General features: G+C 42.5%; 2 protein-coding genes across 2 annotated transcripts; both read right to left on the reverse strand.

Moving 5' to 3' along the window:
- Positions 1 to 12,175: 12,175 nt before the first annotated feature.
- CRKL (CRK like proto-oncogene, adaptor protein) lies at positions 12,176 to 31,333 on the reverse strand. The gene is made up of 3 exons (XM_063454502.1): positions 30,722 to 31,333; positions 28,276 to 28,741; positions 12,176 to 14,357 (listed from the first exon to the last, which is right to left on the reverse strand). Exons 1-3 carry the CDS (start codon positions 31,030 to 31,032, stop codon positions 14,223 to 14,225), a joined length of 912 nt encoding a protein of 303 aa, XP_063310572.1. The 5' UTR covers positions 31,033 to 31,333; the 3' UTR covers positions 12,176 to 14,222.
- A 21,143-nt stretch (positions 31,334 to 52,476) lies between these two features.
- KLHL22 (kelch like family member 22) lies at positions 52,477 to 106,219 on the reverse strand. Its single transcript, XM_063454506.1, has 8 exons — positions 106,157 to 106,219; positions 79,354 to 79,700; positions 78,549 to 78,714; positions 71,844 to 72,068; positions 66,011 to 66,504; positions 62,295 to 62,487; positions 59,556 to 59,789; positions 52,477 to 54,385 (listed from the first exon to the last, which is right to left on the reverse strand). Exons 2-8 carry the CDS (start codon positions 79,581 to 79,583, stop codon positions 54,002 to 54,004), a joined length of 1,926 nt encoding a protein of 641 aa, XP_063310576.1. The 5' UTR covers positions 79,584 to 79,700; positions 106,157 to 106,219; the 3' UTR covers positions 52,477 to 54,001.
- Positions 106,220 to 121,896: the final 15,677 nt, after the last annotated feature.

Raw genomic sequence — 121,896 nt, forward strand, 5'->3', positions numbered from 1 at the left:
TTTAAATTTCCTGTTCAGTTTTTTGGTTACGTTTACTGTTCCAGAGTTTGTTTGTTTGTTTTTCACTTTTACTGCGCCAGACTATTTTTATGATCAAGTTCAACCTATGCATGGGGGCATGAGTGTACTCAGGAAACCACGCAGAAAATAACCTTTCTCCAATTTTTTGGGCTAAAACGGTTGCATCAAAACTCCATATACAATACCTTGGGGTGTCTACGTTTCAAATATATACACTTTCATGGCAATAAATAAAACTAGGGTACGTGATAAGTACCAAACTAAAGATAGGCCTATCAGAAGAAATATTCACAATTTCCCCATACAATCATAGTCATACAATTGTAACTGAACCTTCCCATAATCCTGGCAAACCTATGCATGGTGGCATGGATGTACTCAGGAGGCCTTGTAGAAAACAACCTGGAGGGTTTTCTTGCAATAACCAACAACAGGCTCTCCTAAATCACATACAAATGTGGGTGTAAAAATTAAAGTTTAAAAATTACCACCACACATTTTCTTCATTTATTTTTGGCTAAACTGGTTGCATCAAAACACTCCGTATACAATACCTTGGGTGTCAACTTTTCAAATATATGCACATTCATGGCAAGAAAATAAATTGGGATATGTAAAAAGGTCCCCAAAAAGAAGATCGGCAAAGAAGATATTTCAAATTTGAAAAAAAACTTCAGAAGTTTGGCATTGCACCCCCAAACAACCCAACAAACCTATGCATATGTGGAATCACTGTACTCAGGAGTTGTTGCTGATCACATATTGGGGTATTCTTTGGCAGTAACACAACAGGAACTGAGAATCCATGCCTAAAGTACAATGCGAGAGAAAAATAAAACACATGACTAACCAAAAGTTTGACAAAGACTGGTAGTAGAATTAGTGCATGGAAAGTGTTAAAAAACCACCATTTGAAAATTACATTTGCTGGCTTTAAAAATGTCCCAAATAGGACATAGGTGCATGATGACCAGATGTGAAAATTCCAAGTTTGGAAACTGGAATGCGCAGCCTCCAAATAAGGTTTAGCCCCCAGAGAACCCGACACACCTATACATGGGTGGTATCACTATACTCAGATGTTGCTGAACGCATATTGCTCTTTGGCAGTAACCCTTAAAGTTCTCAGTACATGTATTCTTAAATTACTATGTGGGTCAAAAAAAAAAATTGGGTATTGGGTCTGGACAAGCGACCTATAGTGCAAGGAATACAAATCTGTATTCCGAGCCTATAGATTCCCTTTAAGGGCGAGTAGGCATCACTTCACCACTGCCTATAACACCTTACGCCCAAAAACAGAATCCTCAGAGGCCTCTATGCCTAACTGATAAGGTTTGGAAAAACGTATGAATGAAGACCAAGTAGCCATCATAAAAATCTGAGATGGAGTAGCTGCATCTCTAAAAGCAAATGACTATGCCACTGCTCTTGTAGAATGAGCTTCCAATTGTGGAGAATGAACATTGGAAGAATTGTAATACAGCAAACGTGATTCCTTAGTCCATCTTGCCAAGGATCCTTTGAATGCCATGATAACTCTTTATCCCATGAAAGAGGACAAAATATTTAATATTGTCGCAAATCTTTAGTTTTTTTCCCCTAGGTAACACTGTAAGCAGCTTCCATTGTCATCTTAGGATTTTGACAGAACATAGGGGAGGGCAAGTTCCGGATTCATATTTGCCATCGAGGCAACCTTGGCAAGAAAGGGAAGATGCAATTTCAGGACCTCTTTAACCAAATGGAACACCAGATAGGGAGGAGCTGACTACAGAACCTGAAATTCACCTAATTGTTTAGCAGATATGACAGCAACCAGCAATGTCTTTTAACTTCAGATTAAAGGAATCCAACAGTTTAAAAAGGATCATACTAAATGCAGCTAGAAGATTGAAATCACAAGGTGGAACTAGTTCCCTGATGGTAGGTAGGAGTCCAGAGAGTGCTCTGAAGAATCTTGTAACCAGGGTATCCGAGGTAAAGTCTCGAATTGTAAAAGAACTGATCGACAAGACCAGCACCTTTAGGGTAGCTGGACAAAGGCCTTTGTAGAACCCTAGTTGGAGGAAAATAAGAATCTGCGCAATAGTGGCTAACAGAGGGTAAATGCCCACACTGCTGCACAAGAAGCAGAACTTCATCCACATTGAGAAGATTACCGATGTAGAATTCTTCTTTGCTGCAACCAGATAATTAATAACTTTTGGACTAAGTCCCTTGGAGCTCAATAGAAGGCGTTCAATAGCAGGCGGCCCAGGTTATGTTCAAGGATATTCTTGGCCACTGGAATCTTCCAGAAAGTATTGTTGGAAAGGTTTAACATTAAAAACTCAACTCCTTCGAAAACGGAAGAATGGCAATAACTCTTGCCTTGTCCACCCTAATTATTTAGCAAAACCCGGGAATAGAGTGACTGGGAGAAAAAATGTTAGCCAGTCGAAAATTCCATTGAAATGAATACGAGGTAATCTGGAGTTTCAGTCGAATTGATTAAAGCAAATGTTAAAACCTTTCTGTTGTCTTGTCGCCCTCAAATCTATTAGTGGCATTTTGAAACATGAGTTACTTGCTGAAACATTTGAGGGGGTAGTGACCAGTCTCCCTATTAAGGGACCTCTGCTGAAATCGGCCGCAATTGAATTCCTTTCACCTTTGATGTGGACTGTAGAAATAGACAGAAGATGCAGTTTCCACCATATCATGATTGGACTGCATGATAACCTCATGTCTGTTTAGATAAGCAACAGAAGTAGAATCACCTGTTCTGATTTATATGTTTTGTCCTTGCACCCTATGTTTGAAGGAGAGAAGTGCTAGCCAAATTTCTTTCAGTTCCTTGAAGTTGGAGGAATTCTGAAGACTCCATTTTCCTTTAGCAACTTTTCCCATATGTGCACCCCAGCCTCGCCTGGACGTGCCTGTTGTCCCGATCAGAAAGCAACTTAACTGGAACAAGAGACCTTCCAACAGGAACTGTGTCCACCAGAGAAGACTCCGTAGCATGGAAGAATATAGGTCATCAGCCTGTCTAGTTTAGAAGTAGATCTGTCCTAAAAAGACAAGATGTTCTTCTGCAAGAGTCTCATTCTTGCCTTTGCCCAGTTTACTGCAGGAATGGATGCGGTGAAGAGACAAAAGTAGTATAATTACTCGCTACTTATAGAGCAGACTTTTTGTCTGTAAAGAATATGGCATCTCTGATTTTTATGCTTTTCTACTGGAAGAAAGTTTTATTTTCACAGATTTCAAGATCAAACCCAGAAATTTGATAGAACGAATGGGAGTCAGTTCTGACTTTTCTTTGTTGATAATCCAACCATGTTTGCATAGTGATACTGAAGCTGTTCTGATGTCCTAGTAGTTGGTCTTTTTATGACGCAAAGAGAAGCCAATTGTCTTCGTAAGGGAAATATAGCTTTTTTTTTTATTTATTTTTTTTTAAACTGCCGTGATGACGGGAATTTTTGTATAAACTGTTGGTGCAGAGGAAAGGCCAAAAGGTAAGAGCCCTGAACTGGTAAAGTAGAAGATCACCAGTATCTTTTACGGAGAATCTTAAAAGTCTAATGTAGTTTTCCACAATCAGAATATGCGATAAGCAGCTTTTAAGTCGAGGGAACTGAGACGGTTTTATACGGGTAGCCGAAATAATGGTTTCCATTCAAAACCGTTTCCAGAAAGATCTTCTGGAATTACATAGATTGTGGCCTTCTTTTCGAAACATTGAAGCTATTCTAGTCGAATGAACTGTGGCGCAGAAGATGTTTTTGAGGGACTTTAAAAAATAAAGAAATTATTTCAGCTGTTAACCCTTTTGAACTATAGAGAGAACCCAGCTTTCTGTGGTGGTCTTTTGCCATGTTGAAAATAATTCCAGGGAAAATTAGTTTCCCTTTGTCGTTCCAGTTAAACCTTCTTCCTTTGTATCTGCTTATAGAGTTCCTCTGAAAGGAATCACTAGAACATTCTCTGCTACTGTTAAAGGATTGTCTGTTCTCAGTATTTCTCTTCCATTCTTCTGGTAAGGCCTTCTTCCCTTACGCCATACACTCGAGGTCATCCAGTTGTGATCCAAATAATCTACCCTGTTCAAGAGGGAGATCACACAAATAATTTTTATATTTAGAATCAGCAGGCTACCTTCTCAGCCATATGCTCTTCTAGCTACATTCAGTGTTAATTTTGTCTAACAATTTTAGTCGACTAAAATCTACTTGTTATTTAGTCTAGTAAAAACAATTCAGATGACTAAAATGGCTTTTTATTAAAAAAGACTGACTAAAACGAAATTGAAACTAAACTGAATTGAAATTTGCTGCCAAAATCAACACTGCAAAGGGGTTGTGGAAGGGGCAAAAGGAGACAGAAGGTGTAACTAAACAAATTAGATTTTAATCAGGTCAACTAAAGTCTACTGGTGATTTAGTCGACTCAAACTAGACGAAAAACAAAAACAATTTGGATGACTAAAACCAAGTAGAAATTTGCAGACAAAATTATCACTAGCTACATTACCGAGAAGCATGACTTTAGCAGACCGTTTCAATGCTTCTAAAGAGGAATTAGCAAGGAAATCAGAGACCATTCTGATATTTCTTAGTTTAAGTGGATCTTCACTGGATTCACCCATATATACTTTTTCAAGGGGTGTCAAGTCATAACCCCCCCCAGGACAATACTACTCTTATCCATCGCGTCCAGGAGACCACTGGTATCACCAATAGGAAGCGTCTTCGTCCCTAGTTGTGCAATTGGGACAGTTTACCAGTTATTCAATCACACGTGTTCTTAAATGCCTTGATATATATGCCTTCTTGAAGGGTACTTCCATTCTCTTAGCATTAGTTGCTTTACTGTAGGATGTAAAGGAAACGCCTGAAGTCTTTTGCCATTTTTTTTCTCTGCAGTGGAGTCTCCCATATCCATAATGTTACGCACTTCTTTAATAAGTTTGTGTAGATTTTCTTACTGAAAATAATTTTCCTTGTGCAAGGCAACATAGGATGTTGAAATAGGAGGATGAAATGTCAACGAGGACTCCAAACTGCTTTCTGTAACCACTACTTGCTTAGGTTTCCATTTTAACGGTGGAGCAAATACATATTTGGATTGTGGTGTAGTCTCTCATTGCCTGGGATCTTGTCCAGCACATCGATGGCCTGTTCCTCAGAGGAGGTCGAAAGCGAGTCGCCATTTTCTTTTGACGTTGACGGTGGTTAAGACCCTGGTAGGCCAGAGCAGATCTCCAATATCCCGGGCACATGCCATTCTAACGGGTCCTTGACATCTGTACTTCTTCCCCATGAGGTGGGTGCCTACTTTGCCTCTAAATATGTCAAGGTAAAATGTATTAAGATGCTTTTTCAGGCTTTGCAGCGCGGAGCTCTCCTTTGGCACTTCCGCAGCATTTGGCTGTTGGCGCCACCCCCTCAAAAGTTACTGTTTTTCCTCACGTATAGTGGTAGTACTGGAACATGTGGGATATAGCAAGATCCCTTCCAAAAGCATAGGGTGGGAAATTAAGTAGTCCCTGCTTGAAGCACCTTCCGCCTAAAAGCAGTTTCAGAGGAAGAAAATATGTCCAGCCTGGAATGCATAATGAAAACATGGAATGATTACCAGATAGTCGCCTTACAGCTGTTCTCAGGAGAAGCCGCGGATCTTTCTGCCCATGAAGTAGCCATAGTCTTCATGGAAGTCTGAGAGGAACTTGATGGATGTCATAAGCTAGTTTAATAGCTTCTACTAGCCACCTGGCAATTGTAGGTCTGAAAGCTTCCCTACCTTTACAGGAACCTTGAAATGTGACAGGGGATCTGAGATTCTGAAATCTTAAAATATATCTGCAGATACATTTCCAAAGCTCTTTCCACATCTAGAAGATGCCATTTTCTCTCTGCATCAGATGATTATGCCTGGCAGAAAGAAGGCAAAACAATTGTCTGGCCCATAGTTTTTCCTGTAAATTACTTTAGGTAAAAAGGAAGGCCTGGGATGCAGTACCTGGTCTTGGTGGAAGATGGTAAATTTAGAAGCTGAAGAAAGCCTTCAGTTGCCCTATTCTCCTGGCTGAATCGAGATCAAGAATGTCATCAAGATAACCGTCTTGAGTGCAGGAATTTTTGATGAAACATCCTGTATTGGTTTAAATGGAGGTTCACATAAAGCTTGAAGGACTAACAACAAATCCCAGGTAGGTAAAGCTGAAAGTTTTGGTCGTCTCAGCAAAATCGACTTAAAATATCTGCGGATAAGGAGGTTTAATGCTAGATCACACACAAGGAAATTACTTAATGCAGAGATCTGGACTTTTAGTTTTGACACATCTTGACCAGCTATAAATTGAAGGATCATTTGGACGGCAACCTTTCTGAACACACCAGTGCAGGAATTTTATCCAAGTTCTAAGATAAATCTTAGTTGTGGATGAGCGCACAGATGCCAGAACCACTTCCCAAATTCTCTGAAAGCCCTTGCTCGGAGGATCATCCTTGCAGCAGCCATGTCATCAGTTTGAACAGCTCCAGGGTCTATCGGAAGATCCATGTTCTCTATGATGTCTGATATTGTAAGGACCCAGTTTGAAATTGCAATAAGCTTTATTTTGGAAAACCATCTCCTGTTTGGCCAGAAGGGAACAAAGGCTAGAACCCTTGCAGTGTTCCATCTGATTTTTTTAAATTATCCTTGGGATAAACGCTACTGGCAGGAATACATATCCAATGTTGTAGTTCCAGGTCAAGGACAAGCGTCTAGGAAGTCTGGAAAATCCTATGAGTGTTTTTCCTTGTGGCCATCAGATCTATGTCTGGTAGGCTGAATCGGAGCACTAACCGCGAGAACATGTGGGGATTCAGAGACCAACTTTTTGTCTCCCTCTGACATAAGTTGCTGAGAACGAGTTTACTTATGTCTGTGCCCAAAACATGATACGGTAGCACAATATCCTGAAGATATTTCACTATTGTGCCTCCTTGATGTTTCAAGTAAGCAACTGTGGTGGCATGGTCCGACTGACTCCTTACCGCTTGGTTGGCAATGACAGGTTTAAAATCAGAGCATTTATTTTTCTAAGGTTGGATGAGTCTGCGGTTTCTATAAGTCCATTTTGCCTGAATGAACTGTGAATCGAGATGGGTGCCCCCAAACCGTTTGAGAGGCATCTGTTGATGGTAATCCATGTTATTTGTTTGAATGAAAGGCCTCTGGAAAGGTTGTTTGAATCTTTCCATCACTTTAGTGGTTTCCTTACTGCTCTTGACAGCATATTACTGTATCCAAGTCATATTTTGTTTTTGACCATTAATAGTGGTATGATTTCTGCTTTTGCCCATCCTACTGCTGGGATAGCAGAGGTAAGAAGACCCAAGACACTCATGGCCTGTCTGATAGTGCAAACTTGTTTTTGTAAACCTGAAACTGCCTTAATAAATTATTTTCTGTTTTGGAACAGGGAGAAAAATAAAGGGATCTTAAATCCACCTGAAGTCCCAGGAATTGAATCCTTGAAGGAGTTTCCTGTGATTTTTGTAGGTTTACAAGCCAACCGTGATTTCTTAAAAACATTGTTGTGTCTGAGGTCTAACAGAAGACAAGGTTTTGATTCTTCCTTTAAGAACCAAATTGTCCAAATAAGGAATTATTGCCATACCGTTTAGCCTTAATTCAAGGCCCTGCTTTCTGGCCTATCCTTAAGAATGAATAACTTTTTTCCAGTTTTTATTTCAAGCCTTTTGAATTTGAGAAAATACACAGACATCTGAACATGAAGTTAAGGATCCTTCAGATCTTGCTTTGTCAAATTCTCCTTTCATACGGAATCTCTGGTAAGGGATGCATGCAGTTATACAATTGGGTTGAATGGAACGAACGGCCATCTTAATTAAAGATCAAGTGGAATGCATGGAAGTGCGCAATACCGGAAGTGGACTCCGGATTGAAAGTTTGACTGCGAAAAAAAGAGAATCATCGCATAGAAACAGCTGGGACAACGCTGTATTGTGATTGCCGAAGGATAGGAAACCCAATCAAAGAAGAATATAGAACAACACCCACCACACCACCAATGGACTCAGCTCTACCATATTTAAGGGAAGGAGGAAGTTAGCAGGCTCATTTGTACACTTCCCAGTTTGCTGGCAGTGTATTTGATTGTATCTTTTACCATTTTAAATTTTGGTCCCTGAAGAAGTTGGTGTCCACATAAACCTTTTGTTGGATTGAGAACCATTCTATCTGGAATCCTGTGGCAATGCCTTTTTGGTTTTAAACATTTGTTTTATTATTTCTTCCTGTGGAGTAAAGAATTTGTTCGTCTCGAAAGGAAGTTCACATAAAGCTAATTTTGAAGCTGAATCTCCAGTCCAGGTTCTGAGCCACAATGTTCTTCTGACCACAGGATAATCTCATTTACATGGATAATTTAAAGGATCACTATAGTGAAAACTCGCCATTTAGGTGACTTGCATTGGATTGGCAAAAATCGGCGAGGGCGGCCAAATGCCATTTTAGCCAATCAGCACCTCCTCATAGAGATGCATTGAATCAATGCATCCGAGTAAAAATCAGCGTCCCCATGCAGAGCGTGGGGACGCTGAATAACAGGGCTGCCTACTTTCCAGCCCTGAGCCAGAAAGCCCCTCCAGTGGCCAACTAAGGAGTGGCCACTTGGAGGTGTTCCTAGGGGCGCTGTCAACAATTAATTTTCTCTGAAAAGGCAGCGTTTGCATGAAAATGCCTGAAGGGAGCTATTATACTCACCAGAACAACTACATTAAGCTGTAGTTGTTCTGGTGACTATAGTATCCCTTTAAGTATTTCCTCAGACATCCGTTTGAAAGTTTCATAACTTATAACAGCTGAGCCGCTCCGATTTTCCCATAAGCAAGTCTCCTACTAGTAGCCACATGCCTTGCACTTTTTAGCACTTATGAACCAGAGATTTAAGCTTTGCACTGTTAAAGGAACACTGTAGTCACCTAAAATTACTTTAACTAAATAGAGCAGTTTTAGTGTATAGATCATTCCCCTGCAATTTCCTTGCTCAATTCACCGTCATTTAGGTGTTAAATCACTTTGTTTCTGTTTATGCAGCCCTAGCCACACCTCCCCTGGCTATGATTGACAGAGCCTGCACGAAAAAAACAAAAAACTGGTTTCACTTTCAAACAGATGTAATTTACATTAATAAATTGTATCTCAATCTCTAAATTGAACTTTAATCACATACAGGAGGCTCTTGCCGGGTCTAGCAAGCTATTAACATAGCAAGGGATAAGGAAATCTTAATTAAACAGAACTTGCACTAAAGAAAGCCTAAATAGGGCTCTCTTTACAGGAAGTGTTTATGGAAGGCTGTGCAAGTCACATGCAGGGAGGTGTGACTAGGGTTCATAAACAAAGGGATTTCACTCCTAAATGGCAGAGAATTGAGCAGTGAGGCTGCAGGGGCATGTTCTATACACCAAAACTGCTTCATTAAGCTAAAGTTGTTCAGGTGACTATACTGTCCCTTTAACCTGCTGCCTGAAAAAAATTCTTCTGCTCAATGTTTTAGCCTGCTTGTCTATGGTATCCTTTAAAACCAGAAACCTCACCAATTGGAATCGTGGGGTTATTAGAATATTGTACCACCTTTAGGAAGGTCTTCCTACTTCTCTTCTGTTTGTAGTTTGAAAAGCAGCTTAAAATATTTAGCAATGAAGGCATGTCTTTCTGGGTTTTTCTCACTCTCTGTAACAATTCCATATCCCTTGGGTGCATAAGAAACCTTTTAACCTTACCCCTGGAAGGATCATCTTCCTTGATAACATTTCTTTATTTCCGCACATTCTGAAAACAAGTTTTTTGCCTTGCATGTGGGTTTTTAGAAATATGGGCAGACAGCTTTTCATTTTCAACTTTAGCTGGCGAAACAGGACTGGACATATTCTGTAAGAGACAAAAATGAAAAGAACACACCTCTCAAATTAGATGGAGATCCCACCTAACCCACCATGTAGGAAGGCTGACTACTACAGTACCTGTTCTGGCCAAGCACCGCTGAGGTCACACAGGTCCTGCACTGCTTTTATACCACAATTATTTGAAATTTACACCAACATTTCGACGTTCCGATCTGTACATGCACAGTAGCGAGATAGGAACTTCAGGGGAATGCATTCCCCTATGCAGGACGGATGCATGCGCAGAGCAGTGGGAGGTCCTCCTGGGACCTCCCCTAACATGCCCACATAAGCCATCTTCCAGTTGCGTTACGTAACATTACAAAACAGAAGCCCTCACACCACTTCGCTTGCACCAGCTTTTGGCTACCAACCTCAGTCAGCAACCTGTGCTGACCGCACGGTGTAAAAAGTCCTGGATCCAGGGACAACTAGCTTTTCCTGGGACAAAAATAACTAACCATGCAGGTATTATATTATTTATATAGCGTCAGCAAAATTCTGTAGTGCTGTACAATGGATACAGGGGATTATAAAGGTGCAGTAGGCAGGAAAGGTTAAGTTAAATATTTAAATTTTGGGGGAGGGGGTTTGCCTTCAGGAGAAGGGACAACCCACCTGTTCTAGTACTGCCCCTATTCAGGAGAAAAAAAAAAAAACAGTCTTGCTGTGTATTACTTTATAATACATGCAGTTTCACTATTTATGCATATCCAGACTTACTCTTGCTCCATGCGATAGGCCATCCTTAACATGTAAGCAAGCATCCATATAGAATTTTTGCAAAACCCACAACGTAGGCAGTATTCAAGATCACAGCAGCCATTTCACTCTTTTTGTCAGATGAGCTGTACATCTGATCAAAGAGGACTTGTTAAAATATCCATGGCGTGCAGAGACTAATTTCACAGCGTTCGGTTTCATAACTTGGCCCCTTGGACTTTTTGACCCCCACCACGTAAAACAAGAAGTGCTCCCGAGTGGCCTAAACTCCAGAGAATGCCTAGAGCTCACCCACTGAACAGTGCGAGCTAAACTGCTTGAAGATATTTGGTCAATGAACTTCTGCAGCCTGCTGGAAGAGAAAATCCCACAATGAAAAAAAAAAAAGAAAAAAAAAATTTAAAAAGTTGTTAACACTTTTGCTGCCACTTGGTTGACGAGAAGCTGGGCAGTATCTAATCAGTCTTTCTACAAAGCGCTCAATCAGCACTGTCCTCAACTATCAATATTTAATCCCCAAGCAAAATTTGTGACACCAATTTCCTCCCCCATGTCAATTTAGTAGTAGATTGTGTAGGTGCCATACCATGCATAGCTCTCGATCTGCCCTTCCTGGCCCACATGCACCTTCATCCCCCATGTTAAACTTAGAGTCCCTCAGTACCCTTTGCCAGTGTGCCAAAGCTTTGCATCAAGAGTACGGTGAAGCTGTGCAAGTTCGATTAGGCAAAACTCATGCTCGTTCTGGTTTTAAGTCGCATACTTGCCTTATCGTACAGTGAAGGAGATGGGTACATCAAGAAGACACTCTACAATTATCTTTAAGTGTGGCAGAGAATCATAGCAAATTATCTGTGCACGAGAGGAAAAACAGGCTCTATAAAGTCTCAACATGCTATGATACCAGGGTTATGAAGCTGGAAAAGGGGACTGGGTGCCCTAACTGTGCAATAATCCCACAGAGGCCAAGTGCATGGAGCAGTGACAATACTCAAACTCTAAACCCCCAATTCAACAAGTCAAAATTGCTTAATGTTATGTTGAGATCTATGGACTATGTACGTACCGGGTAGTTAAAATAAAGAATGGTTTAGGGGGCACTGGTAAGCCAATTTGAAGTTATATACCATGTGACATGATTCCAGTCTCCTTGTTTTCAACTGGATATTAAGACATACATACAATCAACATCCATAGGTGGGTCGTAGCATACAAATAATGCTTAGTACCATGGGGCACAAAGTATAAAAATAATCCTATACTTCTTAGCAAAAGCACAGTTGTTCAAAGTAAGCAGGAAGGAGTAAGTATCCACAAGATTTGTAATCTATTTTATCATTTCTATTCGCATATTGCAGCAAATGTCCATTCACAAAACAACACTTTACTAAACCTTAAATTAATCCAGCGTTGGTGATTATATGCACACACAATTTAACAGTGGGATAAACAAAGCCAAAAACAAACAAAACCACAGCATAGTCTAAGAATATAAGTCATTTAATACTGTTAATTTTACAGAACAAAATTAAATTCAAAACCTATTTCTTCCCTTAAAAAAAAAAAAAAGAATTTTTAAAAGCTTTCACCTAAAACCGTTGTGTATTCCATTTAACCACCTACTGAAACAAGATCCCTTATGTAGGGCACACTATGTGGGATGCCACTCTGAAAGTTACCAAAAACAAATACAACAGGTGTGACAAATTGTGGCCCGTGGACTTCGCATCAATGATCTGGAAATGTATAGTTAAACTGCAAAATGCACCAATGGTGCTTAGGAGAGGAATTAAAGGTGGGGGAGGGAACACACTGTCCCCAGAAAAGGTAAATACAATATAAAATTACAATTTACAAGCAAACAAAATGGCACAAATGCATTTTTACTCCCTTTACAAAAATAAAATGAGACATTTCACACCTTTGTGAGGCGTCCCAATGACAGATTCCCTTTCAACATCTGCCTGATTCGTAAACAACTGAAATGTATAATTATATTCAGACAGGGTATAGCCAAAACAGTTTTCTCTGATCTGGATAGTAAATCTAGACGTGGGAAGAAGCAGCAAGAATTTGGGCAATTCTGTAATGTAACTACATTGAGGCAACAGAATCAATTCAGAAAATTTTATGGCCCCATTTAACATTCAAGGTAACAGGCGAAAGCAACACAAAAACTTAGTTTTGCAATGTGACAGACAGGCTAACCAACCTGCATTTAAACTTTGTGCTGATTGCAATGGGTATGAACAAGACAATTAAAAACGTTATGAGAAATGAGCAAACTGTAATAAGGAGAATCAGCACTATTAGACTTGCTCCTTCCTTTGTGCTCTTTTTAACACAAAACACAAAGGGTTTTATGATGGGGGACCCCAAATACTGTATTGACCTGAAACATACTATGAAATTGAAATAGCCAAGTTAGAAAATTCTCCAGCTCTGTTATAATCACAGCGTGGTTATTTTTAGGATAAACTTTGTTTACAATAAAGTATTTAGCAAATAAATGCAAACATAAAAAGATTTTTGTTGTTCCCAATGATTACCATATTCATAAATGGAATGTTTGCATTAGTAGTGGGACAATTAGAAAACAGCTGGCCTTGAAGTCAATGAATGAATTTAGTACATAAGCCAATTATAAATTATCCCAGATTGATAAAACTAATCTCAATATTCTCCGGTGAGGCAGGAGTAGAGTGAGAGTTGGGAGGTGAGGGGGTGGAAGGTGTTAATAGATCTACAGAGGCTGGTTAAAAAGTCACATTCACTAAAGTTCAAAAGTGGTCTACCTGCTAATTTATTTTTATTAATGGCACAGAGGGTGAATCACAATGTTGCATGATACAAAGGTAATAAAATAGGTTTGGAAAGGGAGAATGGTAAAGTTCTCAGCTACAGTCACAGTACTCCGTGCATTTGAAAGTTAATAGGCATCTTCTGAATGTCTAGCAGAACAAATGGTTTAAAGGCCTCAGTTTTAAATTGTTCGATGTACTGGAGGTCTCAAAAGGGGATGTTTTTCACAGTTCAGTGACACCCCAAGCTTGCGCAATAGAAAATATCCTCAATTTGGTACAGAGGATTCTCCCACGACAGCAGTTTAGATTTGTTCACTTAATCCGGTGTGAGAGCGTGCCATCCTCAGACATGATTATTTCCATGGGAAGGATTAGACTGTTCAAGAAAGATCAGAAATCAGAACGCAAATGCCCATTGTTCTCAAAAATTAACAGAGGAGCAGAATTAACAGCTAAGCAACTCATCCATGTTGGCAGTGTGTCCAGACTTCATAAGCTTGTTCAGGGCATTGAGCACATGGTAAAAAGCAGCTCTGCATTATGAACAAACACAGCTATGTTACATGCGTCAGTAGGTGAACTTTGCAGCGTGTTATTTTCAGAAGTGTCAAATAACAAGACGTCTGAAAGATTCAGTTGTGGGTTATGCCAAGAAATTTTTCGAGAGTCTGGAAGAAGGCTGAGGGAAAGAAAGAAGCAGCAGGATTCTGAGGGGAGAAGAATCAGGTCACTCGCTTTCGTCTGGATTCTGAGGGTCAATAATTTTGACGTGAGTGAATGGGAAAAGCCCTTTGCGACCATTCACCTCTCCTTCCCACTGGCCATTGATATTCATCCGTGTTACTTTCACCAGGTCACCTACCTAAAAGTGAGAAGAAGAAAAAAAAGCAAATTAACGCGTGAAAGCCAAGAACGTAAGTGTGCTGTGGTGCAATGCTGCCGTGACCAACATAGCATGATTTTCATTCCCAAGGTGGGATACAGTTTTGAGGTCAGACAAAGCTTTTCCACATAAAGAGCACAATAACATTTGGCATATTTAAATCTGTCTCGCAGCCAAGTTAAATTAGTGCCCCTGTCCGATAAAATATTACGCACCATTTCTCCAGCACAGAAGGCACAATAACTTCAATAAAATGCTGTTATAATACCTAATCCTAATCTTGCATCCATGTACTGAGAAAAAAGTCTTTCATACACCTATTCTTGTTTGCTGCTCATTTGTCATCTTAAAGGGACACCAAAACATTTTTAGCTTAAGTCATTTTAATGTATAGGTCATGACTAGTTTCATTGCTCACTTCTCTGCCATTTAGGAGCTAAATCACTTGTTTCTGTCCATGCAGCCCTAATCACACTTACCCTGCCTGTAACAGCCAACGTAACAAAGAGGGTTTTATTTTCAATAACATAGGATAGCGCTCTTGCTCTGTTAATAGAACTTTATCACACAGGCGACTCCTGCAAGCTGCCAACGGCAGAAGATGACAAATTCTAAAGACAGACTGCACAATGATAGAAATTGAAACAGATCTCTTTACAGGAAATGTGTAAGGAGACTGTAGGTTACATGCAGGGAAGGTGTAGCTAGGACTTCATAAACAAAGTAATGATGGAGCAGTGAGACTACAGGGGCATGATCTTTGCAACAAAACCATTCCATTAAGCCAGTCTTAACCCCGCAATGAAACTGCAATTATTTACATTGCATGTTTAAAGGGACAGGGTCATAATAGTGTGCTTTTAGTTCTAAAAGTAACAGTTTTTCCACTTTGAAATTGGAAACTGCTCACCCATAAACCACTTCAAGCTGATATTGGATGATCCTTTAATCTAACACTGGAGGCTACTGCAAGCACTACCAAGCAATTAAACAAATCAGGGGATAAAGTCTAACTGTGCAATAATAGAAATTTAAAAAATAAATATAAGCTGTACACAATTTAGGAAGTGTGCAAGGATGTGTGTGTGTGATTTTAAAAGCCACTACAAAAAATAAATAAAAGACATTGGGTAAAAATATACCCCTAGTGAGGACCTGTATTTTATTCATTTGGGGTAGATCTAGAACAGCTTGCAAAAGCTGCAGATCTCAGTGTTTTCAAGAATTCCTCAGCCCGGACTTTCTTTGGCTGTCCAATAAACTTCCCACTGCTGCAAGGTGTGCAATGCAATTTTTTTTTATATAGCGCCATCAGATTCCGTAGCACTGTACAGTGGGTGGACTGACATGTAGATGTAACCATACAACTGGATGTACAGGAACAGTGGTGGAGGGCCCTGCTCAATGAGCTTACATTCTAGAGGGAGTGGGGTATAGTGACACAAAGGGTAGAAGTAGTATTCACTGAGGGCTTAGTAGGTAATTTTGACTGCCAACAGTTGAATTGGTATGCCTTCTTGAAGAAGTGAGTTTTCAATGATTTTTTTGAATGACTGGAGACTGAACCTCGCTGCCGCATTCATTATAGATTGCAGCGGTGCAATCTAGGAACACTCAAGACAACTGAGAAGGGGATTGCAGCCGCATCTGGAGTTAAATCGCCTGTCTCTTGATATTAGCTCCCACTGAGCTGAACAACCAAGGAGTAATAGGATGGATTGTTGTGACAGCTAGGTGGTTGTAACAAGTTTCATTTATTAAAGCGACAATTTCTATTGAAATTAGAAGAAAAAAAGTGCTTTAAAGGACCACTATAGTGCCAGGACATTTTCCTGGCACTATAGGGTCTCTATGTCCCTCCCACCCTTAGGGTCCCCCTCTCGCCAGGCTCTAGGGTGAGGAAGGGGTTAAACCCATACTTTTTCTCCAGCGCCGGGCTCCCTCGACGGTGGGGTCTCTCCGCCTCCTTTCCCAGTCATTGGCTGAATGCACATGCTTGGCAAGAGCCGCGCGCAGCCAGCCCATAGGAAAGCATTATCAATGCTTTCCTATGGACGCTAGCATCTTCTCACTGTGAAAAATCAGTGAGAAGCGCCTCTAGAGGCTGGATTAACTCTAAAGTAAACATAGCAATTTCTCTGAAACGGCTAGGTTTACAGCAGAAAGGGTTAATCCTAGATGGACCTGGCACCCAGACCACTTCATTAAGCTGAAGTGGTCTGGGTGCCTATAGTGGTCCTTTTAAGTGTGTGGAGTACTCTTTTAAGATCTAAATAGCAAAGAATTGACCAAAGACTGTTCAATGACCAAACAAATTATTGCACAAATAAACTGGAGATGGCCCCATAGCCTTCACTAAATTTCCAACGCAATGCATTTATGAATATATAAGAAAAATGTTGCAATGCCACTGCATAGTAAAAAACAAAAAATCTAAAGTGCTTCAAACTGGTGTTTTTAACTTCTTTTGGCTCAACAGCAAAACAGATGTGAGAAAGGTAGATGACACATTTGTCTCTTTTCAGCCTATGTAAATATTCATATAGTCACATCTTTGAATGCTCACTGATGCAGAAGACGGAAGTATAGGGAAGATCCTGTATTAACCCCATACATTATCTTGCACACTAGCAATGAGATTAAATAGGTATTTGAAAAATGTGCAGGATAATGGTTTCTATTAAAGGGTACCCGTCATGGCATTTTGTACTTTACATAATTTAATGCCTATTTGATCTATTGTGCTACAGAAATTGCTAGCCATGGTATAGTTTTATGCGAAACGGATATGAAAACTGAATTGTGATGGTAGGTGGCAAAGACTCCATGCTGATGTACAACAAGAGAACAGCCTCTGGGTGTGTGCTCTTGCAGATGAACATCAATGCATGTCAGCCTACTGCTGATGTCATGTTACTAACTTATGGAGTGGTCAGTCAAAATTCCACAAAGAAATGGGCACCTTCTCAAAAGGTGTGGCAACCGTGGGAGGAATATCTAGAAAGAATGGCGCGCACACCATGAGACACAAGAGCCAACCTAGGAGGCACCGCCATACACAGGTGCAACGGGCGCGCCCGGCAAGTCCCCCACCCCTTGGGCCCGCTACCTACCCGCCCCTCCCTGATACCTACAACTAAACTTTCCCTCCTCTCTCTTTGTCTTTTCCTCACAGAAGAGGGCAACTATACACAAAAAAGGGGGGGGGGGATAGAGGGGGGGGGAGGGGGACAAAAGTTACACAGTAGGGAGCGTAAAACACACAAGCCCAAAGCCATACAACAATCTAGGACCAGGAGGGCTAACCAAGAGCAATATACTAGGTCTCTCACGCTCTTCATAAGGTGGACTCACAGCCATGATACTGGGTAGATGTATTGTAGGAAGGCGGCACAGAAGAGGGCACAAGGGCCCAACATTGGACAGGGCAAAGTATAAACGATCAGACATCACACAGCTCACGCAAAAAACGTAATGCTCCACTAAGGCGCTCAGAATCGGGGGGGGGGGGGGGAGAGAATAATAACTACAAGACAAATAGAACAGGTTATGATGCAAAGTTTTAGATTTTCGTGTTATCTTAAGGAAACCAATTATGGTGTTTCCAGGTTTTGAAGTTTATTGTGTTTATAAAAAGGGAAAAACACTGATGGACTGCGGCTTCAAAAGACGCAGAAAGTAAAGGCGGGGCTCCCGAACAACGAATGTATGCCTAACAAAACTATTATCTTTTTTCTGTATCACTGAAAAACCAGTGTATCTCTTGAAGCTAGGCTTTTGCACAAGCCCCAATAATGTTTACAAGCTGTAATGTCTGTCACTGCAAAAATATTTTTTGAGACCGCCTAAAAAAAAAAAACTAAAAAAAAACTAAACAAAAAAACACATTGCAGTGGAATTTCTTTTGTAAAGATTCAATGTTTATGAGAAATACTCAGAAGTGGCATTTGTGCCTTAACAGCACCAGGGACAGGTGACTCATTTCCTTCTGGTACTCACAGCTTTGTAATATTAAAGAAATACTATAGGGTGAAGAACAAAAACCATCTTCCTGATACTATAGTGTTAAAAACACTATCTAATGGGGTGAGGCCTGACCGCAGAGCTGGGTGGACTCCTGTTGACAGCTCCTGCTTTTACCGGCAAATACAGCGAAAAAACAAACTATAGCATGTGCAAGACACATAAGGACTACCAAGCTACTGGTGACACTCAGGTGCTTTAACAGTAAACCAAACATGACACATTTGAAGTGAGAATCACCCAAGCACCGTATGCGGGCTATAAGCACGGCCGGTGCAGAGGAAATGGACGCTCCAACGCCCGGTGCAGAGGAAATGGACAGCTGGACCCTCGATTTTGGGGCACCACAAGCTTGTATGTCTATCACTATGTACAATAAAAATAAAAAAAAAAACACCGTCCTGCTCCCCCCAGGTCTTCCTCAGTATAGTAAAATCTTACTTTTATACCAGTCTGCTGCAGAGTCTGGCCCTGATCTGCCTGCTTGGCAGAAATCAGAATTGGTGATTTCAGCCAATCACAAAGCTTTTCCATACAAAAGCATTTGATTGGCTGATACTGTAAATGAGGCAGATCTGGGGCAGATCCAGCACAAGCCAAACACAGCCATGGCCAATCTGTATGGCCTCAGAAGTTAATTGAATCAATGCATCTCTATAAAAGGAAAGTTCAGTGTCTCCATGCAGTGGGTGGAGACACTGAAGGTTAGTGCTTTAGAGTGCAGCGCTGCCCTAAGAAGCGCCTCTAGCAGCCATCTAAGAAGTGGCCAGTGGAGTTATTACTAGGCTGATAGAAAAACCTGGTTTACGGATTATAGTCACCAGAACAACTACAGTTTGTTCTGGTGAGTATAGTCCCTTTAAATTACCATTTCTATCCTCCAGGTCATTAATCATTTTCAATCTTGCACACAATTTCCTTCTGATTTAGGCTCAGACATAAATTGTGCAAGTAAATTTAGTATTATAGGCCATTCTGCATCCTAAGAAAACTGAAAAACCACAAAACAGATTACCTACTATTAAAATATATATATATAAAAAAAAAATTTACAAAACATCTGCAGAAACCATATATCTGGCTATTGCAGTCAGAGTTTACAGCTCTAGCTGCTGAAAACCACTCACTGGCTATCATGGCAAATAATGCCATTAAAGGACCACTATAGTGCCAGGAAAACACTTGTTTTCCTGGCACTATAGTGCCCTGAGGGTGCCCCCACCCGCCCAGCTCTGGAAAGGGGAAAAGGGGTAAAACTTACCTTTTTCCAGCACTGGGCGGGGAGCTCTCTGCCTCCGATCCTCCTCCGTTCCGCCCGTCGGCTGAATGCGCACGCGCGGCAAGAGCTGCGCGCATTCAGCCGGTTGCATAGGAAAGCATTTACAATGCTTTCCTATGGACGCTTGCGTGCTCTCACTTATTTTCACAGTGAGAATCACGCAAGCGCCTCTAGCGGCTGTCAATGAGACAGCCACTAGAGGATTTGGGGGAAGGCTTAACCCATTTATAAAACAGCAGTTTCTCCCTAGCTGGACCTGGCACCCAGACCACTTCATTAAGCTGAAGTGGTCTGGGTGCCTAGAGTGGTCCTTTAATTTGTAGTAGCAGAGAGATGGCAGGGCATGAGCGGTGACCCTCAACATATTGATAACCTCAGATTAATCAGAGTTTGCCGAAATCTGTAGGGTACCAAATATACCAAACTACTGAATATATATTATAATGTATCAAAATATTTAACCAGGAAATGTACACCTAGCGGGTCTTTGTAAGCAGAGTTTACTTAGCTTGAAAATACCCAAAGATCATTTTATTTTTTAGTATGTCAAAAGAAGCAAAAAACTGAAGAATGTTGCTATATGAATACCCCTGGGGATTTTTCTATATAGGCAGGTTTAAGCAGGCTTGCCTGTGAAAATAGCTATTAAATGTCTGCTTGTTGTAATTTACATGTCAAGAGTCCAACCCATTTTAAAATGCATAGATAACAGACAGCCATTTGTTACGCAATAATCGGATGGAATCTGTGGCCCTGGGGAGGGAAATCTGACTCAAACGCCACACCCTCTTCAGTTCACCTGAACACTCACTGTTTCTCTGACTCAAATTGATATGTGTGCCATGTGTCATTTCCTCATCTAAGAATGTTTGGATAACTACTGGTGCACTGTGAAGCTGACTCATTTCCATTCAGGCATTCTGGCTGATAAAGCTGCCCGTTCTTCTAGAATACATTAAAAGTTTGTTAACCTTAAATAGGTCTTTTGCAGAGACCAGTGCAATAAATATATATAAAATTACGACATACAGAATTTAGTCTCCATTGCAGGGCCTTTTAAAATGAGGCCTACAATACAGCCACATAGCATCAAATATACTCAAACCTGGGGGGCGGAGCCTAGCATCCAACCTGAACGGTCGCATCTCCTCTGAGCTCCGGCAAACTCTGCCTGAAATAAGCACTAAACTCTGCAAAATCTAACAAATCCACGGGACTCACACAAAACCAAGAAGCAAAAGGCGGAAAAACCTAACATGAGCATGAACATTGGAGACTTATGGCGGCAGGCACATGGAACCTCACAATCCAAGATGGCGTCTTACCCCGACGACAACTCCGACTTCTCGGATGATCACACCCTGGAGTCCGGTGACCATCTACTACCGGACCCTCCACGACCAAAGGTGACCCCAGCGCCACCCCCGATTAAAAATGGCTCATCGCCAGTAACCAAAGCCGACACCCAAGAGCTGCTGGCGGGCCTTCGGCGAGACATACAAGCGGACGTTGCAGGACTCCGCGCCGACCTTCAAGGCCTGACAGGCCGCATGGGAGCTCTGGAAACAGACTCCCACAATGCCAAACAGACAACTCGCCTGGAATCAGAGCTGCAGTCCCTGAGGGCACACCACACCGCCCTGGAGAGAAAAGTCACGTCCATGGAGGATGCAAGGCGATCCACGAACCTCAAGATCAGAGGGGTAGTGGAGATGGTGCCGTACACAGAATTACCGCACTTCGTGAGACGCCTCCTGTGCTCAATACTATCCCCGAAACAGGCAAAACTGATAACTCTTGAGAGCCTATTCAGAATACCCAAACCACAGAGAGCTCCTAACGAAGCTCCCAGGGATCTAATAGTCTGCTTCCAGTCCAAACAGGAAAAAGCAGCAGTCATGACTGCCCTACGTGGACACTCACCTTATACTTTTGAAACCTCTTCCCTCACCTTTTATGCGGACTTATCCGGGGAAACGCTAAAGTGGCGGAGATCTCTGCAGCCTCTCACAACGCTGCTTCGCTCACACACCATCACCTACCGGTGGCGGGCAGCCCAAACCCTGATCACCCACGAGGGGAACTCTTACCCAGTTCATAAGCTAGAGGACGCAGCGGCAATCCTAGGGAATCTGGGCCTCCCGCCCGACTCACTCCTCAAAGCAGTGCACCAACCGACGAACACTCAGCACAACTGGGACCCGGCGAATACCAGTCTTCGTACCCGGAGAACACAGGAGACCGCCTCTCACACGGTCCCGATATGAATACACAACGAGACGGAGAGACGACAGCCTACAGGTACAGGACCGTTACTGCCAAAACTGACAACTAATGACTGAACTAAGCCTACCAGATAATGCTCTCAAAGTGGCGGCGATATGCCTAAACATCACCGCTCTTACTGCCAATTGCCACGGACACTACATACCCTGAGCTATGGTTCTATTATGTTTTTATTCACTATACTCGTTTATTGTTGGGATATAATGTGTGAAATGTAGACCCTCTTAACAAGCATTCTGATGCTGGACCAGCAGTCCATACCTCCTCCGTCCCGAAACTACCTTGCCGGACACCAAGGCGCAAAGTTATCTATGTCCCTCTAGTGGTTTCAGTGCCTTTTGGGGTCAATTTTGTTTTGTTTATGTTCTTTTTATTATTTCATTTTCTTTTTTCATAACTTATATGACCCTCGACTGTATACATACATTGGGCCTTGTGAGCCCCTTCCGATTGCTCGTACAGGAGCTCACAGTCCCTATATAGCTTCACTCGAGATCAAACGACCTCTAGCTCAACATACCCATGTATAACTTAGATCAAACCCATGTATGCTGCCTTGGTTCTGCAACACACGCAGAGTTCATACCTTAACCTCTATAGACAGGCAGCCTACAAAACTTACTAGGCATGTTAAATTTTTTGTTCCCTGTACATTTTTATCTTACACAAATCGCTAAACGCATACCCATTGCTTGTAATCTACCACATTGCAATAGACTGTTTTTGAAGCCGAGCAAGCTATCACTAATTCTTATGTGTTCTCACCCTATGACATGCCTGTTCTTAAACCTGTATTATACTTAAAAATTGTGCACAACAATCTTTATGCCATGTTATTACTCGCTGTTGAATGGTCTCTTGCAGCTATTGTGGCGTAACAGACCAAATGTTCTTTTATCGTGTACACACACACACACACACTTAAACCTGCCAACACTCACTACCTTAACCCCTTAAGAACACATGACATGTGTGACATATTATGATTCCCTTTTATTCCAGAAGTTTGGTCCTTAAGGGGTTAAAGGACTACTAAAGGCACAAACCGAATGCATCTCAATGAAGTGGTCTGAGTGAATTAGTCCTTACATTTTAACACTGCAATGGAGATCAGTCAAGGTTTTTTACCTCTAGTGACTATTTGGACTAGATGCGTCACTGCACTGACCATGAAAAACGTGCCAACATAAGGAGGAAGTTCATAGAAAAGCACTAGATTCAATATATGAAGAACCTAGTTAAATGCAAGGCGCTTGCTGTACATTAGTTTTCAACACTCCTCTACAAGGAGTGCTGGATCCATCAGCTTAAGAGCCAGATGAAGTTGTGGGAGACAAACCTAAAACAAAACCTGCAAATAGGGCACAATAACTAAGGAATAATTGTTTTTGTTAAGGAATATAGGTTTGTATTCTCAACACAATATAGTGTTCCTTTTGAAACTAGGCAGTACTTTCCCACTGGAGTTTCCCAGTTCTTAGGCTGCTCATTGTTGGCCTTATGCATAGCACTGATGTGGGGTCCACTCCTGTTGCTTATGACAATAAATCACAGTGTTTAAAACCTCCACATAATATTGCATGTTTGACCCTTGGACATTACCAAAATCACGTGATCAGAGGGTGGCAGGTAGACACAACAGGAAGATCACTGCTCCCGCGCACACTGCCCGAACCTGCCGCCTCCAAGAAACCAGGGCGGCTGCCACTATGCTCTCCTGGGTGGACGGCTATAAAGTTTTTAAAGTCGTCCGTCCTGGGCTACATGGAGGCGGTCAGCTTAGGAAACTACAATGCTCCCTGAGCCGGCCACCCCATGCTCCCGCAGGCAGGCAGCGGGTCAGCTTCATTGTTTGCCCAGCCGGCCACTTTAGGTAAAAGACAAATCAAAGACGCCAGGGCATAATTTGTAGTCGCCAGGGTGCCCTAAGATTTGTCGAGCCCCGCTTGTATATAAATATGTTCATCTACATACCACTATATAAACATTAACAAGCCACTAAAACAATACACTTGCGCACAAATATTCATTTCCTTAATGTGTATTTGAGTAGTGGTATTTTTTGTATGAAAGGTGCTAAGAATTTAAGCCCACATTAAGGGGGGGGGAGGGGGGGGGGGGGGGGGAGTTATTGGCTCCTTACTATTTTTAACTTCTCAGTTCTATGGAATGTTCTCTATACTTTAAACAATACACCATTAGTGTCACATTAAATAGTCTTACAGGAACAAAAAAGTTGAACCCAAGAAATTATGTTGCATGTGTGCACACAGCATAGTTGCTGCAAGTGAAAGACTGCCTTTAAGTACACAGTGGGGAAGCTAGCCTTAAGAAAGAGAATGTGACAGCAGATAAGAAAAGTTTGGCCCATCTAGTCTGCCCTGTTTCCTAAATACTTTCATTAGTCCCTGGCCTAAACTTAAGAATAGGATAGCCTTATGCACGCTCGCCTTCAAACAGTCCATAGGAAAGTACTTCTCAATGCTTTCCTATGGACGGCCAGCGTCTTCTCACTGATTTTCACAGTGAGAAGCGCCTCTAGCGGCTGTCAGTGAGACAGCCCCTAGAGGCTGGATTAGCCCTATTGTAAACATAGCAGTTTCTCTAAAACTGCTATGCTTACAGCTGCAGGGTTAACACTAGATGGACCTAGCACCCAGACCACTTAATTGAGCTGAAGTGGTCTGGGCGCCTATAGTGGTCCGTTAATAGAAAGTAACATTAGTAAAGTAACAGTTTAGTGATGGCAGAAGCACAGGTTCAGTTCAAAACGCACATAAACTAGCATTTTTGCAAACAAAATGTTACAAAGTCATTGACAATAAGCATAGTGATTCTCTGAACTGATTAAAAGGAAATTACCTAGCAAGAATTTTCAAAAAACCTGATACATTTTAGTAATATTTGTATTTGTGAAAAAGAACAGACTGCAGTGAGGCAGATGAAGTTATGGTCCGAGGAAGTTTGGAGTGCCAATAGGAAGGCGCCACTGATTGGTTGAGCGCAGTCAGCTGAAACGCTCAACCAGTGACCCCCCCATTCACAAGGCTGGCAATTCTTGGTAATGAAGTTATGGTGCCCCAAGGGGACTAAAGTGCAATGAGTGCAGAGCTACTGCAAGATTTGCCAGGTGTGAATTGAGGAGGGGAGAAAACAAAATAAAAAAATTTAAACACCTATAGTGCCAAATCACTATGGACTGAAAAAAGGTTAACAGCACTCAGCCAAATCTTCAATAACTGCATGGCATCCAAATACATACACAAATAATGAGGTAAGGAAATTCCTGGTTATATCTGAGGCAAGAGACATGGCTCTGGGTCCTATAGAATCGACTGGCTTTTGACAACTTGACTAAACACTTTCACAGTTTGGAGTAATGGTGTTTGTTTCTTTACCTTAACACAACCTGAACTACCTGTAACTGGCAATTCTTGGCTGGATGCATGCCTATAGAGCAAACAAATCTTTTCAGTTTACTATACTGTATACATAGTCTGTATGCCACAACTTTTGCAACTGAAGTTATAAAAGCAGTCATGACACCGAAGCTAAACGGCTTACTAAGGTTTAGACATTGGAACGTAATCCATTTTAAGTAGTTGTGTCAGACTGGAATAGGACTTCCATAAATAGGGTCACCACGCTTCAATTTAAGATACCTCAAACAATGCCACGAAACAGTTACTACAATGTATTCCTGGGACTGCCAGTTTTGAGCTACATCCGTTCTGGGATTTCATGATCTTGTTCAGAACAAAACGACCTACTTATGCATTTTAACTTTGTAAATTGGTTCATTCTGCCAAGAACAAATCTAATTAGAATTTTAAACACAAGAGACATTAGTGATTTGGTTTTACTAATTGCTATACTTTCTAAACTAAGCAATATAGAGCAACATCAACCCCCCAATTACATAAAGCAGAGATAAGCAAATGGAAACATATATAAAGAGGAAGAGAAGAGGGGGAAAAAAAAAAAATCTTGTACCAGGTTAGAAAATAATATTTTCAATAGAGAGACTAACCTCCTGTTAAAAGAAAAATCTCAATATTTTATACTATCTTGCTAGCATGACAATCAAAATGGTGCCATTTTGAGTTTCAGAAAGTAAAAACGCATTCACTTTAAAGGACCACTCTAGTGCCAGGAAAACACTTTTATTCCTGGCACTATAGTGTGCCCTGAGGGTGCCCCCACCCTCAGGGTCCCGTTCCCGCCCGGCTCTGGAAAGGGGAAAAGGGGTAAAACTTACCTTTTTCCAGCGCTGGGCAGGGAGCTCTCCTCCTCTCCGCCCCGTCGGCAATTTACAATGCTTTCCTATGGACGCTTGCGTGCTCTCACTGATTTTCACAGTGAGAATCACGCAAGCGCCTCTAGCGGCTGTCAATAAGACAGCCACTAGAGGATTAGGGGGAAGGCTTAACCCATTAATAAACATAGCAGTTTCTCTGAAACTGCTATGTTTATAAAAAAAAATGGGTTAACCCTAGCTGGACCTGGCACCCAGACCACTTCATTAAGCTGAAGTGGTCTGAGTGCCTAGAGTGGTCCTTTAAATCCGTGAAGTACAACAGGATTCTGCAGATGGGGAAAAAAAGGGAAGCAATTTTTTGGGGGATAACATGCAGCATGTTGCATTTATCAGTGATTGAATTTGCACCTTATGGGAAACCATACAACACCATGTGGTTAGATTTAGTTTTAAAATTATCTACTGGGTACTGAACACAATGGAGGTGCTATAGCCAGAGTATGCAATAGGAGATTCATGCAAATTGAATGTCATGATTGCCATTTGTCAAATATTTATAAAATTATATCGGCTGGGCTCAGTAAGGATATTGTATCGTGTGTTAAAAACATTTTAATTCATAAACCATTAAAGAGACCCTTTTATGGCGGTTCACCTCAGCATTTAAACTGCTCCAAACCTAGTGAACATATAAAATTAAAGTTAATCTAAACGCCTTTAAATGACCACTATATAGTGCCAGGAAAACAAACGTTTTCCTGGCACTATATGGTCATTAGGTCCTCCCCCCCCCCCCCCCTCAGGGCTGAAGGGATTAAAACCCCTTCAGCCACTTACCTTTTTCCAGCACTGGGCTCCCTCTGCTGGTGAATGCTCCACCCCCTGGCAACGTCAGATCCGAATGCGTGGCAAGAGCGCGCATTCAAACCGCCCATAGGAAAGCACTACTCAATTCTTTCCTATGCACGTCCAGCGTCTTCTCACTGATTTTCGTGGAAGCGCCTCTAGTGGCTGGATTAACCCTCAGTGAAACATAGCAGTTTCTCTGAAACCGCTATGTTTTCAGCTGCAGGGTTAATACTAGAGGGACCTGGCACCCAGACCACTCCATTGAGCTGAAGTGGTCTGGGTGCCTATAGTGGTCCTTTAAGAGACATTAAAAAGGTTACACCAATTTTTTATTATATTTTTTTCTTTAAGTGTCTATTTTAAAGATTACTGCCCTAGTTGGCATTATACTTTAGGTCACACACACACACACACACACACACACACACACACAATGTCAAGGCAGCCGTGCAAGGTTCAATCACAGGCATCTCATATAGAAGCCCATTATAGGAGCATGTTGCCATCTCAGGACACGTGCACTCTCTGAGCAGGCAAGGAGGATTTGACAAAATGCAAAGAAAAACAAAAGAAAACACATCTGTGTCAGCGATGGCGGGTGGGAACAAGAGGAGAAATCTTTCCTTACAGACGCACTGCATGCAAAGGACATTTGTCACCAAAAGTGCGCACTGAAAACATAAAATATGCAGATTTTACATAACAGAGATCCAGGCTGTCAAAGTCACAAGTGCTGTGGGTGCAACTAGACCCTGGCACAAAAGTACAGGCGACTCAGCATGTGCATACTCTTACAACCATGACCAAGTCAACTCACTCTAGTGGCGATAGGAGTAACCCTTTAAGGTCATTCTGCACCTAATATCCTGTGATTAGAGGTTCATGGGATTCACACTATTTTAACACCACCCTGTCGAAGATTCCATCATACCACCTTTGATAATACCAGTTATACAGCTTGGAAATGCCAACGCTGACATGCTGACTTCATTGCCAGAACATCAGTCTCAAAACAGTAATGTTGTGTGTCATACTGTTCATACTCCTCTAGCAACATATTGAGACATGTTTGATAAATGAGCACTTACAGAACAAGTACTGCAGTTTGTGTGTATGCAATGTTGTGTATTAAAGACAACTGACTAAAAAGATCTATTTTGCCTGAAACGTATAGAGTACCATCACTAATGCAAGCAACTTACCTCTAATGCTAAAGCAGTCTTGTCATAAGCACATGGAACTCTTTTCTGAATTGCTTTCGCATAGACAGGTCCATTCTGCGTTGAAGGTAAAGGGGTGATGACTGCACCAGGTGGTGTATTGGATGCTGGCAGAGGGCTAGGGGTCTGAGGTTGAGCATAGGCATGTGCTGGCTCTGGGATACCATAGCTATTGGAATTCCTATTTCCCAATTTCCCATGGATAGAAAGACGAGAAAGCTTTTCAACATAAGGTACAGGGATCATTCCAACACGACCGTCTTTATTGCGGGCACTCCACCATTGTTCCTCTGGCTTTTCTACAATGATTAGAATTTCACCTTTCTTAAAGGGTAGATCCTCTGCATCATTTCCAGGAAAGTCATAAAGAGTCCGCACATATTCTAAGTTTTCCTCAGATGAAGGTAGAGTAGGGGCTGGACCTGTGCCTACAGGTGGGCTTGGAAACCTAGATGGGTAGACATGAGATCAGTACAAATATAAATTAATGTGTACTACAGGTGTCACTGCACTTTTGGTGAATGGTGTTAAAATAAGGCATGCTTTGCACAAGTTATGTTTGATACAATGAAAACAATATTTATACACATTTGTTTTATCATAAAAGCCTACTACTACAGAAGACAATGTGAATCTGTATCTGATACTAGCCACATAGCTCATGGAAGAATAATCTCTTTAGCCAAATACTCCGTAATCTCATTTAATGAATTTAAGATAATGACTATAGCATATATGAAGCCAATTAGATTATCCTCTTGATCTGCTAAAGTCCCAGTTTTCCAACTGTTCTGCGTTGCAAAGCAAAAAATAAAGCAATCCTTGTATGTATACATGCATATATTATACTTGAAACATTTAGTACAAAAGATGTGCAATAACAACAATGCACAGCATATACTGTACAATGGCAGGTATATATGTAAGGTTAAAAATAAACATAACGAAAATGCTGAACTCTAACAAACTTTACCCTCATTTTCCAGAGACATTGTCCTACTTTTTGATTGATTCTAGACTACATTGATTTGTGTCAACTGATGCATGTGCAACTAACAAACAGTAATGGGCAATCAGCATTATTTGCACAGTTGAGTGTCAGTAACAGTGATTCTGAAACAAACATCTTTCACATCAGCAACTTGTTTTGTTAACCCAGAGTTGAGTTCTATTTGATGCTGACTATAGCATGAAAGTAACAAAAACACAAAGTCCAAAAGTCTAAGGACTTTTCTCTGCAGTTTCTCACTGACTATGCCAGAAGACTCAGACCTCCAAGGGTCTGGCGACACCACTAAATTGTGTTGGTTTTTTTTTTACTGAAAATGACCTACTTTAGGGAAAAATCTTGCAAAACAAGTCAGAAGATTCCAAACTCATGTTTGATAGACTGCTTAATGGAACAAATAGGAACCTAATTCTATTTAAATATTTATTTGGACTGCAGGTATTTCGTTCACAATACGTTCAAGTAATGTTTTCAATAATCTATAAAAGCTGTCCACAAAACTTTAAAACCAATAACATGTACCCTAAACAGTTAAGGCATGGCACACGCTAACACCACATCAACTGCATTACAGTTAAAGTGCAGTTGAACAATGGAATGTAGAATAATCTATTTCAAACTTTAGATCATTTAATGCACAGCAGCTTATTTCAATTATATATTGCCTATTTGTATAACTGATCTTAGACATGAAAACCAACGGAAGCAGAGTGCTGCATATAAAACTTGTGAATGAAAAGCATGACTCACATCCCACGTTATGCAGGGAATGTCCCAATGAATTACAAGATCCAGTGAGCCACTTATATAAAAAGCTGTCACTATAAACCAATCAGGTTTGCACCTCATCGCTGAAATAATTTTTGTTCCCCCCCCCCCCCCAAGAGTAGAAAGAATACAGCCCAATGTTCATGATTGGAGGGAAAAGGGAAAAACAGAAATTTACCAGTAACATTATATATATATATATATATATATACATATACACACACTTTTTTTAAATTCCACCAACTCAGGTCACTGACTAATGTCTATTAGACATACGGTCATTGTACCAAATCTCAGTTACCATATCTGAAATACAGAATGCACCTGTAATTATGGTTGGTTATATTTCTTACCAGTTCTGTGTTACATGCATACAATTTTAACAATGCAATATTTGTGGGCCTAGGACATACTTGACAAAGAGAGAGAGAGAGCTCAATGTATTTTTCCTGGTAAAACACTTTATAAATAAATCTCAACTCTTTGGTGAAACAAACACTTGGCCATTAGGCTTAGGAGATGGACGTTAAGTGGTATAGACTGTAAAGCCTGTATCGGGTGTTCCTCGCACGGGGAGTGTAATACAGTGACAGCACTCCATCCATGGCTGACACACGGCCCTGGGGCTGCCGGTATTGAGGAGACTCTCACCTGGGTGCCGGCTCGATCAGGGTGGTGGTGTCCAGGTAGTGGATTTTGTAGAAGTCCAGCAGGGCCGGCAGGTTGTCGAACTCCTGGTCCCCGATCTTGAAGCGGCGGCCGGGCAGCGAGTTGATGATGTAGTGAGAGACCCGCGAGTTCTCGGACACGGACAGCACGTGATCCCCGGGGCAGGTGGACGAGTCTCGCACCAGGAACACGCCGTGCCGCTGGCCCTGCAACCGCGACTGGGCCTCGTGCCGCGACACCGGCCCGAAGTACCAGCTCGAGCGGTCCGAGGAATCGAAGCGGGCGGACGACATCTTGGAGGAAGCGATCGCTCGGGGAGGGGGCGGAGGTTAATAAATACGGCGGTTGGAGGGAGGGTGCGCGAGGTACCGCTCAAAAGCACACGGGCTCCTCGGCGGCCCCGAGACTCATGTTCACGCCGGAAGCTGCAGGTCCTGTCAGGCCCGCGCGAACAATACGTGTATTCCGCACCGAATCTCCTTCCTGCTTCCCTCTGCGAGACTTGGGAGACAATAAAAATGGCGTCCGGACAGCGGGCTTTCACATACAGCCAAGCGGAAGTACGTCAGTCAGAACGCGCGGCCAATGAGCAGCAGGCGCGTGACCCTCTATTGTACCCGCCCCATCTGCCAGGCTTTTTTTTTTTTTTTTCAAGTAAAATAGGTGCCTGTCTTGGCATTGTCCAATCACAGCCAGGCCCGCTGCATCCTTACACCGTGATTGGTCGGGCGAGTAGTTATTTCATACTGAAGCGAAGCTCACAAGCCCGTCAATGTATCTGTACAACGGGATGCCGGAAGGGTCATAATACATCATAGATAAGCACAGCCTACGGTCTCACCGTCCTGCTCCGTGTCTCCTCTATTCATTGGTTCTCCTGCCCACACCCCACCTCATGGACGCGTGACGACATCGCTTCACATTCACAATGACACCTCCCTTACAGAGCTAATTTTGGCAAATTACATTCTACAACGCCACCCAGAATACCACATTACTCACTTGTTAGACAAAAAAAGTGTAGCAGTGCCAAAATTGGTGTTAAGGTCTCTTGGGGCATATGTTAAAAGAAAAAGGATAGTGGTTCCTAATGACATTAAAATCTCAAATATTAACGGTTTTTTAAAAATACCTGTATAAAACCATATAAAGTCTACACACTGAACATGCATAAATATATTTTAATATTATTTATAAAGCGCCAACAAATTCAGTAGCACTGTACAATAGGGGACTAGCAGATATGTATTTGCCCCAAGACGAGCTGGACGCACAGGAACAGAGGGTGTTAAAAGCCCTGCTCAATGACCTTACATTCCACTTAATTAACCCCTTAAGGACCAAACTTCTGGAATAAAAGGGAATCATGATATGTCACACATGTCATGTGTCCATACGGGGTTAAACCTTACTGCAAAATGGAGAGCCTGGGCAATATGTTGTTTGCCCCTTTTGCAGGTAGTGAACATAAAGGGTTATGGGATTTAAAAAACTGTTCCCATATAATGATATCGGAACACCAGGATTATATATATATATATATATATATATATATATATATATATATATATATATATATATATATATATATATTAGCAACATTTAAAAAAATATATTTTTTTGATAGTAAGAGCATACTGCAAAAGTCGCAACTGACATGACTTAAAAAGTCATCTTTGGGAGTCGCCTATAATCTAACCCTGCTTTTCACAATAGGTGTTCCGCGGAACCATAGAGAACAAAATTGGGATTCCGCAGCATTTTGCCACATCAAACATAGCAGCCACTACCTGCTGTTCCCGGAAGGTCGGAAACAGCAGAAATCACGCAACCGCGATCTCATAAGAGCGCGATCGTAAGCCCGCCCTCCCATCAGCCCGACTTGCCGTCAGCACGCCCTGCTGTCAGAGCCCACCCTGCCTCCCGCCTTGCCATCACCCAGCCACTTAGACTTAGGTTGTCTGTGAGAGAGCCCGGCCGTCAGCCAGCCCGCCCATCAGTCAGCCAGCCCTGCAGTCAGCCATTTTCTATCACTCATGGTAGAGGAGTGATAGAGAGTGGAGCTCATAGTTAAAGCTCTGTTATTGTCATAGAAAGCGCTGTTAGGTAGGGACATAGAAATCTCTGTTAGGAAGGGACATAGAAAGCTCTGTTAGGTAGGGATACAGAAAGCTCTGTTAGGTAGGGACATTGAAAGGCTCTGTCAGGGGCATTGAAATACTCGTTGAGGGGCATTGAAAGACTGTTTGAGGGGCATTGAAAGATTGTCAGTGGCATTTAAATTCTCTGTCAGGGGCATTGAAATACTCTTTGAGGGGCATTGACAGACTCTGTCAGGGGTATTGAAAGACTGTTTGAGGGGCATTGAAATTCTCTGCTAAGGGCATTGACATTTTCTGTTAGGGACATTAAAATACTCTGTGAGGGGCAAAAAACTGTTAACTGTATTTGTCAAAGTGTTCAAATCTTTTTTCTCCAAGTCTAACTCAAAATCCTGCTTTAGTTCAGTTCTTTCTAAGAGCGTTATCAAAATCAGCATCCCTTTCAGTCAGGTTGTGAGATGTGTATTTTTTCAAAGTTTTCAAATCTTTTTTCTCCAAGTTTAACTCAAAAATCTTGCTTAAGTTCAGTTCTTTCTAAGAGTGTTATCAAAATCAGCATCCTTTTCAGTCAGGTTGTGAGATGTGTATTTTTTAAAGTGTTTTGTTTTGTATTTACCAATAAACAACCATGAATTTGGAAAGTTGGTTAAAGCAGGGAGCTCTTCAGAGAAAAATTATTACGACTTCTACTTGTTCGGCACTTATAGAAACTGAGAAAGAAGATACAACTAAAAATCCAGAAAACATGCCCGAAATAGTTGTATCTACTGTTCCTCAATTAGCAGAGACAAGTGACAAGTCAAAGAAAAAAAAAGCACACAAAGCTGGCCAATCTTCTTCTCAAACAAAGAAAAGAAAATATGCTGATAGCTACTTGTCATTTGGATTCACAAGTGCCAGAAATGAAGATTGTCCTGAAGCACAATGCATACGTTGCAATAAAATATTGCCAAACAGTTCTTTAGCACCTGCTAAATTACGTTGTCATTTAGAGCAAAACCACGCAGAGTACAAAGATAAAGATATTGACTTTTTTAAGCCAAAGCTAAAGGAGTATCAGAAGAGTAAACAATTTATGAGCGAAAATTTTTAAAATGCTAATGAAAAAGCCACAGAGTCTTCTTACAGAGTGAGTTACCGCATAGCGCTTGCAGGAGAAGCACACACAATTGGGGAATAGTGTCATGTATTTTAAGTGAAAAGTTGTGTAAAAAAATTGAAGCTGTGCCACTTTCCAACAACACAGTTTTGCGCCGTATTCATGATCTTGCTGATGACATCCATACTGATTTAATTTCTCGACTGCATCAATGTGATGGGTACTCACTGCAATTAGACAAGTCCACAGATGTTGTTGGTTTTTGTTAGATATAATTTTGACAAACAGATTGAAGAACACTTGCTTCTGTGTGAAACTTTGAAAACTCATACCACTGGTGAGAACATCTTTAACTGTATCCAGAAGTTCATGAACACACACAGTATAAATTGGGACAAATGTGTAGATGTGTGCAGTGATGGTGCCAAAGCAATGGTTGGGAAAGTGGCAAGCGCTGTGACACAAATAAGAAATGTAGCAAAAAACAGCACCAGTTCTCACTGTGGTCTTCACAGACATGCACTGGTAGCTCAAAATATTTCAATCTCACTTAAAACTGTGCTAGACGAATCGGTCCAGATTATTAATTTTATAAAAAGTCGACCATTACAGTCACGACTATTTAAAATAATATGTGAAGATATGGGTAGTCACCACTCTGCTCTGCTTTTGCATTCAGAAGTCCGTTGGCTATCACGAGGTAAAGTCCTTGTTAGAATGTTTGAATTGTGTCAAGAGTTGTTTGCATATTTACAAGACCATAAATTTGGATTTTATAACAAGACAGGAGGCTCGTATTATGCATTAACTTTCTTTACTTAACCTCCCTGGCGGTATTCCCGAGCGTGACTCGGGGTTAATTTTCGCTGCCAGAAGCGGTAACCCCGAGTCACGCTCGGGGTAGATAAGATGTACTTACCTCCGCCGCGATCCGCTTCGGGAGGACTGCCTCACAGCCCAGGCAGCCCTCCCACGGCAAATCAGGCCCCCGGGGGCCATGTGATCGCTCTCAAAGAGCGATCACATGGCCCTCTATAGCTGGCTGTGGATCTGCCAGCAGGGGGACTGTTTGAAATATCAGACAGTCCCCCTGCTGGTGGGAAGTATAAAAAAATAAATAAAAGACAAGTGTAAAAATAAATTAAATATATTTTTATATATATATATAATATGTATATATATATATTATATAATAATATATATACATATTATATATATGTAACGTCATACAAAGTGTATTTTAATATTAATATAAGTATATATATTAATATTAAAATACACTTAGAATGACGTTACATATATATAATATATATTATATATATAATAGATGTACATATATATATTATATATAAATACGTATAATTAAAATAATAAATAAATAAAATAATAAAATAAATAAATAAAATATTGAAACAAAATTTAATATAAATTATATATGCATATGTAATTTCATTCTAACTGTATTTTGTTATTAATATATATATCGGTAACAAAATACACTTAGAATGACATTCTATATATATCTATATATATATAAAATACAAATAACCGCAAATATATATATATAGATAAATACATATAATTACATAAAAGATTACATTAGTATACACGTAGAATTTAAATACCTATAAATGCATATATATTAAAATTCTACATGTATATTTAAATAATCTTTTAACGTAATTATGTGATTTGATTAATTAAAATTTGATTGACATGCCTGACATGGGGGCGGAACTGGGCGGGTAATTCAAATGCAAAAAAATGGTACCGCTTTTGGTACAAAATTCCTGACATAATCAGCAGCAAAGACATTTTTTCAATAAAGTTTAGTGAATAAAAAGGTAAAACAACAGAGTAATTGAAATGGAACGTTGGTAGCCAATCAGCATCCAGCATAGTCCATATAGTGAATGATCCCCAATATTCTCCCTCTTTCTTTGCTGCTCCAGTAGAGATAAGTATCATATATATTCACTTATGCTACTGTTTTCTAAACATACCTTCTAATTTGATTATATGTTTGACATATGTATGTATTCATTGGAGTATATGTTTTTCTGAAGTAATTCTATGTTTCTTATAGTTTTTTAAAACATATATTTTTATATTTGGTACACTGTCTTTCATGAATTCTGTCTGGTAATAAATCGCGTTCGGTAGTTTTTGTCTTTAAACTGTTAGGTCACTATTTTCTATGAATCGTGTTCGTTAGTTTTCACACGAATTACACACATTTACTTTCGTATGTACTTTATTCTCGCGTTCGCGGGTTTTTTATATATGAACGGTCAATTCACTGTTCGGTCATTTCGGCAGTTTTTTACACGAACCGCTGCACGCGCGTTTTCTGTCAGTTAGTCCCTTATACATTGATGATGTTTTATGGGCGGGAATACCAGTTAGTTGGTCCTCAGCTAACTTTCCCGCCCACTTTACCTCAGGACAGCGTTTTCCTCACAACTTGTTACTCTATAATGGTAATTATTATTATAATTTGAACTATTTGAATTCCTGTCAGTATTTCCCCTCATTATTGGCAACATTTATTTATTATTTAACTATTCTACGAATAGTAGATACAATTACTATTTGTTGCAATTTAGAAATTATGAACTCTAAGGAGATCAGACAAATTGAATCACCAAAACCTGGTGTTTCTCATGACTGTGAAATCCTCACTGAGGATTCTTTACATAATATGGTGGATTTATCCGTTCAAAAGTCAGTTTCCTCTGCTATTTATACTGCAATGTCCCAGTGAGAAGACTCATTTAATTAATACTCCTTCAGACCAATTCTGGTCATCTGTGCAGTCTGAACGAAACCTAGCTCAAGGTTTTAGGAGGTCTGGGAAGGCCACCCAGAAACGCAAACATTGCTTTGACGGTCCTGCAGAATCCCCTAATGGCTCCAAGCAAATTAAGAGAGGGAAGGACCAAGACAAGAATACAATGCGTACTTCACGCAAAACTGAAGAGTGTAATCAATCACTCAAAAAACCCTCTGCTCGTGAGGAAGTTAAACGGGCTCGGAAGGCCATTCACAGGAACAAACCTGATTCCTATAAAATCTCCTCAGATAGTGAATCATCTTCAATCTCAGAGGATGAAAAATCTGACTCTGATTCTGCTTCAATTTATTCATATATCTCAGAGAAACCTGAGCTTATTTCTAAATCTGACGATGAAAACATTATTTTTGATTTTAATGGTAAACCATTATTTGACCCAGACCATATTAAACACCCAAGGTCAGCCGAATGGGTCCCTATGGCTCATGTAGCCAAATATCTTGAACACTGGTTAAGGAAACCCCTTGACCAAGCGACTAGAAATAAACTAAGGGCTGAATGCCCTAGACCGACCTTATCAAAGAAAGTCGCACAGACACCTGATCTAGATCCTACTATTGTACAATTTTTATCAAAATCAGGGAAGAACCCAAATAAAGGCCTTGACAGATCACTGAAATCTTGTCAAGATAAATTAATGGACATTTCTGGTCCTGTGACTAAAATGTTTGAAACTTTGGAATATGCGGCAGCTTCTGGGAATCGTCCCAGCATTGATACTTTGAGAGGCTGGACCCAACGTATTAAATGTCTTTTAGGGAATGCTAATGCAGCGCTGACCAGCGAACGCCGCAGATCTATTTTAATGAAAATTGACCCTCAACTGTCAAATCTAGCTACTTCCGAACCTGGTCTAGCTGCCGAAGGTCTCCTATTCGGAGAATCCTTTATTAAAGACATTAATAAATATGTCAATCTATTTAGTTCCCTTGATAAGGCTCAGTCATCCCTAAAGAAAGCTTTAAACCAGGGGTCAAGTCCTGGGGAAAAAAGTGTGGGAACTCACCCAAGATTCCTGGACTGCACTATATGCATAGAAGTGTCATTTTTTTTTTTTTAAGGGGGGGTAAATTAAATTACACTCCTATGCATATAGTGCAGTGCAGGGTGTGTATAATGAATGTAGTGTGTTTGTAGTGAATGCAGAGTATGGATAATGAATGTAGTGTGTTTGTAGTAAGTGCAGTGTGTATAATGAATGTATTGAGTGCAGTGTGTATAATAAATTTAGTGTGTTTGTAGTGAGTGCAGAGTGTGTATAATGAATGTAGTGTGTGTAGTGAGTGCAGTGCGTATAATGAATGTAGTGTGTAGTGAGTGCAAAGTGTGTATAGTGAATGTAGTGTGTTTGTAGTGAGTGCAGAGTGTGTATAATGAATGTAGTGTGTTTGTTGTGAGTGCAGTGTGTTTGGTGTGAGTGCAGTGTGTGTATAATGAATGTAGTGTGTTTGTTGTGAGTGCAGTGTGTGTATAATGAATGCAGTGTGTTTGTAGTGAGTGCAGATTGTGATAGTAAATGTAGTGTGTTTGTGGTGAGAGCAGAGTGTGTAAAATGACGTGTTTGTAGTGAGTGCAGTGTGTATAATAAATGTAGTGTGTAGTGAGTGCAGAATGTGTATAATGAATGTAGTGTGTGTAGTGAGTGCAGTGTGTATAATGAATGTAGTGTGTAGTGAGTGCAAAGTGTGTATAGTGAATGTAGTGTGTTTGTAGTGAGTGCAGAGTGTGTATAATGAATGTAGTGTGTTTGTAGTGAGTGCAGAGTGTGTATAATGAATGTAGTATGTTTGTAGTGAGTGCAGTGTGTGTATAATGAATGTAGTGTGTTTTTTGTGAGTGCAGTGTGTGTATAATGAATGTAGTGTGTTTGTTGTGAGTGCAGTGTGTGTATAATGAATGCAGTGTGTTTGTAGTGAGTGCAGATTGTGTATAGTAAAAAAATGTAGTGTGTTTGTGGTGAGAGCAGAGTGTGTATAATGACGTGTTTGTAGTGAGTGCAGTGTGTATAATAAATGTAGTGTGTTTGTAGTGAGTGCAGAATGTGTATAATGAATGTAGTGTGTGTAGTGAGTGCAGTGTGTATAATGAATGTAGTGTGTATAATGAATGTAGTGTGTATAGTGAATGTAGTGTGTTTGTTGTGAGTGCAGTGTGTGTATAATGAATGTAGTGTGTTTGTTGTGAGTGCAGTGTGTGTATAATGAATGTAGTGTGTTTGTTGTGAGTGCAGTGTGTGTATAATGAATGCAGTGTGTTTGTTGTGAGTGCAGTGTGTGTATAATGAATGTAGTGTGTTTGTTGTGAGTGCAGTGTGTGTATAATGAATGCAGTGTGTTTGTAGTGAGTGCAGATTGTGTATAGTAAATGTAGTGTGTTTGTGGTGAGAGCAGAGTGTGTATAATGAAGTGTTTGTAGTGAGTGCAGTGTGTATAATAAATGTAGTGTGTTTGTAGTGAGTGCAGTATGTGTATAATGAATGCAGTGTGTGTAGTGAGTGCAGTGTGTATAATGAATGTAGTGTGTAGTGAGTGCAAAGTGTGTATAGTGAATGTAGTGTGTTTGTAGTGAGTGCAGAGTGTGTAAAATGAATATAGTGGGTTTGTAGTGAGTGCAGAGTGTGTATAATGAATGTAGTGTGTGTGTGTGCTGGATGAAGTGTGTGTGCGCTGGATGATGTGTGTCTGTGTGCGCTGGATGATGTGTGTCTGTGTGCGCTGGATGATGTGTGTCTGTGTGCGCTGGATGATGTGTGTGTGTGTGTGTGCTGGATGATGTGTGTGTGTGTGTGTGTGCTGGATGATGTGTGTGTGTGTGTGCTGGATGATGTGTGTGTGTGTGTGCTGGATGATGTGTGTGTGCTGGATGATGTGTGTGTGCTGGATGATGTGTGTGTGTGCTGGATGATATGTGTGTGTGTGTGTTTGCTGGATGATGTGTGTGTGTGTGTGTGCTGTATGATGTGTGTGTGCTGGATGATGTGTGTGTGTGTGTGCTGGATGATGTGTGTGTGTGTGTGCTGGATGATATGTGTGTGTGCTGGATGATGTGTGTGTGTGTGCTGGATGATGTGTGTGTGTGTGTGTGCTGGATGATGTGTGTGTGTGTGCTGGATGATGTGTGTGTGTGTGCTGGATGATGTGTGTGTGTGTGTGCTGGATGGTGTGTGTGTGTGTGTGTGTGTGCTGGATGATGTGTGCGTGTGTGTGTGTGTGTGTGTGTGTGCGTGCTGGATGATGTGTGTGTGTGATGGATGATGTGTGTGTGTGTGCTGGATGATGTGTGTGTGTGTGCTGGATGATGTGTGTGTGTGTGCTGGATGATGTGTGTGTGTGTGCTGGATGATGTGTGCGTGTGTGTGTGTGTGTGTGTGTGTGTGTGCTGGATGATGTGTGTGTGTGTGTGCTGGATGATGTGTGTGTGCTGGATGATGTGTGTGTGTGTGTGTGTGTGCTGGATGATGTGTGTGTGCTGGATGATGGGGGGAAGCATTTGTTTTTTAAACTGTGTATGTGTTTATGTATTTTTTACTTTATTCCCCCCTCCCTGCTTCTTACCTTGTCAGGGTGGAGGGAAGCAGACGCTGCACACAGGGACCCATCACACGCTGTGTTCGTCTCCAGCACTAACTCTCGCGAGACTTGCCTGTGCGGAGCGTTGCCATAATAACCCGTGGCAACGCTCTTACAGCCGCGGGTCTCGCGAGAGTTAGTGCTGGAGAGGAACACAGCGTGTGAAGGGTCCCTGTGTGCAGGTAGCAGGGCAGGTCCTGCAGGACTGGTAACGGGAACGGCGTTCCTGCTTTGGAAAAAGTGCAGGAACGCCGTTCCCGTGCGTTCCTGCAGGACTCGAGCCCTGCTTTAAACCCTAAGGTTTTCGGAAGGGCTGGAAGAGGAAGGAACCGTTCTTCCAGCCGTTCCTTTCAGCATAGACAGGTTCCAAGGAACACTTTTCAACCCACCAGATCCTCATATGACACCCAACAATCAACTCCTTTCTTTCCACTACGTGGCAGACCTGGAGATCAAGAGGCCATCGAGGAATGTCTCGCTTCAGATCTTCATCCGGTGAGTATGACAACTCCCCGTTCTTTCCCAGTAAGGTTAGGGGGCAGACTCACTCGTTTTTTCCATGTCTGGAGTCAGGTTACAAACGACTCTTGGATACTAGACACGGTTCTAGGTTACAAAATAGATTTTATATCATTCCCCATCCAAAGAAACATACCTTTCCCGATAAAATTTTCGACCCAAGACCAGGCCCTGGTGCATCAAGAAATATTACATTTATATTCAAAAAATGTCATCATACAGGTGCCCATGAACAGCCCAGGCTTCATAAGCAATTTATTCTTGGTGAAAAAGAAAGATTCTGGTCACAGACCAGTCATAAACTTGAAATATTTGAACAATTTTGTCAGATACCACCATTTCAAAATGGAGGGAATTTATTACCTCAAAGACCTGTTGATGTTCAACAACTGGTTGATCAAAATAGATTTGAAGGATGCATACCTTACGGTACCTATCCACCATTCATGTCAGAAATATTTACAGTTCCTATGGCAAGGGAAGAAATGGCAATTCAAATCATTGCCATTTGGTTTATCCTCGGCACCTTGGTGTTTCACCAAATTACTGAAACCAGTAATATCCCTACTTCGAAGCAGGGGAATAAGAATGATAATATAATGATAATATATCTAGACGACATACTGATTATGTCACAGAGTGTGCAAACTCTTCAACTACATTCTCAATGGACATTGAATCTGTTAACAAGCCTTGGCTTTGTAATAAATTACGAAAAATCGATTTTAACTCCCTCTCAGGAGATAGAATTTTTAGGATTTCTAGTAAATTCCAATTTAGCCACTCTCAGCCTTCCATCACGGAAGTTGAAAACTATTTGAAAAGAGATCAGGTCAGTTCTAAAGAAGGAATTAATTTCCATCAGGTCGTTAGCAAGGATTGTAGGACTTTTATCAGCCTCGATCCAGGCTATCTTTCCAGCCCCCCTTCACTATCGGGCTCTTCAAAGATTGAAAAGAGAACATCTAAACAATGGTCTCCTTTATTCAGACGAGATTTCTCTAACTTCAGAGACAAGAATAGAACTTTCCTGGTGGTTAGATCACGCTCAAATTTGGAAGCCATTTTCACGTCATTCCCAGACCTAACTATAGAATCCGACGCAAGTCGTTTAGGCTGGGGAGCTCATTGTGGAGGCAATTCCACAGGAGGCAAATGGTCTAGAAGAGACGAATATGCATATAAACTGCCTGGAACTCATGGCAGGGTTTTTCGCTTTACGCAGTTTTGCGAAACACAAATCCCATTGTTGTATCCTTCTCAAGATGGACAACATATCAGCAGTCAAATATATAAATCGCTTAGGAGGTACAAAATCCAAGCAACTGGCCGACATTGCCAAAGAATTATGGTATTTTTGCCTCGATCGAAACATAACGTTACGAGCAGAATACCTTCCCGGCGTTTCCAATACAGTAGCAGATTGGAATTCCCGCTTTCTAGTGGATTACAGCGACTGGATGTTGGATCCCAACATCTTCCAACGAATACTTGCTCTGTGGGGTCCATTTCAATACGACCTCTTTGCATCACGGCTCAATCGCCAATTGGAAACATTTTTCAGTTGGCGGCCAGATCCAGAAGCAGTAGATCAAGATGCTTTCCTCCAATGTTGGAAGGAAGGGGTCAATTATGCTTTCCCCCCCGTTTACAATGATATCCCGGGTACTTCTGAAAGCATGATCCCAGAATTCGACCTTAGTGATTATAACCCCTCTCTGGTCATCACAACCATGGTTCCCTCAGCTTCTCAGCATGCTGATAGACTACCCTCGACTCATACAGATGCGTCGGGATTCTCTTCGCGACCCAGAGGGAAATTGTCATCCTCTAGTACTGTCGGTCCAACTACCCCTGATTGCATCCCTTATTTCGGGTCACTCGAATCTCATAGTGAATTTTCAAACACTACTAAAAACATTCTCTCAGAAGCATGGGCACCCGTGCAAATTACAGATCAGCCTGGAAAATTTGGCTTAATTGGTGCATGGAACGGGCAGTGGATCCCATACATTCATATTTAGCAAACATTCTAAATTTTTTGTAAGCCTCTTTTGACTCAGGGAAAGCTTATCGCACCATTAATGTCTATAGATCCGCTATCTCAGCGAATCACGACCCTATTGAATTTTTCCCTGTGGGTAAACATCCTCTAGTCTGCAGACTTATGAAAGGTATCAGATTTAAACGTCCTCCATGCCCTAAATATAATTCCACCTGGGATGTTACCCTGGTACTCCAGTTGATAGAATCATGGGGGGCCAATGATTCATTATCCTTAAAATTGCTTTCGTTTAAGCTTACCACTTTACTATGTCTCATCTCTTTCAAAAGAGTTTCTGACGTTAAGGCTTTAGACTTAAATAATAGACAATATACTCCTGATGGTGTTAAATTTTCTATTGTTAGATGTACCAAAACTAATCTCCGTTCTGTATTCTATTCATTTTCTGACCATCCTCTTCTATGTTTTGTCAGTTGTCTTCAAACATATGAGTTTAAAACCTCTTTGATTTGAAATTCTAATTTCTCACAATTACTAATCTTCTTTCGTAAACCTTTTCTACCTCTACATCTTTAGCTAGATGGGTACGACAAACCATGTCTATAGCAGGTATTAATATTTCAATGTTTGGAGCTCACTCATCAAGAGGAGCTATGACTACTAAAGTGTTTCAAGCAGGAGGCTCTTTATCAGATCTATTAAAAACGGCAGATTGGTCTTCAGAATCTACATTTAAACAGTTTTATTTTAGACCTAGCCAGCATGTTTCAAAAATAATATTGTAATAACTTCTGATGTATGTTATATTATGACTACATAGCTTTGAAAATGCATAATATGAGCCTCCTGTCTTTTTATAAAATTCAAGATTTTCCTAGTCTTGACGTCAGAAAATATAGATTTTATTAAAGACAGGAGGCGAGTATTATCCCTCCCATTAACCCACCCTGTTATTTATATTTCAGCTTAATCCTGTTTGGAGTTTCATCATTCTATCCTTGGAGTTACTCTACTAGACACTTCTTCTACATTCGCAGCTCGAAAGAGGGAGAATATTGGGGATCATTCACTATATGGACTATGCTGGATGCTGATTGGCTACCAACGTTCCATTTCAGTTACTCTGTTGTTTTACCTTTTTATTCACTAAACTTTATTGAAAAAATGTATTTGCTGCTGGAGTTAAGTAAAGAAAGTTAATGCATAATACTCGCCTCCTGTCTTTAATAAAATCTATATTTTCTGACGTCAAGACTAGGAAAATCTTGAATTATCTGATCGATTAACAAACACTCTGTGGTTATCCAAAGTAGCATATCTTGCAGACATATTCACAAAATTAAATGACGTATGTTTATCACTCCTGCAAGAGATAAAATATTTTCACTGTCTCGTAAGCTGCAGTTTTGTCTCTCATCTGTTGAGCAAAATAATTTGAACTCTTTGCCAACACTTAAGGATTTTCTTGAAGAATCAGAAAATGAAATTGTAGATCATCTTTGCCATTTAATCACTTCTATTAATCAGTATTTTCCATTCTTTAATGAAAACAATAATGAGTTGGTTCGAAATCCATTCATAAAAGACAAGCCAGACAATTTTTCTGATGTAGATTTTGAGAGTCTGATCGATATAACTTCTGACAGTCAACTAAGCCAAAAATGTAAAGAAGTTTCTCTTATTGCTTTTTGGCGTAATTTACACTAAGAATATCAAGAATTGTCCAAGCGGGCAATCAACGTTCTGTTGCCATTCGCCAGCACATACAAGTGATACTCGAAAAGTTAGAATATCGTGCAAAAGTTAATTTATTTCAGTAATGCAACGTAAAAGGGGAAACCAATATATGAGATAGACACATTACATGCAAGGCAAGATAGTTCAAGACGTGATTTGTCATAAGTGCGATGCTTATGGCTTACAGCTCATGAAACAGTGCCATGTTATAGAAATGTCAATGTACAATCTTTCTACCTGCATTTTATACATTTGCTGTATGCCAAACACGTCTTTACAATGCACCACCAAAATAAAGAATTATATTAAAAAATAAGGTTACCTCCTCTTACCAAACTGTTTAACATGTTTCTCCAGGGGACAGTATACTATCCCACTCAGAAACTGTTAAAAGACATACTTCTTATGCTCCATAATGGTGGAAAAGTGCCCAATGTGCTATTTTCAGACATACAGTCATGGGAATAAGAAAGTAAACCCTCTTTAAATTCTAGGGTTTTACATAGCAGGACATAATAACAAACATCTGTTCCTTAGCAGGTCTTAAAATTAGGTAAATACAACTTCAGATGAACAACAACATACGGCATATTACATAGTGTCATTATTTCTTTAAAAAAAAAAAAAAAAATAGAGAAGCCATTTGTGAAAAACTAAGTACATGTTATGATTCAAAAGCTTGTAAAGCCACATTTTGCAGCAATAACTTAAGGTAATGACTTTATCAATCTCTCACATCGATGTGGGGGAATTTTGGCCACTCTTCTTTGCAACGTTGCTTCAGTTCATTGGGGTTTGCTGGCATATGTTTATGCGCAGCTCTCTTGAGGTCCCACCACAGAATTTCAATCGGGTTAAGGTCTGGACTTTGGGCCATTGATCATGATAATATTCTTTTTCAGCCATTCTGTTGTAAATTTGCTGGTGTGCTTGGGATCATTGTCCTGTTGCCAGACCCAATTTCGGCCAAGCTTTGGCTATCGGACCGATGGTCTCACATTTGAATCTAGAATAATTTGGTATACTGAGGAGTTTATGGTCGACTCAATGATTGCAAGGTGCACAGGCCCTGTAGCTACAAAACAATCCCAAATCATCACCCCTCCACCACCGTTCCTTACCGTTGGAATGCGGTGCTTGTGCTGATATCCTGTGTTTGGTTTTTGCCAGACATGGCGCTATGCATTATGGCCAACCATCTTCACTTTAGTCTCGTCTGTCCAAAGGACAGAAATGTTGTGGTTTGTTCAGATGCAACTTTCCAAACCTAAGCCGTGCTGCCATGTTCGTTTTAGAGAGAAGAGACTTTCTCTTGGAAACCCTTCAAACAAACCATACTTGTTCAGTCTTTTTCTAATTGAATTTTAACATTTAACATGCTAACTCAGGCCTGCAGAGTTTGAGATGTAACTCTTATGTTTTTTGCAATTTCTCTGAGCATTGTACAGTCTAATTTGGGGTGAAATTGCTAGGAAGTCCCCTCCTGGGAAGATTGGCAACTATTTAGAATGTTTTCCACTTTTCAATAATCTTTTCAACGTAGAATGATGGAATTCATAAATTGTTTGGAGATGGCCTTATAATCCTTCCCAGTTTGATGGGCAGCAACAATTGCTTCTCTAAGATCATTCCTGATGTCTTCCCTTCTTGGCATTTTATTAACTCACACCGGCATGATCCAGACCAGCAAAACTTTTAAAACTTCAGCTTTCACACACTTGCTGATGCTGAATTAACTAAGGGCATTTGATTATCAGCACCTGTCTGCTACTGTGTACAGCTCCTTCGTGCACCCTGTACTGTGCCAACAGTCAGGTCAGGATATAATATCACTGTGGCCCAGATTCACTGAAAGTCGCTGACTCTAGCATGTTGGCTCATTGAGCGGGGCCCTCAATCCCTCTGTTCCTGTGCGTCCACTTGTCTGATTACAATTATGTGTCTGTCAGTCCACCCATTGTACAGCTCTATGGAAATTGCCTGTGCTATGTAAATAATAATAATAATAATAGGAGCTGTGCAGCAGCCCCACTGGGCCCCAGGGAAAGGATCCACTCCAGCCAAAGTTAGAGGCTGGGTGGATCTCTTAAATATAAATTCAAATTGTGCGTTCGTGTGTGTATATATGTCTGTGATTATGTGTGTATAATTTTGTGTATGTGTGCATGATAATGTATGTATGTTTAGTAGAAAGCTCCTTCATTTGGTAGTTTTAAATCTGGCAATCCTACATATGGATGCCAACTTAGAGAGCTATCTTCTAAACAGTTAAAATATCAAAATTAAGAAAAATGTGTTTTTATTAATTTAGATTTTTCCTTTGTTAAGTAGATAACATCCTAAAGGATATCGTAATTTATGACTTCCATATTTAAAGTTACCAATTTATGGAGATGTTTAGTAGTTCCCTTATTTGGTACCTTTAAATATGGCAATCCCACATAAGGATATTATGTTAAGGGGTTATCTACTAAACAAATGACAGATCAAAATTGAGAAAATGACTTTACTTGCCCATTACAGTCTATAATGAATGCGGCAGAGAGGCTCATTTTCCTGTCCGCAAGCACCTCCTACACCTCACCCCTCTGTCAGTCCCTGCATTGGCTTCCTGTAAGATATAGGGCTCAATTTAAATTATAGTTCATGCTTGCTAATCTCTACATAATGCTACTCCCACCTATCTATCCTCCGAAATACATAAGTATGTCCCGTCTAGGCCCCTATGTTCTGCCTCTACCTCTGATGCTCGCCTTCAAGATTTCTCTAGGGCTGCACCGTTCCTGTGGAACTCCTTTCCCTTTTTCGTTAGATGCTCACCCAGTCTCCACTCCTTCAAGAAATCATTAGAAGCTCGCTTTTTCACAAAAGCACATCAATTAAACTGTTAATGGCTCCTAACTGATTCCTCTCCTGCAACGGTCATTTAAAAATGAAAAGAAAAAAAAAACCACTAAGTCTTCAGTAAACACTGTTCTACCAATCTACTTCTCTACTCCAACCCTTACCTTTTGTGTCACTTTACTCCACTCGCTCTAGCATGTAAGCTAGAGCAGGGCCCTTGACTGTGGTGACATTCATCATACTAATATGGTGATCAGGGGTCATGTGACCAAGCTCATGTATGCCTTTCTCACACTGGGATAAGCTTTATCCTTTGATATGGTAATTCAATACCTTTACAGGTCATGAAAGAGATAACCACTCCCCCCTACCCCCATTCCTTCCTGTTCCTTCTTGGCTGTGCTACTGAGCAGACATGGGCTAATTTTTATCATGGTGAACTGTGAGTGGGATCTGGTGATTTTATAATATTTAGTTGTTGTTATTGTTAGTTAGGTTGTTGTTGCTGTTGTTGTTGTTGGTATAATTAGTTAGATTGTGTGTAATTATTTGTATGTTGTTGTTGTTTTGTCTCTGAATAAATATTTGTTAAAGTACACGGACCAGAGTTTATATGTGTATGCGTACATAATAATTTATAGAGTTTGGTAATACACCACATTAACCCCTCTGTTCCTTTGCGTCAAACTTGTCTGGTTACAAATACTGGTTTATTAGTCCACCCATTGTAAAGTGCTACGGAATTTTTTGGCGCAATATAAAATAATAATAATATACCAGTATTTGAAAATATTGTCTGGTCATTTCTTATTTCTCTCCATTAACGGTTTATTGGTGGCGGTCTCACACTGTACCCTAAACATCACTTGTTACAAAGGAGTTAAAAAGAAAATTAAAAACTGAACAATTTGAAAAATTTACACACATTGCTTAGTAAGAGAACTAACGGTGAAATTGGTAAACATAGCAGATGGGAAAATATGACTTAAAGCACATTCCACTGAAAATGCAAATAGCTTATTCATGAAACCACAAGTTTCAATGATCTGAAAACCTGAAGAAAGTAGGATACATTTTTCTCACAGTGAGTTCTTGCTCAGATAAAAGAAAATTCATTATTAAACAAGCGGTTTGGAGGGGAGGAGAGAAAATTGTGCTGCCTGGGTTCAAGACTTCATCCCTCCCCCTCTAGTCATGCACCCAATGTGCAGTAAATGCTCAAACCTTGTGTATAATACAGTACAATATAATATTAAAAACACAAAATAAGATTAATACACAACACATATCTAAATTTTACACAGATCAGGTAAGAAATATAATCAGCTATGATTACAGGTGCATTCTGTTTTGATATATGTAGAATTACCTCTTAAATGATTTTAGGCTGGTGGTAGATTTGAAAATGTCCGGGAGGTGCTCTGTAGGAGCCACTTTCTTTTTGTATTGTGGTATACTTAATAAAGTGCTGGTACTGGATCGGAGGTTATAGGAGGTGGAAACAGCTTTGGAGAGCATTTTACTTAGGTAGGGTAGGAGCATCCCAGAAAAGCTCTTAAACACAAAGCTGGAGAGATGAAGGGTGCATCTGGATTCCAGCATTAGCCATTTAGTTCTTTAAACATTTCACAATTCTGGGTAGTGTGGTTACATTGTAGCACAAAGCAACAAAGTTGTACAATGTAAGTTTATGCAGGTGGGTTTCTGGCGCAGGTGCATACACCACATCTCCATAATCAATGACCGGCACTGGCATTTGCTGTACAATCTATTTTCTTACTGTGGGGCTTAGGCAGGGTTTGTTTCTGCACTGGGTACCTAGTTTTGGATAAAGGTTTGACGAGAGTTTTTGTGGTGGCCAGAAACTAGGTTGGGGGTCTAGCAAATACCTAAGTATTTGAAAGAACAGATTGCATTCAGTGTGTTATATGAATTTGTTCTGATGCATAGATGGGAACTTGGTAATGTATATAGTTTATGAACTGATCCAAAGATCGTTGTTACAGTTTTGTCAGTGTTTCGGGAAAAAACGTTTATTTTTTTGGGGATTCACTTTTCTACCTCTGTGAACTGGTCTTCGAGGACAGCCTCAAGCTGTGGTAGATTTGGTTTGCTAGTGTAGATTACGGTGTCATCTGTGTACATGTGTACAGTTGAGTCTTTGAAAATGTTAGGCAGATTATTTATGAATAATGTGAATAGCAAGGGGCCAAGTATGAAACCTTTGGGAACACCACATGTAACCGTGAGAGAGAGGCACTGTAAGAAATGCACACATATTGTGAACGATCACATACATACGATTGAAACCAGGTTAGCGGATGATCACCAATACCTGAGTTTTTATGTTTTTTTTTTTTTTAATTCTTTATTTTTGTAGTGCTCAGAATTACAGACACGTTTATAGTGCCACGAAAGCAGATATAAGCCAATAGATTAACATATTAAGATTAAGATATTCGGTAACATGGCAAGCATTAACAGCACAATTTTTTTTTTAGAGAGTACATGAAGTAAAATTAGACAGTTTGAGTAAACTTGTATGCTTTTAGAGATTAAACGTAGTTGAGACCTACGTGGGTAGTGAGGCCTCTAGGGCTGTGTAGGTGTGTGAGCATTTTGGATAATTGCCGGTTGCCTTTAGGCCATATGTGTAGCGTATGAGATTATCCAGGTAGTGGAAAGGTTAATGAGCATGAAGCACAGTGTATGTTGGTTGCGAGCATTATAAGTGTGAGTGTGTCTGCTGGTCGGACTCGGCATGCTGTGTGTGACATTTGCTTAGGTGCATATGATATAATACCATTGGGCTTTCAGATGAGGCATAGGCAGTCATATAATAACGATAATAATTAGGCAGTTCAGTCATGCAGGTCAAAGACCATCAACGGTGGGCTAATGTAAAATTGAAAAAAGTAAGGGCAAAAAAAATAAAGAAGGAAACGGAGTCCAGGGCTCTGTGCTCCTTGGTGATGGCAGGCTAAGTCATCCAATGCCGCTTGGCAGTCTTGCGCCGGGTTCCAGCTGCTCTGCTACCCTGCTAAGGTGAATCCAGTCGATCTGTACAATGCAGGAGGTCTTCATAGCAGCGAGATCTGAGCCCCATGGTGCGGGCCTGCCAGCACGTGGGAGGCCGTGTGAGGCTGTGTACTGCGGGCGGTGGTTTCTCCTCCAGGGTCTACCCGGGCGAGGGTCTGCTGCTTGCTGGTGTCTGCTGAGGAGTTGTGGTGCAGTCTGCCCGGGATCCCTTGGTCGTGACCAGACCTGGATTGACTGAGTGTGCCGCCGCTGTTTCCCAGGTAGGTTTCTTTTCGCCTGGTGCTGGCGTCGGTGGGTTGCCGCCATTAGCGGTAGTAGACTCTCGGGCTTTCGGATTCCTCTGTTTTGCCGTCCCCGGCGCTGTTTGCATGCTTTGACCTTTTCCAGGCGTGTCCAGAACTGTCTGCAGACGGCTTCGAACCTGGCGTTGAAGTCTGCTTCCCAGTCACTAGGATTTCGCCGGCCTGGGAGAGTAAAGCCACCGTCGGCCATTTTGAGTAGGCCTCGTGGTCTCCGCTTGCCTGCTGTGCTCCCTGGGGTACCTTGTAGCTGGTTGGTCTCAGTCTGGTTTTTACGGACCGGGATAACCCCCACCGGTCCTGGGGGGGGGGGGGGGGAGGTGATTTACTGGGGTCCCACTTATTGCTTTCGTGCCCGGAGAGCGGCCGTCTCTCCGCGGCTCAAGGTCTGGTAGGCCGCAAACCTCGGCTTATCTGTCAGGCTGATTTGAAGCTCGAGAGAGGCACCGTTTGATGCGGTAGCCCAACCCGGTTCCGATTCTCGTGGTCTGCGGCTCGTGGGTCTTGATGGCTGGGCGAGATGCCCCGTTTTTTGTTCCCAGACGTGGGAGCTCTTGCCCAACACGTCTGGGCTGCTTGGTTGCTTGGCTCCGCCCCCCCAGTTTTTATGTTTTTGCAATAGAATGCCGTGGTTTAAGGTGTCAAAGATCTTGGCAAAATCAAGGAAAATAGCTCCAGTTAGTTTGCTCCATGTCAGTTTGGATGTAATTGGAACCTTTTTAGAGGGCAGTTGTGGATGAGTGATTTGGACGGAAGTCTGATTGATCAGGGGTTAAATAGTTCGACTGATGGTAATACTCACACAGTTGCGTGTGAATGCATTTTCCCAAGGTTTTTGACAATATGGGGAGCAATTCTATTAAGCGATAGTTAGAAACCAAAGTAATTTCACCACTTTTATGGATAGGTACAACTCTTGCAGTCTTCCAAAGTTTGGGTATGTATCCTGACTCAAAGGATTCAGTAATTAGGGTTGCGACAGGTTTATCAATTGCAAGCACACTGAGCTTAAGCAAAATTGCTGTGATATGATCAGGTTTTTTTTTTTTTTTTGTTTGTTTTAGATTATTAAGTTGTTTATTAATGACACTAACAGGACCAGGTCTAAAATGTAATTTCTTTATATGGGGTCTTTGCAAATTTAGTGGGGCCTGATCCACATTTGTAATTTTATTTATTAGCTTACCAATCAGGGTGGTGCATCATCCAACAAAGAAAGATTAAAGGTATTTGCTACATCTAGTGGATGTTGCAGGGTTTGGTTATCATGGCAATTAGCAGTAAATGCATGAACCTTGTATATAAGGTTTGCTTCTGCATGGCCTCAAAAATGATGCCTGAATGAGCCTTACAAAAAGAAGCACTTTTTTATTCTTGGTGTAACTTAAGTCTTACATCCTTTTCTTTTTGTAAAGTACAGATAACACTGGTCTTAGAATATGAAAAACAATGCCACTACAAAACTCAGAATAATAAGGATGCTTTTCTATTTTGGCACAGCCTTACACTGTATTTTTTTGTTAAAATTCTACATATTGATAGATACCAATTGTGGTGTCTTAATTGTACTATTTTCTTCTGTAAAAAAAAATATCATTATACATCTTACTGTTTATTGTAGAACTCATCCACAGTACTTTATCATAAATAATGTAACAACATATATCTCATTTAGTGGCAATCCAGGAATTTTAATATGGCAACTGTTGCCAAAATGTGACCTTTTTATTACATAAATGGACGCAGTACCATCATCTATTTACAAGCACACAGTCTGCAAAAGAGTAACACATATACATTTATATTGATTCTCCCATAATTCACTTCTGTGCAATCCACAGAACATAACAAGTTAATAGTGCAATATGTAAAGTAAACCTTTTATCTTTAAAATAAATGTGCATTTGAACATTTGTGGAATTTAGAGTTTATAGAGTGGCAAACTTGGCGATAAATAGCAGTCTTCAATTAAAAATACAAAAGCAACACTCCAAACCTCCAAACACATAAAGCGATTTAGCTTGCTGTTGCACTTCCCTGGTTGTCAAGCAGACAGCTGAGAAGCATTCCTTACTCCTACTTTAAGTCAGCACTTGTGCAGACATTTTATGAGTTTATGTTTCCAAAATAAAAAGGGAAGTTCATACTTACTCTGTAGGCAGGCCCATAATTTTATGGCATGAACATGCTGTGTGTTCAAGACCCACCTCTTAGGTCTGGCTCTCTGAGAAAGTCTGAGCAATGGCTGCTGCTATTAATGGTCAGTGGATTAGGCAAATGGTGTGCACAACAAGACCCCAACATGTGAATGGGGCTGTCAAAAGACTGTTAGCAGCCACAATATTACTGCTACAAAAACTTACTCAGTAGTTGGACTCCCCTAATTTGATGAATGGAAATGGGCTGAACTAGATTTCCTATAAACTTATGCTAGACAAGAGTTTATGGCATAAGAGATCCTCTCATAAACCAATATGATTGGAGAAGCCTCTTCCTGGTCTGGAAGGGGCTCTCTACTGCTGCTTATCTGTGCCTTTGCAGCGGGAACATTTAGGAGGAACATGTATGTTATTTATGTATTTATACACATATACACAGCCTTCTCCTTCTCTTAAAAGTGATTCAAAAATTACACTTCTACAAAACCTATAAAAGGGGCAGGAAAAGAAACTATTTTTTTTTTTAAATTGTGGTGTCTTAATTGTACTATTTTCTTACACATATATTTCCCTTCTTTAAATAAGCGACATGTCCACTCATAAACAGTGAAAACCAGAATTGCAACTGAAAAGTATCCATATATGTAAACATACATATTTTATGTCTGAAGACATAGAACAAGAAAAGAAGGCAGTAGATCTAGAATAAGTCAATATGTATTATCTTGTATTTGGCAGATGCTTGTGCGGAGATCCTATTCCAGATAAATTTAACAAATGATACACGTGTTTAATGCATCCAGAGTTTGTGCACATTTCTGTGCTTGGGATTTTCTAATTTACTTCTGTATTAAAATATAACATATATAAGATTAATTGTATAGGATTATAAAACCAGGCCTTTGTATGAGGACTTTGGAAGATCAACATGCAGAGCAAAGAGGAGTTTTGAACCTCGGACAAAAAAAAAGAAAAGAAAACTCCAATCAGGCAGCATGTATTACATGGTCCAATATCTGTACATAGAATCAAGGTATCAATCTTCACTCGAATTATCCAGATCATCCAAGTCGGAAACACTCATAACCTCTGAAGAATTGTCAGCCGCATAAGGAACTCTGTCCATGTAATCCAAACACATCTGTTTCCAAACATCAGCATCCATAAGTACAGACCTAGGCAGAGTGATGACACAGGCTGCCATACCCGAAATATCATCCTCTAGCTGTGGTCCCTCCTCCCAAAAATCCTTTTCTGCTTCATATATATGCACATAGTCTGTTCTGGAACCTCTGTTGTGAGACCTTCCTCCCAGAACGTAGATTTTGTTGTCTAAAACAGCAATTCCAGGCTCACCATGCCCTCCATGAAGTGGGCTCATTTGATACCACATGTCTGTTTTTGGATTGTAGCAAACCATCTTAAAGACAGGTTGGAAAAGGGAAAACAAAAACAAAAAAAACAATGAAAGATATAACAGGTCATGCCATGGTTACATTCAAACCTAGGTACAGTTGTAATTAAAATTATTCATTTCCCAATGAAAATCAGGCTTATTGTCAAGATTTACAAACTTTCAGTTTTTTGCAATGAACAAATCAAACAAAATAAATTGAAGCAGCTCAACACAATGAATGCTTCTAGTGGTTTCCTCAAAATCAAGTGAAAATGCAACTTATAATGACTTCTCCAGTCTCAATATTATTCAACCCCTTAATGTCAAGCATCTTTAGTATTTAGTAGAGCACCCTTTTGCGGTTATTACCTACTTTAAATGAAATGTATAGCCAGACACCAGCTTCTAGCAACCTTCCTGAGGAATCTTAGCCTATTGCACATGGGCAATGGCCTTCAGTTTCGTAATATTCTTGGGTTTGCGTGCTGCAACCTCCTTCGTCAAATTCCACCAGAGATTTTCTATGAGGTTCAAGTCAGGTGACTTATGGCCACTGTATAATTTTCCAGGAATTTGAGATATGCTTGGGATCGTCGCCCAAGCTTCAGCTTCCTCACAGACGGCATAATACTTGCTCCTAGGATTTCCTGATACTTCAATGAATCCATTATGCCTTCCCCATGCTACAGGTTTCCAGTGCCAGAGGATGCAAAGCAGCCCCAGAGCATCACCAAGCCACCACCATGCTTAACTATAGGCAGAGTGTTCTCTTCAACATATGCTTCATTTTTCTGCCTCCAGACATACTAGTGATATATTGGGCCACAGAGTTCCAGTTTTGTTTCATCCCACCACAGAACAGAATCCCTAAACTTCGGTGGCTTATTCATATGTTTTGAGTATATTGGAATGGACTATTCTTGTGCTTTTGGGTCAGTAGTGGTGTATGTCTTGGAGTTCTGGCATGGAAACCTTCTGAGTTTTGATAGGTGCCTTACGGTGCTCACTGAAACCTCAGTGCCTGTTGCCATCAAGTCTTGCTGCAGATCTCTTGCAGTCACTCGGGGGGGGGGGGGGGGAGTTTCCATAATGTGCAACCATTGATAGCTTCCTTTTCCTGCCTTGTCCAGTTAGTGTAACCACTGTTGCTTCAACTTTGAACTTGCGAACTATGCTTTCAGACGTGTCTCTGGGAACATTCAGTTCCTTCTCTATCTTATTGTATCCTGTTCCTTGCTTGTGAAGGGCAATAATCTCTTCTCTTAACTTTGCTGACCATTCTTTAAACTTAGCCATATTTCTAACATGCAGGCAAACGTGACACTCAACAAAACCCTAGCCAGTTCAGGTATTTCAAGTGTTCCAGCTCAAGCACACCTAGTGCAACTAATGAGGACCTTGATTACTTGCATCAGGTGTGCTTGAGACAACAACTGCTTTGCATTTCTGTGCTGTTGTGAGGGATTCTATTCAAGGGGTTGAATAATTTTGACTGGAGAAGTTATTATAAGTTGCATTTCAACTTGAATTTGAAGAAAACCACTTGAGGCATTCGTTGTGTTGAGCTATTTCAAATGCTTTTGTTTGATTTATTCATTGTAAACAGCTGAAAGTCTGTAAATTTTGACAATAAACCCGAGTTATAATAGGGGTTAAATAATTTGGATTACAACTAATTCCACTAAGAAGCTTAAATTATAAAGAGTATATACCGTATTATGTTGTCCTCTTCTATTTGAAACAGATATATTTACAATATAAAGGAATACTGTAACGTTAGTGAATACAGGTATCCGGTATTCCTAGTGCTACAGTGTTCTCCTCGCCATTTAGAATCAGTCCCCCTACCCAAGAATTTAATTATAAAAAGGAAAATAAAAGGTTGTTATTTACTTTTTTCCCCAAGTGCAGAGATCCAGTCCCAGCAGCTGCCCAACCCACTTCCGGAAAAGTAACACAGACTTTTCGTCTTCTCATCCAATCCAATGCTCCTTGTAGATGAGCATTGGGGATGAAAAACGCATGCACGGCCAGCTCTACGAGAAGCTTTTGAGGAGGTTACCTGTGAGAGAAGAGTCTGACTCGTTCCTCTCAGGAAGGCCACTGCAATGAAAAGATTGCTGTGTCTACTAAACAGCAATGGTTTACACTGCAGGGCTAAAATTAAAGGGGCACTGAACCCAGACAACTTTATTGAGATGAAGGGTTCTGGGTACCTATAGTGTCCCTTTAACTATGGTTGCAACTGTAATAGTTTATAAGTTTGTAACTTCCATGCTAAGGCTTGAACACATTTACATGTTGTACATAAAATTTGACAATAATACAGCTTCTCTAACATTTTCTATTTCTTTATTTTTTTTATTTGTTCTGCATAATTTCAACATTTCTTTAATACAATCCATTAAGACTATAAACTGAGCCCAGTAACTCACATCATTAAAAGGGAGTGGCACTTAGTATTTTAATATGATGATAAGTTGTGACCTGTGTTTACAAATATGTGTTTGTGAGGACTGAAAAATAAAATATAAATTCACACCATTGTATTTACTTGTACCTTGGTTGGGGGAGGGGATTGTCATGTAAAAAATATTCTCTTTCATATGTTTGCAAAAAAACAAAAAATGATATTTGGGAATCCGCTAAACATCTAAGAAAAAAAATAAAACATACTATATTGGATACAATATAACTGCGCTTGTTTAGCATGCACTCACGGTGTGTTGGAGTAAATTGCGCCTTGGTATGCCTCCCCTGGTAAAGACCTTTTTAGGTTCCTCCAGGTGCAGATCCAATTGACAATTAATTTCTGAGAGTCAGGATATTCAGCCTTGTGAAAAAAGGTTTTAAAAACAACATATCAAAATTTTTAAAAATTTTAAAAATGTTTTATATATTGTTTTAAAAACCTTTTTGTATGCAATAAATCTTTCACGAGGCTGAATATCCTGACTCTCAGAAATTTATTGCGAATTGGATCTGCGCCTGGAGGAACCTAAAGAAGGTGATAGCCCCCCCCCCAGTCTATACCAGGGGAGGCACCAAAAGGTGCAATTTACTCCAAGACACTGTGAGTGCATTCTAAAGAAGTGCAGTTATATTGTATCCAACTGTACTATACTATGTTTTGTTTTTTTGTAGATGTTTAGCTGATTCCCAAATATCGCTTTGTTTTTTGCAAATTCTATATAAGAAGGGTGGTGGATTGGGAATACCACCTGGGAAGCTACATCTTATTGAAGTTAAACGGACACTATAGTCACCAGAACAACTACAGCTTATTGTATTTGTTCTGGTGAGTAGAAACCTTCAGTCTTTTTGCTGTAAACACTGTCTTTTCAGAGAAAATGCAGTATTTACATTACAGTCTAGTGATAACTTCACTGGCCACTCCTCAGATGGCTGTTAGAGATCCTTCCTGGGTCATGGCTGCCTCAAATGCATCCAAACATTCAGTATCTCCTCCCTCTGCATGCAGACACTGAACTTTCCACATAGAGATTCATGGATTCAATTAATCTCTATGAGGAGATGCTGATTGGCCAGGGCTGTGTTTGAACCATGCTGGCTCCTTCACAGCATAAAACAAAAAAATAATATTACTAAGGAAAAAAAGAGGAATTCACAAAGTGTTGTTTTTTTTTTTTTATTTCATAAACAAAAAGTTAGATGGTAAAAGTTGCTCACCTGCAACAGAAAATCCACCACTTGGACAGCGGTGTAAAAATAATTTATAAAAAACAAAAAAGCACCTTTTGCCCCCCCCCCCTCCCCCCTTTATACATAGGAATCAACAAATTTGTGAACCAAAACTAAAGATCTGTATTTGAATAGTAAAATGATGGAAGAAGAGCAGTAAGGAATAATTTGGTGCAAATATAGGAATAAATAGGCACAAACAGGAAAAACTCCCAAAAAATATTTTATACATAATCCCAAATGTTTCTGTTGCTCCTCTTCTAAAGCAATATGTGTCCTCAACTGGACTGTGATACAAATGGCTACTTCTGTCATAGACATAAAAACAGAAGTACCACAAGTAAAAACCTAAATGACCACTACAGTGGAACGGAATATCATAAAATTGGAACGTTTATTATGGTGGTCAGTGTGTCCATTTAACACAAGCCATAGGTAATGGAATATTTTCAAGAAAAGTAATGGTTCTGCTTTTAGATAGATATCTCTAATATCTAGAGATCAGCTCTTTCCCAAAAAATCATAACCATTATGTTACTAGCATACGATGCTAGAAACTCCTCTGGGTGTGTATGGCATGCATATGGAATACAGCTTTGAAATGTTTGTCCAGGCTGATAGCTCTGATAGGTGTCTATGAAATAGATTTATTCATGACACAAACTTTAATGATGCTTGGCTTGTATGCCTGTAAGGTGTTACTAGTGTACCAAGCAAGTGGTTTCATTCATATTATTTATATTTTTATAAATTAAAGTACTAGCTACAGTGGTTTCATGAAACATTCAGAGCATGCCCAATAAAAACAATTGGACGGCCAGGAACCTCTGGTTTGGGGTGAACCTCTAGTTTTCATTGAAGGAGGACAATAAGTAAAATGAAATCCAACATTCTGAATGCATTATAAAATAACAAAGACAAAATAATACTTGCCTTCCAAGATTCTGAAACTGCACAGTTTAGATAACACAAAGAAGGAGGGGGCTCCTTTGTAAACTGGTGACAGCTATACTGAAGCGTTGTCCATTTTTGCATAGTCTGGTACAGCTTTATGAACTGTTTGCAGTCATCAGCAAAGCCGAGGAGAAAAGAGATTAGTCCAAGTCATGTGCACTCCTCGAAATATGCATAATTTGGACAAAATGTACCAACTCAGCCCAGAATGTAATGCCTGCTGACAGCCCTAGGAGAATGTCTGATCATTGCAGCAGTGTTCACAAATCACTGCAGATATAAGTGACTCTTGGTGGTGAGAGAGAGTGCATGGTACTCTTTGCACCATACATTTTGCCATAATGCAGCATTCGGTGGTGCTTACTGTGACCCTGTAATGTGTATATTTTAGAGTCTAATAATTTATACTCCCCAGTGAATTGTCATCTGAATGAACTATTTTGTAGGCAGTTTAAAACTCTGCATTACTAAATTATTTATCTCAATGCTCTCAGTCTGGTTAATATGTGACATGTCCACTGCAATCAAAATTTCTTACCTCCAAAACATCTTGGCGGAAGCCTTCATCGTCATTACTTCCACCAATAACATATAATTTTTCCAAAACTGCTGCCATTCCATGCCAAGCTCTTCTCTCTGGACCAGAGGCCAAGTGTGTCCACTGGTTCTTTTCTGGATCATAACAGCAGGTGTCTTTCAAGTAGATACTCCCTCTTCTGCCACACGTTATATACATCTTTCCATTCAATGCTGCCGCAGCATGTGCATGTACCTTTATAAAGAGACACGGAACATTGATGATTATATCTTCTGCCTGAAAGTCTATAGAACTATAAAAGTACTGGATTCATGCAACAGTTACTAATTAACAGATTAACAACTATTCTATGTTTGACTGGAAATAAAAAAAACAAACGATTATAACACATTGATAAAAAGTGGAAATTGATATGAGCTTCTCAAAATCAATAAAAAAAAATAACTATGGATTTTCTGATACTTTTATTAGTCAACACAAAAAGGGTTAAAAAAAACCTCTTAACATTTAATTTTCAATGTATTATATGCCATTTTCTCTGTCTCAGGACAGGGGCCCAATATGTAAGATAAAAGTTGGAAAAATACAGAGTGCTTATTTACTAACATGAGACTTTTTGAGAATTCAAAGTGAATTTCAAATTAAGGCCACAGTAACTGAACTGGAAGCATAGATGACTTGCTAAATTTTTCCAGTTTTGCTATTTTGACCTTAAATATGAAATCCATTTTGACCTCCTGGCGATTCTCACGTTAGTGAATAAAACTGTGAATTGTAGCAAATTAAAAACCAAACTGCTCAATTTAGAGTAAAACATGTGGGTATAGACGAGTTTGATGACTTTTCTACATAAGCTATTTTAGTCTAGATTTTGACATTAAGATTTTCATTTGCTGTAATTTGGAGGTTAGGGAATAATTCTGTCAATATATTTTAAAGAAAGCACTGTGTATGTTTTCTTTAATCTCACGTTATGTTAATTAGTTGTGATATTTAGGGGTTTAGAATACAAACAGCATGTATCTATCTTATCTTCCATCACTGTGTAGCAGAATACTGAAACGGATACACAGTTTTATGTCTTCTAGGGTTATAGTGAACGGATTTTTGCACTGCATGTTCTACAGCAAATAATATTTTCATTTTACATTTACTAATTTTTATGCGAGACTCAATAAAAACTGCACAACTAGTACATGTGTAGCACAATAATAAACATGTTACTGTTCTTTTTCTTTGAAAGGAGTGTAAATAAAACTGATGCATCATGTTTAAAGGGTTACTGCAAGAACCATGACCACTTCAGTAATTTGAGCTGATCATGGTGCCTGGACTCATTTTGAAACAATGCACTAAGCTTTTCGCTGCCAGTGGTGGCTATTGTCAATGCAGAGCATGCTGGCACCAGATAGCTAACGGTGGCAGCAACCCCACTCCAGTGGCCCCTGCCTTCCACTCAGTCCACCCTCCATGACATCCCCCACTCTAGCAAGGGAGAGTGACGCCAGCCAAGGAACATCAGGCTAGTAAGTAAAAGAGATTTGTTTAATCCTTTCTCATTCAGTGGTAAGGTTAAATGAGATATGTTGTTTTTATGTATTGTTTCCTTTCTAATGTTCGTAATGGTTACAGATGTCTACCCCCTCTTCTTATAAACAAATTATAGCAGGCAGTGAAGGTATGGATAACATTTAACATTTTTATTATAAGATGTAGGATGGATTTGGTTGTGAGTTAGGTGGCAAGGAGTTTCAGGGGGGAGAGCAGGAGTACAAGAGGAAAGGAAGAGGTCTATACACAAGGGAACAAGGGACTGCCCATTTCTGGTATAATATGGAGATAAGTGTATTAAGAATAGGACTTTATTATGTAATCATACACATGTGACTGTCTACTTTCCAGCACTCAGAGTGTAGAAAAGATAATGGGGATAATTCCTTCCCTCTGGGTTCATTGACTGGAATTCATTCTCATACACACCTAACAAACCCTGTAAAAATGCAACACTGCCGACATACCGTATTATACTTCAATTGCATGCACACACACTGCCTCTAAAACAGAAATACACCCTACACTCACAAACTGATGCTCGACAGAAAAACACATTGAAACTCTCACATTGATAATGGACAGAAATACACACCACATTCACACAATGATACTACACAGATGTACACTCACACAGTAACAGTACACAGAAATTTACCTTCATATTCACACAAAGATGCTCCAGAGCACTATAACCCCACATTTTCACACTAACATCCCACAGATATTTACACACACATTCATACACCTAAATTCCACACGTATACATCCCCAAATTTACACACAGACAATTCACAAATATACAACTCAACAAACATTGACTCTCTGTGCTCGACGAAGTTTCAGCACAGAAATACACCTCCACATTCACACACAAGGGGCCTAAACAATTGTTTTGCACAGGGCCCTCTGCTCATTCCTTCTGCTACTGATGTCGTCATATCAATCTACTCTTTAAGGTTACAAATGCAAAGAACCAAAGTTCCACTCATATTACAATCAAAGGGCTGTAGAAGCTACTAGTGGTAAATAAGTAATCTTTATGAACACACTTAATGGGATAAAGCAACTCAAATGTAATAAGTGTATTGTAAAATATTTTCATGAATAATTTATTTTAGTTTGGAAACATATTTGGGCAGGGATTTTCATGATTAATTGCATGATTATATAGAGAAATTTGCTTGCCGGTTTCTTCATTGGTGCCACATACTCCCAACGATTGGTCCATGGATCGTATCTCTCTACTTCTTTAAGCTCATCGTGGTAATCTCTGCCTGCAACTGCATATATAAAACCCCCCAAAATACAGACAGACAGGTCAGCCCGAGGCTGTTGCATTGGCTGGATCTGGAACCAACGATTGTGTCTGGGGTCAAATCTAAAATATAAAGTAGATATTAAAAAAATGTTTACATTAGCATGACATGGAGAAGAAAAATCACTGAATTAAATCTGGCAATTCTGTTATTCACTGAAGAGGATAGTAAGTATATCTACCACTTGCAGCATTATACAGTTGGCACAAAACGGTGATACATTTCATCGTACTAAAAATATATTCGATGAGCTTAACACCTTGAAATAGCGTCACATGCAACTAATTTAAAGCGGTGAATCTAATTTTGTCTGCCACAACTCCCCTACAGTACATAATGTCAATCTCCTTTCCCACTGTGAGAAACTCTGCACTAATTCCTATTCACTGGCCTGAAACCATACGCTACTATGTAACCTCCTTTTCCCTAACCCAGGAAAACCTCCTGTCTTTTTATACAAGATTTTGGAAATAGGACAACGTTCTGACTCTTAACATAAAACAATGGGGTTAAATTTCTTAATACATAAATCCGCCATTAGCATTCATTACCAAAAAGCTGCATATAAGTGAAACATCCAATGGTAGCATTATGCCTGAGAAGCTAACCTGATTATTCTCTAATGTAGAAAGTTGGAGATGCAACAGAGAACTTGGTACACTTACTCATGTAGGGTGGTCTTGTCTTTGATAGCCCATTCTGTCACATGATACCCTTTGTGAACTCCAAGATGACAGATTCTCTCCTCACTTTTACTATAAGCATCACACCACACAACCCAAACAAGCTTACCAAATTCGGTTGTTCCAGTTCTCCTGTGTTAAAGAAATTCAATCCTATAAACAACTTATCCTTTTCGTCTCCAAAACCAAAGATGCACTCAAACCTTGTTTTATTGGCCATCTGGTCTCCGAGGTTATAGCCGGGGCAACTATCCCCTTCCGCTAAATACCTTCTAGGAGCTACTGGTCATTAAAACCACTGACAGGTGAAGTGAATAACATTGATACAATGCCACCTGTCAAGTGGTGGGATATATTAGGCTGCAAGTGAACAGTTAGTTCTTGCCAATGTGTTGGCAGAAGGTAAAATGGGCAAGCAAAAAGATCTGAGTGACTTTGAAATGGGCCAAATAGTGATGGCAAGATAACCGGGTCAGAGCAAAACGACAAGTCTTGTGGGGTTTTCGCGGTATGTAGTGGTTAGTACCTACCAAAAGAGGTACAAGGAAGGACACCCGGTGAACCGGCATCAGGGTCATGGGCACCCAAGACTCATTGATACACCTGGGAAGTGAAGGCTAGCCGTCTGATATGATCACGCAGAATAGCTATGCAGCTCAAATAATTGAAAAACTTAATGCTGGTTACAATAATAAAAAAAAAGTCAGAAGCATGCAAGCTCTGGAAAAGCTTCATAATGGCCGTCCTGCGGCGCATGGGTTTTGAACCTAACATCCTCAGATTTATCAGCGCAATATATTTCTCCCCGAATGCTCTGATATGTTAATGGGGCTTTAATGCCTGTGGTAACTATAATAAATGATACATGGCAGGGCTGTTCTCTCCCATGCTATTTGTGCGTACGCTGTTGCTGAATGTGGTACATATGAACCCTGATATTAAGGCATCAGAACTGCACCATGGATCAATGGAAGAAGTTTGCATATGGCAGCAGCACCCACTATGGGAAGAAGACAGACCCATGGAGGCAGTATCATTCTCTGGGCAATGTTCTGCTGAGAAACCTTGGATCCTAGCCTTCATGTGAATACTTTGACACTTACCACCTACTTAGAGAATGTTGCAGACCACGTACACCCCTTTATGGCATTGGTGTTTCCGTGATGGCAGTGGCCTCTTTCATCAGGAAAATGCACCCTGCCATACAGCAAGAACTGTTCATGAATCATTTGAGAACCATGACAAAGAGTTCAAGGTGCCCAAGGTATGTTTATCTTCCAAATTCCCCAAATCTCATCTGTGGGATGTGCTGGAACACAGTTGCCCCGGCTATAGTTGCCCCGGCTATAACCTCGGAGACCAGATGGCCAATAAAACAAGGTTTGAGTGCATCTTTGGTTTTGGAGACGAAAAGGATAAGTTGTTTATAGGATTGAATTTCTTTAACACAGGAGAACTGGAACAACCGAATTTGGTAAGCTTGTTTGGGTTGTGTGGTGTGATGCTTATAGTAAAAGTGAGGAGAGAATCTGTCATCTTGGAGTTCACAAAGGGTATCATGTGACAAAATGGGCTATCAAAGACAAGACCACCCTACATGAGTAAGTGTACCAAGTTCTCTGTTGCATCTCCAACTTTCTACATTAGAGAATAATCAGGTTAGCTTCTCAGGCATAATGCTACCATTGGATATTTCACTTATATGCAGCTTTGTGGTAATGAATGCTAATGGCGGAATTATGTATTAAGAAATTTAGCCCCATTGTTTTATGTTAAGAGTCAGAACGTTGTCCTATTTCCAAAGTCTTGTATACAAAGACAGGAGGTTTTCCTGGGTTAGGGAAAAGGAGGTTACATAGTAGCGTATGGTTCCAGGCCATGGAGGCCCCATCTTGGATGACTTAAAAGGATCTTCTGCTAATGTCTTGTTACCCGATACCACAGGACACATTGAGTGGTCCTGTGGAGTCCATGCTATGTTGCATCAGAGGTGTTCTGATAGCACATGGGCAACCTACATGATATTAGGCAGGTGGTTTTAATGTTGTGGCCGATTGCTGTGTACAACATAGATGACTGACAACTTCTTTACTCTCTCAACCCCCTCCATATACGTTTGCACCCACTTCAAGTAGGAATCTACCACCCTCAGTTTTTTTTTCTCTATTTGCATTTTAGACTGTTGTCTCCCATTCCGTGTTAATGATCACCTGACATTTGTATGGTTATAGTTTTATGATCTTTGTACAATCCTGTTCTGCCTTCAATAAACTATACATGAAAATACATAAATAGAAATATATGAATTACTTTCAGCTTGCAGCGCCTCTAAACATTATCTTGCTAGTACAGAGAACCAAGGTTAGACATTAGAATATTGCCTATGAATTTTATACACTACCAGTGAGTTCTTACATTATTACCATTCTAGCAAAGTTTTAATTAGATTGTTCTGTAGTTTATGTATTTTGAACCAAGAGTTAAAAGCACATATGAATTTGCATATGTGCACTATATATGAAAGACGAAAATTACAACTAAACAAGCATGTATTCAGATACTGTTTATGCAGTTAGACAACTGTCATAGTCCTTAAATGGTTAAATAATATTCATTAGGTATATGTTGCTTTTAAACTCGCATAACAATGTACAGTGATCCTGATTTATATTTGACTGACTTACACAAGTGTCTGTTGCACTAGTACAAGCTGTTCGAATGTGCATGTAGCTGATGCAGAAAGAAAGGGTTCCTCTGTGTGTACAGACAAAATATATGCTATAGATAGAATCATTGACGACAAGTGACAAATCTGATTAAATATAAAGCTGTTTGGAAACAAAAGGAATTATTCTTCATAAATGACTGTGTCCAATGACTGGGAGCATCAAACAAACCATACCTCCAACATCGTGTTTCTGCTCGGTAGCCTCTGATATTGTTATCTCCTCCAATCAGGTAGACAAAATTATTGAGCACTGCGATGCCTTGATTAGACATTCGGGGTGCTTGAGGTGCAGTGAATGGTCTCCATTCTCCAAGAACAGGATTCAAATATTTGGCTTGATCAGTAAGTACTGTATAGGGGGCAGAGTACATTCCTCCAAAGCCCACAACGCAATGGAATTCAGATCGAAGCTGTGTATGGGGACTCTGAATCACTGGCTGCATAATTTCATTCTTGTGGTATTCTAAGGCGCTGGACACGGTCTTTTTGAGAGGACATGGCCCCAACTTGTCATGAAGCCTTTGAAGCACGGACAGCTCCATCAGTGGGAAACGGACTGTCTCTAGGAGTTTTGGAGACTCTGACAGGCTCACCTGGTCAGTTTCCACCTGCTCTGGAGTGTAGTGATAAAGTAAAGCTCCCTCGTACACTTCATTTTCAGATTCCACCTGAAAAGAAGAAGAGTCATGTTACGTACACCCATATGATCATAGTTTATTTCACCATTGTGGATGCATAAATGCACATCACATTAAGTCTCAGAATATAATAAAAATATGCATTTTTGTTAATTGTCGGATACACATAGATCCAAAACATTGTCAACCATTGTCAATCAAATGTTAATGCTAATGTTTCTTCTTTCTGTAGTTACAAGCATTGCATTTTTAGCACCAAAACAACTCCATATCAAAAATTGGTATTTCATATACATTGAATCTTTATGAAATACTTAGATCGACGGTGTTGGAATTTCACTGGAATTCCAACCCATTCAAAAGATATACTTTGACAAATTAGGGACTACTTTGACTCAGTATTTTTCCTACACTTGACAAAAAAGGCAGAGCTACAGCGGTCAAGCTTTTCATTTCCCCCAGCTGTCACCAGTGACGGCTGTAGGGAAATAAAGCTCTTCTATGGAGGATCCAATGGTCTTGCGGAACCAGTGTTATTTTTGGCTGCAAATTTCAATTTAGTTTTAGTCATGGTCTTTTGACTAAAAAGCCATTTTAGTTTTAGTCGTATTTTAGTCGTCTGATTTGTTTTAGTTTAAGTCTAGTTTTTGTAAACTAAATCTCCGCTAGATTTGAGTCCACTAAATTTTCAGTAGATTTTAGTCAACACAACTTAAATCTAACAGGTTTAATTACATTTGTCTCTTTTGCCCTTACCCAGCCCTTCTGTGGCTCTTTGTGTCCTCCCAGTCCCTCTAGGTGTCTCTGTCCCTCGCCCCTGTCTGTCTCTTTTACATCTTCCACAGCCCCTCTGTGCAGTGTAAATTTTGACATGAAATTTCAATTCAGTTTTAGTCATAGTCTTTGACTAAAAAAACATTTTAGTTTTAGTTGTATTTTAGTCACTGAATTGTTTTAGTCAAGTAAACAAAATAAACATTTGTAGACTAAAATTGTTAGTAGACAAAATGAACACTGGCGGGAACCTCCACAGATCTCAATGCAGTACTCTCGCGCATGTGCAAAATTACAGTGCTGATGTCAGCTCATGGCGACTGAAGAGCCAGGAGCTAAAGAAGAGTGTCAGGAAGAGCATGTCAGCACTCATGAGGGACAGGTTCAGGTAAGTAAATTTCATCTTTTCTGGTGGTCATGATCTCCAACAGACCAACAGACTCCAAGCTGCAATGTCACCGCAGGGGTGTTTGCAAAGTAAGCTCAGACCCCAGACGATAAAAGAGCCGCTTTAATGCAATGCATGTGCCTTGCATTAGTCAACTGCTTCGTGGCAAAATTGGAAGAGAAAAACATACTTGCCGTGCATAACCGCTACTCTGTATCTGCTACACAGACAATATTTGAATCATGTACGATAACGGTCTCAGATTCCCATAAATCTATAATACATTTCAGTCCATTGTAAACATTGCAATCATTTGGGCACAAATAGCAATTTCATGGGGGAAAAAAAAAACAGTCATCATTAAGAATACCACACATACATACACAGAGTCAAGAAAACAACAGCTTACCTCTCAGGCGCACATAAAGCACTTTAACCTACAGGCATGTCATCAGGCATAAATGCAGAACAATGAATGAATGTCATCAGGTATAAATACAGAAGAATAAAGACTCCATCATCTACAGATGACATTTCATCAGGAATAAAATTGGAAGAATAATAAAAGGTATATTATCTACAGACATGTCATCAGGTGTCAATATAGAAGAAGAATGAAGATTCTATCATCTACAGACAGGTCATAAAGTATAAACGCAGAAGAATAGCCATACAAAGAAAACAAAGTGCCATTAGTGGTCAAGAGCCACTCCCAACTTCAGCTCTTGAAGCAGAAAACTAATAGAACTTCAAGCATACCACAGCAAAACATTTCAAGAGAGTACCCAGAATCTCGGTAACTTTCAATGTTAAAGAAATCGGCAGTAAGGACAAACGTTGAAGGCCAGTATACATCACATCAACCTACCTATAAAAAGAGAAATGTAAAACCTACACATAAATGTATACTACAGACTAGATTCGAATAAACCTATCTAACCTTTATCAGAAAATCAATGGTACTTTGACTTGAAAATCATCTTATGTGATATGAAATATCTATTGAGTTCTATGGAGGTGAAACTTGTCAATAAATATATATAATATCAATAGATCCTTTATAATTAACCCCTTAAGGACTGAGCAAGTTGTAATCAAAACAAAACAAACAAAAACTGGAATTTGCGCTATATGTCTGTTCAGGCGTAATTCACTTTTTTTCATATTAAAGGGACACTATAGTCACCAGAACAACTAAAGCTTATTGGATTTGTTCTGGTACGTAGAATCATTACCGTCAGGCTTTTTGCAGTAAACACTGTCTTTTCAGAGAAAATGCAGTGTTTACATTACTGCCTAGTAATAACTTCACTGGCCACTCCTCAGATAGCTGTTAGAGATCCTTCCTGGGTCATGGCTGCCTAAAATGCATCCAAACATTCAGTGTCTCCTCCCTCTGCATGCAGACACTGAACTTTCCTCATAGAGATTCATTGATTCAATTCATCTCTATGAGGAGATGCTGATTGGCCAGGGCTGTGTTTGAATCATGCTGGCTCTGCCCCTGATCCGCCTCTTTGTCAGTCTCAGCCTATCCTATCGGGAAGCACTGTGATTGGTTTAGGCTACCTCTTCTGATGACGTCAGCAGACTGCTTGTTTTTTTTTTAGGCAAACAGCATGCAGAGTTACAGCTTCTGGATAGAATACAGTAAGATTTTGCTATATTTAAGGAGGCATGAGTGGCCCAGGGGGCTAGATGGTGGTTTTAACACTATAGGGTCAGGAATACATGTTTGTGTTCCTGACCCTATAGTGATCCTTTAAGTGCACCCACACTTATTACATATAATTTTGTTCAGAAGAAACAGGGCTTTCATTTCACATGAACTATTCATATATGAAACACAAAGCATTATGAATAAAATCTAAAAAAAAAAGTGTGAGGAATTAAGATTTTTTTAAATTCTTTTTAGTTCTGCGTGGCATTTTAACTGTGACTGTCTTAATCCTGTTAGCTTTTACTGCAATAAAATGCACATATTTATATTCAGCAAAGTCGCACAAGTACAACAGTACCCCCCATGTACAGGTTTTATGGTGTTTAGGAAAGTTACAGGGTCAAATATAGCAGGTTTAATTTTTTAGTTTATACACACTGAAATTTGCCAGACTGGTTATGTTGCCTTTGAGACTGTATCGTAGCTCAGGAATGAGAATTACTCCCATGATGGCATACCATTTGCAAAAGTAGACAACTCAGGGTATTCAATATGGGGTATGTCCAGTCTTTTCTAGTAGCCACTTAGTCACAAACCCTTAGCATTTATATTTGTTTGTGTGTTATAAATGCAAAAAAACAATTATGAACGCTAACTTTGGTCAGTGTTTGTGACTAAGTGGCTACCATAAAAGACTGAACATACCCCATTTGCAATACCTTGGGGTGTCTTATTTTGCAAATTGTATGCCATCATGGGGGTAATTCTCATTCCTGGGCTACCATACGCTCTCAAATGCAACAACCAATCTGGCTAATTTCAAAATAATAAAATGGAAAAGCAAGCCTTATATTTGACCATGCAACTTTCAAAAACACTATAAAACCTGTACATGGGGGTACTGTTATACTCGGGAGACTTCGCTGAACACAAATATTGGTGTTTCAAAACAGTAAAACATATCACAACAATGATATCATCAGTGAAAATTTTGTTTGTGTGTAAAAAATGCAAAAAACATTTTATATATGTGTGTGTGTGTGTGTGTAATAAATTCTAAGTGTATTTTTAAATTATAATATATGTATATATACTTCATATATATACATATATTATTATTTATTTACCAACATATTTTTATTTTACAGTAGCAGGGAGACTGTCTGACAGCACAGGCAGTCCCCCTGGAGGCAGATACATGGACATCTATTGCGATCACATGGCCCGCAGGGGGCCTAATTTGCCGAGAAGGGACTGTCTGGGCAGTCCTCCCAGACCGGGAGCAACGTCAATTGCCGGTGGGGTAACGGCAGCGATCGGGTTAGTAATAAGGATAGGTTCAATGCCGCCTGCTGGCGTTTAGGCTTGGCTCCTTAATGATGGCATAGAACGCCTGCCGTCCTTAAGGGGTTAATCAAAAAGAAAAAACAAACAAATAGACACACCAATGGGAGTATAGTACTGTCATTGAAACATCAATGTAACAGAAATATATAGGAGGAAAAATGAATTTGCCAGTTTAATGCTTTTAACGTGGGCCTAAAAAGTGACCATAAATAATTAGCTAGATTTAGGGTGTAACGGACAAATTAAGGTATTAACTTTACTTTAAAGGGCCCAATACAAAATAAATAAAAATCACTGTTTATAGATATGCCCCAAGTGAAAATGTGCATGCATTTAATTGTGAATTTTTCATTGGTGTATACTAAAAACAGCCTGCAATACCTTAATTTCTAGTGAAACCATCCTCTTCTAGCCCCACCCAGACTTTCTGTGGCTGTCCAATCACAGACTTCCCAATGCAACTCAATGAGAAGTCTTTGCAATGTAGGTGCTCTGGGCAATTGCTGCCTCTTGTGCTCAGCTCCACTGAGCTAACCAAACCAGGAAGTAACATGATCAAAGCTGTGGGGAGGGGGTGTAACCAGGTGAAATTATAGAAGTGTAAATTTCAATTGAAAGCCGCACAAAAAAAAAAAAAAAAAAAAGAGGAAACACTCAACACATAAAGATTTTAATCAAGCTAAAGTATTTTAGAGGTCCGAAATATCCCTTTAATTGCATCTTGAATGGCTATTTGTATTATTGTTCCTATCCTGGCAGTTTTTGGTACTTGTTACACCCAGAATTACCCCAGTATAGCTGTTAAACTATAACTCCAATGACCCACAGCCAGAATTTGACAGGAAAGAGACTGGAGAGCTACATATGATTATGTACTACACAAACTGCGGTTTGAGACTACTGGATGAATCACTATCCAAAAACATCATGTTACTATGCAGTTGTCTATTTTCATTACTTCAACCCAAAAAAGTGTTTGAATTGAATACAGTTTTTAGTTGCAGCAACCCTTTCTAGAAAAGAAAAAGAAAAGGGAAAAGAAAATTGGCCAAGGTCAATTTCTCCCAGAATCCTGATCTTCCTCTGTTGATATCACTTCCCCTCCCTGCAGGAGGAGATATTTCCCAAAGGCCAGGCTAAAGGGAAGATTTGGGCAGCATGGAGCGGGGAACCAAACTGTCATTGCATTCTTATACATACTTCCAAATGGTTGCTGCTCAGTAAGGCGTACACCTTTTCCAGAGGGAGCTGTCGGTATATCTGCGAGCGTGAAAATGTGATAAAATTTTTGTGCACAAAGGAGTCCAAATGTTCACTTAATTGGATCAGATGAAAGAGGTCAGCCAGTTTGTACAACTCTAAGATGTTTTCTTCATCCACCCACGATATGAGGAAATCACAGCAGAATTTAATGACTTCAGTGATCTGTAAGTAAAGTATTACAGTTACAAAAAAGTAAAACGTATCAGTAGAGTTCTTTGGATACTAGACCTCAAAAGCTCTATATGTATACAGATCAGTGTTGTAAAACTTTATATAGTAACCTCTCATAAGTAAACATATCAATAATAAGGTCCCCTTCACGTAAATTAAAATGTAACAAAAGAAAATGTAATCTACATATTATGCAATCCAAATCACCAATAAATACAAATCAAATGTTACTGAAGTTCCCATCCAAGCCTCTATTGTGGATTGAATGTGCAAACTTTTGGTAACACAATGTCAACTGGAGAATTATGCAGGATAATGGGAGGGAAGCCAGAAACTTTGTCTTTTTGAATGGCAGAGAAGCAAACTAGGGTTTGCTTAAAGCGGCACTGTCATGCCGAACTTACCTTTCCTCAATCTCTTCCTCTTCTCCCCCTCTCTCGGGATCTGTTCTTCTTTTCTTCCATTCTTCTTTAGTTTTCTTTAAAATCATAAGACAAAGTAGGGACTCTGTCTTATGGAGGATTCCTCCGCTTGACCAGCTCTGACCAGCGGAGGAGCAAAGTGTGCTTCATTTCCGCTGGTCAGAGCAATTTTCCCATGATCCCTAGCTTTCCTCCCAGTTCCCACAATACTTCCTGTCAGTATTGCCGAAAGTCCTGTCACTTAGACAGAACGCCGGCAAAACTGCCGAATTGCATCCTAACAGAATGAGAAGAGTTTCTCCATTGGTGTTAGGATGCAATTCGGTACTTTGATCGTATCGGAATTTCATTCTAATGAATGAAACTCCGATCCTATTCATTGCTGTGGCTGCATCTTGCAGCCGCTTAGTAGATAACTCCCTAATTCCCACGGTATCAGGGAGCTATCTACTAAAAGGCTGAAAGACCTGAATTGGTCTTGAAGCCAAATGTACTAATACTAAGTAAAGATTACTTACTATTAGTAAATAATATGCCCCTACTCGCTATACCGCGAGTAGGGGCATGTCTAGTAAGCAGTGAGCAGCCTGTGGCTGCTCACTGTAAAAAAAAACAAAAAAACACCTAATAAACCCCCCCCCCCCGCGCGGGGGTTAAAGATGGGGGGGACCTACTGTCCTCCCCCCTGGTCCCCACCCCTGCGCTGTGGGTGGGGGCCCTAATAAAATAATAAGGGGGGGGACCTACTGTCCTCCCCCCCTGGCCCCCACCCCTGCGCTGTGGGTGGGGGCCCTAATAAAATAATAAGGGGGGGGGGCCTACTGTCCTCCCCCCCTGGCCCCCACCCCTGCGCTGTGGGTGGGGGCCCTAATAAAATAATAAGGGGGGGGGGGACCTACTGTCCTCCCCCCCTGGCCCCCACCCCTGCGCTGTGGGTGGGGGCCCTAATAAAATAATAAGGGGGGGGACCTACTGTCCTCCCCCCCTGGCCCCCACCCCTGCGCTGTGGGTGGGGGCCCTAATAAAATAATAAGGGGGGGGACCTACTGTCCTCCCCCCCTGGCCCCCACCCCTGCGCTGTGGGTGGGGGCCCTAATAAAATAATAAGGGGGGGGACCTACTGTCCTCCCCCCCTGGCCCCCACCCCTGCGCTGTGGGTGGGGGCCCTAATAAAATAATAAGGGGGGGGGACCTACTGTCCTCCCCCCCTGGCCCCCACCCCTGCGCGGTGGGTGGGGGCCCTAATAAAATAATAAGGGGGGGGGACCTACTGTCCTCCCCCCCCTGGCCCCCACCCCTGCGCTGTGGGTGGGGGCCCTAATAAAATAATAAGGGGGGGGGACCTACTGTCCTCCCCCCCTGGCCCCCACCCCTGCGCTGTGGGTGGGGGCCCTAATAAAATAATAAGGGGGGGGACCTACTGTCCTCCCCCCCTGGCCCCCACCCCTGCGCGGTGGGTGGGGGCCCTAATAAAATAATAAGGGGGGGGACCTACTGTCCTCCCCCCCCTGGCCCCCACCCCTGCGCTGTGGGTGGGGGCCCTAATAAAATAATAAGGGGGGGGGACCTACTGTCCTCCCCCCCTGGCCCCCACCCCTGCGCTGTGGGTGGGGGCCTTAATAAAATAATAAGGGGGGGGACCTACTGTCCTCCCCCCCCCTGGCCCCCACCCCTGAGCGGTGGGTGGGGGCCCTAAATGAACCCCCCCCATCAAGGTGACTAGGGGTCCCAAGCCCCTAGTCACCCCCCCCCACCCAAAACATTCTATCCCCTACCTACCCCCCTCACCCTAAAAATAGTGAGGGGGGAATAAAATAACTAACCTGTAAAAAAAAAAAAAATTAAACTTACCATTTGACGTCTTCTTTTTTCTAAATTCTTCTTTCTTCAGCCCCCAAAAAAGCCAAATAAAAATCCATCATACCCGTCGCACTTTAAAAAACAAACAAAAAAAAACCGAGCGCAAAAAAAAATTAATCCATGTTCACCCATGGAGGGCACGCCGCGTACTGAGCTCCGCAGGGCGGATCAAGGCTTATATAGCCTTGCCCCGCCCTGCAATTAGGCTTAGAACACACTGATTGGTTGGTTTAAGCCAATCAGAGTGCTCTGTGTCATTTTACACAGCGTGGGAAAATTCAAAAGAACTTTCCCACGCTGTGTAAAATGACAGATCACTGTGATTGGATGGTTTTCAAGCCATCCAATCACAGTGCTCTGTGTCATTTTACAAGCGTGGGAAAATTCCAAAGAACTTTCCCACGCTTGTAAAATGACACAGAGCACTGTGATAGGATGGATTTCAAGCCATCCAATCACAGTGCTCTGTGTCATTTTACAAGCATGGGAAAATTCCAAAGAACTTTCCCACGCTTGTAAAATGACACAGAGCACTGTGATAGGATGGATTTCAAGACATCCAATCACAGTGCTCTGTGTCATTTTACAAGCGTGGGAAAATTCCAAAGAACTTTCCCAAGCTTGTAAAATTACACAGAGCACTGTGATTGGATGGCTTGAAAACCATCCTATCACAGTGCTCTGTGTCATTTTACAAGCGTGGGAAAGTTCTTTGGAATTTTCCCACGCTTGTAAAATGACACAGAGCACTCTGATTGGCTTAAACCAACCAATCAGTGTGTTCTAAGCCTAATTGCAGGGCGGGGCAAGGCTATATAAGCCTTGACCCGCCCTGCGGAGCTCAGTACGCGGCGTGCCCTCCATGGGTGAACATGGATTAATTTTTTTTTTGCGCTCGGTTTTTTTTTGTTTTTTTTGCGACGGGTATGATGGATTTTTATTTGGCCTTTTTGGGGGCTGAAGAAAGAAGAATTTAGAAAAAAGAACACGTCAAATGGTAAGTTTAATTATTTTTTTTACAGGTTAGTTATTTTATTCCCCCCTCACTATTTTTAGGGTGAGGGGGGTAGGTAGGGGTTAGAATGTTTTGGGGTGGGGGGGGGGGGGGTGACTAGGGGCTTGGGACCCCTAGTCACCTTGATGGGGCGGGGTTCATTTAGGGCCCCCACCCACCGCTCAGGGGTGGGGGCCAGGGGGGAGGACAGTAGGTCCCCCCCCTATCTTTATTTAGGGCCCCCACCCACCGCGCAGGGGTGGGGGCCAGGGGGGAGGACAGTAGGTCCCCCCCCCTATCTTTATTTAGGGCCCCCACCCAGCGCTCAGGGGTGGGGGCCAGGGGGGAGGACAGTAGGTCCCCCCCCATATCTTTATTTAGGGCCCCCACCCACCGCTCAGGGGTGGGGGCCAGGGGGGAGGACAGTAGGTCCCCCCCCTTATTATTTTATTAGGGCCCCCACCCACCGCGCAGGGGTGGGGCCAGGGGGGAGGACAGTAGGTCCCCCCCCCTATCTTTATTTAGGGCCCCCACCCACCGCTCAGGGGTGGGGGCCAGGGGGGGGAGGACAGTAGGTCCCCCCCCTTATTATTTTATTAGGGCCCCCACCCACCGCGCAGGGGTGGGGGCCGGGGGGAGGACAGTAGGTCCCCCCCCCTATTATTTTATTAGGGCCCCCACCCACCGCGCAGGGGTGGGGGCCGGGGGGGAGGACAGTAGGTCCCCCCCCTTATTGTTTTATTAGGGCCCCCACCCACTGCGCAGGGGTGGGGGCCGGGGGGGGGGAGGACAGTAGGTCCCCCCCTTATTGTTTTATTAGGGCCCCCACCCACCACGCAGGAGTGGGGGCCTGGGGGAGGACAGTAGGACCCCCCCTTATTATTTTATTAGTGCCCCCACCCACTGCGCAGGGGTGGGGGCCAGGGGGGAGGACAGTAGGCCCCCCCCCCCCTTATTACCATTTATGTTTTTACAGTGAGCAGCCACAGGCTGCTCACTGTTTAGTGGACATGCCCCTACTCGCGGTATAGCGAGTAGGGGCATTGGGGAGATTTTAATTTCCCTTGTGCTATTATGGGGGTCATATTGACCCCCATAGAGTGAGGGGGGACCTGGGGGGCTTATGAAGTGGTGGGGAGCACAGCTCCCCACCGCTTCTGTCTTTACATATTACAAGGAGGGAGCTGCACGTCGGTAGCTCCCTCCTTGTAATAAACTGATCGAACAAACGAACACTGATTCTATTCATTCATTCGTCTGTCTGATGAATGAATGAATAGGTGAAATTCCCGTTCGCATGTCCAGGTGTTTCACTGGGCATGTGCGGGAATCTCACAGTCTGTGTAGTGTGGGTAGATGACGTGTCCCATAGGGACTTCACCTACCCACACAAAGATGGCGGCGCCCTGAATAAAGATCGGGGCAGAAGATACAGATTTAAAAATAGGTAATGTGGGTGGCATAGGGGCATTTGGGTGTGACTAGGGGGTCAATTGGATGTAGTGGTGTCGGGAGGGGGGTTAAAAAAAAAAACGGGATTCGGCATGACAGTGCCGCTTTAAATATTTATTCTTGCTAAGTTCTATGGAAATTATTATTTTGTAAATAGTAAGGTAAGTAACCTAAGGCTCACAATACGTGTAGTTGTTATATGTCCTTTGTCGCTCATCAGCAGTTGTCTCAATGTTTTACCAAATAAAAAGAATACATGTATTACCCAATAAGAATGTACATTTTTACATTTTACTCTTTAGAAGTTACAACAGATTAGTACAGTAGCACAAGTGGTGATGGAGTTTGGAGTAACCCTTTAAGTTAATGTGATAGGTTTAGGCCTCATATTCATGCTGCTTTATTCTCCATGTTTAGAAAAACGAAAAAAATAAAATAATTCTGGCTCCTTCGCCTTTTTCACAATACAACGTCCTTATGTCCTCACTAGGAGTATATTGAGTATGTACTCAGCTTACTCAATATGAAATTAGTGTGAGCCGAGCTGTTGACATGACACTGCTTCACAGCCAATCACAATCAACTTATTATCAGGCCACTTTACCCTTAGCAAGGCTTTGAAATGTTACAAGAGTCAAGTAAACATTAGCTGTGCTGCACTCAGGAAGATGTTTTGTGAAAAGGGGAGACGTGGCTGAGGGGACAGTGTTATCCAGCAGAAAGTTGGAAAACTTATTTTTTTGAGTAAAATTAAATATATTTGAGTGAGGAGGAGGAGAATACAGCATAAATATGAGGCCAAAACCACTTAATGCACTTAAGCGGTGTTGGAGCCCAGAATGTCCATCTATATACATATCACTCTGTTAGCAAATCCACAGAAAATATCCATCCTTTATAGTACATTTCATACAGCCGGTATACAGCAACATAGGAGGAATGATCTCACTATTGCCTCATTGTTTCATGTGGTGAATCCCACTTAGTCATAGCTGTAGTCATAGTGTGCCTCTAAGCTTGAACAGCTCCGAATGCAGTGAATATGTACATTTTTATAAAGAAATCTGTTATGCTTATGCTTACTATCTGCCACTTGCTCAGGGACCACCACCTCCGTTCCTGTATTGCCTATGCCTATCACTGGCAGCCAGTTAGGGGTCCTCAATTTAAAATGGTACACACCACGAATGCAGCAGGTACAGTACTAAATGGTTAAATCAGTGGTACTTAAATTTTGTTTAAAAAGGCCCAAAGTGAGTATTTACTAATAGTATGGTAAATGTGATTCCTTCTTAAAATAGGGAAGCTAGTGCTACTATAGTAAACAGTTAATTATTATCATTGCTTAGGGGCCCGATGAATGAGAAACCTATGAAAATTCCATGTCTTTGCATTTAATTCTTACTGTTATCTACAGTTTAGTAACCTCTCTAAATGGTCAGGAGTGATAAAGGTTGCAGTCCAACAGCATATGAAAATTCCAAAGTATGTTATGAATCTAACCAACTGCCATGTGTCCATATCCTAATGGCTTACATCATGAATATAAACAGAGAAAAAAAAAAGTCAATCAAGATTAGAATCTTGTGGAATCATTCTACAATAAAAATTTAGAATAGGTAAAAAATGTAGGTGACCCACATGTTTGACTTCCCATTAGTAAGGTTTGGCAATAAACAGGTGCATACTTTATTATACGTGTATATGCACAATTTGAACTCACTATTTGTTACACTCACTCACCTGTAGCTGGCATGCAGCAGAAAGCGTCTCTTGCACATCATTGACACTGAGTTCAAGTTCAGATGTGTATATGAAATCCAGGATTTTGCACATGGCACTGTATGAGATTCCATGGATTTGTACTTCCTTTTGCTCCATCTCACGCAGTCCCCCTGCAAACATTGCCCTGGGCGAAAAAACAAAACAAAAAAACAGTCAACTCATAGATTCCTCTTTGATACAGGCAGCGAAGGCTCCTGATCCATCAAAAGCCTTTCTCCTAAAAACAGTGCCCATACTGGTAAGGAGTAAGAGAGGGAAATGTAATGACTATGTGTATATGACTTTAGATAACTGTATGTGGCCATGTCTATGTGGGCTTGGGTGACCTGTGTTTGTGTGTCTATGCATGTGACTCTACGTATGTCCATGTTTCTATGTATGTATGCATGCATGCGACTGTGCATGCATGTGGGGGGAAAGGGGTAAGAAGGTTAAGAGGTATAAAAAGTAACAGGGGATTCAATTACACATGGGGGGGGGGCATAAAGCATCAAAATTGTGTCACTTCACGGTGTGAGTAGTCCTTTAACTCAGTTACTCAACAGAGCAACATACTCAACGTAACAGAAACTTTTTTTTTTCTATTTTTAGTTCACAAAATGTACTTGTCTCCAACAACAGGCCAAACAAACCATTAATAAAACAAAATAAACAAATAAATACCATGTTATACCTTACTTATAGATGAATCATTTAGAAATTGCTTACTCGCTGCTCCTTTTACATTACACAATAAAAAAAAAAGAAAGAAAGAGGAGCTTGCCTGAAATAATCGCACGATGCAGCAAGTAGGATGCGATGAGCTTCCAATGATTTTCCTTCTACATTTAGAACAACATCAAACAGGATCCCCCCATCTCGGAGACCCATCAAGCCACTTAGGAGGGTCTGTGAATGATCTGCACTCCGGTACTTCTTGTTTGTGCTTTGTGCAGGTGATGAATCCTGAGGAACATGTTTTGGGTTTCTCACTTCCTTGTCCTCTGCCATCATTGAACAAAACCTTCTGAACTCCAGACAGCAAACTCAGCCAGAAGACTATCCATACAAACAGGAGAAAAGTATTCCTTTTCCTTCTCCTGACCACAGATCCCGCAGATAGCTGGAGATCTAGCAGAAAGGTAGAAACTACATTAGGTGAACTTAATCCTATCTAGTTGTCACTTTCTGGGTCTCATAGTTATACTAATATATAAAAAGTTCCTTTAAATAATCACTCATGATGAGAAAAACAAATGTTTTGTTTCTGCAAATAGTACAAAATAAAATCTTTAGTTTCTTTCAATTCGATCATCATTATTATAGACTACTTCTATTATCACCATAATTTCATTATAATTATCTAGCACAAACTATTTCTGCAGCATTGGATGTAATACCAATGTTACAAGGTATAATTTACAAATAGAAAGAAAAAAACACACACATTGATACAATTTAGGTTTTGAAAGCTCACAAGATTGAATGTATATGAATATATATGTATATGAATGGTATAAGTAGAAAAAGTCAGCTTGATTATAGATATTGAGATACTACAACAGCTGGAGTTAGAGAGCAGCATGTATGCCTCTTTTGAAGATGATGAAGGAAGGAGGGGAAACTAAGCATTTCTAAAGCAGGGCTAGGCAACCCTCGGCACTCCAGATGTTGAGGTCTATATCTCCCATAATGCTTTTACAGCCATAATGAATATGTAGTCTATAACATTAGCAGTGACAAAAGCTGCCTACTCCTGTTCTAGAGTATTACAAAAAGAGGAAACAAAGGTCTTAAAGTGATGTCGTAATAATACTGTGCCTGGAATGGCAACAAAGACACAGATTTTATTAACCCCTTCAGGACCGCTGACGGTTCAGGACCGTCAGCGGTAAAACGTGCGTTTGGACCGCTGACGGTCCTGAACCGTCATAACGGTTTTGGGCTACTTACCTGATCGCCGTCGGTCCCACGGCGGCGATCAGCTCTCCTCCCGGTCCAGGGGGACTGCCTGTCTGCCCGGGCAGTCCCCCCTCGGCAGATCAGGACCCCACGGCCATGTGATCACTCGATCACATGACCGCAATAGGGGTCTGTGTATCTGCCTGCAGGGGGACTGTCTGTGCTGACAGGCAGTCTCCCTGCAAGTAAAAAATCATTAAATAAAGTGTAAAACAAAAAAATCAGTGTAAAAAAAATTATAATATGTGTATATATATATGATATATATACATGTATTATATCTATATATAATATATGTATATGTATCATATATATAATGTCACACTAAGTGTATTTTTATATTTATATATACGTATATTAATATAAAAATACACTTATATTTAAATTACACACGAATATATACAATATATATAATAACTATATATATGGTATATATATATTATTATAAAATACAAATAATATGTTAATAAAAATAAATAACAAAAAATAAAAATAATTTTTAATAATTAAAAAAAAATTATATATATATTCAATTTTATTCTAACAGTATTTTGATATTGATATATATATATTTATATCAAAATACACTTAGAATGTAATGATATATATATCTATGTATAAATAAATAAATAAAAATAATACGAAATATACATATGTCCACATACAAAATTACATTAATAATTTCATAAATATACACGTAGACGTCAAATATATAAATATGTATATATATTAAAATTCTACGTGCATATTTATGTAATATTTTTACCTAATTAAGTAATTTTAATGATTGCAATTTGAGGGACCTGCCTGCCAACCCAGGCCAAAAGTCCAGATAATTTAATTTGCTAGCACTGTGCTTAACCCTGTAACTTTCTATGACACCCTAAATCCTGTACATGGGGGTACTGTTTTACTCGGGAGACTTCGCTGAACACAAATATTAGTGTTTCAAAACAGTAAAACATATCACAGCGATGATATTGTCAGTGAAAGTGAAGTTTTTTGCATTTTTCACACACAAACAGCTCTTTCACTGAGGATATTATTGCTGTGATATATTTTACTGTTCTGATACACTAATATTTGTGTTCAGCGAAGTCTCCTGAGTATAACAGTACCCCACATGTAGAGGTTTTATAGTGTTTGTGAAAGTTACAGGGTCAAATATAAGGCTTGATTTTTTTTATTGAAATTTGTCAGATTGGTTAGGTTGCCTTTGACAGCGTATGGTAGCCAAGGAATGAGAATTAGCCCCATGATGGCATACCATTTACAAAAGAAGACAACCCAAGGTATTGCAAATGGGGTATGTTCAGCCTTTTTTAGTAGCCACTTAGTCACAAACACCGGCCAAAGTTAGCGTTTCTTGCATTTTTAACACACAAACAAATATAAATGCTAACTTTGGCCAGTGTTTGTAACTAAGTGGCTACTAAAAAAAACTGGACATACCCAATTTTGAATACCCTGGGTTGTCTACTTTAAAAAAATATGTACATGTTAGGTGTGTTTCAGGGATTTATGATAGATAACGGTGTTACAAGGTCACTATTGATACATTTAAAATATATATATATTGAAACAGCAATTTCCTACTTGTATTTATAGGCCTATAACTTGCAAAAAAAAGCAATAAAGCATGTAAACACTGGGTGTTTTTAAACTCGGGACAAAATTTTGAATCTATTTAGCAGTTTTTTTCATTAGCTTTTGTAGATAAGTAAAAGATTTTTCAAGTAAAAGTCCAAAAACATGTTTTTTTTTTTATTTTTCACCATATTTCATTATTTTTTTTAAATACAATATATGACATAATATAAATACTGGTATGTAAAGAAAGCCCTTCTTGTCGTGAAAAAAACAATATATAACTTGTATGGGAACCGTAAATGAGAGAGCGGAAAATTACAGCTAAACACAAACACCACAAAAGTGTTAAAACTGCTCTGGTCCTTAACGTACAAACATCGCAAAAACAGGCCGGTCCTGAAGGGGTTAAAGACACGGAGGCTCATATTATGCATAACTCTTTCTTTATTTCCTCAGCAGCAAAGATAGAGGAATATAAATATTGTCAAAATGAAAGAAAAAACTGTACAGGCATAACAGGCAGCCAATCACATAACAGAGGAAGTAGCTATATAAGTCCTGTGTCTCCCACAATCCTCCTCTTTGTTTGCTGCTTCCTCAGACAGATAAGTGTTATTTACTTGCTCTTGATTCTGATTTTCAATTTGATGTTTTACATGTATTTGTATTCATCTTGTGTTTATTTTATTCCGTTTGCCTTATTGTGCACTCTCTATTGTTTTGACCTGTACCGTCAGTGCCTCGGGCTCCCTGGGGGTTCTGCCCCTCTAGCCGGAGGTTTTTTCCCCTTTCCCCTCCCTCCCCTGTTCTCCCGCGTTTCCCGCGCGGGACCCAGCTCTGCCTCGCTGCCGCGACCGTCTCTTACCCTCGGCCGCGGCTGAGTGCTCTCCTCTCCCTGCTCACAGGCTGCCCGCGCGGCTCGGGTGCACGCGCCCCTTCCCCCGCCGGGCGCCCGGTCGCGAGCGCCTCCCTCACGTGCGGCGGCCATTTTGGGCGGACTCAGTTCTGCTTGCAGTGCTGCCGTGCGGTCGGTCGCCTCGTTTTATCCTCTGGGTCCCCTGGCACTCTGACGGTCTGGTCCTTCTTTGTTTCTCCCTGTTACTTCTGTGGGTTACTCAACCCTTTTCTCCCCTAATATCCATAGTCAGTTTGTTTAGCTTAACGCTTCACTGTTATTTTACCAATATGCAGGATAGGGAGGATGGCCCTGTAGGCCCCCCTGGGGACTTTCACACAGATGATCCTGAGGGTGCTATGGCCTCTCAGGAGTTTCAGGCCATGCTAGAGGCCACTATGGCTTCTTCAATACAGAAGGCTATTGCCTCAGCCATGGGGGCTGTTTCCTCCTCATTCTCACAGTCCCTGCATTCTATGGTTTTACCTACTATGGTCCCTACTACCCCCCTAGGTGTGGGTTCCCCTTCCCCTGCTCAGACTGTGCCTGGAGCCCGTAAGGCAAGGGCTAAGTCTAAACATGTCGGCTCCCACTCTTCTATGCAGGTGCTACCTGCCATGACTGACACGCTGGAGGCGGTCACAGATAGCGCGCACCCCACGCGCAAAAGAGCCCCTGGCCGGGCTAAAAAGGCTAGGTTATGGAAACGGGCTAGAGCCCTTGATGATGGGTCGGATACCGACCGGAGTGTGGAGGACGAATCCGACATTATGGAGTACGACTCCTTTGATGATAATGACTCTGGCGAGGATTTGCCCCCTACGGGCGTAACACCCTCGGGGTCCTCTGCCAAGGACCGGGGTCAGTTATGAGGCCCCTCTGGGGACGCCAAGGCGATCCTTGACCCACAGGGTAACCCCCTGTTTGATCCTGACGACCTGCGCCACCCCCGGTCCGCTGAATGGGTCCCCCCGGATCATATTGCCCAGTATGTGGCTAAGCGCATCCGCACGCCCCTTTCTAGAGAAGGCCGCAATAAACTGCGCGCCGAATGCCCACGACCCTCCCTCCCGGGCGCTGCATGCAAGACCCCAGACATTGATCCGCAGATTGCCCAGTTTTTGAATAAGTCGGGGTGGAAACCTAAGAAGGGCCTTGACCATTCCCTAAAGGGTTGCCAGGACAAGATCCTGGATACGCTGGGACCCCTGTCGAAGCTCTATGAGCTCCTCGACTCTGCTAGAGCGGGAGACTCTGTTTTGGATGTGGACGTGGCCATAGGTTGGGTCCAACGGGCGATATGCCTACTGGGGAACGCGAATACGGCGATGTCCACAGAGAGGCGTAAAGCGATCCTCTTAAAGATAGACCCTAAACTAGCCACTATGACTGTGGCGGAGCCTGACCCGACCGATGAGGGTTTGCTGTTCGGCACCTCTTTTGTTAAAGACATGGGGTCTTATGTCAAGACCTTCACTGCCATTGACAAGGCACAGGCGAACATGAAGCGCGTGTTCGCGCCTAAGGTTTTCGGAGGGGCCGGGCGTAGCAGGAACCGTCCACCCGGCCGTGGTTTCCGAGGCGCATTCCGCGCAACCAGAGGTTCCTTTTTTCCCTCCCGGGGATTTCAGGACCAGAGAACCCCTCCCTTCTTCCCAGCCAGAGGTCGGGCTTGGGGCTCCAGATATTCCCGCGGTGGTAACCCCAGCAGACGTCCTTATGGTAAGTACCCTTTCTTCCCCTGATATTCAAGTAGCGGGGAGGCTGGCCCTATTTTACCGAGAGTGGGAAAGTATCACCTCGGATGCTTGGGTTCTGCAGTGCGTAAAGGGGTATCGCCTAGAGTTTGTTTCCATGCCTGTCCAGTTTTATTCCCCCAGAGAACTGTCTCTTCCACCAGATCAGGACGAGATGATCTCCGCAGAGGTCATGGAAATGTTGTCCAAGGGCGCTATAGAGGAACTGCCGTTCGCCGCCAGAGGCTTTACGAGCAATCTGTTCCTGGTGGCCAAGAAAGGGGGCGGAGTTCGCCCTGTGATAAATCTTCGTCCCCTCAACGCCTTCCTACGTTACCAACACTTCCAGATGGAAGGTATACACTGCCTCAGAGACCTTCTACGCCAGTCGGACTGGCTGGCCAAACTGGACCTAAAGGACGCTTACTTCACGGTCCCCATCGCTTTGGAGTTCAGAGACTATCTCCATTTCACATGGCATGGGCGTCGCTGGCGCTTCACCTGCCTGCCTTTCGGTCTCTCCTCGGCTCCCTGGTGTTTCACCAAGCTCATGAAGCCGGTAGTTCGTCTCATTATCTACCTGGACGACATTCTGATTTTGTCCCTATCAAAGGAGGATCTCCTTCTTCACCTGGAGTGGACTACCAACCTGTTACAGAGGTTGGGTTTTCTGATCAACTGGGACAAGTCGGTCCTAGATCCCGCCCAGTACATAGAATTTCTGGGCTTCAGAGTGGATTCCATCCAGCAATTTCTGTTCCTACCGGGCCCCAAGGTGAAAGCCATCCAGAAGGAAATTCGAAGGGCTCTTCGCGTCACAGATTTGTCCGTCAGACAACTGGCGAGAATAATTGGCCTTCTCGCGGCCTCTATTCAAGCGATCTTCCCAGGTCCGCTACATTACCGGGCCCTCCAGCGGCTCAAAGGGTCACACCTTCGGTCAGGTCACTCCTACGAATCTCGGATACGTCTGGACACAGAGTCCAGGGACGAATTGGTGTGGTGGTTGGCACACATGGAGGCGTGGAACGGGAGAGCCATTTTCGGCTCCATCCCGGACGTAGTGATAGAGTCCGATGCCAGCTTACACGGCTGGGGTGCTCGTTGTGGAGACGTTTCCACAGGAGGCAGATGGTCCGACATGGAGAAGTCGTTACACATCAACTGCTTGGAACTCCTGGCAGGGGCATTCGCGATCCGCAGCCTTACCCCAGGACGGGCGAATTGCTGCGTTCTCCTCAAGATGGAGGACGTGTCGGCGGTCCGTTACATAAATCACCTGGGAGGTACGAAGTCCAAAATGTTGGCGATTCTAGCAAAAGATTTCTGGCAGTTCTGCCTCTACAACAACGTCTCGGTGACGGCGGAACACATTCCGGGTCTGGACAATTCGGGAGCGGATTGGAATTCCAGACACTTAAGAGACTCCTTAAGAGACTCTTAAGAGAAAGCATCCTCAGTCGGATGTCGTCTAGAAGACATTATGCGAGCGGCGGACTGGTCCAGAGAATCGACCTTTCGAGATTTCTATTTCAGACCAATTGAACACATCGCATCTCGAGTAGTGGCACAGCTTTGAACTTGCATAATATGAGCCTCCGTGTCTTTAATAAAATTCCCAGATTTTACTAGTAACATGACGTAAAGTCATGATTTTATTAAAGACACGGAGGCGAGTATTATTCCCGCCCACCCTCCCGGTGTGGATTTGGGAAAGGAGATGCTTCGGTGATATTCAGGTATGTTTTTTCAATTAGGTCTGTATTTATATCATGTTTTTTATATCATGTATTTTTTATCATGTTTTGGATGATCTTGAACGTTTTTTATGCTGGTTTCTAATTTTTTATATATTTTCTATTTCAGAATCCATTTTTTTTATGTATGGCTCCTCACGGTTATGTTTGGTAAGTCTAAAGTTTTGAGTTTGGAAATCACCATATTTTTCTATCTTTTTTAGCTTGAAGTTTCGCATTGTTTCCCGTTTCCTGTTTGGATCAAGTGGGACATCGTTTATCTTACCTGGTCTTCGGTTTTCGCAAGAAAGAGGGGGATTGTGGGAGACACAGGACTTATATAGCTACTTCCTCTGTTATGTGATTGGCTGCCTGTTATGCCTGTACAGTTTTTTCTTTCATTTTGACAATATTTATATTCCTCTATCTTTGCTGCTGAGGAAATAAAGAAAGAGTTATGCATAATACTCGCCTCCGTGTCTTTAATAAAATCATGACTTTACGTCATGTTACTAGTAAAATCTGGGAATTAAAGGGACATCATTAACACAATACAACTTTAGCTTAAATGAGCGGTTTTGGAGTACAGATCATGTTTCTGTAGTTTAACTGCTCAATTATATGCCATTTATGAGTTAATTCACTTTGTTTATACAACCCTAGCCCGGGGTTCACCTGGAATTTGTGAGCCAGTTTAGCCGCTGAGGTGAGCGGCTGCCTGAGAGCAGAGGCGGGCAGTTGGCTCATGGAGGGCTTAGAGAGGCAAGCAGGCAGGCAGGTGAATGAGGGAGGCTGGCTCATGGAGAGCTGAAGGAGGGAAGCGGGCGCCTGGCTCATGGAGAGCTGAGGGAGGCGGGCGGCGGACTTAGAGCGGCGGCAGGGAGGGAGCTATAATATGCTTTCTCGCGCGCCCTCTGGTGAGACGGAATATGATGTAATTCTGGCCCTGCATCACTAAACAGTGCTCTAGGGAACTGAGAAGGGAGATGACAGCAGACCTATTGGATCCCAGGGAAATCTGATCCACTCCAGCTCTCCCAAAGGTAGGGAGACTGGGTGCATTTTAATTAGAATAAAAAAGTAATTATTTGTGAGTGAGTTTGTCTGTCTGAGTGTGTGTCGGTCAATGAGTGTTTATATCAAATCAGTGTGTGTGTGTGTGTGTGTGTGTGTATGTTTAGGTGACCTTCCCGCCTCCAATCACATGAGAAAGGTTTTTACTGACCTTTTTTCCCACATCGTGCTGGTGATGGCGCTGTTGGCCCCACCTCCATGGCTGAGATAATCAATCTTAACAGTCTCAGCCAATACAATGCTTTCCCATAGGAAAGCATTGGGAGACTATTGTGCAAGCCCTTGCACCAATCAACTTTTCCTCAGAGAGATGCATTGAATCAATACATCCCTATAGTGAACATTAAAGGGACACTATAGTCACCAGAACAACTACAGCTTATTGTATTTGTTCTGGTGAGCAGAATCCTTCCCTTCAGTCTTTTACTGTAATAAACGGTCTCCACTGGCCACTCCTTAGATGACTGCTAAAGCTGCTTCCTTGGACATATTTTATGAAGCCTTTCATATTGGGGGTGATCTCTGGGGTGACAGATGTATTGTCATTAAAATGTAGATCTCTCAGCAGCAACTCATATCTTGCTCAAGACATGGTTTGGGAGTATACTGGACTAGAACAGATAGGGTTGGTGCTCCAGTAAGAGCTAATTGATTGCTTCTTTATAATCCCCATGAGCATTGTAAGAGCCCAGAATCTTTTAAGTTCAGTGACATCTGTGGGATACCAATCATGCTCCATGACTGCATAGCTACCTGGATTGGTATCAATAAATTGGGTAGCATATAAATTAGTCTGGGAAGCAATCTCCTCCCAGATGGTATCCCCTAAAAATAGCTCCATATAATGCATAGGGGAGAAGTCATCCACATTGACATTAATGCCTGTGTTGGCACTAAAAGGGTGGAATGTTGGGCTCAGCTAACTGTGGGGGAACCCGTTCCTCCTTCACATTCGGCGTAGTAGGGACAGCACAGCTTCTTTTTGCATCTGGCTCACACACAGATGACGTCACTAGATGTGTCAGAAAACTGACCCGGGTCAAAATCGTACGCATTGTCGTCAGAGTCTGACACCAAGAAGGCATATGCCTCTTCACAATTGTACATGCACTGCATATTTCACCAACACACTAATTGACTAAACAAACAAATTACTAACACAATTAAAACATTTTTTTTTACTAAAAACAAACTAAAACAGATAAAACCAGACTACATCCTGTTACAAATTATTATGCAAATTATATTTTTCTCATTTACCTAACTGATGTAAATAACAGTCAGCATAATTCTCATGTTATCAACTATTAAGAGTAGAATTCAAATTTTTTATTTTTTTTGACATTCTTTATTTTTATTTTCCAGTCACAGACATGTAACATAAAGATCTTGTTATAGCATTGAACATATGTGGATGAACATTCGTATAACAGTTAAACATTTAGTTTTTAGTATTAAAAAGAACTAGGTATATTCAATTCTATTGTGTTGAAAGTAGAGCGTATTTCCGTGTTGGCTATCTGTTGTTTGCGTCTGTGTTTGCGAGTATTTGGGTGTATTTATATCTTTGTATTTACTTCTGTAAGAGCATGTAGGGTGGGTGCTCGGGTGTAGTTTGCGCTGCCGCGTGTGCGGTGCTTGTTCGGATGTCGGTGTCTTCGCTTTGCGTTATAACCCCTTCTCTTGCTACGTTTTGTGTGAGTTTTGATCGGTAGTGAGCGTATTTTGGGTCTCGTCTATATAGCTTATTCCCGAGTCGTGCAGCCAAATGTTAGTGTACATCCTTTTTGGCTTTTTACCCTTTTGTTTCCTTTACCCTTAGAGCTCGGGTGAGCGTTGTAGTCGTTCGCGGTTCTTTTATGTGCGTTGGATCGAGTTTTGGGTGTAGGCTGTGTGATATTGTCTATATATGTCGTCGTACCATTTCTCTAGGGTTGTTTGTAGAGTCGGGTTGGGTTTACGCTCGATTAGTGTTATCTTGGTCCCTATCGGGTTAGTGTGTCTTTAAGTGTTTCTTCCGTTGTTGGTATTCCTTTCGTTCCCCTGTGTGGGGTAGTCGCGTCTTACTTCTTGTGTGTTGTTGTGTTTCCTTTCAGGTGTGCAGGGTGAGTGTCCGTCGTGTTTGGCTTAAGATAGGTCGGGGGGTGGTCTGTATGTTAGGTGCCTATGTTAGTCGTCAGTTCTGAGGGGTTTTAAAGCCCTTTTACCAAGCGTGGAGTTGCTTTGTCTCTACCGGTAGATTTTCCCTTGTTTCCACCCTCTCTCATGTGTGGCTATGGGAGTCCTAGGTCAGCTAGCCACTCTACTCCGATCGTGTATGCCTTCTCCTCTCTGTCTTTCTTTCCTCCCTATCTTTAGGTGTCTGTTCTGTTATAGTCTAGCTGTGATTTTCGTGGAATGTTTTGGGTGTACGTCTCAGTTGTATGTCTGTAGTCCCTGGGGGAGGGGGGAGTTATGATCAGGTGTGCGGTTCTGTTAGTTGTGGCTGTTCGTTGTCTTGTTGTGGATTTTGCGCAGCAGCAGCAGCAGCAGCAGCAGCATCCCCGCTCCCTCCCGCGCCAGCTCGCGTAGCTCTTTTAGACACATAGTCTGTCCATGGGAACCATGTCAGGGCACACTTGTCCGAACGTCCCTACAGTGAGACCGTCATCATTTCCATGTTGTAGATTGTTTCCACTCTGTCGACCCATTGTTAAAAAGAGGGAATTGCCGGGCTTTTCCACATTGTTGGTATGAGCGTTTTTGCCGCCGTGAGCAGGTGTATGGTGAGGCACTTTTTGTATTTCTTCGGAGGTATGTGTGTGTGATTTAGCAGCATCGGTAGCGGCTGGAGGGGGATTTCCGTACCCGTGATTTCTTTGATTGTTCGATGTATCATTTGCCAGTATGGTACGATGTGGGAACATGTCCACCAGATGTGGAGTCCTGTGCCCTCTTCTGTGCCGCATCTCCAGCATTCTCCTGGGATCGATTCGTGTATGTGCCGTAGTACATCTGGGGACCTGTACCAGTGTGTTAGTATCTCATAGTTGCATTCTTGGAATTTAGTGCTTATAGATCCTTTGTGTGTCAACTGGAAGGTCAGTTAGTTCAACCTCTGTCTCCCTTTCCCATCGTTCCGTGAAGCCTAGTGGGCTCTTGTCCCCGTTATTTTGTAGTGTGGTGTATAAGAGCGATACGCCATGTACGAGGTGCTGTCTGGTCGTGCAGATATGTTCTAGTTGCAGCAGTGGGCGATGTAGGTGATCGTTGCCTTTCACGGCGTTGCCGTACGTTTTTATTTGGTGGTAATGGAATTCGTCCAGTCTGTTTGGTCTGCGGTCTTGCAGTAGCTCTGCCAAGGTCTTCACATTTGGTCCGTTGCACCATTGGCTTATGTGTACCCAATCCGTTGCTCCGAAGTTCCGTAGGTCTGCGGAACTAAGTCCTCCTGCCAGTGTCGGGTTGTAAGTTATGGGTGTGAGTGGGTTAGGGGACGTTCTGAGTTTCTTGTTGTATCGCACTCTGCACCAGACCCTCAGTGTGGCATCTATCATTGGGTTCCCTGTGTGCATGTCCCCTTGTGTAGCTTCACCTAGCCATAGTAGGGCGGGGATCTTCCCCTGTGCTTGCTGTAGTTCCATGTTAACCCATTGTTTGGTGCTTGGGTTGGCGTGCCAGTCGACTAGTCGATGAAGGTGCGTTGCTTGATAATACGGGATGATGGACGGTAGTCCCGTGCCTCCTTCACTCTTTGGCCGCTCCAGGGTCGATCTCCATATGCGTGCCGGCTTCTGGTTCCAAACGAACCGTCGGATGGTAGTCGTTAACGTCTGAAAGAAGTCTCGTGGGATGATTGTGGGCAGCGTCTGGAATAAGTACAAGATCCGGGGCATAACATTCATTTTAATTGCATTTATTCAGCCGAACCATGAGATGTATTGTGTCGTCCATCGCTTTATGTCCTGTTGCAGGGTTGCGAGAAGGGGCGCGAAGTTCATTTGGTATACATGTGCGATGTCCTTCGGTAGCCAGATGCCCAGGTAGCGTAGTTTGGTTGCGCATATTTTGAAGGGGTATTGTGTACGTATGTGTTGTTGGAGGGCGGTGTTTCGGGTGAGCGGCATCGCCTCCGATTTATCCAGATTGAGTTTCAGGTTAGATACCTCATTATCTTTCCGGAAAGCCTCCAGTAGGTTCGGCGTCGATATCCTGGGTTGTTCCAAGAAGAAAAGCATGTCGTCGGCGTATGCCGCCACTCGGTGTTCCTTTCCGCCTATGCAACGTCCCGTGATTCCTCCATCTTGCCTGACCGCTTCAAAGAAGGGTTCAAGGGTGAGGGCGAATAGGAGGGGGGACAGCCCTGACGCGTACCGTTGCATATGTTAAACGAATCCGTTAGTGCTCCATTGACTCATATGCATGCTGATGGTGTGGTGTACAGTGCAGCTACCCAGGTCCGCAGGTGTGGCCCAAAACTCTTGTGTCTCAGTGTCTCCGAAATGAAGGTCCAGTCTACCCGATCAAATGCCTTTTTGGCGTCGGTGGACAGTAGCACCATGTCCCGTTCGCTGGCCGTGGCTGTGTGTATGATGTTAAGGGCCCGGATGGTATTATCCCTGGCTTCCCTCCCAGGTATGAATCTGACTTGGTCTGGGTGTACCAGGTCTGGGAGTGTGCGTGCAATTCTAAGGGCCATGGCTTTGGCAAAGAGTTTTACGTCCGCATTCAGCAGCGAGATCGGCTGGTAGCTGGCGCAATTCGCTGGGTCTTTGCCTCCCTTCGGTATGATCGTGACTGTCGCCCTCAGGGTGTCTGTGTGGAATTGACCTCCGGTCCGTATAGAGTTGATGCCCGTCAGCAGTCTGGGTAGCAGAATGTCTTTGAAGGTGCGTATATAGGAGACTGGAAGTCCATCTGGTCCTGGGGCTCTGTGTGGTTTCATTTGTTTCAGCGCTGCCGCTAGCTCTTCGATCGCCAGGGGCAGTTCTAGTTCAGCTTCCTGTTCTGGGGCAAGCTTACGGTTAACATGGTCCTCTAGGTACTTGGCTATCCGCTCCTGGTGCTGTCTTGCCACCGGTCCTGTTCGGTTCTGCGCCTGGTCGTATAGCGCCGCGTAGTAATCCCGGAACGATTTTAAAATACCTTCAGGGAGTCGTGTAATGCTACCTCTGTTCATATGGACTTTGTGGATATGTTGTGTTCTCCGTTTCTCCTGGAGCATCCTAGCTAGCAGTCTGCCACTTTTATCAGAGTGTTCATAGAAATACCTGGATGTTTTCCTCGCGGTATGGAGCAGGCCTTGGGACAGTATATCCCTGAGCTCTCTGTGTATCTCGGTGAGGCGGAGGAACGTGTCCTCATCTAAAAAGTGTTCTTGTGATCTCTTTCTAACCCTGCGATTTGTTTCGTCAGGTTAGCGATGCGCGTCCTCCCATTTCTTTTGCGGTTGGTGCTAGCAGCTAGAAAGGTGCCCTCGGATAACACATTTATGTGCCTCCCATAGCGTTAACGGTGGGGTGTCTAGGTTGTCGTTATTGGTAAAATATTCAGTTATGGCGCTAGTTACCGTGGTAGTGAGCTCTAGGTCATCTAGCAGAGATTCTTTCAGTTTCCACTGTCTTTCCCGTGGTTTGAAGAGTGGGGAGCTGGTGCGTACCAGAACTGGCGCGTGGTCGAAATGGTCCATCAAGCCTATGTCTGCATTGAGCAGTAGGTTTAGATATTCCTGGGCCATGAATACGTAATCTATACGACTGTAGTGTGCGTGGACTGCTGAGTAGTAGGTATAGTCTCGATCTTCTGGGTGGTATGCCCTCCAGCAGTTCACGAGCCCAGACTTGTGCAAGGATCGTTGCTCGGCTCGTAGACAGTGTGTGGGGATTGCGCTCTGGCACCTGGAGGTATCTATGTGGGGGTTCATTGGTATGTTTAGGTCTCCGGCCACCACCAGCAGGCCCTCCCTGAACCTCTCAAGCTTGGCCAGTGTCCGGATCAAGAAGGTGTGTTGTTTTTTATTTGGGCCATACAAGCACGCAAAAGGTGTATACGCGGTCCGCGATTGTACCCTTAAGGAAGAGATATCGTCCGTTGGGGTCTGCTAGGGTTTTCGTGCATTGGAATGGTGTCATGTGGGCGAAAAGAATCGCCACCCCAGCTTTCTTGGCGTCAGGGTGGTTTGCGTAGAATCCTAATGGAAAGCGTCCAGTTTGGGTGCGTCCCTGCCTCTGAGTTGCATCTCCTGCAGGAACGCCACGGACGCTTTCGCCGTCCACAGCCGTCGGTGCAAGTGTGAGCGCTTTTCTGATGTGTTGAGTCCCTGGATGTTATTGGACCAATATGTCAGCTGAGCTGGGGAAAACCCCTGTCTGACTACCATCTCGGGGAGGAGGGGGGGCCAGCCCGCCCGCAGTGGCACTGGCAGGGAAGATGGGAGGGTTGTTGTCGTGTTAGTAGGGGTTTGGACAGTTTCTGCTTGAATTTGTTGGCAAGATGTCAGAATAGCCTCCCAGAGCTGCTGTTTGCATGTAAACTGCCTACCACCCTCATAGATCTTTTGCTTGAGGATGCTCCAAAGGTTCTCAATAGGATTGAGGTCAGGGGAGGATGGAGGCCACACCATGACTTTCTCTCTTTTTATCCCCATAGAAGCAATTGATGCAGAGGTATTCTTTGCAGCATGAGATGGTGGATTGTCATGCATGAAGATGATTTTATTACAGAAAGCATAGTTCTTCCTTCTGTACCAGGGAAGAAAGTGGTCAGTCAGAAACTCCACATACTTTGCAGAGGTCAGCTTTACACCTTCGGGACCCTAAAGGGGCTGACCAGCTCTCTTCCCAGAGATTCAGGCCCAAAACATGACTCCACTACCGCCTTGCTGACGTCGCAGCCTTGTTGGAACAGTGTGGCCGTCCACCAACCATCAACTACTCCATCCATCTGGACCATCCAGGCACTCATCAGTGAACAGGACTGTTTGAAAATTAGTCTTCGTGTATTTTTCTGCCCAATGCATCTGTTTCTGCTTGTGAGCATTGGTTAGTGGTGGCCGAAGAGAAGGTTTATGCACAGTTGCAAGACTCTGGAGGACTCTACACCTTGAAGTCCGTGGCACTCTAGAGGCAACAGCAGCTTCAAATATCTGTTTGCTGCTACGGAAATTTGTCTTGGCGCTTGGGATTTGTGAGTCTGTTCAGTCCCCAAGGTGACCAGCTGCCAAAGAGCAGAGGCGGGCAGTCGGCTTACTGAGGGCTGAGGCAGGCGGCTGAGTGAGGGAGAGAGGTGGCCGGCTCATTGAGAGCTAAGGCAGGGAGGCGGGCGGCTGACCTGGGGATGAAAGGGGCGGCCGGGTGGCTAATGGAGAGCTGAGGGAGGCGGGCGGCTGACTGAGAGGTGGCTAATGGAGAGCTGAGGGAGGCGGGCGGCTGACTTATGGCAGCGGCAAAGGAGGGAGCTGCAATTTCCCTGCTCTGCCCCGTTGTGCGCCTTGTAGTGATGTCAAGAGCCGGGTTATGATATCGCTCTGGCCCCTGGCTCACTATACAGTGTGCAAGAGGGAGCTGAGTAGGGAGATGACAGCAGCCCCACTGGACCCCAGCTCTCCAAAGGTAGGGAGACTGGGTGGATTTACATTAAAATGAAAAAAGTAATTATTTGTGAGTGAGTGTTTGTCTGTGTGTGTTTCTGTGAGTGTGTATGTGTCTGTGAGTGTGCATGTGTATGCATGTATGTATGTTAGTGAGTGTGTATCTGTGTGTCTGTATGTCTGTGAGTGTGTTTCTGTATGTCTGTGAGTGTGTCAGTCAGTGAGTGTTCCTTGCAATCACATGGGAAAGGTGTTTTTACTTACCATTTTTCCCACGCCGTGCTGGTGATGCCGCGGCTTGCCCAACCTCCATGACTGAGATCATCAATCTTGACGATCTCAGCCAATCCAATGCTTCCCCATAGTAAAGCATTGGGAAACTATTGCGCATGCACAGCAAAATGCCACTGCGCCAATTTAACTTCTCATAGAGATGCACTGAACCAATGCATTCCTATAGGGAACATTAACGTAGATACTGCCAGTGTGACGCACTGACCCAGGAAGCACCTCTAGAGGCCGTCTCCGTGACTTTCACCAGGTAGCAATGTAAACACTGCCTTTTGTCTGAAAAATCAGTGTTTACATTGAAAAGCATTCAGGGACGGGATATAGACTTCAGAACAACTACATTAAGCTGTAGTGGTTGTGGTGACTAGAGTGTCCCTTTAAGAATTGTATTTGTGGCATTGATATCTCCTAACCTTTCTAGCTGGCTCCTACATTTTAAGCAAATTTGTCAAGCCCTGCCTTAAAGGGACAGTGTAAGCATTATTTAACCCTATAACTTTCCAAGACACCATAAAACCTGTACATGGGGGGCACCGTTTTACTCAGGAGACTTCGCTGAACACAAATATTAGTGTTTCAAAACAATAAAACATATCACAACAATGATAACGTCAGTGAAAGTGCAATTTTTCACACACAAACGGTACTTTCACTGACGATATCATTGTTGTGATACGTTTTACTGTTTGAAAACAATAATGTTTCTGTTCAGCGAAGTCTCCCAAGTATAACAGTACCCCCCTATGTACAGATTATATGGTGTTTTCAAAAGTTACATGGTCAAATATAAGGCTTGCATTTCAGTTTTTCCACACTGAAATTTGCCAGATTGGTTATGTGTCAGGATCGGGACAGGGATCCAACACGCAGAGTACAAACAGGTACAGGATACGTATACCGGACCTTAGAATGGGCGGACTAACGTACGGAGAATATAGAGAATGGTCAGAGACAAGCCGAGGTCGAGGGAACGAGAGGACAGGTAAGCGAGGAACAAGCCGGGTCAAGGATAACAGAGGTAAACAGAGTAAGTCAAACAAGCCGGGTCGGAACCAAAGGGATAACTGAAAATACCAGAGCACTGTGTGACTAGGCAGGCTAGAACCACGACAGGGCAATGAGCAAATGAGAGAAGCACTGTTAAATACCCTGGCTCAGAAGGGTAGACACGCCTCCGACGAGTCCTGATTAGTCTCCAAACAATTGAGTGACAGGTCGTTCCGGGTTGGCGTCATGACGTCGACTTCCGGACGTCATGCTACAAAAGGAAGTGACTCCCTCGCGGCCGGCGTTTATGTGACCGGGTGGACCGCGAGGAACATGGGAAACAGACCGTCCAGATGGATAGACGTCTAAGTCTCTACCTCTCCCAGAGGTAGAGACTTCAGGTACCCTGACATTATGTTGCCTTTGAGGCCGTATGGTTGCCCAGGAATGAGAATTACCCCCATGATGGCATACCATCTTACAAAAGTAGGCAACCCAAGGTATTGCAAATGGGGCATGTCCTGTCTTTTTTAGTAGCCACTAAAAGTAGTAGTCACAAACAGTGGTCAAAATTAGCATTTAATTTAGTTTTTTGCATTTTTCACACACAAACAAATATGAACACTAACGTTGGCCAGTGTTTGTGACTAAGTGGCTACTAAAAAAAAAATGGACATACCCCATTGTAATACCTTGGGTTGCCTACTTTTTCAAATAGTATGCTATTATGGGGGTAATTATCATTCCTGGGCTACCATTTGGTCTCAAAGACAACATAACCAGTTGTCAGGGTTCTCACCTGTGAGACAGACAGCCAGACGTGGTCGCTCCTGGAATTCCCAACAGGGGACTTGAACCGGGGAACTTATCAATCCTAGTCCTGATTTCTACCTCTGAGCCACAGCAGCTTTACACAGAGACTACTGAGTCCGGTCCTGTTCATCCTGGCATGGCTTATACACCGGGGGCTGCACCTTGACTTGGCTGTGTCTCACCTGACTCTCATCGGTCATCAGCAGGGTATTTAAACCCAGCCTCTTCCTGTGCTCAGTGTCAAGTCTTTGATCTAGTGTTGCTGTGTCGTACCAGTGTTCCAGTTTATCTGCTTCATTTATTTGACCTCGGCTTGTGACTACGTTTATTCTGACCTCTGGCATCCCTTGACTTCGGCTACTCCTCGTTGTTCCTGACCTCTGGCATCCTTTGACCTCGGCTATCCCTCGACTATCCTGCTGGTTCTGTCCTTGCCTGTCCTGCGTATTTGGTACTGCATCCTGCACAGCCCCCGTGCACAGACCCACAGGCCAGGTGAATTCTTACCTGACCACCTCGGCCTGTGGCTATCTGCAAGGGTGAGCAACATATCTGCGCTACAGACTCCCAACTCAGGTAAGACCCTGACAAAAGACTTGACCAATATGGAGTCCGCAGAAATGTGCTCACCCTCACTCCAGCAAGTGTCCAGCCTGGTCCAGACTGTTTCGGAGTTGCAGCAAGAAATTTTTTCTCTTAAAGGCGCAGTACATCCAGCTCCGGAACCCTTTGTCATCATGCCCGACAGATTTGATGGTAACTACACGTCCTTTCAGTCATTCAGGATGGATTGCGAGGTATTGTTTTCTTTAAAGCCTCGAACTTACGCCACGGATTTCATCAGGGTCAGAGCGGCTATCAACCTGTTGTCTGGACGCATCAAAGTTTGGTCTTACCAAATGTTGCAGAGGAAGAGTCCTGTCCTTGTCAGCTGGGAATCCTTTATTATTGCTATGGACTCACAGTGCAGGACCACTAAGCCCAAGCCAGCTCCACCTACTAAAAAATCGCGGAGTCTACGTAACCAAGGAACCGAGTACTATCACCACACCCCAGTGATGCCCTCTTATGATCCAGTTCCCAGGAAAACTCCAGAGGTATCCTGTGTTCCACTTGACCCTGAGGAACCTATGCAAATTGGACTTGTCCACTCCAAAGTCACACCTAGGGAGAGGGACCGAAGGAGAAGCCATGGTCTGTGTTTCTACTGTGGAGAAGGAGGGCACTTCATCACGCTTTGTCCTGTTCGCCCTCCTAGACCTCCAGCTCTCCGACTGGGTAATAATATCCTTCGTCCAGTGTACACCGCATATCAGCCTAAAGAGCTACAAGGGAGCCGTTATTCCTGCCCAGGCTTGGCTTCCATGGAAAATACTACACCTCCTGCTCCAGAGTCGTCTGCATCTACTACCAAAGTTACTTCCTGTAGTACCACCACTACTTCCTGCCCACTTGAAAAGGATTTTCCTATGGATTGTGTCATTGCTTCTAATGGCACTACGGTCTGTAAAAAAGACATAGAAGTGTTCGAAAAAGCACTGCTAGCTACGAGCCCTGTTCCTGCCGAAGTTGTGGAAGTTCTTGCCACCTGTACCCGGAACCTAAAAAACCTGGACAGATCGTCAGCCGTACCAGAAGCTGGTACTGGGAAATCCCGAGCCAATAAGGGATTCCATACTGAGGACTTTCACTATGGGGACTCGATGGATTCTGAGAGTGACTCTGGAGAGGCGGATTATTTCAATGAGGAACCTACTTACGCCCAGAGGTCGTTTTTAAAGGGGGGGTACTGTCAGGGTTCTCACCTGTGAGACAGACAGCCAGACGTGGTCGCTCCTGGAATTCCCAACAGGGGACTTGAACCGGGGAACTTATCAGTCCTAGTCCTGATTTCTACCTCTGAGCCACAGCAGCTTTACACAGAGACTACTGAGTCCGGTCCTGTTCATCCTGGCATGGCTTATACACCGGGGGCTGCACCTTGACTTGGCTGTGTCTCACCTGACTCTCATCGGTCATCAGCAGGGTATTTAACCCCTTAAGGACACATGACATGTCTGACATGTCATGATTCCCTTTTATTCCAGAAGTTTGGTCCTTAAGGGGTTAAACCCAGCCTCTTCCTGTGCTCAGTGTCAAGTCTTTGATCTAGTGTTGCTGTGTTGTACCAGTGTTCCAGTTTATCTGCTTCGTTTATTTGACCTCGGCTTGTGACTACGTTTATTCTGACCTCTGGCATCCCTTGACTTCGGCTACTCCTCGTTGTTCCTGACCTCTGGCATCCTTTGACCTCGGCTATCCCTCGACTATCCTGCTGGTTCTGTCCTTGCCTGTCCTGAGTATTTGGTACTGCATCCTGCACAGTCCCCGTGCACAGACCCACAGGCCAGGTGAATTCTTACCTGACCACCTCGGCCTGTGGCTATCTGCAAGGGTGAGCAACATATCTGCTCTACAGACTCCCAACTCAGGTAAGACCCTGACACCAGTCTTGCAAACTTCAATGTGTATAAAAAAATTTAACACGCTATATGTGACCCTGTAACGTTACAAAACACCATAAAATCTATACATGGGGGGTTAATGTTTTACTCGTGAGACATCGCTGAATACAAATGTGTGGTTTTATTGCAGTAACAGGTAACAGTATTATGACATTCACAGTTGAAATGCCATGCATAACTAAAAAATAACAAAATATCTTAATTTCACATTTTTTTATATTTTATTCATATTAAATTGTGTTTCATATATAAATATTTGATATGAAATGAAAGTTCTATTTCTCCTGAACAAAATATATACAGGTATAATACCGTATATACTCGAGTATAAGCCGAGTTTTTCAGCACATTTTTTGTGCTGAAAAACCCCAACTCGGCTTATACTCGAGTCAGTGTCTGTATTATGGCAATTTACATTGACAATCAGACAATGGGGCTGTGGGGGCTGCAGAGATCTTACTTACCTCTCCTGCAGCTTCTGTCAGCTCCCTTCTCCTCCGCGGCGGTCCGTTCAGCAACTCGGTCAGCTCCCAGTGTAAATCTTGCGAGAGCCGCGGGGTCATAGTGCGGCTCTCGCGAGACTTACAGTGTGAGCTGACAGAGGGAGCTGCACGGACCGGCGCGGAGGAGAAGGGAGCTGACAGGAGCTGCAGGAGAGGTAAGTGCTCCCTGCCAGCCCCCCTTCTCCCCCCACTGAACTACCAATGCCACTGGACCACCAGGGAGTGAGAGCCCCCCTCCCTGGCCAGCTAGCAAGCAGGGAGGGGGGACGAAAATAAATAAATATAAATAATAAAATATTAATAATTTAAAAAATAATAATAGTACAAATAAAATACAAAATAATAATAAAAAATATTAAAATAATTACAAAAATAATAATTAAATAAAATAATAAAAAATAATAATAAAAAAATATTAAAATAATTAAAAAAATAAAATAAAATTGCCCACCCCCAACCAAGGCTCTGCAACACACACACACACACTGCATTCATACACACACTGCACTCATATACACACGCTGCAAATAAATATTCAATTAATATAATTTTTTTAGGATCTAATTTTATTTAGAAATTTACCAGTAGCTGCTGCATTTCCCACCCTAGTCTTATACTCGAGTCAATAAGTTTTCCCAGTTTTTTGGGGTAAAATTAGGAGCCTCGGCTTATATTCGGGTCGGCTTATACTCGAGTATATACTCGAGTATATACGGTATAAGTGTGAGTGCATTTAATATGAAAGAGGTGAATGCTGGTTAAACAGACATATATCACAAATTCAAAGTTTTGTTTATGCTTTGTTTTGATCACAACTTGTACAACTGCCTCAGTCCTTAAGGGGTTAAAGAAGCATTTGTCTCTGTCCTTTCATTTTCTAAAATTCTCCAAACCGGAAGGCTTTTGCAGAATCGGGTACCGCCGATTGGCTGAGAGCGGTTAGCTGACATTTCCCACCAATCAGTGAATCCACATTTATAAAAACTTGCTTGAAAAGAAATGTACCTTTTTCAATGGCGGCAACAGGTGAAGGGTAGAGTACAAGCAAAGAAAAATAGGGCAAAGTAAAACCATTCTGCCATAAAGGAGCATATCATCAAGTTACAGTAGGGCTTACGAAAAGCAGCTCTGTCACATCTGAGTACTTAACTTAATAAAAATTGGAGTCCATCTTTCTCACAATTGCTAAAGCATTTGCTCTCAGACTGTCCCAGGCTGCCTACATGGCGTAATGCTTCAGAAATTAAATTTCTCAAATTATATTTTAAAATGTAATGGTAAGAAGGAACAAGGGGACTCTGGGCACCATAAAAACTTCACTGGCAAAATGTGTTGGTGCATGGCGTGATCCTTTAACCCCTTAAGGACACATGATATGTGTGACATGTCATGATTCCATTTTATTTGGTCCTTAAGGGGTTAAAGTAGAAACCCAAAGATCTCCAGAATCTCCAATCTAATGTTAACAGTAAAAATATACAGGGGCGGGGCCTGACTGCGGAGGGGAGCAGACGCATGTCGGTGTTGCTCCCGCGCTTCAACTTACCTAAAGCCGATTCTCGTTAACCGGAGGCAGCAAACCGATGACCCGGTGCTCCCAAGCGATAGAGGACATCGGGCCCGACATGCTGGTACCACGCAAGTGGCTCTGCGTTCCGGACCCGACCCACGCAGGTTCGCGGCCTACAAGCATGGTGGTAGTGGGAGAGACGGCCGCTCTCCCACTGCAGACAAACGCAGCAAGGCAAAGCTGGAAACCCCGCTCCCCCCCTTATGGACCGGCGGGGGTTATCCCGGTCCCCACCGAAGCGACACACATGGCCACACAGATAGCATCTGCCCACACGGGCCTGGGCTCCGGGCCTAGCACTACTGCAGAAGCCCCTTGCCTTACAGAACCTATAGCCGTACAAGCCTCAAGTCTGGATCTAATCTTTCAACAATTTCTGGAAAAGCTGGACAGACTCTTTGCAACACCTTGCGTGCAATACGGAGGTACAGCATGTGGACCGGGGAAACAGAGGCAGATCGGGCCTACTAAGGGCACTACATACCCTTTAACGCTAAAGTTGTGCACTGACTGCCCACCCAGGCCAGGGGTCACCAGGAGGATAACTCCATAGCATCAGCCACATCGCCGGAAGCCTAACCGCCGCTGGCGGCGACGCAACACCAGGGCTCTCCGAAGCGCCCTCACAGGGAAGAACTGGGCCTCTTGTAGCACCCGAGTTCGTGGAGCCAGGATGCGGACCCCACACGGAGCCTGGGGCCACGGGGCGACCCGTCCGCCCTCACACCCCTTCCACACTCGACGACCACAGCCCCTCACCAGCAGCAGACATGGACTAAGCATCTCCCCAAGATCTGTCGGGAAGGACGTCTCACAGAGGCATCAATCCGACCACGAAGTTTGGCCCGTCCATCCAGCACTCAGAGCCGGCATAGGCTAAGCAAAACAGACTGCATGTACGTTAACCCTGCAGACCTCACTGCGGAGGCAATACCGGACTCCATCGTGCAAACTATCATTTGATAAACTGTGAGCAGTATAATGCCTAAGCAATATGTATTTGCCTCTTCTTGTATAACGCTATTAGACTCTCACTGTCCATACCGCTGATATGCCTTAAGCTCCCGTCTACAAGAAAGTGTTAACTAGACTATCAGCTAAGACAAGTTATGTACGTAGCCTATGTCCTAACCGTTAGACACTAGGCCTGACTTTAGCAATGTTTGAAGCACTACCTGTGTTAACTAGATTCGTATGCCTGTATTATGTTCAGCATTTAGCCTGCTCCATTTGTTGCGTGACGCTAGCGACCAAAACAGCTTGAGTAATCTTTCGCTATTAGTGCAGCCTGTCTGTTTAGGCATCTCCTTCTACGATTAACTAAGCGACGACACACTCTGTACACTTCTTGTAACACAGAACACACACTCACATCTTGACTAGCTAGGGTGACAAGTTACACCTGCATATTAACGAATAGATATAACCTGAGCTACTCACCTGACACAAAAAATAAAAAAAAGAGGTATTATTGTCCAGGAAATGTAACTTTTCAAAATTAACGTTGTACTATCCCTATGCTGTGTATTACTCGTACATTTCCCCTTTTACTTTCTGTACCCCATCCTGCATACCTCAATAAAAGAAAGATTGAAAAAAATATATATATATACAATCCCATGTAAACTGGCATAAAAATATAAATATAATATTCCTGGGAGCTGAGCATCCAGTTATGATGCTCTTAAAGTGACACTATAGTCACCTGAACAACTTTAGCTTAATGAAGCAGTTTTGGTGTATAGAACATGCTCCTGCAGCCTCACTGCTCAATCCTCTGCCATTTAGGAGTTAAATCCCTTTGTTTATGAACCCTAGTCACACCTCCCTGCATGTGACTAGCACAGCCTTCCATAAACACTTCCTGTAAAGAGAGCCCTATTTAGGCTTTCTTTATTGCAAGTTCTGTTTAATTAAGATTGTCTTATCCCCTGCTATGTTAATAGCTTGTTAGACCCTTCAAGAGCCTCCTGTATGCGATTGAAGTTCAATTTAGAGATTGAGATACAATTATTTAAGGTAAATTACATCTGTTTGAAAGTGAAACCAGTTTTTTTTTTTCATGCAGGCTCTGTCAATCATAGCCAGGGGAGGTGTGGCTAGGGCTACATAAACAGAAACAAAGTGATTTAACTCCTAAATGAGCAGTGAAATTGCAGGGGAATGATCTATACACTAAAACTGCTTTATTTAGCTAAAGTAATTTAGGTGACTATAGTGTTCCTTTAAAGTCTCAGAGATTTCAAGCTAGTGCAGTCGTTTCCAAATGAGTCCATAAGGATGACCTACCAGTCCAGGATTTAGGGATTACCTAGTTGCGTCTAAGGTGTTTTTTCTTTTTCTTTCTAAAAACACCTTAGACAACTCGGTGATCCCTAAATCCTGGACTAGTTTGGGAACTACTGGGCTAGTGTTTCAATGCCAACACAATTCTTGTAACAAATGTATGCAGGCATGTGTCTACTTTGCTGGCAGGGAAAGTAGCCACATCATACAAGAGGGGAAACCCTCAGCTGCTGAGGAAGCATTGTTAAAAGCCATATGTGTCCAGCAATCCTTTTATTTTTTTTGTAGTTGTCCTCCTATGTTTTTGGAGTGTGTGGATAAACTTCTGCATCGTTTTGAACTATGCTTATCCACACTTAATGTAGATCAGCATAGTTCAAAACAAAATATGTCTTGCAGATTTCATTGAATTTCCAATCATCACTTTTTATGAAATGTCCATAGTATTTAAAGGACCACTATAGGCACCCAGACCACTTCAGCTTAATGAAGTTGTCTGGGTACCTGGTCCAGCTAGGGTTAACCCTTTTTTTCTATAAACATAGCAGTTTCAGAGAAACTGCTTTGTTTATATTAGGGTTAATCCAGCCTCTAGTGGCTGTCTCATTGACAGCCGCTAGAGGCGCTTGCGTGCTTCTCACTGTGAAAATCACAGTGCGAAGACGCCAGCGTCCATAGGAAAGCATTGTAAATGCTTTCCTATGAGACTGGCTAAATGCGCATGCAGCCGAAGAGGAGGAGAGGAGGCGGAGAGTCCCCCGCCCGGCGCTGGAGAAAGAGGAGGTTTAACCCCTTCCACCCCCTAGAGCCCGGCGGGAGGGGCACCCTCAGGGCACTATAGTGCCAGGAAAACGAGTTTTCCTGGCACTATAGTGTTCCTTTAAGACTGATACCATGAGTGAGGTTTCAGCTTTTGTATTGTGCATGAGCCAAACATTTAACCTGTATCTGTTGTAGTGCTACGACTCACAATACAAGAGCATCTTTGGATTTGCATTTCTGTAACAGAAAATGGCTCTAGTTTTGTCTACTCCGTATATATAACTAAATAGCTACTAAAAAGTTTAACCTAAAACATGGAATTGTAGCAAACTGAAAAGAAAACTGCAAAACTTTAGCTATGTTAAACATTGCAGCATTAAGTCTGCCTCCAGTGGCTGGATCCGAACAGACCTTTGGTCCGGTAAATGAAGACATCCAGCGTCAGATATTTCCCCATAAGCATTACCGCCTGTCATGGCGGGACAGAACAGGAACCGCAAACTAGCACCAAGGGACATCGGTGCTGGGATGAGGTAAGTATATAAAGGGTTTCTAATCCTTTATTTACCGGGAAAGGGGGAGAGCAGAGGAACTATAGGGCCAAGAGTACAGCTTTGTATTCCTGGCACTTACAGCATCCCTTTAAAAGATTAATAGCAAATATCATGCAAAACATGTACAGCTGTGACTATATCAGAGTTCTCTAAATCAGATATTTTTTTGCCTAACACATTGCATTCAGGTTGGAACATGTTATAGTGCAGAGTTTAGTGAATAAACCAAGACAACATTTATGAAATAAGTGACCCACCTTCTCCAGTGTGAATGGTCTCTTAATCAATAAAAAGAAAGCAAAAGCAACCAAATAAAGTAAAGATCATTGATGTGGGCGTGATACAGATCATATGGTAAACAATCTCACAGTAAAACCCCTTCTGAACAGGGTACTTCCTACTTCAGACAGACTTCCATGTTTAAAACTTCCAGATTCGCTTTGTTATGATAGGGGTACCCAGGCTAGCACGTCATGCATCAGGGTGCAGAAAGACACCCACTTTATTTACACTGATCATAGAATTGCTCTGTTTTATCTTCTCATACCCCCTCCCCCATCTTCTTTTCCCCATACTCAATAAGAGCATAACAGTGCCCCTCTGTTCCTCCACAAAAGTAAATACTTGAAAGCCATAGCTGAGTATTGGAGACTCTCACCCCCTCCCCCTCCATTGCTTGCCCTTCCCAGTGATGGGGGTGTGCTACCCTGGGGCATGTTATGCTACCACGTGACCCAAGAACCCCCAGTGACGTTACCTGCGATCGCCGCTTTCTCTCCTCACCTTACACCTCTCAGGCAGCACCTAGCATGTGACGTCATTTCCGCCGTCATGGCGGCGCGCACGGTCTAGCGTTACCCTTAGCAACCGCTGCTTATTTACTTCCTGATTCGGCTCCCTTTCTACTCGTGCGATGGTTGGGAACCCACTGGGATGAACCGAGCGGAATTTTGCTCTCCAGTGTAAACAGAAGCGATCGTAACTACTTTTCACTTTGTCAGAGAGTAGAACCAGCTGCCCAGTAGAACCAGCTGCCCAGTAGTCCCTGTGTGCACGGATGCCTGTCTCTTTGTGTGTGGTGGTGTGGTAGTGCTAGTGTCTTTATGTTTTTTTTTTTCTTCTTCAGTGTCTGCAAAACTGCATGTACCTTAGATGTTTCAAGAATCTGTCACAACCACAACACAGAGTTATTAAAGGGACAAGCCTCAATCTATAGAGCAATGGGCGGGCCTGACAGTTTTACACGTGTGCAGTTGGAGGATATCTTCAATTTGCAATGTCTGACAGGAGAGAAGAGAGGGAGCCTGATCAGGGTAAGCCGGAGAAGTTTTAATGGAGCAGGGACTCCTCCAGAGAATTTTACTTCTAGATATACCGTACTTAGATACCCATGTAATACAGAGATGCTCATACAATAAAACAAGTTGGGCACAACATAAATATAAAATACATAGAGCGGAGTACAATCATACCACGAACAGAGCTGAGAAAAAATAGTGATATATTACCTAATCTGTGTTTTACTTAAAGGACCACTATAGACACCCAGACCACTTCAGCTCAATGAAGTGGTCTGGGTGCCAGGTCCCTCTAGTTTTAACACTGCAGCTGAAAACATAGCAGTTTCAGAGAAACTGCTATGTTTACACTGAGGGTTATTCCAGCCTCTAGTGGCTGTCTCACTGACAGCCGCTGATACCGGAGAAACTGACGGAAGCCAAGCACAGAGAGATGGACACAGGTTTCTTCAGGAAGGAAGAGATTCTTTATTGGATCACCGATCGGGACTCAGAGGGACTAGCGTCACCAAAATACAGCAAATTCTGAGCCCCGGACAATAGTGCAGGCTCCTTATATAGGCATATAACTCCTCCCATATTAAGCTCCACCCGCACATTCTCTTAACCAATCAACACAAATAAGAATTAACTTCCTGTTTGACCGCATGGCTTGTCCAGCACAATGGAGGAGGGGGAATACTATATCCTGTATTCTTGCACATGCTCCGTACACTACTGATCGTATCTTGCCTCGTGCAACCAACTGATCGATACGTCAGCATATGCACGTACACATGCCACGTGGTAATCTCGGCCTACTAAATTTATTTTTACCGAGATTCCACCACATTCCCCCCTTTGATGCCTCTTGATATTTTACAATTACTTGAGGCATCACTTAACCTTGGTTTGCATACACCGCAAGTTACCTTGAACCAGACCAGACTTATCTTATGATGTGAATCTTTTAACACTCATCTTCCTGCATTGGTTCTCCCTGATCTAAAGCCTTATACTTATAAATCGCCATGATCTGTGCAGCAGCCTTCCTCTCTGCTATACTTCCTATCAGGCTTTGCACAGACCTGACTACTAAGGGTATAAGACACGGTAGGAGTAGACACAACATTAAAATTAGTAGGACTCCACCTACCACTGCCTTAAGCCCTCCAAACCACTCATACCAGCTACCAAACCAACTACTTGGATTATACCCTTTCCATACCTGAGTAGGCACATGCGCTAGTTTAACCATATGGCTAGTAAGCTCAGCTATTGCTTGCCCTTCGTCGTCTATTTGAAGACAGCAATTGCTCAGGTTAAACTTCCCACATACACCTCCCTCTACTGCCAAAAGGTAATCCAAAGCTAATCTATTTTGGTAGACTGCTGTCCTCATCCTGGTGTTATGCTTCGCTAGAAGATTGAGCGCTTGTGATGTCTCATTAGTGATAATCTCAACCACCGCCTGTAATCTTATAATACGGTTGAGCATATAAATAGGGGTTCTATAACCAAAGGTACCATCCTCAGCCCACGTGGCTGGCCCATAATAGTCTATGATACGCTGGGGAGGCCATTCATTATCTTCCCAGGTGCCTATCTGTCAGGATCGGGACAGGGATCCAACACGCAGAGTACAAACAGTAGCCAGATACGTATACCGGACCTTAGAATGGCCGGACTAACGTAAGTAGTACAGTATAGAATGGTCAAAGACAAGCCGAGGTCGAGGGTAACAGAAGACAGGTAAGCGAGAGACAAGCCGAATCAAGGGTAACAGAGATAAGCAGAGTAAGGTAAACAAGCCGGGTCAAAACCAAAAGGGATAATAGAAAACACAAGCACTGAGTGACTAGAACAAGCTAGAACCACGACAGGGCAATGAGCTAATGAAGGAAGCTCTGTTAAATACCCTGTTCAGAGCAGTAACCACACCTCCGAGACGTCCTGATTGGTCCTGCAGCAATTGACTGACAGGTCGATCCGGGGGAGTGTCCTGATGATGACTTCCTGCCTAGATGGTGTAAAAGGCAGTCACTCCCTCGCGGCCGGCCTTGCATGACCGGATATACCGCAGGGAAGGGAGTCATCAGACCGTCTGAATGGTGGAACAGCTAAGTCTCTACCTCTTTTGGAGGTAGAGACCACAGGTACCCTGACAGTACCCCCCCTCTCAGATACGCCCACCGGGCGGAATGAACCGGGACGAGATGGGAAGCGAGAGTGATACGCCCTGCGGAGACGGGGAGCATGAACATCCTCCTGAGGTACCCAACTCCTCTCCTCAGGACCATATCCCTTCCAATCAACCAGATATTGTACTCTCCCCCGGGAGATTCGAGAATCAATAATAGAGTTGACCTCATACTCCTCCTGACCCTCCACCTGAACGGAGCGAGGAGGGGCTATTGTGGAGGAAAATCTGTTAAATATGAGTGGTTTCAGCAATGAAACGTGAAACGAGTTCGGAATGCGTAAGGTATTAGGAAGAGCTAAACGATACGCAACCGGATTGATACGGGTCAGCACCCTGTAGGGTCCAATATACCGAGGAGCGAACTTCATGGAGGGCACTTTTAAACGGATGTTCCTCGTGCTCAGCCATACCCTATCACCTGGAACAAAGACCGGAGCCGCCCTTCTACGTTTATCAGCGTGTTTCTTGACCAACATAGAGTTGTGCACAAGGATTTGTCGAGTTTGATCCCACAACTTCCTCAAATTGGCAACATGAACATCAACCGACGGCACCCCCTGGGAAGGAGAATCCGAAGGAAGAATAGACGGATGAAAACCATAATTCATGAAGAAGGGGCTTGAATGAGTAGAATCGCAAACGAGATTGTTGTGTGCAAACTCCGCCCAAGGAATCAAACCGACCCAATCATCCTGGTGTTCAGAAACAAAGCATCGTAAATATTGTTCAATTTTCTGGTTGGTACGTTCAGCAGCTCCGTTAGACTGAGGATGATAGGCAGAAGAAAAGTTTAATTTAATACCAAGTTGAGAGCAGAAGGACCTCCAAAAGCGGGAAACAAATTGGGAGCCTCTGTCCGATACAATTTGAGAGGGTATCCCATGTAGGCGAAAAATCTCCTTGGCGAATATCTCTGCCAATTCGGGAGAAGACGGAAGTTTAGGCAGGGGAATGAAGTGTGCCATCCTAGTAAACCTGTCAACCACGGTGAGGATAACAGTCTGTCTTTTAGAGATAGGTAGATCGACAATAAAGTCCATGGCCAAACAGGACCATGGTTTCTCTGGAACCTCCAAGGGTTGCAGGAGTCCACATGGAAGCGTATGGGGTTGTTTGGTTTTAGTACAAACTTCACATGCAGCGATGAACTCCTCAACATCCCTCCGTAAAGCAGGCCACCAGAAGTCCTTAGAGATCAACGCGTAAGTCTTGCGAATACCAGGATGTCCCGCCATCTTGCTATTATGTAAACACTGTAAAAGTTCCAGTTGAAGAGCAGGAGGAACGAAATGACGGCCCGCAGGAGTCTGTTTAGGTGCTAGATGTTGCAACTTAATGATCTCGGCCAATAATGGAGAATGAATCCTGAGATTCGTATTAGCAATGATATTGCATTTCGGAACTATAGAAGAAAGAACTGGTTCAGGTACAGTAGAAGGTTCATATTGGCGAGATAATGCATCGGCTTTAGAGTTTTTAGAACCAGGTCTGTAAGTCAGTACATAATTGAAGTGAGTCAGGAATAAGGACCAACGAGCTTGTCTAGAGGATAAGCGCTTAGCCTCCCCAATATAGGACAAGTTTTTGTGGTCCGTCAAAATCGTAATAGGGTGTAGGGTCCCCTCCAACAAATGTCTCCACTCCTTTAAGGCTTTAATGACTGCTAACAGTTCCCTTTCCCCGATGTCATATCTGCTCTCAGGCCCAGAAAATTTCTTAGAGAAGAAACCACAAGGGTGTAACGGTTTATCCACCCCTAACCTTTGAGACAGAACAGCCCCAACTGCTGTCTCAGAGGCATCGACCTCGAGCAAGAAAGGCAGAGTCGTATCAGGATGGACTAGAATGGGAGCCGAGGCAAAAAGTTCCTTGAGAGTCTTGAAAGCACCCAGAGCCTCCTTAGACCAGAACTTAGTATCAGCCCCTTGTTTGGTCATATTGGTAATAGGCGCAATGATAGAGGAGTATCCTTTAATGAAGCGCCTATAGTAGTTGGAAAAACCAATAAACCTTTGGATAGCCTTGAGTCCTTTGGGCAAGGGCCAGTCTAAAATAGATTGGAGTTTTACAGGATCCATTTTAAAACCTTCCCCAGAAATCACGTATCCAAGAAAGTCTACCTGAGACTGATCAAAACTGCACTTCTCCAATTTGCAATATAGACCATGTTGCAGCAGCTTGTGTAATACCTTTCTGACCTGTCTATGGTGAGTCTCAATCTCCTTAGAGTGTATTAGTATGTCGTCCAGGTAAACGATAACACAATCATGCTGAAACTCCCTAAGTACCTCATTAATCAAATCTTGAAATACTGCAGGAGCATTGCATAGTCCAAATGGCATCACAGTGTATTCGTAATGGCCATACCGGGTATTGAATGCCGTCATCCACTCGTGACCTTGCTGGATTCTCACCAAATTGTAAGCCCCTCTGAGATCTAACTTGGTGAAGATTTTGGAGCCCTTAAGACGATCAAATAACTCGGTAATCAGTGGGATAGGATAGGCATTTCTGACAGTTATTTTATTCAAGCCTCGGTAATCGATACAAGGTCTCAGCGTGCCATCCTTCTTCTTAATGAAAAAGAACCCAGCCCCGGCCGGAGAAGAAGACCTCCTGATGAATCCCTTTTCTAAATTCTCCCGAATATACTCCTCTAGAACCGAGTTTTCCTGAACAGACAAAGGATATACATGGCCCCTCGGAGGCATAGTGCCGGGTAGAAGCTTAATCTTACAGTCAAATGACCTGTGTGGAGGCAAAGAATCGGCATTCTTCTTGTCAAACACTGCCCTTAAGTCTAGGTAAAGGTCTGGTATTTGTCTTTCTGTGGACTGAGTAGGATTCTCCGGTATGTTAATATTAGCTAATGGAGAAACCTTGCACAAACACCGATCCTGGCAGCCCTGGCCCCACGAGAGTATCTCTCCTAACTCCCAATCGATAATAGGGTTATGTTTTTTCAACCATGGGTACCCCAGAACTATGGGAACGGAAGGAGACGAAATGAGCAGAAGAGATAAATTCTCCACGTGTAGGATACCAACATTTAAATTAATGGGTATGGTCTCACGAAAGATAACAGGGTCTAGTAGTGGTCTACCATCTATGGCCTCAACGGCCAAAGGTGTCTCCCTTAGCTGGGATGGGAAATTGTTCTTACTAGCAAAGGCTTGGTCGATAAAATTCTCAGCAGCACCGGAATCTATCAATGCCATAGCCTTTACTACTTCCTTCCCCCAAGTTAAGGAAACTGGTAGCAGAAGCCTGTGATCTTTATAATCAGGAGTAGAGGACAAAATAGAAACACCCAAGGCCTGTCCTCTAGAGAGACTTAGGTGCGAGCGTTTCCCGGGCGGTTAGAACAGTTCGAGAGTAAATGACCCTTGGCTCCACAATACATACACAAACCCTCTCTTCTCCTGTGCTGTCTTTCCTCCTCAGAGAGGCGGGTATACCCTATCTGCATAGGTTCAGTAAGCAAAGATATCGTGGATTCAGGACTTGGAACAGCGGGAGCTAACCTAAAAGAAGGTCTCTGGTTCCTCTCTCGAGTGTTCTGTCTCTCTCTTAGACGTTCATCTATACGAGAGATGAATGAAATTAAATCCTCTAAATTCTCAGGGAGTTCTCTGGTAGCAACCTCATCAAGGATTACATCAGATAGGCCATTCAAAAATACATCCATATACGCCTGCTCATTCCACTTGATTTCTGCCGCCAGAGACCTGAACTCTAGTGCATAATCCACCAGTGTTTGGTTCTCCTGTCTCAGGCGCAACAGTAATCTGGCTGCATTAACCTTTCTACCTGGAGGGTCAAATGTTCTTCTAAAAGCAGCTACAAATGCGTTATAGTTATAAACTAATGGATTATCGTTCTCCCATAGTGGGTTGGCCCATCTCAGAGCTTTCTCAATGAGTAGGGTGATAATAAATCCTACTTTTGCCCTATCTGTAGGATAAGAGCGAGGTTGCAATTCAAAGTGGATACTAATTTGGTTTAAAAAACCACGACACTTCTCAGGAGCCCCAATATAGCGTACTGGGGGGGTAATGTGAGAAGAAGCACCCACTGTGGCTACCTCTAGACCTGAACCGACAGGAGAAACAGGGGTATTACGTATCTCCTCTGGTGGGTTATTGGCACCAGCTAATAGAGCCTGTAGCGCAAGCGCCATCTGATCCATTCTGTGATCCATGGCTTCAAACCTAGGATCAGGAGCAGCCAGCTGACTGTTTGTACTTGCAGGATCCATTGGCCCTGTCGTAATGTCAGGATCGGGACAGGGATCCAACACGCAGAGTACAAACAGTAGCCAGATACGTATACCGGACCTTAGAATGGCCGGACTAACGTAAGTAGTACAGTATAGAATGGTCAAAGACAAGCCGAGGTCGAGGGTAACAGAAGACAGGTAAGCGAGAGACAAGCCGAATCAAGGGTAACAGAGATAAGCAGAGTAAGGTAAACAAGCCGGGTCAAAACCAAAAGGGATAATAGAAAACACAAGCACTGAGTGACTAGAACAAGCTAGAACCACGACAGGGCAATGAGCTAATGAAGGAAGCTCTGTTAAATACCCTGTTCAGAGCAGTAACCACACCTCCGAGACGTCCTGATTGGTCCTGCAGCAATTGACTGACAGGTCGATCCGGGGGAGTGTCCTGATGATGACTTCCTGCCTAGATGGTGTAAAAGGCAGTCACTCCCTCGCGGCCGGCCTTGCATGACCGGATATACCGCAGGGAAGGGAGTCATCAGACCGTCTGAATGGTGGAACAGCTAAGTCTCTACCTCTTTTGGAGGTAGAGACCACAGGTACCCTGACACTATCTCTATGGGTCCCCTTTTCTTCCTATGATTCACATCATACACTTTAACACCTAAAGTCTCACCTGTTTCAATCGGTAACAAGAAGAAGGATGGTTTGAGCATACCCAACACACATGCCCCTTCCCAGTCCTGTGGCAACTCCGAATAGGCTTTCTTACCACAGATCCAGTACAAATTTGCTGGGGCTCTCCAGGTAGATGTGATGGATAGATCAAACCACACGTCCTTTAAATTGGCGTATCTAGCAAACGGGTTAGATGGTTCTGAGACATTTGAAGCCGACCACCAAGTTGTATTCTTTGTATCATCATCATAAGCTTTTTGCCCTAGACAAGTTAATTCTCCTACAGAAGTATTATACATTATTCCTTTCCTTGCTATGCAAACATAACCTATGATGGAGGTCTTTAATCTCCACTCAGATTTACCTCTAACACTCATATGATAATCGGCTTGTGTAGATATTAGTTGGTCAATTGCCTCAGAACCGGACATTACCTCCTTTGCTTCCCAAGGCCATTGGTCTCCCATGTTAGTACCTCCACACACATAGCAGTTGGTAACATTAAGACTACCGGCAATACTTTCAGCTAGGTCAATGAACAGGTTTTTAGCATTATGGGGGATCTTGTTATCTATACTCATCTCTTCATAAAAGGAATGGTATACTTGATGAGTTTGGGAGGATACCGTATCAGTCTCTATCCCTATAAACAATAATGTCCCAGGATCTAAACCCGTCCCGTATATCTGAAACCCAAATAAATTGCCATACTTATCTAAGAACTTGTCGGGGTTATTAATAAGTATATGGACTGGGTTACATTCCATAGACTTACAATATGGGCTAGTCGGCAACTTAGTCACTATCATGTCTTTATCTACTGTCTGTCCCCAAGTCGCCCACCCCACACAAGACCAATATGGGCAAAAGTTATAGTCTTTATTTGGGCATCTAGGACTTACATATTTATTTTTACTACTGGGACAAATATATTTATCATTAGACCCATACGTCCTCTCCCATCTAAGATCCCCACATACATTCCACGGCTTTCTACCACTCGATATCGCTTTACACGCATCAAATAGCAGAACACCCGAAGAATGTACGGATTCTAACACCGTCTTATTAATTAGGGTCCCCTGAGGATCTCCATTCCTGAGAGTCAACCAAATTGTACGAGGTTGATACTCCGGACTGAAGCACTTAGGTTCTCCTACTCCTAAATGGCACACACTATAGTCTATATTTAAGTATCTACATCTCGATACATCTCCTTTACACTCGTATTGTGAATGCCAAATTAGGGTTTGGGAAATATGGTTACCTGTTCTCGTAGTCTTAATGCATACCTCACAGCTAGGAGTGTCGGTACCTCTACCTTCCTGAATATAAAAACACTTATAAATAAACACAATAAAAAGCACATCTTTCGCCGTCATCCTCAGTCTTCGTCCGTGCGATGGAGCCTCAGCTTCCAGGATGTGAGGGCTGCAGGGAATGGAGTTCTGCTCGTCTTCACAGGTGTCCCTTCGAGACTTTCCTGGCTTATACACTATGTGATGGTAAGCGGACAGGCTTTATTATGGCCTTCTCACTCACACCTGTAACAATAAAATTTGTAATCCACAATAATTCCTCGTTACTCCGACTGAGTAGTGCGTTTCAACCGGATCTTGCAGGGATTCTCTGGATCTGCTGTAACTTGCCAAGAATCGACTGCTGCTGGTTTAACCCTGGAGTGATGTATCCACGGAGTCACTTCTGCTACTTTTATCGCTGTAGGGGTAGACAAAAGAACAACATAAGGACCTCTCCACTTGGGCCCTAACGGTACATTATTCCACTCTTTAATCCATACTTGATCTCCTGGATGATAACTATGAACAGGGGGATAAATATTCACAGGTAATCTATCTTGTACCCATTTCTGTACCTCCTCCATAGTCTTACCCAACTCTACAACCTGCTGCCGGGTAATTCCTTCTCCCAACTGACTCAAGTCCCCCCTTAAGTTACCAAGTACGGGAGGTGGTCGCCCATACATGATTTCAAAAGGAGAGAGGCCCATCCTTCTGGTAGGGGTACTGCGGATTCGCAATAGAGCTATGGGTAGGAGAACGTTCCACTTAAGTTGGGTTTCCTGACACATTTTAGCCAACTGGTTCTTTATAGTTCTATTCATTCTCTCTACCTTACCAGAACTCTGGGGTCTATATGCAGTATGAAGCCTCCACTTTATACCAAGCATATGAGTCAGTTGTTGTAGGCACTGATGAACAAAAGCTGGACCATTGTCCGATCCTATAGAACAGGGTAGTCCATATCGGGGTATTATTTCTCGTAGCAGGAATCTCACAACTTCTCCTGCTTTCTCTGTACGAGTAGGACATGCTTCTACCCAGCCTGAATAGGTGCACACAATTACCAGCAGGTAACGATGTCCACCCGATTTAGGCATCACTGTAAAGTCTATTTGTAGATCGGACATGGGGAGTCCCCCATAAACTGGACTCCTGGTGGCTTTACTGGTCCTTGTCTTGCATTATTTTTAGCACACGTTACACATCTTCGTACAATGGCCTGAGTCAAGTTGGACAATCTTGGTATGTAGAAATGTTTTCTGAGAGATTCTTCAGTACTGTCTCTCCCAGAATGTGTCCCGTTATGATAATTTTGGACAATTTCTACTGCTAGTGATGCTGGTATGACTATTCTTCCATCTTCTAGCTGATACCACTTGTTCTCCAGATACTTTCCCGGTTCAGTCTTTAACCACTCCTCTTCTTGAGCTGTATAAACTGGAGTCCATTGGGACAGTGGAGTTGGTATAAGAGCAGCTATATGCCCCACATACTCCTGTCTTCCTGATTCAGCAGCACGCTTAGCTGCACTATCTGCCATCCGATTTCCCTTGGTTACATCACCATCCCCTCTCAGATGCGCTCGACAATGTATGATACCGACTTCTTTCGGCTCCCACACTGCTTCCAATAGTTGTAGGATTTCAGCTGCGTATTTGATTTCTTTGCCTTCTGAATTCAGTAGTCCTCTTTCTTTATACAAAGCTCCGTGGGCATGAGTGGTTAAAAACGCATACTTAGAGTCCGTATAGATATTCACTCTTAAACCTTCAGCCAATTGTAACGCTCGTGTTAGTGCTATTAATTCTGCCTTTTGTGCTGATGTTCCTTTCGCCAGTGGCCGAGCTTCTATCACCTTGTCTATTGTTGTTACTGCATATCCTGCATAGCGGATCCCTTCTTTCACATAACTACTGCCGTCGGTGTAATATTGAACATCGGGGTTCTGGATGGGAAAATCACGAAGATCTGGTCTACTTGAGAATACTTCATCCATTACTTCCAAACAATCATGTTGACTTTCAGTAGGTTGTGGCAAAAGGGTAGCTGGATTTAAGGTGTTTACAGTCTCTAAATGCACTCTTGGGTTTTCACACAACATTGCTTGATACTTGGTCATACGGCTGTTACTAAACCAATGATTTCCTTTGTAATCCAACAACGTCTGTACTGCATGTGGGACTCGTACATAAAGTTCTTGACCCAGAGTGAGTTTATCGGCTTCAGCTACTAGCAGGGCGGCTGCAGCTACGGCTCTTAGACAAGGTGGAAGTCCGCTGGCCACTGCATCCAATTGCTTAGACATGTAGGCAACAGGTCTTTGCCATGATCCCAAGTACTGTGTCAATACTCCCACAGCCATTCTTCTTTGCTCGTGTACATATAAGTAGAATGGTCGTGTATGATCAGGTAGACCTAATGCTGGGGCACTCATCAAAGCCTTCTTCACATCTTCAAATGCCGTTTGCTGTTCTTGGGTCCATAGGAAGGGGTCGTGCTCTGTACCTTTGATAGCTGCGTACAGAGGTTTTGCCAGTATCGCATAGCTGGGAATCCATATCCTACAGAAGCCTGCTGCCCCCAAGAATTCTCGCACTTGTCTTCTATTCTTGGGTATTGGTATTTGGCAGACAGCTTCTTTTCTCTCTGGCCCCATAATTCTTTGACCTTCAGAGATATGGAATCCCAGATACTTGACAGTTGGCAAACACAACTGAGCCTTCTTTCTAGACACCTTGTATCCTGCCTTCCAGAGAATGTGCAGTAGATCGTGCGTTGCTTGCTGACAGATTTCTTTTGTAACTGCTGCTATCAACAAGTCATCTACGTATTGTAACAAGACACACTCTCCTGGGATGGACTCGAAATCCAGTAGATCTTGACTTAGGGCTGAACCAATAGGGTAGGTGAATTTTTAAACCCTTGGGGCAGTCTTGTCCAAGTCATTTGGCGTTTTGAGCCTGTTACAGCGTTCTCCCATTGGAAAGCGAAAATACATTGACTTTCTGCGGCAATTCGGAGGCAAAAGAAGGCATCTTTGAGATCTAAGACTGTGAAGTAAGTAGCCCCGCCCGGAATTAAAGCAAGCAGGTTATATGGATTGGGTACAACTGGATGTATGCTAACAACCGCATCATTGACTGCTCTTAAGTCCTGCACAGGTCGATACTCATCTGTACCGGGCTTTTGAACAGGCAGCAATGGGGTGTTCCAGGGGGAAGTACAGAATTTTAGGATACCATACCGTATGAACTTATCCAGATAGGATTGGATGTTCTTCTTAGCCTTCTGCGGGATGTGGTATTGTCTTAGGCTCACTGGATAAACCCCAAGTTTCAGTTCAATTTTTATAGGTGGAATATTGCGGGCCAGTCCTGGTGGGTTGTTCTCTGCCCAAACTCCTGGTATGTTAAATAATGTCTCATCACTCCTAGGGTTTTGGCTAGTCAACGCTGTATAAAGTCGCCACTCTTCTTCCTTTGGTACGGATAAAGTCATAATACCTGAAGGTCCATTAAACTTTAAAGATGTTGTTCCATTTGGTAGGAACGTAATCTGCGCTTGTAATTTGGATAGCATATCACGTCCCAGCAATTGGACTGGACATTCAGGCATATAAAGGAATTGGTGTTTTACTACGTGGCCTCCCAATGTACAGAGTCGACTTTTAAGAACCGGTTTTTCAGCACTTCTTCCAGTTGCTCCTATCACAGTAATAGTCCTTCCAGATGGAGGAGCAACTAGATTAGTCACCACTGAATGTTCAGCACCAGTGTCGATCATGAACGCACTCCTTTTCCCCCCTATTGATACATCGACCATAGGCTCCGCTCGACCAAGGGGGATGGAGCCCGGTCGGTATCAATAGTCCTCCATGACCGTGTCAGCCAATCCTACGAAGTCCCTACCTTCTCTATCGCGGGACCTTTGCGCTGCTGGAATATACCTGTCTTCCCTAACACTTCCTCTGTTCCCATTACTCCCTCTATAACCATTACTCCCTCCGGGGCCTCCTCTACCTCTCGCTCTGCCTCTAAAGTTTCCGTAGCCTGCCCTGGGTTGGTCTCTCTCGTACTGCTCTCTTTGCGGACATTCGTTCCTCCAATGCCCTTCTTCCTTGCAATACGCGCACTGATCCCTACTCAAAGGCTCCCTACTCCATCTATTATTGCCTCTATCTGGGCCCCGTTTATCTACGCCTGCGATCGCTACCGCTAGCATATCAGCCTTTTTACGCATCTTGCGCTCCTCCTCTTTCTTGCTTTCTGTTTCCCTATTCATATAGACCTTATTAGCTACCTCCATTAGTTGGGAGATTGACATACCTGCAAACCCTTCTAACTTTTGTAGCTTGCGCTTAATATCTCCGTATGCTTGGCTGACAAAGGCGGAGTTAACCATTCGGGAATTGTCTGCGTCTTCCGGATTAAAGGGGGTGTACAAGCGGTACGCCTCCAATAATCGGTCATAAAAGACACTGGGCGCTTCATCGCTTTTCTGAATCACCTCAACTGTCTTCGACATATTAATAGCCTTCTTTCCTCCAGCTTTCATGCCAGCAATTATAGCGTCTCTATAGGCTCTGAGTTGAACCATATCAGCACCATTTACGTTCCAATCGGGATCGGTATTGGGATAATGTGTTGCGGCCCATGCTGATGGATTGGCCTGGTTTAAAGTACGGGCTTTATCTTCTAATGCTTTAATGGCTGCTTGATTAATTCTTGTCCTTTCCTCATTGTTAAATAAAGTCATTAGTAACTGCTGGCAATCAGCCCATGTCGGATTATGCGTCTGTACTATTGAGGTGAACAGATCAGTCATGGCTTGTGGTTTCTCAGTATACGAGGAATTATGGGTCTTCCAGTTTAAAAGGTCGGTAGTGGTAAATGGAACATATACGAAGACTGGGTCAGCGTGTGCCATTTGACCTGCGGCATCGAGATAAGCTGACCCGGGATTTAGGCGAAGAGGCATCTGATAGTGCTTTAATTGTTGGGCACCAGTCAACTGTCGGGTTTGGATGGGGCTACGTAGAGAGGCGTCAGTCATGGGTTCCGGTCGGGGAGAGATAGGGTATGGGGATGTGGGAGGTTGGTTTTGGGAAAAGGTCGTAAATAAAACACTTCGAGCCGAGCTAGATGAAGCTTGACCGGAAGTCTGAAGTGGCGCCAAATCAGGATATTCGTTTTTAATGGGGGTTGGTTCTGATTCCGGAAGGGGAGATTTAGTACGAGGGGGGGTGGATCCTGTACTGGAGGAGGAAGCGGAAGTGGATGGGGGTAATGAGGGGAGGGCTGCAGGACTTCCTGCGTTTGCGTCACTTCTTCTTAACGGAAAGTAAGGGGGCGGCAAAGGGATCTCGGACTCAGGGGGCGTGTCCAAAATGGGCCTAACACCAGTCCTAGTGGACGAACAAGTCCTAGCTACCATGAGGCGACACTGCTCCTCGTGGCATGTCCGGAGCCATTTTGGCGAGTCATTTACGGCCTGTCTCCAACAGTCAATATAAGGAAACTGGCCGTAAAGTTCAGGCCTACCTGATACAGCCACGTGTAAGCGCTGTACCAGAGTTGGATCCAAACTGCCACGTGGCGGCCATGCCGCAACCAAAGTAGGCCACTCCCTAGTACACAAAGTGACCAAACGTACAGGAGACATCTTAACCCCAAAATCACAAACCTTGAATCCCTTTTTAAAATTCTTAACCATACATCCTAAGGGATCCGGAATCGTTGACTGCGACGCACCCATATTTAACAATGGAACGTCGTCGACAACGAATACTATACACGCGTACTATTCAACAGTCACACCCGTTTCCTCTGGCAACAGCACCACGTGGTACGGTTACCAAGTGAAACGTACACAATAACAATAATCACTCAGGGAATTCCCGTACACACACAGCTGCTACACCAGTCACTATATAATCAATATTATGCCCTTTGGCGTAACTATACAGTCACCCACGCTATAATTCTCTATATACGAATTACCCGTCTATAACACACCCCAGTAACATCGTCTTTTACAAATAGCGGTTACAGTACGGTTAGCATAGGTCAAAGCACAAGTTAAGGTCACAATACAATTATTAGTGGTTATGGTGTTAAACATGCAATGGACGACAATGATTAGTACTTATATACAGTGTCAGTAAATATACAGGGTTATGGTACCGTGCACTATAATACAGCAACACACTATTAACACTCTCGCTAGACGGCTGAGCTCGCGCTATCTAACAAGATATACACTTTACTAAACAATCGTTAACACATTTACAATTCCCAACTAAACTATTGGCCAGTACCTTGATGGACTACCTAAAACTATATACACCCGTTTTGGTTAGCCACACTGCCCAATCACCACATATATAGCGAGCTAGAGAACCGAATTTACACAGGCGCCTCTTAGTCGCACTATACAACGAGCTAGAGAACCGAATTTACACAGGCGCCTCTTAGTCGTACTATCAAAAGTCTAGTGGGTTCCAAATTTACACGCCTTCCCACTTAGCCCAGATAGGATGAGAACTAGCGAACCGAATTTACACAGGCGCCGCTTAGTCTCCCGGTCCCTCCGACCTAGCGAACGTAATATACACCCTAGAACGCTAGTCTAGACAAGACACCGGTGTCCGGCTAGGGCTATTTACACCAGGACCCCGCCTGACTAACCAAATCAAACGGTCTGACTAAAGAGCGTTCGATCGAGCGGTGCGCCTTCGCTCCTTCCCTCCGACAGAGGGGGCAGATACACAGATTCAAAACCCCTTTGGGCCTACCGCACAATCGGTATACCCCT

This window comes from Pelobates fuscus, chromosome 5 (assembly GCF_036172605.1).
Source record: "Pelobates fuscus isolate aPelFus1 chromosome 5, aPelFus1.pri, whole genome shotgun sequence".
Lineage (NCBI taxonomy): Eukaryota > Metazoa > Chordata > Amphibia > Anura > Pelobatidae > Pelobates > Pelobates fuscus.

What these genes read in the sequence shown, in the direction of transcription:
- CRKL (XM_063454502.1), bottom strand. Translation starts at nt 31,032, where the DNA reads ATGTCGTCCGCCCGCTTCGATTCCTCGGACCGCTCGAGCTGGTACTTC. An exon ending in CTGATCGAGCCGGCACCCAG is followed by an intron (nt 28,742 to 30,721) that starts GTGAGAGTCTCC and finishes CTACCCATCTAG; the next exon opens with GTTTCCAAGCCCACCTGTAG. An exon ending in AGACTGCTTTAGCATTAGAG is followed by an intron (nt 14,358 to 28,275) that starts GTAAGTTGCTTG and finishes TCTCACTTTTAG; the next exon opens with GTAGGTGACCTGGTGAAAGT.
- KLHL22 (XM_063454506.1), bottom strand. Translation starts at nt 79,583, where the DNA reads ATGATGGCAGAGGACAAGGAAGTGAGAAACCCAAAACATGTTCCTCAG. An exon ending in GCATCGTGCGATTATTTCAG is followed by an intron (nt 78,715 to 79,353) that starts GCAAGCTCCTCT and finishes TTTTTCGCCCAG; the next exon opens with GGCAATGTTTGCAGGGGGAC. An exon ending in GCAGAAACACGATGTTGGAG is followed by an intron (nt 62,488 to 66,010) that starts GTATGGTTTGTT and finishes TTTATATTTTAG; the next exon opens with ATTTGACCCCAGACACAATC.